At 45.0% G+C, this 110,048-nt stretch overlaps 2 protein-coding genes across 7 annotated transcripts; both read right to left on the reverse strand.

The window, feature by feature from the left end:
• Positions 1 to 12,683: 12,683 nt before the first annotated feature.
• On the reverse strand, positions 12,684 to 68,737 carry abtb1 (ankyrin repeat and BTB domain containing 1). Of its 6 annotated transcripts, XM_033036988.1 has the most exons (13): positions 68,586 to 68,652; positions 55,503 to 55,565; positions 54,455 to 54,523; positions 45,569 to 45,624; positions 44,929 to 45,073; positions 42,765 to 42,924; positions 39,595 to 39,640; positions 35,876 to 35,992; positions 33,026 to 33,141; positions 27,719 to 27,817; positions 25,714 to 25,881; positions 22,092 to 22,292; positions 12,684 to 16,330 (listed from the first exon to the last, which is right to left on the reverse strand). In XM_033036988.1, the coding sequence occupies exons 5-13, from the start codon at positions 44,961 to 44,963 to the stop codon at positions 16,124 to 16,126; spliced, it is 1,149 nt and encodes a 382-aa protein (XP_032892879.1). In that variant the 5' UTR covers positions 44,964 to 45,073; positions 45,569 to 45,624; positions 54,455 to 54,523; positions 55,503 to 55,565; positions 68,586 to 68,652; the 3' UTR covers positions 12,684 to 16,123. The 6 variants fall into 6 exon arrangements, with proteins under 6 accessions (XP_032892879.1, XP_032892876.1, XP_032892877.1 ...); XM_033036985.1 differs by lacking the exon at positions 54,455 to 54,523 and having other exon boundaries at positions 68,586 to 68,737; XM_033036986.1 differs by lacking the exons at positions 54,455 to 54,523; positions 68,586 to 68,652 and adding an exon at positions 56,867 to 56,928.
• A 4,676-nt stretch (positions 68,738 to 73,413) lies between these two features.
• On the reverse strand, positions 73,414 to 105,377 carry podxl2 (podocalyxin like 2). Its single transcript, XM_033036983.1, has 9 exons — positions 105,120 to 105,377; positions 104,876 to 105,012; positions 95,298 to 95,558; positions 86,070 to 86,650; positions 83,970 to 84,044; positions 80,484 to 80,640; positions 79,074 to 79,135; positions 78,196 to 78,375; positions 73,414 to 75,668 (listed from the first exon to the last, which is right to left on the reverse strand). The coding sequence occupies exons 2-9, from the start codon at positions 104,907 to 104,909 to the stop codon at positions 75,462 to 75,464; spliced, it is 1,557 nt and encodes a 518-aa protein (XP_032892874.1). The 5' UTR covers positions 104,910 to 105,012; positions 105,120 to 105,377; the 3' UTR covers positions 73,414 to 75,461.
• Between the last annotated feature and the right edge of the window lie 4,671 nt (positions 105,378 to 110,048).

A 110,048-nucleotide genomic window follows, 5' to 3' on the forward strand; every position in this document is an offset into this window, starting at 1 on the left:
GTCATACAGCATCTGTGGAGGGAATGGACAGGCGACCTTTTGGGTCAGGACCATTCTTCAGACTGATCACTCTAAGCTGATCAGTGCACAGGAGTTGATGTAACACAGAATCCTTCTTGGAATTTAAACTGTTCCATCACAGAGTTCACAATAAAAGGATCTTGAGAGTGAAACCTCCAGCAAGAGGTACGCCAATGCTCCATTTCCAAGCATTCCACCCAACCTCCCTTCCATTGCCTCCATCTACACTTCACACTGCCTCGGCAAGGCCACCATCATAATCAAGAACCAGTCTCACCCCCGTCACTCCCTCTTCTCCCCTCTCTCATCAGGCAAGATGTACAGAAGTGTGAAAACACATTTTTCCAGATTTAGGGACATTTTCTTCCCAGGTATTATAAGGCAACTGAACTGCCTTCTCACCAGCTTGAGCGCAGTCCTGACCTCCCATCAACCTCATTGAAGCTCTTTGTGCTATCTTTAACGGACATGATCTTGCACCAAATGCTGTACCCTTTATCCTGTATCGATACACTGGGTGGCGCCGTACAATGGCAGCCTCGCCAACAGTCTGTCTCTTCCCTTTCTCTCTTTGTTGTTTTTTAGTCTGTAGTTAAATGTTATTTTAGTGTATATCTTTAATTTTGTATTAAGTGGGGGGATGGAAGGAACTTTTTAAAATCTCTTTCTTTGACGGAGATGCAACTTTTTCCTTATCGTATCTCCGTCTGCATTGTGGCCTAACATCGTGGAGCTTGCGGCCTCGCTTGGGATCGACCTTGGGAGCTCCAAACCGCGGGAGCCTGCGGATTTAACATCTCGGAGCTGGCGGTCCCTTTGCCAGGGACAGACCGCAGAAGCTCCAAACTGCGGGAGCCTGCGGACTTTAACATTGTGGGGCTCAAGGTCCCTGGTTTGGGACTGGCTTCGGGAACTCCAACCGTGGGAGCCTCGATCGCCCCGATCACGGGAGCTTCAATCGCACCGACTGCGGGTTGGTTCGACTCCCCTGACCGCAGGAGCAAAAGGAAGAAAGAAGATAAGACTTTATTGCCTTCCATCACAGTGAGGAATATGGAGAGGCTGCTGTGATGGATGTTTATGTTAGATTTTTATGTGGTTGCATGTTTCATTGTCTTTTTGGTATGACTGTACCGCAAATCAAATTCCTTGTATGGTTTACATGCTTTGTTTTCATATTTGGCTAATAAATTAAATTACAATTACACTGTGGACAGCTTGATTGTAATCAGGATAGCACGCAATAAAACGCATTTCACTGTACTTCCGTACTTGTGACAATAATGAACTAAACTACACCCAGTCACTTGTATCCACCTATCATTTGCCAGGCTTTGTCCTGCCCCCACTTTTCTTCCCCATTTCGCTCCCCTTCCCCACAGTCGGTCTGAAGGATCGCGACCCAAAACATGTATCCATGTTCTCCAGAGATGCTGCCTGACAGGCTGAGTTACTCCAGCACACTCTGTTTCTTTTTACAGTCTATAATGTTCATTATTGTACCAACAATACAGGTCAAATTCCTGTCTGCCAAGTTTCAAATTATTTCTTTTTAAACACATAACGATGACGAAAGTGGGATTGATGAAATAATCACAAGGTTGAAGGTTTGAATATGGAAAGAAGGACTCCTACTGTTTTCATCCATTGCAGCAGAGCAGGACAGGTGCGGGGAGAGTGTTCCGTGAATACATTCATTCTAATGAGAATTTTTTTCCGCTGAAAGGATTACAGGTGAAATTTACCAGCGGTTAAACAAACTAAACAGTGGTACCTTCCCCCTTTTTGTACAGGGCGATAACATCTTGAAATGGAAGGAAGGATTTGGACCATTATACAAGTTAATTCTCTATGGCCTAGCGCACTGCACTAACAGCCGATAAATATATCACATTTTCGCAATATTCCAGCAGTGATCTCAACATTAATATGCTGCCAACTGTTAGGCTAAGGAAAGAAACAGATTGTTTGAAGATTCAACACAGCTAATTGATACTTCACCTTCATGGCCACTTTATTACTACTCGAGTTGTAAACTCAGCAATTCCAATTCTAAATTACTCTACCTTTCACTTTACTCTTTAACACCTTCCGTACAGGAATCTTGGTCAGGTCATCTGTATTTTCGTTTCCGGTATAGTTCGAAGTCAAAATTTACTAAACTAATCCTTCTGCGAATTGTACAAACGAGGAACTGCAGATGCGGGTTTACAAAAACGGATGTAAAGTGCTGGAGGAATTCAGCGGGTCAGGCAGCATCTCTGGAGAATATGGATAGGTGACGTCTCAGGTCGGGTCCCTTCTGACTTATTGTGGGGAGAGGGGAGGGGGGGGGAGGGTAGAAGAAAGCTGGGAGAGAGGAGAAACGGGACAAAGCACAGAGGGAGAGCATTGAGAGAAGGTGTCAGAATTCCTGTTGGAGAGGAGGAGGACTTCTTCAAAGTAGGCACACCTTGAGATTTTGCAGTGAAACAGTCAAAATGTGGACACAAGGAACTGTAGATGTTAGTTTACGAAAAAGGACATAAAGTGAATTCAAATAGGGACATTTTATGGTTAATGGTCCTGCACATACAAATTAAGATCGTGCTCTGCGGCTCATAAAATGTCAAACTATACTAATCCCACTCACTAGCACTCTATGCCATGGTGCCTCAAGTGTTTACTTAAATGTTAAAAGTGTACCTAACTTGAAGGTTTGCATTCCAGACTTCAACCACCCTCTGGGTGAAATAAATCCACCTCTAGTTTAAACTGGCACAGCAGTAGAGTTGCTGCCTTACACCACCAGAGACCCGGTTCAATCCTGATTACAGGTGCTGTCTGTATGAAGTTTGCACGTTCACCATGTAACCACGAGGGTATTCTCCGGGTGCTCCAGTTTCCTCCCCCATCCCAGACGTGCAGGTTTGTAGATTAATTGGCTTTTATAGTTGCCCTTACTGTTTAGGATAGAACTAGTGTAAGGGTGAATGTTGGTCGGCGTAGACTAGACGAAGTGCCTGTTTTCATGCTCTACCTTTAAGCTAAACTAAAGAGCCTATCAATCTCCGCTTTTAAAATAACCAATAGCCAATTTCTCGGCCTCCACAGCCATCTGGGGCAGATAATTCCACAGGTTCAAGACCCTCTAATTAGTAAATAATATATTTAGCACTGAACCAGAGTACAAAAACCCACCGGGGTAATGAGAAATTTAACTGAATTTTCAAAAGTTAACAGTCTTACAGTATGGAAATAGGCTCTTCGACCCAACTTGCCCACACCGACCAACATAGTCCCACCTACCTGCGTTTGGCCCATATCCCTCTCAGCCTATCCGGCCCATGTACCTGTCCAAAGATAGACACAAAGTGCTGGAGTAATTCAGCGGGTCAGACTGAAAGTAGGAAGTGGGGAGGGGGGGTTGAAATTTATGATCACACTAGGAAGAATTTCTTCTTGGATGGTGTCGTAAATTCAGCCCCCAATTTAATCTGTCCTCTTATTTTGATGTTGGGTTCTTAAGTTGATACAGCGCAAGTCATGGAGCTGGGCAGACCCTTTGGCCCGTCTTGCCCATGGCAAATACGTTGGCATACCTGGCTCATCCCATTTGCCTGCATTTGGCCCCTATCCCTCTCAACCCTTCCCATATATGTCCCAATATCTTTAAAAAGTCATTATTGTATCCACTTCTATAGCCTCCTCTGGTAGCTCATTCTAGTTACAACTACCTTCCTGAGGTCCCTCTTTTTACATATCTCCACAGACGCTACCTGATCTCCTGAATTCTTGCAGTCTTTAATTTCTGCACGTTATTTCATCCCATAATTGCAAGTTTGCACTCTCCCTTTCTATCCTCATTCATCTGGGTCTATTTGCATTTCTCTGGAAAAACTAAGCAGCGTTGATTTTCCTCTCAAAAGGCACCAAATACAAATGGTGTCAGCTGGACAGCTTTGTGCATTCTTTATTTTCTTCCAGCCTCCTCTACTCCAACTTAAAACACACTCGTTTACACATTGATGAAGAGTTTCGAAATTTGAAAAGTTAATCCCAATTCCCCCGCCACAAATATCACTGAATCATTTGCATATCCTCTGCAGCTCATTTTATTTCCGGAAACTGCAATGTTAGTGCTATTCAGCTATCAAACCTTCAATGCAAAAATCAACCAAGCAGGTTCATTATAGATTTTACTTCGGAGTCACGTGAGTGACTAGGTGAAGAACCCCGCCAGGACGCATGCGTGTATTATCGCTACACGCATTGCAACGAGTCACAGCAGGGGGAACGACGTTCCCCTTAGCGGCAAAATTTGAAAGCCGGGAACAGCAGGTAAGAAGACTCTGCGTTCCTTCCACTTACCTTTTAGGTGGAGACATGGACCGGATCCATGAAGGCTGCGGGAAAGCTGACGGGGGAGAACCGCGGAGTTGCGGGCAGCCGGCAGCAGCAGCAGCAAACGGCACGCTGATCTCCCGTAATGGGAACAGCTGTGCCCGACTTTCGCTCCCGCGCCGGCCCCGGCCGGTCGGGAGAGGTAAGCAACTAACAGAGTCGTTGACTCCGAGGAGTCCGACTCTGAATAGCCGCGAGCGACCAGTGCCCGTGTGCATGGGGGTCGGTTTGAGCGGTCTTTAGGAGCAGCCGCGAGCGGCCAGTGCCCGTGCGCACCGGGGTCGGTTGGAGCGGCTGCAGGAGATCCTAAGCAGCCGCGAGCGACCAGTGCCCGTGAACACCGGGGTCGGTTGGAGCGGCTGCAGCATGCAGGATAAGAGCAGCCGGGAGCAGCCAGTGCCCGTGAGCACCGGGGTCGGTTGGACCGGCTGCAGCATGCAGGATAAGAGCAGCCGGGAGCGGCCAGTGCCCGAGAGCATTGGAGCCGGTTGGACCGGCTGCAGGAGCAGTACCCCTTGTGGGGCTGCAGAGTGAAAATACTCCAAAGTGGCAAAGCCACAGTGGGCAACTAATAAGCCCCACAGCAGTACCCCTGGAGGGGCTGCACAGAGTTTCTCACTCATCAGAGGGGAACACCGAGAGTCAATCCTGGGCTGGCTGCAGGAGCTGGAACAGGAGCAGCTTCAGGAGCAGCCGTGACGGCCAGTGCCCGTGAGCATTGGAGCCGGATGGAGTGGCTGCAGGAACTGGAGCAGGAGCAGCCTCAGGAGTAACGGCTTCAGGAGCAGCCGCGATGGCCAGTGACCATGTGCATTGGAGCCGGTTGGGTGCCCGAGAGCATCGGGACCAGCTGGAGCGGCTGTTGGAGCAGGTAAGTGGCAGCTCCATGAGATGGAGATTAGTCACAGAGGGGCAGCTAGTAAGTCCCACAGCAGTACCTCTTGTAGGGCTGCACAGTGTTCTCCCTCATCAGAGGGGAGTATAGGGGGTCAATTTTGGGCTGCACTTGAACAGGGGAGCAGAACATACCCCTAGTACACTTAGGGTGCAGAAAACCTATTGGGAAAAACACTTATTCAGGTTTTGCAGTTCCCTGATGGTGTTCCCAGTATCAACCAAAACATGGTAGGACAGGGAATTGAAACGAAAGAAAGTCCGAAGTCCTAACAGCGGGACGGGATCGGTCGCACTGTAAACAAAAGACATGACACTAGATCACCAGGATGCACTGGCCTTATATGCTAACCTGGAACCTCCAAACCTCCAATATTAAAGTTTGGAGGCATCTTATCTTAACAGGGAAAGAACTTCACATAGAGGGAACTCTGGGGCACATTAAGGAACGTCTTAAAAAACCACTTCCTGGGAAATGCGCTACCCTCATCAGACACCGGCACCTCAACGACCACGGAGGATGCCGAAATAGGCACAAACCTACTAATAGTAACCAGGGAGGTTGGTGGGAGATAACAGATCTATCTGTATGCATAGATTTATTTCTACCGACACTTAAATTTCAGAAGTATAGGGGTATACCTTAGAATTATTCATTCCATTATCCTCCAGTTCAGCATGTACCGAACTGAATGTTCATGCTTACAGGGAAAGAATCAACTAAAGCGCATACTGAACTACAGTGCCCATATATTATAGGAGTTATGGAGGACATCCAACACATATCACAGGAATTCGTGTCCTAAATATCCTTATCATAATTTAGAGGTGGTTGCCACTTCATCTTAGATTGACTAATTTGAATACTTCGTACTTTATATTCATTACAGATGGGAACCTTTGGTGCAACTAAGGTATTGATCCTAGGGTACTACATGGCAAGCATGGTATTAATATATGCTTGCTATATATAGTACTCATTGGGGGTGCCCACAGATGTATTACCACAACAGATCGTCTGCGGTCCACCGTTAACATAGTTCACTTGGCAGTGACTTTGCCGGAAGAAAGGGTACAGCCTTTATGGAGGCTTGCAGGGAACTAAACCATCCATCAGACTGGTAGTAGAATAATTAGCATTAGGGGCTGTGTGACAGCCACATGATATCGGACCTTTACATAATCATAGTACTGAACGTAACACGCGTCACTCAATAAATTATGGGGGGGGGGGTCATTCTGACAGACAAATGAAGCAACCAACAGAGGTCATATGGTACAAAAATGGTGGAACATACATTAGGCATTGTTCCTAACCAAACAGTTACCCGTCTATGGAACCACATACTGATGGGCCTTGGATTGGGATGCTACAAATTCCATCTCCAGCTGTGGGGCAGATGGAATGCTCAGGAGGCATCACTACTAACGTTGGGCATATATACCTGGGGAAGTGAGTGCTAGTCATGGCTTTAAGTCATATTGTTTTGGGTTATATCACCAGTATGTTAGTCTACAAATTGACTACACCACCGGGGTAGCATATGTCAACCATATGGGTAGAAACATATCGACACCATGTGACTATCTGGCCAACACTATTTGTGAATTGAATTGAATTGAATCCTTTATTGTCATTCAGACCTTTCGGTCTGAACGAAATGTTGTTGCTTGCAGCCATACATGTAATAATAACAACACACAATAAACACAAACTAACATCCACCACAGTGAGTTCACCAAACACCTCACTGTGATGGAGGCAATAGTCTTAGAGTACTGTCTCTATTAATCTGGATTAATAGCGTATCCAGATAGAGATTTGGATATCAGCTTCCAACTACCAGGGAAACTGAATTTAGTGGCAGACAACAGGTCACGCTAAGTCTAAAAACACTCTATGGATGTTGGATAAAATATGTATTGCTGGAACAGCCGATATGGAACACCAGATAACGACCTATTCACATCTATGCTCTTACCAGTTATCAAATTATGTTCTTGGGAGCCAGAACCTGGGGCAGTGGTTCAGATGTATCTTCGCTGATTGGGGGATCATTTATGCATCCCTCCCTTTGCCTCATCAGTCGGGTATTTAGGAAGAAACTATAGACTCCACGTCCCGAATTTTGATAATACCTGATTGCCCTACGCAACCATGGGTTCCTGCAACAAGGGGAGTTACCCATGTCACTATTATATATTAACCTATTTATTTAGAGTTGAAAGCACCTCTTCTACACCTGGGACTGACGGACCGAATGCGGAATTATTTCAGCGGGTCACACACAGTCCACCCAAACATCAGTACTTGGTATCATCTAGTAATGGGAAGTACTGTCACAACAATAATGGGACGACAGATGGCACAATGGGCTAAGTGTTCAGCTGGCAACCGGAAGGTAGCCGGTTCGAATCCCGCTTGGAGTGCATACTGTCGTTGTGTCCTTGGGCAAGACACTTCACCCACATTTGCCTGTGTGTGAGTGACTGGTGGTGGTCGGAGGGGCCGTAGGCGCAGATTGGCAGCCACGCTTCCGTCAGTCTGCCCCAGGGCAGCTGTGGCTACAGAAGTAGCTTACCACCACCGAGTGTGACTGAGGAGTGAATGAATAATGCGATGTAAAGCGCCTTGAGTATTAGAAAGGCGCTATATAAATCCCATCCATTATTATTATTATTATAATAATCATCACCCACAGATCTATGCACATCCCGTCTGTTCTGGAATTCCTGGCATGCCTCCATTACGATCAGAGGCTCAGTCATAGTGCCATCAACTGCGCCAGAAGTTCTCTGTCAACATACCTGTCGAAGGTACATAGCGGCATTCTGTTGGGACACACCCTGGTAAACAAACTCATGAGGGGCATTTTCAAAATTAATCCCCAAGAACCAGGTACTTCCAAATACGGGATGTGAGCATTATACTGACCATGTTAAGAAACTGGTCTCCAGCTACAGCTCTGTTCCTACGGAAACTGACTATGAAAACAGTCATGCTGATGGTCCTGGTCACGGCACTAAGGGTCCAGTCACTACAGAAAATAAGGTTGGACAACATGATTAATTCATCTGGAATTTAAGGTTTACATCAGTGTAATAGTCATACAGAACAGACAGGGGTCAACACGCCTAATTTTTATTTTTTTTAAACAGAATTCAGAGCCTACCCTACAGATGGTCGTCTCTGTATTATAACTCACTTACTATCATACATGAAGTATACTAAGATCATCAGAGGGAAGAAATGTCACTTTAATCAGCTACTAACAGCCATTCAAAACAGTGACAGTCCAGACCATCTCTAGATGGGAAAAATCAAGTCCTAAATAGGCTGGAGTGGACACTAGCATTTCAAATCTCACTCCACCAGGGCTGCAGCTACATTGGCAGCTATGAAGTTGGACATACCAATGGACCAAATCCTCAAGACAGCAGGATGGTCAACGGAGGAACTTTCCAACGGCTTTATAACAAACCAGTCATTGAACCTGGAACATTTGCAGAAACAAATTTAAGTTCTGTAATATAATTTACCCCATAAATAGGGGCAATAATTGGTGTTAATATTTTCACTGTTGGGTTTCAATATCGTATTGATGTCTAATGATGTTAATTCTATTCTCCCCAAAAATCAAGGCAGATGTGATGCATGGACTCGTTCCACGGCAATGAAATCACAGAGCTTTAAAATCTTCACGTAGTCACTCACGTGACTCCGAAGTAAAATAGTAAGATTAAACGAGAACTTACCAGTTTGAAGTTTGATCTTTATTTTATGAGGTAGAACGTTGAGGGAATACGTGCCCTCCGCTCCCACCCTTGATTATATCCTGAACTGGTATCTCTTCTCTAATCTTACTATGTTTAGTCATTACAGTTATCTGTGATTTCACACCGCTGCTTTGAAGAATGACACGCATGCGTCCTGGCGGGGTTCTTCACTTATTCCCTCAACGTTCCTCCTCATAAAATAAAGATCAAACTTCAAACTGGTAAGTTCTCGTTTAATCTTACTATTCTGGATGCAAACATCAATGTGTATGTGGCAGATGGCGTCAATTTGAAACAGTGAAGTAAAATTATCACACCAGAATTGCACCACTTTAGCACAGAAGTCAATTGACACACATATGACAGACACAAGAGACTGCAGATGCTGGAATCTCGAGAGAAGCACAAAGTACTGGAGGAACTCGGTGGGTCAGGCAGCATCGGTGGAAGGAAAGAAGAGACAATATTTTGGATCTTCAGACTGAAGGGTCCCAACCCAAAATGTCATTTGTCCATGTTATTCACAGATGCTGCCTGACCCACCGAGAACCCCCAGCAGTAAATGCACCCAAAAATGTTTTTTTCTTCCCTGTATGTATACAAATATTTCCACTCTGGTGAAAATGTTCAAGAAGAATGTGAACCATCATCGGCAGCTGGAAAGATTCATGGCATCAGAAAGGGAAAGTGAACTGTTCATCAGATTTCACCACTAGTAGCTGCTGGGTTTTTGAGTCAAGACAAGTCAAGTCAGGTTTATTTGTCACACACATACAAGATGTGCAATGAAATGAAAGTGGCAATGCCTGCAGATTGTGCAAAAACTACAAAACAGAATAGAACAGAATCAGTATTTACATGTTAGAAAAAAAGCAACAATTAAAAAAAGACACAACACAACAGTAAATTAGTCCCTGGTGAGATAAGAGTTTACAGTCCTGATGGCCTGTGGGAAGAAACTCCGTCTCATCCTCTCTGTTTTCACAGCATGACAGCGGAGGCGTTTGCCTGACCGTAGCAGCTGGAACAGTCCGTTGCTGGGGTGGTAGGGGTCCCTCATAATGTTGCTGGCTCTGGATCTGCACCTTCTGATAAATAGGTCCTGTGGGGGGGGGGGGGGGGGGCGAGTGTAGTTCCCATAGTGCGTTCGGCTGAAAGCAATACTCTCTGCAGTGCTTTCTTGTCCTGGGCAGAGCAGAGGATCTCCCTCCAACCTCGCTAGCCAGCACGCTGGCGGTGTTGTTGTTAGCCGGCGAGCTAGGGGTGATGTTGCCAGTCTTGAATCGTGCGTAGAAAGAGTTCAGGTCGTCAGTTAGGGAGGTGCCGGCACTTCCGGTTGAGGGAGGGCTGCTCCTGTAGTTAGTTATAGTCCATAGCCCCTGCCAAAGGCGTCTGGTGTCCTGCTGCTCCATCTGCGACTCCATCCTGTCCCTGTACCTACTTTTTGCATCCTTTGCCGCCCTTCGCAGTCGGTAGGACTCTACCTTGTAATCGTCCATATTTCCGGATGCCAGGCCAGAGTTGTAAGCAGCGGTGCGCGCATTCAAGGCAACGCAAATGGACCTGTCCACCCAGGGTTTTTGATTAGGAAAGATGCTAACCCTTATCGTGGGGACAATGTTATCGGCTATTATTGCAATGAAGTCCGTGACCGCTTCCGCAAACTCACTGACGTCACTGGAACTTACTTGGACCAGACAGACAATTTAATCCCATAGTACGTCATAGGAACAGAATAATTTAAAGTTTATTCCAGGAAGGCTCAAACCTATTTAACACTTGACCTTTACAATCCATGGTCTCTAATGATGAGAAGTGAATTGCATCCCAATATAGTGGAGCATCAGAGGCCCAGCTTCAATCCTGACCTCCTGTCTGGGTGGAGTTTGCACATTCTCCTTGTGACTGCGTGGATTCCTCCGGATGCTCCGGTTTCCTCTCATGTCACAAAGACGAGTGGGTTTGTAGGTTAATTGGCCATCTGTAAAATTGCCTCGAGAATGCAGGGGGTGGATGAGAAAGTGGAATAACGTAGAACTAGTGTGAGCGAACTTTAGAGACGCTGCCTGACCCACTGAATTACTCCAGCACTTTATGTTACAACAGCATCCAGCGTCGACTTCTCTACATTGGTGAGACCAAGCGCAGGCTCAGCGATCGTTTCGCTGAACACCTCCGCTCACAGTCCGTCGTAACCTACCTGATCTCTCGGTTGCTCAGCACTTCAACTCCCCCTCCCAATCTGACCTTTCTGTCCTGGGACTCCTCCATTGTCAGAGTGAGGCCCAGTGCAAATTGGAGGAACAGCACCTCATATTCCGCTTGGGTAGCTTACACCCCAGTGGTATGAACGTTGACTTCTCTAACCAGATAGCCCTTGCTTTCTCTCTCCCTCCTCTCTCCCTCCCCTCCCCCTCCCCCTTCCCAGTTCCCCTACTAGTCCCACTGTCTCTGCCTGCTTTCTATCTTTGTCCCGCCCCCTCCCCCGACATCAGTCTGAAGAAGGGTCTCGATCCGAAACATCACCCATTCCTTCTCTCCATAGATGCTGCCTCACCTGCTGGGTTACCAGCACTGCATCTAGCTTTGATTTTATCCAGCATCTGCACTTCTGACATACATGATCAGATTCCTTGCTGTATAGAAACATAGAAATTAGGTGCAGGAGTAGGCCATTCGGCCCTTCGAGCCTGCACCGCCATTCAATATGATCATGGCTGATCATCCAACTCAGTATCCCGTACCTGCCTTCTCTCCATACCCTCTGATCCCCTTAGCCACAAGGGCCACATCTAACTCCCTCTTAAATATAGCCAATGAACTGGCCTCGACTACCCTCTGTGGCAGAGAGTTCCAGAGATTCACCACTCTCTGTGTGAAAAAAGTTCTTCTCATCTCAGTTTTAAAGGATTTTCCCCTTATCCTTAAGCTGTGACCCCTTGTCCTGGACTTCCCCAACATCGGGAGCAATCTTCCTGCATCTAGCCTGTCCAACCCCTTAAGAATTTTGTAAGTTTCTATAAGATCCCCTCTCAATCTCCTAAATTCTAGAGAGTATAAACCAAGTCTATCCAGTCTTTCTTCATAAGACAGTCCTGACATCCCAGGAATCAGTCTGGTGAACCTTCTCTGCACTCCCTCTATGGCAATAATGTCCTTCCTCAGATTTGGAGACCAAAACTGTACGCAATACTCCAGGTGTGGTCTCACCAAGACCCTGTACAACTGCAGTAGAACCTCCCTGCTCCTATACTCAAATCCTTTTGCTATGAAAGCTAACATACCATTCGCTGTATTCCTAAGCTAAATTACCTCACCCATTTCTATTTCTATTAAATAATCAAAAATCTCTCAATGAAGAAAGCAGTTTCTTCATCCAAGAATTAAAAAAAAAAAAATTACACTCCCTGCTGGTAACAACATATTGAGATTTATAAATAACACAACTTATTAACATTCATTTGCATAGGGAGCAAATCACAGCACATTTCAAATGCAAAGCTTCTCTGGCCTAATGTTCAATTTCATCACTTGAAATCTGCAGCATTTTCACGACAGTGAACCGGGAAACCAGTTCGGAATAATTAAATAAACAAGAGAACAACCCATGTCTTTGAATCCGAACTGAAGGAGCGTTCTTTTAATGTGAGACCCAAACAGATTTTAAATGAAATATATATTATATACAAATTAAATTAGATAAAATAAACTATCGTTTCTGGTAGCCATTTAAGAACAATCATTAAATATGAATTTCCATTTTTGTACAATACAAATTAGAGCAATGCAGAGAAATATATTTTAACAAAAAAAATGGAAAGAATAAAGCAAATTAACCTCATATTATGCCTGCAGAGCCTGGAATCCAAATAAAAAAATGAAATGAAATTTAGTATAATTAGTCACCCCCGTTTAATTAGTTTAACCATATTGGTGGTAGCCGATCCCCTGGTAGTTTTAGTGGGGACCTTCAGGTCATGCGCAAGGGTAGGACTGGTGGTTTTAATAAAGATAGTTTTAATAAGGGTGGTAGGGTTAGTTTTAATGATGTTGTGGAAGTCATTGATTATAATATGGGCGTTTGTCATCTGGGTGTTTACAAACAGGTCGTTTGCAACAAAGTCAATGATGTCCCCCACAGCAGTACTTACTGGATATACAGTAGCTGCAGGGGGTAGTAATGGGAGGGGGGCGGGTGGGTGGAGGGGTGAGGGGAGAATCCAACTGCCAAGGTTGAAGACAAGGGTGCAAATATAATTAGTATTGTGATAGGAAAGGATAGTGATAGTATAGTTTCCAATGAGATAGTGGCATTTACCCCTGCAAGAATCTTAAGTGCGCAGTTTCCTTTAGGTTTTACAGGTTTTAACGCTTTTAATAAACATATAGTTCATATGTTTAATGAGAAGATACGGAGTCAGATGGTGTTACTCTGGACTGACCGATCCCAGCCTCAATTATGGACAACATTAGGATTGGGCTGATTCACACTGGTCTGGAGATGGTGGGAGAGGAGGAGTTGGAGATATAATTGAGCGGCAATTGAGATATGTTCATAAGTCATAGGAGCAGAATTAGGTAATTTTGCCCATCGAGTCTACTCCGCCATTCCATAGATTCACCGCCTTCTGACTAAATAAATTCCTCCTCATCTCCTTTTTCAAGGGGTGTCATTTTATTCTGAGGCTGTGGCCTCTGGTCCTGGACTCTCCCAATTGTAGAAACATCCTTGTATGCGAGAAATAGTTGAGCCCCAGCATAGATGGGTCTCAAATCCTAGCAACGTCTCTGATGTGGTGGAACCAGGGTGATCACAAGGATAATCTGTGGTCATCTGGTCAATGAGTGAGCGTGGAGCAGAGAAGCTAGTAAACATAAGGAACTGCAGATGTTGAAATCTTGAGCAAAACTCAGCTGGTCAGGCAGCATCTGTGGAGGGAAATGGATGGGTGAGGTTTCAGGTCGGGGACTCTTCTTCAGACCTTCTACAGATGCTGCCTGACCCACAGAATTCCCCCAGCACTTTGTGTTTTACTGATGGATTGATCTGGTCTTGGGATCTTCAAGCTGGGATGAGATAAATAGGAAGGGTTCCGTCATTAATATCAGTATTCTCACAGAATGAGCAATGTACACAGTGCTGGAGGAACGCAGCGGATCAGGCAGCATCTTTGGAGGGAATGGACAGACAACATTTCGGGTCGGAACAGGTCAGTCTAAAGGAGATCCTAACCCGTAATAGTACCTGCCCATTCCCATCACAGATGCTGGCTGACCCGCTGAGTTCCTCCAGCACTTTCTGTTTTGCTCCAGATTCCAGCATCTGCAGTTCCTCGTATCTCCGTTCTCACAGAATGGTCCATGTAAGAGCGACAACATCAGATAGTGAACCATGCTTGCAGTCTGAAAGAAGGAAGGCGTTGAAAAAGCAAGTAATATTATTGAAGGGATACAGCTTGAAATGCAAAAATGAATGCAAATGCTAGAGCTGCCACTATGAACCAAATTAGCAGATTGGACCAGGGTGGATCAAATTACTTGCAGGTCTATGCAAATCTAAGTACAGAATCTAGGGTAAAGTGCACGATTAAGCCTAAATAGAGTGGATGTGGAGAGGATGTTTCTGGTAATAGGAGAGTCTAGGACCAGAAGGCACAGCCTCAGAATAAAAGAATGTACCTTTAGAATAGAGATGGGGAGGGTTCTTTAGCCAAAGGCCCAGTGAATCTGTGGAATTCATGCCACAGATGGCTGTGGAGGCCAAGTCATTTGGTATTTTCAAAACGGAGATTGACAGGTTCTTAATTAGTAAGTGTGTCACAGGGAGAAAGCAGGAGAATGGGGTTGAGAGGGAAAAATAGATCAGCCATGATCAAACGGCTGAGCAGACTCGAAGGGCCGAATGACCTAATTCTGCTCTTATGTCTTATGATCAAACAGCCCTGGCATTTACCAAGAAGTTAAACTAAATAGTTACAGATGCAAATGTCAATTTCAACTCAGAGGGAGGAGCAACGACATTATACTCACTGCCTCTTCAAACACACATTCAGACCTTATTAGGCGAGTGATTCATCGCTACATTTATTATAGTAGCTGCTTGTTTAGGGATTTAACACCAGTTATGGCATTGACTCACATCACGCAGTGGACCAAAAGTGACCTGATCGGCAGAGATCCCAACAACAGCAGGCACTCGGCATTCCTGCCAGTACAGTACTCTCTCTTGGCTGGCCGGTCAAGGATGCTGGGCCAGACTGAATATTGTTACAATGCAAAACAAAACAGCACATGAAGTTAGCAAAGCTGACGCCTAAAACCCATTATTATTATTGAAGGGATACAGCGTGAAATGCAAGAATTAATGCATTTAAATTATTTTGCAAATTTGCAATAATCCAGATCCTTGCAGCACAAGCTTTCTTGAAACAAAAAAAACCCCACAGCAAATGACAAAATCTTAAATAAAAGCACAGAAAATATTGCAAACTTGATGCATCTGAAAGAAGGATGCAAAATAACAAACAGCACATTTCAGTTGAGGACATTTGATTTGATGTTCATTCTCCTTGTTCTACAGATTATGGTAGATAAACTGTTGATATTTAGCATTCTTTATCCAAATACTGTAACAGTTAAGATTCAGACCATAAAGAGTTTGGTAGCATTTGGAAGCGTTTCTTAGTTCTCAGCAACCAGAGATTTCTAACAAGTCTGCAGCAAACTGAAGTACCATCGTTGATGTTGGAAACTGCATAGTTGATAACATTAATTGTTGAGATTGGAAAATGAGGATTACTGTTAATAATTTTGCACTAGTTGGAAAGTTTAAAAAGTTGTTAGGGCTCTATCTTATTGCTTTAAACTTCCATTTAATGTAGGCCAACATGGGACACATCTCTCGAATAAAAGTCCTCGATTCTTATCGCGTTAAAGTGTAGTTGAGCTTACGAGAAATGAAAAATATTGCCTGAGCAAAGAGCTCATCGTTTTTTTAGCACAGTACTTCCAATGGGATGTGTGCAGCCGGTCACAACTGCAAAGCAACTTAACACTCGAGTTCCAATCTAGCCAGGAGTTCATCCAGGGCTTTCAGTTTCTGATTAGCTTCCTCAATGGCGCTGTAAGTCTGTACGTTGCTGGTAACATGGAAGCGGATATCGTCCACCAGGGGGATAGAGTCAGTCTCCTGTCGGTCCTCAACAGCCGTGGCGTCATCTTGTACCACTTGTGCAAACTCTTCTGACTCCACAAGCTACAAAGTACAAGCAAAAGTGGTTAGAACTGAGGTGCCTCCTTTCCCCTCATCACATAGAGTCAGACAACGTGGAAACAGGCCCAACGGCCCAACTTGCCCACACCAACATGTCTCATCTACACGTCCCACCTGCCTGCGTTTGGCCCATATCCCTCTAAACCTGCCCTACCCATGTACCAGTTGAAATGTTTCTTAAATGTTGCCATCTGAGCCATATTCTACCTGATAGAAGTATATAAAAATATGGGGCAAAGAGAGGGTAGACAGTCAGAATCGAACCCAGGAAAAATCAAATACTGGTCGGGGAATAGCTTTATGGTGAGTGGGGCAATGTTTATGTTCATAGGTTCTAGGAGCAGAATTAGACCATTTGGTCCATCAAGTCCACTCCACCATTCAATCATGGCTAATCTATCTTTCTCTCTCAACCCCATTCTCCTGCCTTCTCCCCATAACCCCTGAAGAATCTGTCAATCTCCGCCTTAAAAATACCCAATGACTTGGCCTCCACAACCGTCTGTGGCAATGAATTCCACAGATTCACCACCCACTGACTAAAGAAATTCCTCTTCATCTCCTTTTTAAAGGAACTTTGCAGGACAAGTTATTTTTACACAGAGAGTGACGTGGGCCTGGAACATGCTGCAGGCAAGTTAGTGGCATTAAAATACGTTTGTATACGCACATGGATATGCAGGAAATAGGTGGAAATGGGTTATGTGCAGGTATATAATTGATTGTCTTGGCTTCATGCTCAGCACAGACATTGTGGGTCGAAGGGCCTTTTTTTGAGCTGTACTGTTCTATGTTCTATCTGGGCACCTCAGAATACCAGAGCACAACAATCCATTGCAGCCCTGAGCAAGACCTTCACATTCAGCAGGTCTATCTTTCAAATGAAATGATAATCTGAGACCTTGCCTACTCTCTTGGCTGGTATAAATAAACAGGAATTACTTCCAATACTGTTTAAAGAACACAAATATTAAGTATGTCCTCAATGTAATGTACAAAACACTTGCTATAAAACTGGTTACTTTAAAGGGAGTTGCTTTAAAGTGTAGTCATTAGAGTAGGATTGAGAAACAGATAGCATCGATGTGAGTTACTGATTTTAACAGATCAAAACACAAAGTGCTGCAGGACCTCTGTGGAGGGAATAGACGTACTGTTGGGTTGTATCACAGCTTCCTTTGGGAACAGCCCACCCAAGACTGTAAGAAATTGAAGAGAGTTATAGATGTAGCCCAGCCCATCACACAGACCAGACTTTCCACCATTTACACTTCACGCTGCCAACATAATCAAAGACTTGTCCCGCCCCGGTCATTCCTCCTTCTCTCCACTCCCGGCTGGCAGAAGACACAGAAGTTTGAATGTGCGCACCACCACACCCAGGAACAGCTTCTTCACCTCTGTTGTCAGACTTCTGAACGGTCCTTCCATAAGCTGGGGTACTGTCCGATTCACCTCTACCCCATTGCAGACATTGGACTTTGTCTCTGGAACTGATGCGCTCCAATGCTGAGAACTATATTCTTCACGTGATAGGTGCAGAATTAGGCCATTCGGCTCATCAAGTCTACGTCGTCATTCGATCATGGCTGATCTATCTTTCTCTCTTAACCCCATACTTCTGCCTTCTCCCCATAACCCTTGACACCTGTACCAATCAATACTAATATTCTGCCCTCTATATCTTTCCTTTACTCTATTGTAATTGAGTTTGACTTGCCTGTGTTTATGTATTGTATATCTGATCTGTTTGGATAGTACACAAAAGGTTTTCACTTTTGATACACTTTAGACTTTAGAGATACTGTGCAGAAACAGGCACTTTGCCTCACCGAGTCCACGCCGACCAGCAATCACCCCGTACACTAACCTATGTACACCACCTACAAACCTGTACGACTTGAGTGTGGGAGGAAAACTGAAAACCCAGGGAAAACTCAGGCCGTCACGGGGAGAATGTCCAAACTCCGTACAGACAGTACCCGCAGGCAGGATCAAACATGGGTCTCTGGCGCTGCACCTTTGTGGCCGCTCAACATGACAATAATAAACCTAAACGCCATTTCGGGTCGGGTCCTTTCTTCAAACGCAATTGATTATAATAGTATTGATTGAGGGCGAAATATTGCTGAGGTTATGTGATTTAATATTAAAACAAAACCATCCCTGCATAGCATTTACAACGGTGCCAGTGTTTCCAGAGGTAATGTGCCAGTGACAGCAATTGTTGCCAGACGCCAGCAGGAGTCATTTATATCAGGGGCACTGCTTCGATTCAGGATATAAGCCGGGTGAGTATCTCCTGGGGCGCTGGTATGTCGCTGTCATGCTGCTTGGAATATGACTGCATTTTTCTGCAGAGCAATAATCTCTACACTTCAATGTAAAGGCTTTCCATCCATGCTAAGTACATGCAGGCTTTTTGATTAAGATAATTATTAGAGATACAGCACAGAAACAGGCCCTCCAGCCCACTGAGTCCACACTGACCATCAATCACTCTAGTTCTATGTTTCGCATCCACTCCCTACACACTAGATGCAATTTTTCAGAGATCAATTAACCTATAAACCAGCATGTCTTTGGGATGCGGGAGGAAACAGGAGCACCCAGAGAAAACCCAACGCAGTCACAGAATGTTCCAACTCCTCATGCAGACAGCAGCCAAGGTCAGGATTGAACGCAGCTCTCTGGTGCTACGAGGCAGCGGCTGTACAAGTTGCGCCACTGCGACGCATTGGACAACACGATCTCTTGAATCCAGCAACACCCCTTGCAATTTACAGGGGCCAATTAACCTACATACTTGCATGTCCTTGGGATGTGGGAGGAAACCCAGAGCACCCGGAGAACATACAAACTCCCCTGTGCACACAGCACTCGTAGTCAGGACTGAACCTAGGTCTCTGGCGCTGTAAATCAGCAACTCTACTGCTACGCCATTGTGCCGCCCCTCTGTATTCAAAAATGCTGGGTGACTGGTTGAACTCAAATAGTGAACTAATCCAGTTCTGGGAAATGTGAGGCAACTCAGGAATGTCTACAAAGCTGTTTGGCAGTTAATTGTATGAAAATGCTTTATGGGAAAAACAAAATAAGTGCATTGTTATTGGTAGAAAAAAAAATCCACTGCAGAATTGAAGTGGACGATTGTTCTTTCAAAGTAGAAAACATTAATGTAACAGTGAATAATTCAATAGTGGAACGGCACTTTCCCCAATGTAATATTAGTAGCTAATTTATTCAGCTAAAGAGGTCTCAATGCCAATGATTTAATGACTGGGCGCCACAGTGACGCAGCGATAGAGTTATAGACCTGGATTCAATCTTGACTACGGGTGCTATTTGAACAGAGTTTGTACATTCTCCCTGTGACTGTGTGGGTTTCCCCCTGGGTGCTCTAGTTTCCTCCCACACTACAAAGACGTACAGATCTGTTGGTTAATTGGCTTCTGTTAAAAAATAATGTAAATTATCCCTAGTGTGTAGGTAGTACTAACGTAATAGGTGATCGCTGGTCGGCGTGGACTCAGTGGGCCAAAGGGTTATAACTAGCCTGTTTACAAAGGAATGTTCCTTTGACTAGGTAGACACCCTGCTTAGGTATGTGTGCATGTTTTGGACACCAGATTACCAATTTCTTGTTTCCCACCAAGTTCAGAGTCCACCGTGTGATGAGGGACTCCGGAGTTTTAGCTTAATTTAGTTTAGAGATACAGCGTGGAAACCGTCCCTTCAACCCACCGAGTCCGCGCCAACCAGCGATCCTTATACACGAGCATTATCCTGCACATTGGGGACAATATACAATTATTATCAAAGCCAATTAACTTACAAGCCTGTATGTCTTTGGAAAGTGGGAGGAAACCGGAGCAACCGGAGAAAACCCACGCAGTCACGGGGTAACGTACAAACTCCGTAGACAGCCCCTGTACTCAGGACAGAACCCGGGTCTCTGGCGCTGTAAGGCAGAAACTCTACCGCTGCGTCACCATGCTGCTTTTTGTAATAGTTGTAATGAATGGTATAACAAATAGTCTGTCTTAAGTAAGACGATGAGCACGGAATGCAAAGTTGGAAACTCCAAACTTCATAAACCTTAAATGTAGAGATGGAAGAATATGCCTCCTCCTCAGCTCAAAATGGACAAAACCTCTTTTGTCTTGCGATGGCCCCATGCAAAGGTTTGCTCTAGTGGTCCGCACATCAATAAAATGAAGACTGTAAAACAACCTTGTTCAACGCTGGGCCAAAAAAGCAGACCTGGAATGGAGTGTCAGATGAAGTAGCTTGTTATAAGACAGCTGGCAACTGTAGAAAGAAACTGAATACATCCCTGCAGCAAAAAAAAAAAAAGAGCGACCTAGATTTTCCAGAGTGGGGGGGGGCTGTTGCCTGCACTCAGCCATGCTCACTAATCCCCTGGAACCTTCCTTTGCCAAATCCCAATGTCCAAACTATCTTATTCAGGAGGCAAGCTGCAAGCCCTACACAGCAGCAGGAGCTCAGACTGTGCACTGGGGTAACATGGGCAGGTCGGACAAAGCCCGATCCACAATATTCCTACAAATCTTTGACAGTTGGGTGTCAAAGCTTCCCGCCTTTCAGAAAGATTCAAGCATCAACAGTAAATTAAATACATTATCCTAAAAGCATTTTTTAAATTCCTTGAGACTGCTTTTTAAAAACAGACTTGCCTCATATTTTTCTGCCCAAAGCTATAGAGTCCACAAGCTACTCATCACGCAACCCTAGTAACGAGAAAGTTTCCCTCTCCCCTGACTTTCAGTGTGAAGAACGGTCTTGACCCGAAACGTCGCCTATTCCTTTTCTCCAGAGATGCTGCCTTACCCACTGAGTTACTCCAGCATTTTGTGTCTATCTTCAGTGTAAACCAACATTTGCTGTTCCTTCCTACATGAGAAAGTTGTGTTTTTGTTTGTAAAGAAATAACTTAAATTTATAGTTATAAACAGCACATAAACAGGCCCTTCAGCCCAACTTGTCCATGCCGCCCCTTCTATGCTAGACCCACCTGCCCCCATCTGGCAGATGATCCTCTAAACCTTTCCTATCCATGTACCTATCAAAATGTCTTTTCAATGTTGTTACTGTACCTGCCTCAACTACCTCCGGCAGCTTGTTCCATAAACCCACCACCCTCTGAGAAAAGGTTGGTCCTTAGATTCCTATTAAATGCTTGAAAATCAGTTCATCAAATACCAAGTACATAGCTTATGGAACAACCCAAGAACTTAATCTTGCAGTAAAAAACAAAGTGTTAGAGGAACTCAGCGGGTCAGGCAGCATCCGTGGAAGGAATGGGCAGACAAAATTTGGATAGGGACCCTTCTTCAGACCTCAATCCGAAAAAGGGTTCTGACCTGAAATGTTGTCTGTTCAGTTTGAAGCAGGGTCCCAACCTGAAAAATCATCTCCTCGATACTCCCTGACCCACCCACTACCCACAGCACTCTTTTCGTTCAAGATTCCAACATCTGCTGTTTCTTGTGTTTCCACTTCAATTTTACACATCAATTTGCAAAACAATGGACATTTCTCACAGACTAGTTGTCTTTTTTTCCTGTTAATTTCTGAAATTTGAAATATAAAACATTGTTAATTCTTACAATGGCTGCCCCCTTACATCCTATCTTTGCTTCCAATAACCTTGATCTATTTGGGGATAGCCAACATTTAGGTCACACCCATCACATCATCGGTCCAAAAGAAAACAAATTACCTTCTCTATGATTTTAGCCATGTATTCCGTGCATTGGTCTTCCAGTCGGGAAAGTCTGAAGAGCTTGGCGGTCCTCCAGGTGCTGACTACGTTGTCCTCAGTCAGCATGATTGCAAGGGTCTTCCCACACAGCCTCTTCAAGCCTGGCAGAAGATACAGGTCAGCAGCACACAGCACCTCGTACACATTTTCCGGGGATAACTGCAAGCAAGAGAAAGTGAAAAAGAACAACTAGGGCTGTAACACTCTGTCATGACTCTGAAACAAACTTCCTTTCTTTCACAGACACAAAGTGCTGTAGTAACCCAGTGCTTCAGGCAGCATCTCTGGAAAAAAAAAGGATGGGTGACGATTTGGGAAACGTCAACCTGACCCGCAGAGCTACGCCAGCATTTTGTGTCTATCTTTGGTATAAACCAGCATCTGCAGTTCTTTGTTTCTACTTTCTTCTTCCTTTCTTTTATTTTAGATTAGTTTAGTTTATACAGGCTGGAAACAGGCCCTTTTCGCCCACCAAGTCCACAACAAAGCATCAATCACCCGTACATTAGTTCTCTGTTATCCCACTTTTGCAGCAGATGCACGAGGGCCAATTCGCAGGAGCCAATTAACCTACAAACCTGCACGTCGTTGGAATGCGGGAGGAAAGTGGAACCACTCGGAGGAAACCCACAAGGTCACAGGGAGAACGTGCAAACTCCACACAGACAAAACAAATTCATCTAGGTTTTGCTCAATGACTGACTGCCTTTTGGAATATCAACATTGGAGTCATAGTCATTCAGCACGGAAACTGGCTCTTTGGTCCATCTTATTCATGCAGGCCAAGATGCCCCATCTAAGCTAGTTCCATTTGTCCACGTTTGGGTGACATTAATTCAACAGTGCATTGCTCAAGTGGCAATGGGCACTTTCTGGTTTACAGGTTCTCTGCCCCTTGTGAGGTCCCTAAAAGTGTTTATAAAGTACTCTGATTTGACAGTGCTGTCATAAAAGAGTCTACAGAGTATCTAGCCCCTCCTGTGATCCAGCTAATGGCCTTGATATCCATGAAAATGCAATTCTCACCAAAGATTTTGTGTCACATCCAAGTGTTCTCATCAAGAAGAAGGCAATGTGCCTTCAAGTGGTAGGTTCCCACGAAACAATAGTGTGGAAATTGTTTTATTTTTTTTAAAGTAGGAGGAACAGAATACAAATTCATGTTGCAGAATGCTACAAAATGTAATTTAGTAAATCTGCTTAAACTATGAATAGTTGTCAGAGCAAATGGCCATAAAAGCTGCCAATAAAATCCAATTAGTTGACTAATTATTTTAGATCTGCATAGCTTGCAACCACATAGTTGATGCTTGCTGTCCCATGAAGCAACTTACAGGGCACTCAGTTTGAAAAGTATTACTGCCTCACTCTCTCACGGTAACGAAAGTAGAAAACGTGCCAGGGTGCACCAGAATCCCAAAGACTAAAATGCAATTGCGTGCAAGCTTCGCTGGGAACAGTTCTGTAGGAAAAGGCATTCATTCGAGTCTCCTGTGTGACCCACCACACTCCCAGTTGCCTTCGCGAATAACTAATTCAGACAGAATGGACATACTCATATGCGGGAGACACAAGAGACTGCAGATGCTGGAATCTTAAAGAAAACACAAACTGCTGGAGTAACTATTGTTGATTCTTTTTTTCTTTAAACACAAAGCACACCAATTCTGGTTCAAATATCGCAGAAGATAAATGCTCATATTGGAAACCTGACAATGCCTTAATAAATTAGAATTGATATTTGTGGATCAGGGCAATATTTGTAACAGGAATACATTTGCTTCAAGTAAGATAGCCGTGTTTAAGTCACCACTGCTACCTAGTGGCAAAATCTAATACTGCAATCATCATCCTATCACATACTTATTAAAAGTCTGATCTTGTACGTGTGTATATGTGTGTGTAAATGTGGTTGTCTTTACATCTTCGCAAAAACACTACGCAGTAACGATAACATTTTTACATATTCCGATTGACATTTTTCCCGTCGAGGCTGGGATCTGAACATCTGAACACCTTATCTGAACATTTTATGCTTTATTTCTCGACATTACTGATTAAAAGTCTAACAAAGTCAAAAGACTGAAATTAAAACCACAGCTTCAACTGATGATGTCACAATAGCTCAGCTAGCAAAGATCAGCCTCAATGAAGATTTCATCCAATATTTGACACATTATTCGCGATTAAAGCTTTAAAAATGCCAACTTTCACAAGAGTTTTACATATTCTGATTCACACTTTTCCCCTCTAGGCAGAGATCACTTTCACTGAACATTTTATGCTTTATTTCTAGACATTACTGATTAAAGTTTAAAAAAATCAAAATACCTTGAATTTCAAACCGACCAGCTTCAACTGCTGACGTCACAATGGCAGCCTCAACTGATGATGTCACAATGGATAGACTAGCAGGGGGAGGATGGATTGCTATTGCAACATGCAGGGCAAGTGCAATAGGAATTATTTTTAAAGAGCACTGGTGAGGGAGGCAAGGGGAGTGCTGAAATCTTACGTTCGGGAACGGCTTGAGTTGGAGGACCATGCCTCCCATGGGGGCTACGGGTAGGGAACGGGTGCGTTGGGGAAACCATCCCATCTTTAAAACTGCTGGCACCTGTCAACTCAAAGAATATCAAATAGCTGTTGACTTTAAGTTCCTGAGAACATTTCCCTTCTAATTGGCCGCTGTCTAATATGCTGTCACAATGACCATTCCAATCCAGGCTTAAATTGAAAGCGCCATTTCATTTCAGGAGCAGAGGTGCAGAACTATATAGCATCAGATGGGACTAATATCTTGCCTAAACCCATAACAGGTAGAATCAAGAAACTGCAAGTGTTGGTTTACAAAAATAAAGAGATAATTGCTTCTCTGTTCACAGATGCCACCTGACCTGCTGAGCATATCCAAAACCTTCTAATGCAAAAGACAAAGTGCTGGAGAAACTCAGTGGTTCGGGCAACAATTGTGGTAGGAATGGACAGACAATGATTTGGGTCCTGACCTGAAACACTGCCTGTTCATTCCCTTCACAGATGCTGCCTGACCTGTTGAGTTCCTCGACCACTTTTGTGTATTGATCAAGATTCCCATTCATGTTCCTGTACATGGAACATCAGCAGTTGCTTGTGTCTCCAGTACTTTTATTTGATCCTCTGTTGCCCTGCAACAACCTTCACGATGCAACTTCTTTTAGGCTTTAGAAAAACGGGCCCCTCGGCCCACCTAAACCACGCCGACCAACAATCACCCTGTACATTAGCATTTTCCTACACGGTAGGGACAAAGTACAATTTACTGAAGCCAATTAGTCTACAAACCTGGACGTCTTTGGAATGTGGGAGGAATACGGAGCATCTGCATTTGCTCGCATTCAGAGTAAAATCGAAACCAGAGCATTCAGAGAAAACCCATGCAGTCATAGGGAGGACGTGCAAACTCCATACAGATAGCACCCGTAGTTAGGATCGAACGGGTGCCTGGCGCCTTAAAGCAGCAACTCTATCAGGGCACCATTATGCATCATTAAGCTTAAGCACCAGTCAAATATCCGTTGATTGGTGGGTCCAATCTTACCTCGGTAGCGTCACTGTAGATGTAGTAGAGGACTCGGATAAAGATTTCCTCTGTCACATTGTGGAGTGTCACCATGGGAATACTGGGCTGACTCTGAAGTTCCTCACTTTCAGAAAAATGATCCTGTAACAATGCTCGGAAATAATCGCTACGACTACAAAAGAATGCCTGCAAGCACAAGACAAAAGGTCAGCGTTAATGCTGCACAACGACAGATGTACACAGTTTGCAGCACAGAACGAAGCGATGGTGAACACTGCCTGGTCCATCATGGGTACTTACCTTTCCACCATGGAAGAGATCTACAGGAGACGCTACCTCAAAAAGGTAGCCAACATCATCAGAGACCCACACCACCCTGGCCACACTCTCATTTCACACCTGCCATCGAGGGAAATGTATTGGGGCCTGAAAACTGTGATGTCCAGGTTCAGGAACACCTTCTTTCCAACCACCATTAAACACTACAACCTTGAAATATGCTCCAAACTACATAGAATTGGGGGCATTAGTTTTGTCTTTGCACTATTATTCTTGATTTGTTTGATTATTATTTTTATATATATATATATATATACTGAACTTATTTGTTGTTTATTATGGGTTTTACAGAATACTATGTTTACATATCCGTTGTGCTGTTGCAAGTTGGGATTTCATTGTGTCGTTTCGGGACATATGACAATAAAACACTTGACTCTTGGATCCCATCAAGCCATATGGTAGCATACAGGTAACGACAGAGGATTAATAATCCCAAGGCGATGGACCAACAGGCCAGATCTGTTTACAGGAAGCAGGGTGGGAAGAAGTGTAGTCTAGATAGACCAACCTGATCTCCCGGTTGCTCAGCACTTTAACTCCCCCCTCCCATTCCCAATCTGACCTGGGCCTCCTCCATTGTCAGAGTGAGGCTCAGCGCAAATTGGAGGAACAGCACCTCATATTTTGCTTGGGTAGCTTACACCCCAGCGGTATGAACATTGACTTCTCTAACTTCAAATAATCCTTGCTTTCCCCCTCTCTCCATCCCCCCCTCCCCCTTCCCAGTTCTCCCACCAGTCTTACTGTCTCTGACTACGTTCTATCCCTGTCCTGCCCATTCCCCTGACATCAGTCTGAAGAAGGATCTTGACCCGAAACGTCACCCATTCCTTCTCTCCAGAGATGCTGCCTGAGTTACTCCAGCATTTTGTGTCTACCTTATTACTCTTGTTACTAGCTTAAAAAAAATGCTTTAAAAATGAATGGGAGAATTTGCGTGGTCGAATTTCTGAAACTCAGGTGCCTCGGTTTTGCCATCTTTCATCTCCAGTTATGCCCTTTTTAAATTGGATGGGTTTGGAGGGATATGACCAAATGAGACTAGGCTAGTAAGTCAACTTGGTCAGCTTGGGAGGTGATGGGCCGAAGGGCCTGTTTCCATGCTGTATAGGTCCATGGTTCCAACTAAACACAAAATTGGATTAATGTCAGATGAGAGTAAACGGAGGGTTGATGGTCAGCGGGAACATGGTGAGCTGAAGGACCAGTCTTTGTACTGTACTGTATTTAAAATAAACACTTATGGACCTGTCCCACTTCGGCTATTTTTATGCGACTGCCGGCGACGGTCATAGTTGTAGCAGGTCACCGAGAAACTGGCGACTGGACCCCTCTTCGACATAAAGTTTGAAATAGAATCATTACTTTAACAAAAAAAATAAACAGAGTCAGCACCAGCGACAACCTACGTTAACCTGGCGACAACTATGGCAGCACCTACGTCAGGAGAAGTCAAGCTACGCTCATTGGCGTCAAACCCACTGTCGCCAACTGTCTCCGAAAATGTTTCAACATGTTGAAAATCCAGCGGCGACCAGAAAGACGCTACGACTCTTTGGGCGACTGAGGAGACAATTCACGACCATACAGGCGTCACCCCAGCGACCATGTGGAGACAGCCTAGTCACCTGTAGTCACCTAAAAAAATAGCCTAAGTGGGACAGGCCCTTAACATACAGACCTTGTGACAAAGGAAGATGTAGCCTTCTACTCTGAAACTCAGATCCGGGTAGTTGCTAAAGTTGTCTGTACTGTCAAATGGCAGCTCACCAAAACCAACCTGGGAAAGAGCAGAAATAGGTTAAAACCATCTATTTAGAAACAGAGATACAGGTTTTTGTCCCTGGGTTATGTGACAGTTCATTCCAGAGAAATGTCCATGAGCCCCAATTATGCTGCTAGTTAGAAAACCCGCTTTGTACAGCAACTCATATCGTATCGTTTGACGTACACTCGCTATAACTCAAGAGTCAAGTCAAGAGGGTTTTATTGTCATATGTCCCAGATAGAACATTGAAATTCTTACATGCTGCAGTACAACAGAATATGTAAACATAGTACATAAACGAGAGAAAAAAAGTTCAGTACACACATGCTCAAAAAGCAAACAATTATAGTGCAATAATAATAATAGTTTGTTGTAGATCAGAGCTTATTTGTTGTCGTGTTTAATAGCCTGATGGCTGTGGGGAAGAAGCTGTTCCTGAACGTTACAGTTTTCAGGCTCCTGTACCTTCTTCCCGATGGCAGTGGTGAAATGAGTGTGTGGCCAGGATGGAGTGGGTCTCTGATGATGCTGGCTGCCTTTTTGAGGCAACAACTCCGATAAATCCCTTCGGTGGTGGGGAGGTCAGAGCCGGTGATGGACTGGGCAGTGGTCACAACTTTTTGCAGTCTTTTCTGCTTCTGGATGTTCAAATTGCCGAACCAGGCCATGATGCAACCCGTCAGTATGCTCTCTACTGTACACCTGTAGTAGTTCAGGAGAATGCTTTTTGACATACCGAATCTCCATAATCTTCTCAGGAAGTAGAGGCGCTGATGTGCCTTCTTTATAATTGCATCAGTGTGCTGGGTCCAGGAAAGATCTTCAGAAATATGCACGCCCAGGAATTTGAAGTTTTTGACTCTCTCCACCATTGTCCCATTGATATAAACAGGATTGTGGGTCCTCATCCCTCCTCTTCCAAAGTCCACAATCAATTCCTTAGTTTTACTGATATTGAGACCCATGTTGTTGTGTTGGCACCATTTGGTCAATCGGTCGATCTCACTTCTATACTCTGACTCATCATCATCTGTAATTTGTCCTACAACGCTGGTATCGTTGGCGAACTTGATGATGGAGTTCGCACTATGTCCGGCTACGCATGTGTATAAAGTGAGTAAAGCAGGTGGCACTCCCTTGAAGTGCTCCCGTACTGATTGTTACTGAGAATTAAATATTTCCGCCAATTCGAACAGACTGTGGTCTGTGGATGAGGAAGTGGAGGACTCAATTGCAGAGGGATGCGCAGAAACCCAGTTCCGTGAGCTTGATAACCAGTTTCTATGGGATGACGGTATTGAACGCCAAGCTGTAATCAATAAACAACAGCCTGACGTTAGTGTTTTTATTGTCCAAGTGGTCCATATGCTCCATAACCAACCTCTCAAAGCACTTCATTGCCACAGACGTTAGTGCCACTCGTCGGTAGTCGTTGAGGCACGACACTTTACTCTTCGTGGGCACCGGTATTATTGATGCTCTTTTAAAACAGGTGGGAACCTCAGACCTCAGTAGTGAGAGGTTGTAAATGTCCACAAAAACTACAGGCAGTTGGTCTGCACAGGTTTTGAGAACTCGACCGGGTATGCCGTCAGGTCCAGGTGCTTTCCGAGGGTTCACCATCCTGAAGGATCTTCTGACGTTGGCCTCTGTGACTGTAATACCATCATCGCATATGGGGGCTTGGGAAGGCACATCAGTGTTCTCCCTATCAAAGCGTGCGTAGAATGCATTGAGCTCGTCAGGGAGTGATGCTTCTCTGTGGTTTGAGCTGCTTCCTGATTTCACCTTGTAGGAGGTGATAGCATTCAAGCCCTGCCACAGTTGGCGAACATCTGCCCCATCCCCCAGCTGAGAGCAGAAGTCCCTTTTGGCCTTTTTGATGGTCCAGGTCGTATCTGGACTTCTTATAGACCTCTGCGACACCAGACCTGAATGCCCGGGATCTGGTCTTCAGAAGAATGCGGATCTTCTGGTTCATCCAAGGCTTCTGGTTAGGAAACACTCGGAAGGTTTTTGTTGGAACACAGTCTTCCACACAATTCCTTATGAAGTCTGTAACCACTGTGGCGTATTCATTCAGGTCCGTTGCCGAGTCCTTGAACATTGCCCAGTCTACTGACTCCAAGCAGTCCTGTGGTTGTTCCTCTGCCTCCCCAGACCAGCTCTGTGCAGTCCTCACCTCTGAGGGTGCGCTCTTCAGTTACTGCCTGTATGCAGGAAGAAGCAGCACCACTTCTGTCATTGAATAATCATCCTATTACTATCCATAATCAAACTAATGGGTTATATAATGGGTTATATACTGTACCCAGTTATTAACAAGCACCACAAAACATCTTATTATTCTTGTTACTAGCTCAAAATATACTTTAAAAATGAATGGGAGAATTTGCGTAAAGTCAAATTCCTGTAGCTCAGATCATTTCAATCCAGAGAAATAAATGATAAAGGGGCACACAAAGAGAGACACGCGAGGAACTGCAGATGCTGAAATCTTTAGTACAACACAAAGTGCTGGAGGAACTCAGCACGTCTGGCAAAATCCGAGGAGGGAATGGACAGGTGACGTTTTGGGTTGGAACCCCGAGGTTTTCATCAGTCTGAAGAAAGCTTTCGACCCAAAACTTTGTCTGTCCATTCCCTTCACTGTGAGAGGGCCTGACATATAGAGTTCCTCCAGCACTTTTATTTTTATATAAAAATAGGCAGCTCCGTGAATAGAAGAAAGCAGATAACCCACCCTTCTAGTGTGTTACACAGTGCTTTTTTTTGTGTGTACAACACACTGACTCCTCCAAAAAAGATAAAGTTATTTTGTTTTTCGGCCAGGTGACACCTATGTATAATAGCCACGTGCATCAGCACTTTTTTGCGTCCAAAAATCGCACTGGTCTTATCTAAAATTGGAGATTTATTATTAATGAATCACAGGATTTACCCCCTTACTCAGTAACTAACAGTGGCCCTCCACCATGAATGAGTAAAGATGCATAGGTACACTGTTTGTGAGCTTAGAATGCCAGCCTCAGGATTATTACAAGTGTACAGTTTAACCACAGAAAACCCTAAAGGGATTGGAGCCTCACAATTTGCTGCAACTGAATGCCTTTCTAACTAGTTCAAAGAGCAATACTGTCGGCGACAGTGGAGTGGAAATGGAGTTCCACATGCACAAGGAACCAGCAAATATTATAGGACCCACAGGTTCATGTCTCCAAAATGATTTATAGTGGATCAGCTGGGATTTATCCATTGTTTAAATCGAGAGAGGATAGATTGGGTGGACGTTCACAGTCTCTTGGCCAGAGTAGAGGAATCGAGAACCAGGGGACATAGGTTTAAGGTGAAGGGGGAAAGATTCAATAGGATTCTGAAGAGTAACATTTTCACACAAAGGGTGGTGGGTGTATGGAAAGGGCTGCCAGAGGAGTTAGTTGAGGCAGGGCCGTCCATAGTGGCGACTACAGAGGGTTAGGGCCCCGACCACGGGTGAACAAGGAGGACTGTCTGAACTGTATTGCCTTCCACCACAGTGAAGAATACTGTGGTGGATGTCTGTGTTGAATTATGTGGTGTATTGTGTCCTTTTTTAATTGTAATGCTGCATGGTAAATTACATTTCACTGCACCTTATGGTACATGTGACAAATAAACTGGAACTTGACTTTGCAACGTTTAAGAAACAATTAGACAGGTACAAGGATAGTACCGGTTTAGAGGGATATTGGCCAAACGCAAGCAGGAGGGACAAGTGTAGATGAGGAATGTAGGTCAGTGTGGTTAAGTTGAGCCAAAGGGCCCGTTTCCACGCTGTATGACTCAATGGCACTATGACACCATCTGACAACATTTTTTCTTTCAGCTCTACTTACACAATTTATAAACTAAAATACTATATTAAAATTTGGTATGGACATTTGAATTTATATTCACTAGATTACTGTTAAAAAATAAAGTCTTACATGACAGAACAGCTTTCATTAGTTTAGTTTAGTTTAAAAACGCAGCGGAAACAGGCCCTTTGGCCCACCATCTATCACCTCGTACACTAGCACTATCCTACACACTACGAACAATTGACAATTTACAGGAGCCAATTAACCTACATATCTGTGCGTCTTTAGAGTGTGGTAGGAAACGGAACACCCGGAGAAAATCCAAGCGGCGCAAACAGCACCCGTAGTCAGGATCAAATGCAGGTCTCTGGTGCTGTATGGCAGCATCTGCCTACTGTGTCATTACTTCAAGATTTCCCAGAGTTTATCTGTTTATGAAATTGTCAATGTTGCAAGTCTTGTTCTATGCACCCATTAACCTGATCTAAAGCTTGGCCAGGAATGCTTGGAGAGGAAGTGGGGATAAGTATTGTGTTTTTGATTTTTGTTTTTGGACTGAATTCTGTTTTAAATTTGTGTTTCTGTGATGTCTTTATTATTTATTTTATTCTGATTATGTTTATATTTCCTGTTAACCTATGTAAGGTGTCCTTGAGATGTCTGAAAGGCGCCCAATAAATAAAATGTATTATTATTATTATTATAAGTAGGTGAATTGCAAAGAATATGATCCAAACTGTATATTTTTCTCATTATTACAACTGCAACCCTGCACTTACTGTAAAATTCATGGACACTTTTTGTCTTTTCACCTCTGGCCTATGTCCAAACCCGGACCATTCAAAACCCCATCACCTGTACCCAATCGTCACTTGCAAGGGTTTGTCCCACTCCACCTCTCTTCTAGCATTCTCCACTCAGCCCGAAGAAGAGCCCTGGCCCAAAACATTACCTATCCCCGTTCTCCAGGGATGCTGCCTGACCCACTGAGTAACTCCAGCACTGTGCCTTTGTTTGTAAACCAACATCTGTAGTTCCTTGTGTCTTCACTAAAAAAAAAGATCAGTTAAAAAATTTCCACCATCCTTTCAGTCGATGCACTCCAAATGTTACTATTGTAAAAATATACTGATACTGTGCCACTGATCTGCCCTTAATGCACATATATTTTCCCTCATTAATACTGTAAGCTAGTACCCCTGATAATTGATCCTTCCTTCATTTAATGGTCTCTTTCACTCTCTCTACTTTATCAAAAAGCTCACGATTTTCAGTATTGACATTTTAACTTTCATTAACTTTCCTGGTGGAAGAAGAAAATTATTTCAAAAATATTGAGATCCTTTACAAACGATATAATTCTATTAAAACCGGACCGTACCTTCAGTTCAGCTGGCAGGGCACAGTCTGCGAGCATGGCCATGTCATCTTGTAGCCTGCAATTTTCATCAGGTTCCAAAGTCAGAACTTTTACCCAAGTCCCAGGCTTTGAAGAGACTGCATTTAAAAAAAACACAAACCCAACAGCTGTACCATCAAATCTTTCAATCATAAAGGTAGCCCATCAAGGCCTCTACTTCCTTAGATCGAGGTGGTTTGGTAATTCAATGAATACTCTCTTGAACTTCTACAGGTGTACAGTAGAGGAAATATTGACTGGTTCGACAACTAAAATGTCCAGGAACGAAGGAGATTACAAGTGGTGGATGCTGCCCCATCCATCACGGGTACTGTCCATCCCATTATCTCTGGTCTCTGGTGCTGTGGGGAAGCACATCCACCAGTGTGCCGCCCTTTGTACACGCACATTTTCCCTTTATCAATACCACAATCCATTACCTCTGATAATCGATCCTTCCGTCATTTAATTATGTGTGTCTCTCTCTCTCTCTCTATTTTATCAAAAGCATGATTTTTAATATTGCCTCAAAAGGTTGCCACATCACCCGAGCCACGTTTTCATTTAACTCATGCCATTGGCAATAAGGGACAGGAACCTGAAAACCATAACCTCCAGCTTCTTCTCAACAACTATCAGGGTATTGAAAACTACACATACCAACTAAACTCCAAACTGCAAAGTGTCTTAGTTGTCCTTGTTTTGCTCTGCATTAATATTGTTTGTTTTTATCGAATGACTTTTTGTGTTTGTTTTTATTATGCTACTAGACAAAAGTGGGACCTGTTGGGTCCCATTCACCATGTTGGGTGTGTGGTGGTGGGGGGGGGGGGGGTGGGTGTGGTGTGGGAGGTGAGGCATGTATGTGGGCGGGAGGGGTTTGCGAGGGGGGGGAGGAGGGGTGTGTATATGGGTAGGTGTGTATGGGTGGGGTGTGGGGGGGGGGGGGTGTGGAGAGGAGGGGTGTGTATATGGGTAGGGGGTATGTGCGGGCAGGAGGGGTGTTGTGGGGGGGGGGAGGAGGGGTTGTAGGCAGGTGGGTTGTGGGCAGGGGGGTTGTGGGGGAGCGGTGTGTGGGACGGGGGGTTGTGGGGGAGAGGGGTCTGTGGGAGTGGAGGGGTTTGGGGGGGTGAGGGGTGGGGGGGGTGAGGGGTGGAGGGGGAGGGGTGTGGTGGGGTAGGGGTGTGGGGGGAGGGGTGTATGGGGAGGGAGGAGTGTATGGGGGTGGAGGAGTGTATGGGGGTGGTGGAGTGTATGGGGGTGGAGGGGTGTATGGGGGGATGTGGAGGGGTGTATGGGTGGATGTGGAGGGGTGTATGGGGGGGGGTGTTAATGGGGGTGGAGGGGTGTATGGGTGGGGGGGGGGGAGAGGGGGGGGGGTAGGAATACTGTGCTCACAGGCCTGTTATGTTGCTGCAAGTAATAATTTCATTGCTCCATTTTGGTATATATGACAATTAAACGCTTTGATTCTTGATCAAAACGTTTTCTTTTCTCACTTTTATTTTTAGTCTGCATTTCACATTCATTTCAAAGCAATGAAATAGAGGAAGAATCACACTACTAATGAAGGAAACACAGCACACAAGCATATAGCAACTCTTACAAACTGCACTGTGCTAACCAGTTAATTTCCATTAGTGATGTTTGGTGTGGGATAAATACCAGGGCACTGGGACTAAATACCCTGCTCTTGTTTAAAACTATAAGATTGTTTACACTGATCAGCGAGAATTCACAGGACCTTGGTTTAATGTCTTTACTTGAAAGATAACACCGAAGCATGTTAAACTGGATTTTCGAAATAGGACCTGAACCACCAGCTGCTGATTTATATTTTCATTGATGAGTTGGCTTCCAAATCCAACCACATCAATGGAGTCTGAGGAAAGGTCCCGACCTGAAATGTCACCTATCCATGTTCTCCAGATATGCTGCCTGACCTGCTGAATTACTCCAGCACTTTGTGTCTTTTTTTGTCAACCAGCATTCAACCAGCGACATAGACTTGTTTCTACTACACAATAAAAGTTCTTCATGATCAGTAACGTACTTTGGGAGATATGAGCAAAGGAACTTATATACAGGCTCTCCCCAATTTGCGTAACCGTTACATTCCGTGAATCCTTATACGTCAGATTTTACGCAAGTGGGAATCACCGCCCCATCCCCAGCCTGAAATAATTCAGAGTATTAACTGTCTCAGTGGCATCAGGAGTACTTTCTGTGGAATGCAGCCATTGCCAGCTTGTTTCCAATGTAAACTTGAGTGATCGTACAGCGTTTTGGAAATAAGCGAGTTCGGTATTCCGACTGCGCAAGCCCAGATCAAATGTCACTCTGCATAAACATTGCTGGAAGCAGTGGAGCTGTGTACATATTCGTTTTTTCTTTATGGTAAATGACCAAATCCCATGGTAGACAAAAATGCTGGAGAAACTCAGCGGATGAGGCAGTATCTATGGAGAGATGAATGAGCGACGTTTTGTGTCGAGACCCTTCTTCAGTCGGAAGAAGGGTCTCGACCTGAAACATCGCCTATTCTCTCCATTGATGCTGCCTCACCCGCTGAGTTTCTCCAGCATTTTTGTCTACCTTCGATTTTTGCAGTTCTGCAGTTTTTTCTTAAACATTTTGACAAATTCCATGATTCCTGGCATTTTTCAGAATACCAAACTCACTTATTATAATCAGCCTTCATTGCACTAGGGACTGAGAATAGAATTCCTTATGTAAGTGCAAGTTTATATGTCGCCTATTGCATAATCCGGGGAGTGTCTGTATTATTTTAGAAATTCAGATAGCTGGGTAACGAGGGATGCAAGAACTCACCAAACTCATACACTTTCTTGCATTTGCTTTCCACTTCACTGATAAGATCTTCTAACTTGCACTGCTTTGCTAAGATTTTAAAATCTTCCACATTTTCCACTTCAATGTCGAGGCGGCCTGTGGGAACAAAACCAAAAATATAGTTACATCTCGATGCTGTCAATCAAAATTAATTTTCACTGGTTAAACACATAGATCGCTAAATAACCATCCACACACACTTCTGGAGGACAGACAGCAGAAATGGGAAAACACTAAAAAAACAAGAATGAAGCAAACAAGGTGGTAAAATGAGGAGGAACAGTACAAATTGTGCGGCAAAAGTGGATGCAGGAATAGTGATCTGGAGGTTCGCTGACAGAAACCTTGTCGGTTTCTGACAAAGATACAGGACACAGAGTGCTGAAGTAACTCAGTGGGTCAGACAGCAACTCTGGAGAACATGGATAGGTTCTTCAGACAGATGGCAGGGTGGGGGTGGAGAAAGTAGAGAGAGAACAGAGCATGGCCAGTAATAGGTGAACACAGGAGTTGTTTGATAGGCAGATTGTTGGGCAAAAAACAGAGATGAAGAAACCGACGTAAACTTGTGAAAATTAAAGAAAAGGATGCGAATTGTGAAACTCAAGTGTAGGAAAGTTGTGAATTGTGTTTGTAGCCAGCATCTGCAGTTCCTTCTTATTACTAACATAAAGGACAAGTTGGGAAAGATATTTACATTTCTTTATCCTTTTCAGGCTTACAACTGTCTATTCATCCCAGGCTTTTGTCCATCAATCTGCCTGTCAAAAAACCTCATGTCTGAAGAAGGGTTCCAACCTGAAACGTTGCCTGGCCATGTCCTCCTGACCTGCTGAGGTGCACCAGCATATTATGTCTTAAAGATATTCAAACATGCTCATAGCATTCTGGGCTTTATAAATAGAGATGGGAGTGCAAAAGTAAGGTATTATATGGTAAACCTTTTTTTTTTAAATAACTGGATAGTGATTACTGGTACTGCATTCTAAAAGAATGGCAAATGATGATTTACTGAATGGTTTTAGAGATAAAGGCATTCACAGCGTCCTCCATAATGTTTGGGACAAAGACCCATCATTTATTTATTTGCCTCTGTGCTCCACAATTTGCGATTTGTAATAGAAAAAAAATCATGTGCAGTTAAAATGCACATTGTCAGATTTTATTAAAGGCCATTTTTATTTCACCATGCAGAAATTACAGCAGTGTTTACACACTGTCTCCCCCCTCCCCCTCCCCATTTCACGGCACCATAATGTTTGGGACACATGGCTTCACAGGCGTATGCAATTACTCAGGTGTGTTTAATTGTCTCCTTAATGCAGGTATAAGAGAGCGCTCAGCACCTAGTCTTTCCATCACCTTTGGAAACTTTTATTGCTGTTTATCAACATGCGGACCAAAGTTGTGCCAATTAAAGTCAAAGAAGCCATTATGAGACAAAGCATACCACCTCATCTGTGAAACATAGTGGTGGGGGTGTTATGGCCTGGGCATGTATGACTGCTGAAGGTACTGGCTCACTTATCTTCATTGATGATATAACTGCTGATTGTAGAAACAAGAATAAAACTGTTAGAGACATCAGCCAAACATTAGGTTTACCAAAATCAACTGTTTGGAACATCATTAAGAAGAAAGAGAGCACTGGTGAGCTCACTAATGGGAAAAGGGTTGGCAGTCCAAGGAAGACCTGATCAGCTGAAGACAGAATTCTCTATATAATAAAGAAATATCTCCAACAGATCAGAAACACTCTTCAGGAGTCAGGTGTAGATTTGTCAATGGCCACTGTCCACAGAAGACTTCATGAACAGAAATACAGAGACTACACTGCAAGATGCAAAACATTGGTTAGCCACAAAAATAGGATGGCCAGGATACAGTTTGCCAAGAAATACTTAAAAGAGCAATTACAGTTCTGGAAAAAGGTCTTTTGGACAGATGAGATGAAGATTAACATGTCAGAGAGATGGCAAGAGCAATGGAGGAGAGAAGGAACTGCCCAAGATCCAAAGCATACCACCTCATCTGTGAAACATAGTGGTGGGGGTGTTATGGCCTGGGCATGTATGACTGCTGAAGGTACTGGCTCACTTATCTTCATTGATGATATAACTGCTGATTGTAGTAATATAATGAATTCTGAAGTGTATAGACACATCCTATCTGCTCAAGTTCAAACAAATGCCTCAAAACGCATTGGTCGGCGGTTCATTCTACAGCAAGACAATGATCCCAAACATTATGCTAAAGCAACAAAGGAGTTTTTCAAAGCTAAAAAATGGTCAATTCTTGAGTGGCCAAATCAATCACCCGATCTGAACCCAAATGAGCATGCCTTTTATATGTTGAAGAGGAAACTGAAGGGGACTAGCCCCAAAAACAAGCATAAGCTAAAGATGGCTGCAATACAGGCCTGGCAGAGAATCACCAGAGAAGACACCCAGCAACTGGTGATGTCCATGAATCGCAGACTTCAAGTAGTCATTGCATGCAAAGGATATGCAACAAAATACTAAACATGACTGCTTTCATTTACCTGACATTGCTTTGTCCCAAACATTATGGTGCCCTGAAATGAGGGGGACTATGTGTAAACACTGCTGTAATTTCTACATGGTGAAACCAATGGCCTTTATTAAAATCTGACAACGTGCACTTTAACCACATGTGCTTTTTTCTATTACAAATCTCAAATTGTGGAGTACAGAAGCAAATAAATAAATGATGGGTCTTTGTCCCAAACATTATGGAGGGCACTGTATTTGCAGGCTGGGATCATCTCCTTGGCACAGATAAATAAAAGTTTAATTTAAAATAGGCCATCATAATTATAAGCAGTTTTGATAAATACAAAATGTTAATACAAAATGTTAATGCAAGCTTCTCAAAGGGTCCCAATCTGAAACGTCACCTATCCATGTTCTCTAAAGATGCTGCCTGACCCATTGAGTTAGTCCGACACCTTGTCTCGTCTAGTTTTTCACCTCATTTGAGCCTACGTGAAGCAAGATTGTTGCAGTGCAGAAGACACGACCACCAACTTGTGCGCAGCACGTTTTCAAAAACATCAATGTGCTGATGACCAGATAATTGTTCCTTGTTGATTAGACATAGAAACATAGTCAACTCAGGATAACACTGTGGAGAAACAGCATAGTGGCGCAGCTGATAGAGCTGTGCCTCACATCACCAGAGACCAGCATTGGATGCTGTCTATGCGGAGTTTGCATGTTCTCCCTGTACTGCTTGGGTTTCCTCCAGTGCTCCAGTTTCCTCTCACATCCCAATGACGTGCACATTTGTAGGTTAATTGGCCCTCTGTAAATCGCTCCTAATGTGTTGGGAATGAGTGATTGATGGTCAGTGTGGCCACAGTGGGCCAAAGGGCCTGTTATATGCTATATCTCTAAGTGAAATACTTTTTTTCTTTTATGCTAACGGATCTTATATTTACGGGGGGGGGGGGGGGGGGGGGGGGAGACTAGTTATGAGTTCGGCTCCTCTGAAAGATGGAACTTCTAAAAGTGGAACCTCCCTCAGTAGAATGTTTGGAGTCGGCAAGATCTTCGGTCAAGTGGCTGCATTGAAACCTGAAGAGACAACACTGTGCCTCAGGAGCAAGAGTACTGCAAGGAGCCACAGTTATCACCCATAGTCTAATTTATCCAAATATTTCATGCAAAGTTGTGTACCTATATAGAAATACTGCAGAATTGCCTTGAAAGCCATTGGATTAATCTATGGAAAAAAAGAGAGAGAAAAAAACGTGAAAAAGATAAATTAATGGTCATTAATTATTTATCTTAAAAGTTAAAAACGGCAGAAATTAGAAATCTGATATAATAACAGAAAATGATAGAAACACTCAGCAAGTCAGGCAGGGTCTGTGGAAAGAGAAATCGGGTTAATGTTTCAGCTCAATTACCATTCTAGGAACTGGGAAAGATAGGAAACAAGTCTTTAAGTTGCGGAAGGAACGGACAGGACAAAGAGGATATCTGTGATAAAGTGATGCCATGGTACTAAGTGGTGAAGAAGTTCTCTAATTGATACTTTAACAAATGTCATTACTAGATACCACAGGGCACTGGAATACACCGTCAGTGGGATGGTGGAGGCAGATACGATAGTGCCATTTAAAAGCCTTTTAGATAGGCACATGGATACGCAGGGAATGGAGGGATATGTATCAATGATTCAGTGATATTTTATTGTCACGTGGCTAAGTACAGTGAAATGCTTTGTTTTGCATATAACCTGAAAAAATCATACAGCAGACCTCACCAAGGGTGTACACAAGATTCGCCATGTTTCTGACGCCGACAAAGTTACAAAAAGTTCATCAAAAAATGTTATCTTCTGTTTTATCATGTTTTGGTTAGGGGTGACTACTGTCAGGTGTACCGAGGCACAGTGAAAAGCTATGTTTTGCATGCTACCAAATCAGTTCAGATAATATTATACATCAATACAATCAGGTCAAACTCGCATACAAGAGGAAGAATGCAGAAGATGGTTCTCAGCGTTAAATGCACCAGTTCCACAGGCAAAGTCCAATGTCCTAATGGGGTGGAGGTGAATCGGACAGTACCCTAGCTTGTGAGAAGACCATTCAGAAGCCTGATAACAGAGGGGAAGGAGCTGTTCCTGAGTCTGGTGGTGTGTGCAGATGGCAGCAGAGAGGAGGAATGACTGGGCTGGGACAAGTCATTGATTATAGACTAGAAACAAGGAACTGCAAATGCTGGCTTACACAAAAGGACACAAAGTGCTGGAGTAACAGTAGGTCAGGCAGCATCTATGGAGAACACGGATAAGTTACATTTAAAGTCGGGAACCTTTAACGAGCATCCTTGGCACCTGTTTCAATGCTGTATCTCTAAACTAAACTTGTGTGTACATGAACCACCAGAGGGCAACATGCACATTAACCAAACCCAGAACAAGTCAGCTGCACCTTTCAGGGAACAAGTGAGAAACTGAATATGGAGGATAGTTCTGGTAAAATTCAGATATCGTCCAAAAAATAAGTCCGATTCTGCCAAGCAGCAAAGTTATCAGAAAGGTTGGCAAGAGTAACAGCAGTGGAGAAGCAGAAAGGCTTCAGATTTCAATGACATAAAGGAAGTCGGAAGGCTGTAAAAACCAAACATGTTAACAAATCAAGACCTTGTAAAGAGGGAGATATAGATAGAAGAAAATGCAGGTGCTGGTTACAAATTGCTCCACTTCCCCCTCCCTTTCCACCTATATTCCTTCCTCTGGCATCATAATTCACAACTCTTCCAACCTAATCTTACAACTCTTCTATCTTGGAGCAACCGACTTGGGGTTGCTGAATATCCCACGGTCTAGGCATAAGCTCAGGGGCGACTGTGCCTTTGCGGTTGCAGCCCCTAGGCTGTGGAACAGCATCCCCTTTCCCATCCGAACTGCCCCCTCCATCGACTCTTTTAAGTCAAGACTAAAGACTTATCTATACTCCCAAGCCTTTCCTGACGTCCTCTGAGTGAGGGCTACATGTATATATGTATGTAGTTTGTTTTGTTGTGCTATTCTTATAACAAATGTAAAGCACTTTGGCCAACAAGAGTTGTTTTTTAAATGTGCTATATAAATAAATGTGACTTGACTTGACTTCTATCCTCATTTCGCACCTTTTGTCTTGTTATCTCTAGCCATTGTCCAACCATTTGCCTGTCAAAAAGAAACCCTCAACTGTACAGTGAGGGTTACAAACTAACGGTATGAACGTTGAATTCTCCAATTTTAGGTAACCTCCAACAAACCCCCCGTCCTCCCCCTCCCTTTCTCCCCCACATACACCTTTCTCTCCTTCCTCCCCATCTGCAGTTCCTTGTTTCTCTATCTCCTCCATCACACACGAGTCCATGACTGGATGGAGAGAGGAATCACTCCGACTGAATGCCTCGCCAGCGGGCACGACCTCCCATGGCCAACCTGGAAGACCCTCAACAGATTACGAGTGGAGCAGGGGAGGTGCAAAGCACTTATGAAAGCATGGAACTACCAGGCAGAAGACACATGCAGCTGTGGGGCAGTACAGACAATGTCCCACCTACTGGAGTGTAACGACGCCTCCCAGTGCAGCCCCCAGGACCTGGCTGAACCGACCCGACCAGCTGTGACCTGCGCCAGATACTGGCAGAACGACATCTGAGATTGCAACGGACTCGAAGAAGATGATCACTTGGTAGGCTTTGTCCTGCCCCACCTTTCTTCCATCTATCTCCCTCACCTCCGCCACAATCAGTCTGAAGAAGGGTCCCGACCCAAAACGTCACCTATCCATCTTCTCCAGAGATGCTGCCTGACCTGCTGAGTTACTCCAGCACTTTAGTTTAAGTTTAGTTTAGAGATACAGCGTGGAAACAGGCCCTTCAGCCCACCGAGTCCGCACCGACCTGCGATCCCTGCACATTAACACTACTCTGCACACACACACTAAGGATAATTTTACGTTTACACAAAGCCAATTAACCTAAAAAACTTTACATCTTCAGAGTGTGGGAGGAAACCAAAGATCACGGAGAGAACCCACGCAGGTCACAGGAAGAACATACAAACTCCGTACAGACAAGTACCCATAGTCAGGATTGAACCGGGTCTCTGGTGCTGTAAGGCAGTAGCTGTACCGATACGCCACCGTGCCACCCGTAAAACTTTGTGTCTATCTTTGGTTTATACCAGCATCTGCAGTTCCTACACTGAGGTTGGGTAGTTGCCTTGCAGAGCACCTGTATTCAGTCCTTGTGAACGACCGCCGAGCTTGAACATATTTCCGTGGAACATGCATTCAGGGACATGAATTACTTGCCCGCTCACACAATGTGCGTCTTACCAGTGGATGCTTTAGAGCAATTGCCTTCTTTCCCTTCCACTTTGTCTGAAACATTTCGGCAAAGTACGTCGAGCGTGCATTCAGCACACAGCGATGTGCTCGGAACATCTCTCCATGAACTAGGAAGGAAACGTCGCTGTAGAGTGCTTGCTCCAGTAACCTGATCAAGAGAAGGGGAGTATGGTGCTGTTTAAATTGAAATGCCTCGAGATCTGACAGCATCAAGCTTTCTTCTTGAAGGCCCCTCTGGATGGTAATTCCAGTGCACGTGTTGCAATCTTAAGATTAATAATTACCTATAACATTCCGCTAACTGCCCCAACTATGTGTTTCGCTCCAGAACACTCCACATATCTAGAAAAGACAAACTGTTAGAGGAACTCGGGCAGCACAGTGATGCAGGTGTTAGAGCTGCTGCCTCACCGCACCAGAAATCCAGGTTCAATCTTGACCTCTGGTTCCGTCCATGTGCGGAGTTTGCACGTTCTCCCTGTGACGGAGTGGGTTTTTTCCAGGTGCTCCGGTTTCCTCCCACATCCCAGACATGCAGGTTTGTATGTTAATTAGCTTCTGTAAATTGTCTTTAGTGTGTAAGGAATGGGTGTGAAACTGAGACACCAGAACTAATATGAACAGGTGATCGATGGTCGGCATGGACTCAGTGGCCAAAATGTCAATTTCCACGCTACATCTCTAAAATACTAAAATGATTTCAGTGGGTCACGCATCATCTGTGGGGGGATTAGACAGACAACATTTTGTGTCGGGATCTTTCTTAGACTACTGTAGCATCTTTTCCCCCAACACTGAACCATTCTGGCACTTAAGCAATAATTTTTTGCTTTTCAAAAGATATGTTACAGGTACAAATTGATTCCTTTCATCCTGAGGTTTTCTACAAATCTAATAATAATACTAATAATGGATGGGATTTATATAGCGCCTTTCTAATACTCAAGGCGCTTTACATCGCATTATTCATTCACTCCTCAGTCACACTCGGTGGTGGTAAGCTACTTCTGTAGCCACAGCTGCCCTGGGGCAGACTGACGGAAGCGTGGCTGCCATTCTGGCCTACGGCCCCTCCGACCACCATCAATCACTCACACACATTCACACACAGGCAAAGGTGGGTGAAGTGTCTTGCCCAAGGACACAACGACAGAGCCTTATATAGAGCCTTAATAGAGCCTTAAGTCATGTTAAAAATATTGTTAACATGGAGAGGAACCTAGCAATTGAAAGGGGAGGGGGTATGTTAGCCTTTATATTGAAGGATTTGAATACAGGACTAAGAGAGTCTTTTTGCAATTTCAGAGATTTTTGTAGTATTATGTAGAGTTTTGGTTAACCTACCCAAGAATGGAGGAACTTGCTTTACGACAAGTGCAGTGAAAAATCGCTTGACTGACTTCTGAGATAGCAGATTTGCCATTGAACATAGACTGGGACTGTATTCTCTGGGGCTTCGTAGAGTGAGATCTTGTTGAAAAAATGGAAAATTCTTAAAGGGCTGGACAGGTTAGATAAGTGGAGGATTTCTCACCCGCCGGACTTATTTGTACCTGGTTCAGTATATCAGAATTTAGGCTGTTTAGGATGGAGAAGAATAATGTCTTCACTATTCTCTAACTAGGAGGGCCAGAGAAACCTACTTGGTGTGTTTGTTCAAATTAGACTAAGATTTCTAGATATTAAGAGATAGCATGTTAGTGGTACAAAATGGCAGCAAAGATCAGCCATGATCTTAGTCAGGAACAGAGCAGGCTCAAAGAACTTCATTGTTCTGTTTTGGGACATATGACTATAACACACTCTTGACTCTCTTAACATGAGGTGACTTACTCCTGTTGCTATTTCATGATCATATACAGGTGTGAATGTGCACCAATAGAAGCCTATATAGGAGAGGCAACCAATTAGGTTGAGAAAGTCACAGGGTGTGGTAGGTGATATGATGCGCAAGATCTCCTCAAGATCTCCTTCTCCCGACACACCTTAGAAATGTCCTGATGTTACTGTTAAACGTGTAGCTTTGATAGGGGATCTTTGTCAGCATGGACAATGTGTTGGGCAAAAGGTCCTATTTCTGATCTGTGCAAATCTATGATGGTATTCATACGCAATGTGCAAATTAGATTACAAATTAATATAGATATACTACCTCTGGAGAAAGTCATCATAATAATCTCTCTGCATACACTTGGCAGTGATCTGCTTGTAGTTTTTCAGTAATCTCCGAATAGAATCATTCAATGCACCGTACAAGCATCGCTCCCCGTCAAAGGTATTGGCTTCACATTTTGCTCCTGTAAAAAGCAGATTTTTAGTTTGATAATAGAGGTTTACCTTCTGAAAATGAATAATTTAAACAACTAGAATAAATTAATGGCAACATGTGAAATGTATTATTTCAAAGCCTTATCTTTGCTCAAAATTGTAGATAAGATAAAGTTGCACTTGACCAAATAAACCATTAAATAGACCCATTCAGGGAAATTATTAAAGTTTCCCCTAAAGCCTAATGCGAGCGACTTTACCTTAACCCGACCAACAGACAATGTCACTAAATGCACTTTATTAATCTCCGATTTCTGCGATTGCTTTATGTAAATTGGCTATAATTTGCCTAAATGGCACAAAGTGAAGCTTCTGCACTGTGAAGCTATGATGATCAGTAAAAAAAAAATTCTTACATTGAAATGAACTAGGCGGGCTGACTAATCAGTTATTGAATAACAGACACCTTTTCTACTGAATTCTTTAGAACCATCATATAAATTGAGTAAAATAATCTTAAATACCATTGTCAAGCAGATATTGAACAAGTTCTTCATGTCCACACAGGCATGCGTAGTATCTGTTGCACAAGAGGAGAAATTAGTGAAACATTCTCAATATATTGACAAACAATTAGAAAAAATTATTTCGGGGCAGCACAGTGGCGCAGCGGCAGAGCTGCCGCCTCAGCGCCAAATATACAGGTTCTATCCTGATGACAAATGCTGTCTGTTGGAATTTGTACATTCTCCCTGTGACCATGTGGATTTCCTCCGGATTTCCTTCCACATCCCAAAGACGTGCAGTTAGTAGGTTAATTGGCTTCTGTAAATTACCCCTAACGTGTAGGATATAGAACTAGTGTGTCAGCATGGACTTGGTGAACCGAAGGCCTGTTTCCATACTGTATCTCTAAACAAAATGAAAATCAATTAATTTGAGTTTTTGCAATTAAATAAATCATCACCAATCTGTTCACATGCAGTAAAACTCAATTAATCCACCATCCAATTGCTTGGAAATCCTAATGATTCACATCTGGTTCTCCAGGTGAATTACAGTGCCCTTCATAATGTTTGGGACAAAGACCCATCATTTATTTATTTGCCTCTGTACTCCACAATTTGAGATTTGTAATAGAAAAAAAAAATCACATGTGGTTAAAGTGCACATTGTCAGAATTTATCAAAGGCCATTTTTATACATTTTGGTTTCACCGTGTAGAAATTACCGCTGTGTTTATACATAGTCCCTCCATTTCAGAGCACCACAATGTTTGGGACACATGGTTTCACGGGTGTTTGTAATTGCTCTGGTGTGTTTAATTGCCTCCTTAATGCAGGTACAAGAGAGCTCTCAGCACGTCGTCTTTCCTCCAGTCTTTCCATCACCTTTGGAAATTTTTATTGCTGTTAATCAACACGAGGACCAAAGTTGTGCCAATTAAAGTCAAAGAAGCCATTATGAGACTGAGAAATAAGAATAAAACTGTTAGACATCAGCCAAACATTAGGCTTACCAAAACCAACTGTTTGGAACATCATTAAGAAGAAAGAGAGCACTGGTGAGATTACTAATCGCAAAGGGACCGGCAGGCCAAGGAAGACCTCCACAGTGATGACAGAAGAATTCTCTCTACAATAAAGAAAAATCCCCAAACACCTGTCCGACAGATCAGAAACACGCTTCAGGTGTGGCTTCGTCAAAGACCACTGTCCGCAGAAGACTTCATGAACAGAGATACAGAGGCTACATTGCAAGATGCAAACCACTCGTTAGCCGCAAAAATAGGATGGCCAGGTTACAATTTGCCAAGAAGTACATAAAAGAGAAACCACAGTTCTGGAAAAAGGTCTTGTGGACAGATGAGACAAAGATTAACTTATATCATGCAATCATGGCAAGAGCAAAGTACGGAGGGGAGAAGAAACTGCCCAAGATCCAAAGAATACCACCACATCTGTGAAACAGTGGTGGGGGTGTTATGGCCTGGGCATGTATGGCTGCTGAAGGTACTGGATCTTCATTGATAATACAACTGTTGATGGTAGTAGCATAATGAATTCTGAAGTGTATAGACACATCCTATCTGCTCAAGTTCAAACAAAGACCTCAAAACTCATTGGTCGGCATAAGCTAAAGATGGTTGCAATACAGGCCTGGCAGAGCATCACCAGAGAAGACACCCAGCAATTGGTGATGTCCATGAATCACAGACTTCAAGCAGTCATTGCATGCAAAGGATATGCAACAAAATACTAAACATGACTATTTTCATTTACATGACATTGCTGTGTCCCAAACATTATGGTGCCCTGAAATGGGGGGACTATGTATAAACACTGCTGTAATTTCTACATGGTGAAACCAAAATGTATAAAAATGGCCTTTATTAAAACTGACAATGTGCACTTTAACCACATGTGATTTTTTTCTATTACAAATCTCAAATTGTGGTGTACAGAGGCAAATAAATAAATGACGGGTCTTTGTCCCAAACATTATGGAGGGCACTGTGAGTATTGTGGGATATTAATAAGAATAATACCCGATAACAGTCCAGAAGATGTCCTAGTCTGGAGTGCCATAGTACCGAGGATGGATGATTATCAGTTTGACGGTAGTTGTGCGAAAGCATCCATTCATAATAAGAGTAGCCATCTCAGTCCATGTGGAGGCAAAGTTGCATCCTCGCGTAAAAGCAACCTCCATCGTGTTATGTGGCACCATAGTCATGCTAAAGAGGACAGAACAGATCTGAGCACTCAAAACCAACCGTTTATGAAGTACTGCGGTGAGCAGAAGCAGCAGAAATGAACACCACGATCTGCAGCCTTCCTAACTGAAAAATATTTATCCCTTAACCAACAATAAAACATCTTATCTGGGTATTAGACACTGCCGGCAATGGGGACTTGCTGAGCATAAATTGGATGCCAGTTTCCTAAATTACACAATGATTATTATACTTTTGACCTGCAAAGTCATTTTAGGAAATTAAGAAACCTTATTTGCAACAAATGAACCAGACTGACTGACAAACTGGGTACTGAATAACACAAACCCATGGAAAATAATACTATTTCACCTTTTGCTCTACCAAGTCAGAGGATTCAATAAAGGCTCGAAGACTGGTATGAAAGAAGTGGTTTTGAATTTCTGGGACATTAGCACCAGTACTAGGGAAGGAAGGAGCTGTTCCGACGGGACGGACTCCACTTGAACCCGACTAGCAAACCGTATAACGAGGGCTGAAGATCTTGCTTTAATCTAAATAGTGGGGGGGGGGGGGTTTTGGCAAATTCGAAGTAAGGGTGGAGTTAAAGGGAAAGAGAATACAGGAAATGTTACAGAAGTCTCCCAAATTAATTGGAAGGAAAGTTCAAGAAGGGGTAAGAGAGTAAGGTTGGGTAAAATCAGGACTGGGGTGAGATGGGAGGTGAATACGGGGTGGGAGATTGCAACCTTCACGTGGTCCACCCTGTTTCGATGAATACAATCAACCTGGCGAGCACAAACAGAAGATCAAACAGAACAAGTTGTCTTACAACTTTAGGCTGTGCACGCCATACGCAAGAAGAAGGAGGTGAATACCAAATGGAGTCATAGAGTGATACAGTGTGGAAACAGGCCCTTCGGCCCAACTTGCCCACTATGACCAACAATGTCACAGCTACACTAGTCCCACTTGCCTGCGCTTGGTCCATATCCCTCCAAACCTGTCCTATCCATGTACCTGTCTAACTGTTTCTTAAACAATAAGACAGTTCCAGCTCCAACTACCCACCTCCTTTGGCAGCTCGTTCCATACACCCACCACCCTGTGTGTGAAAAAGTTACCTCTCTCATTCCGATTAAAACTTTTCCCCTTCACCTTGAACCCATGTCCTCTGGTCCTCGATTCCCCTACTCTGTGCAAGAGACTCTGTGCATCTACCCGATCTATTACTCTCATGATTTTGTATACCTCTATAAGATCACCCCTCATCCTCCTGAGTTCCAAGGAATAAAGACCCAGCCTAATCAACCTCTCCCTATAGCTCACACCCTCTCGTCCTGGAAACATCCTCATAAATATTTTCTGAACCCTTTCAAGCTTGACAATATATTTCCTATAACATGGTGCCCAGAACACAATACTCTAAATGCAGTCTTACCAACGTCTTATACAACTGCAACATGACCTCACAAGTTCTATACTCAATACTCTGACTGATGAATGCCAAAGTGTCAAAAGCCTTTTTGACCACCTGCAATTCGACCTTCAAGGAACCATGCATCAGTACTCCTAGATCCCTCTGCTCTACCACACTCCCCAGAGGCCTCCCATTTACTGTGTAGGTCCTGTCTTTGTTAGACTTCCCAAAATGCAACACCTCACACTTTTCTGTATTAAATTCCATCAACCATTCCTCTGCCCACCTGGCCAATCGATCCAGATCCTGCTGCAATCTTTCACAACTATCTTCACTATCTGCAAAACCACTCACTTTTGTATCATCAGCAAACTTGCTAATCTTGCCCTGTATCTACTCATCCAACAGCAATGGGTCCAGCACCGAACCCTGAGGCACATCACAAATCACAGGCCTCCAGTCCGAGAAGCAACCTTCCACCATCACCCTCTGCTTCCTTCCATGGAGTCAATTTGCTATCCATGCAGCTACCTCTCCCTGGTATTGTATTTAAATGTGCCTAATATAAGAAATAAAGTGGATGAGCTTGTAGCACAGTTAGAGATTGGTAGGTATGATGTTATGGGGATTACAGAGATGTGGCAGCAAGAAGCTCAGAGTTGGGAGCTGAATATTCAGGGTCATACGTCATATCGGAATGACAGGAAGGTGGGCAGAGGGGGTGGGGTAGCTCTGTTGGTTAGGAATGAAATTCAATCCTTAGTGAGGGGTGACATAGAAGTAGAGTCATTGTGGATAGAGCTGAGAAATTATAAGGGTAAAAAGACCCCAAATGGGAGTTATATACAGGCCCCCAAACAGTAGCCAGGATATAGGGTACAAGTTACATCAGGAGATAAAATTGGCATGTAAAAAAGACAATGCTACGATGGTCATGGGAGATTTCAATATACAGGTAGACTGGGAAAATCAGGTTGGTACTGGCCCCAAGAAAGGGAATTTGTAGAGTGCCTCCGTGATAGATTCTTAGTGCAGCTTGCAGTGGAACCTATTAGGGAAAAGGCAAATTTAGATTTTGTTTTATGTAATGAACTAGATTTGAAAAGGGAATTCAAGGTAAAGGAACCATGAGGAGGTAGCGACCACAATATAATAAATTTTAATCTGCGATTTGAGAGGGAGAAGGTAATTTTGGATGTGTCGGTATTACAGCTGGGCAAAGGGGACTACGGAGGCATGAGGGAGGAGCTAGCCAATGTTGACTGGAAAGGGACCCTAGCAGGGATGACAGTGGAACAGCAATGGCAGGAATTTCTGGGAATAATCTGGAAGATGCAGGATCTTTTCATTCCAAAGAGGACGAAAGATTCTAGAGGGAGAAAGAGGCGACCGTGGTTGACAAGGGAAGTCACGGACAGTATAAAATTAAAAGAGAAGGCGTATAACAGCAAAGATTAGTGGGAAGTCAGAGGATTGGGAAGCTTGTAAAGAACAGAGGGTAACTAAAAAGACAAGACGGTGAGAAAAGATGAAATATGAAGGTAAGCTAGCCAATAAGTAGATGTAGTTTACTTAGATTTTCAGAAAGCCTTTCATTAGATGCCACACGTTAGGCTGCTTTGGAAAATGAGAGCCCACAGTATCAAAGGGCAGATACTAGCATGGATAGCAAGTTGGCTGAATGGCAGAAGACTAACGAGTGGCAATTTCTCTGGTTGGCTGCCAGTGACTAGTGGAGTTCCGCAAGGGTCAGTGCTGGGGCCGCTACTCTTCACGTTGTATTTTAATGATTTGGACGAGGGGATTGAAGGCTTTGTGGCAAAGTTTGCGGAAGATACAAAAATAAGTGGAAGGGCAGGTGGTGTAGAGAAAGCACGGACTCTGCAGAAGGACTTGGACAGGGTGGGAGAGAAGTGGCAGATGGAATATAGTGTAGCAAAGTGTGGAGTCATGCATTTTGGTAGAAGGAATAAAGGCATAGGCTATTTTCTATATGGGGTGGGAATACAGAAATCGGAGGTGCAAAGGGACTCGGTAGTGAAGAAAGCAAACTCAATGCTAGCATTTATTTCAAGAGGGCTTGTATACAAAAATAGGGATGTAATGTTGAGGCTCTAAAAGGCTCTGGTAAGGCCGCATTTGGAATATTGAGAGCAATTTTGGGCACATCTGAGGAAGGATGTGCTGCCTCGGAGAGGCCCCCGAGTAGGTTTATAAGAATGATCCCAGGAAAACAGAAACATCGAAAATAGGTGCAGGTGGAGGCCATTCGGCCCTTCGCACCAGCACCGCCATTTATTGTGATCATGGCTGATCGTCCCCAATCAATAACCCGTGCCTGCCTTCTCCGGATGAGTAGGTTTACCTATAATGAGCGTTTGTCAGCACTGGGCCTGTACCCGCTGGAGTTTAGAAGAATGAGGGGGGACCTTATTGAAAATTACAGAATAGTGAAAGGCTTGGGTAGAGTGGATGAGGAGAGGATGCTTCCACGAGTGGGAGAGTCTAGGACTGGAGGTCATAGCCTCAGAATTAAAGGATGTTCTTTTAAGAATTTCCTTAGTCAGAGGGTGATGAATCTGTGGAATTCTTTGCCACTGAAGGCTGTGGAGGCCAAATCAATGGATATTTTAAAGGCAGAGATAGATAGATTCTTGATTAGTACAGGTGTCAGAGGTTACAGGGAGAAGCCAGGGAAATGGGGTTAGCAGGGAGAGATAGATCAGCCAGGATTGATTGGCGGACTTAATGGGCTGAATGGCCTAATTCTACTCCTATTCCTTTTGACAACATGTTCAGTGTAGGGCAGAGGATGACAGGACCACCACAAAGTAAACGTAAAAATGATATGTAAATCTAGTGAAGCAGCACAGAGGTTTACATGCAAATTAAGTTAAGAAAACAGCAAACCAACACTTTCTCAACCAACAGATCCGATCAAAGCTATTCTGCCCTGCTGCATCAGGTTATAAATAATGGTGGACAATTAAACTATTCTTTGGAGTTGTTCGAAAAACATAAGGTCATAAGTCCATAAGTGAAAAGAGCAGAATTAGGCCATTCGGCCCATCGAGTCATCTCCTCCATTCAATCATGGCTAATCTATCTCTCCTCCTAACTCCATTCACTTGCCTTCTCCCCATAACCACTGACACCCGGCTACAGAGGTGCAGTCAGTCATTGCATCAGTGAGTCCCACGTCATAAAGCTCTTGGGGTTGGATATGGACCAAAAACCTCCCTAGACCTGGAATAAGTGTTTTTACAACCCTAGCCCTGCCACACAAGGACTTCAACCACAAGAGCACAGTAGCGCAGCGGTAGAGTTGCTGCCTTACAGCAATGCAAACCCGGGTTCAATCCTGACTAAGGACGCTGTCTGTACGTTCTCCCTGTGACCATGTGGGTTTTCTTTGGGTCCTCCGGTTTCCTCCAATACTCCAAGGATGTATAGGTTTGTAGGTTAATTGGCTTTGTAAAAAATTGTGAATTGCCTCTAGTGTGTAGGAAATTGCTAGTGTACGAGTGATCGTTGGTCGGCTCGGACTGGGTGGGCCGAAGGACCCATTTACACATTGTAGCTCAAAAGTCTAAAGTAAAGTAAAGCAGATGAGAGGCTGGCAAACCTGTGTCAGTGCCTCGTTTCCCTAGCCTTTATACCAATTACAAGGCACAAGTCAAAAATGCCTGGATGAATGCAGCTCCAATAACATTCAAAGTCTGGCACCATGCAAGACATTTTGAAGCCCACTCTGCCTCATCACCCTCACCCCAAGCATTCATTCCCTCCACTATTACATCACCATGGCTCCTACGTAAACCAGCCACAATTACTCTACAGTCTCCTAATTACTATTCTGACAATTTCTTCCAAATCCTTGATCTTTATCGCCAAAAAGAGCAGCTACAGCTGACACACGGTAACGCCATCCCCTGCACTTTCTCCTCCAAGTTTTACAGCATCCTAACTTAGAGTTACACCACTGCTCCTTTGTCTTGGAGCTCCTTCTGTAATATCAATGTGGGAGCACGTTCACAAGTCAGAGGAGCAGAATTAGGCCATTCTGCCCATTGTCCATCTTTCCTTCCCAACCCCATTCTCCTGCCTTCTCCCCATAACCTTTGACACCCTAATTAAGAATCTGTCAATTTCCATTGTAAAAACATCCAATGACAGCTTCCACAGCAGTCTGTGGCAAGGAAATCCACAGATTCACCACCCTCTGGCTAAAGAAATTCCTCCTCATCTCCTTTCTAAATGTAAGTCCTTTTATTCTTGAGGCTGTACTCTTTGGTTATAGACTCTCCCACTACTGGAAACATCCTCTCCACATCCAGGTCTATCCAGGCCTTTCACTATTCGGTAAGTTTCAATGAGGTACCCACCAGCCCCCATTCAGCAGAAGGCAATAGGGTGGCACACATCGTAGCTTCACAACTTCAGCGACCAGGTTCAATCCCAAACTCTGGTGCTGCCAATTCTCCCTGCTTCTGCACGAGTTTTCTCCCACATCCTAAAGATGTGTTGATCAGTAGGCCTTAGTGCATAGATACATGGGAACATTTGGGGGTTAATGTAGGATTAGTGCAGAGTGGTTGACGGTCGGCATGGAGTCAGTGGACCAAAGGGCCAATCTCCATTCTGTCGCTTTGTGGTTATGAAAAGCACCATTTTTTTAGTTTACAGATACAGCGTGGAAACAGGCCCTTCGGCCCACCAAGCCCGCGCCAACCAGCCTGCTCGACTCAACCTGTATTCTATCCTACACACCAAGGACAATTTACAGACGCCAATTAACCTTTAGAGTATGGAAAGAAACTGGAGGGAGCCCACGCGGTCATGGAGAGAACATACAAACTCCAAACAGACAGACCCGTAGCCAGGATCGAACCCAGGTCTCTGACATTGTAAGGCTGCAACTCTACCGCTGCACCACCCTGCCGCCCTTGTTCCACGTTCTCTGGGAACTGCGTCTCAGGAGTTAAGCAGCAACTCTACCGCTGTGCCACTGTGCCACCCTCAAGAATACCGCAAACCCCAACCTCCTCAAGGATGTTTACTCTCAGATTAGGCTTCAGCAGCTTGTTTATAACACTTGGCTGAAATGTTTACTTCTGCTACCCAGGAATTGAACTTTTAGTTATTCCCACTATCCCACCACCCCCATCCCATGCCTCTTCCCCACATGGCTTGAACATCACACTGAAGAAATAATCCATGAGATCTGAAACTGAAGGGATGAAAGATAACTTGCCCCCGGGATCTCACACCTACCCCTAATGGACTTCAACCTCAAATCCTCGCAGGTGGTAAATTGAAAACGCCTCATTACAGACCCTCCAGCTGTAAAGGAAAGCACCCAAAAGTAATTGAGCAAAACACAATGTGCTGGAAGAGCTCAGTGGGTCAGGGAGTATCTGTGTAGGGAATGTACAGCAATGTTTCGGGGTCGGGACCCTTCTTCAGACTGTTCTTAGGAGGGGAGAGAGGAAGGGAGGAGGAAAAGAGAGGTGGAGGCAGGACAAAGCCTGGCATTGGTGGATACAGATGAGGGGAGGGGGAGTGATTGGCAGATGAGTGGAGCAAGAGACAAAGGCTGGAGGTGAAATGGAGACAAAAGGATTTCAGATAATGCAGGGAGTGAATTGTAAAGATAGAGTGAGGACCAAAATGTAATTTGTATACAGACACAACTGCAAACAGAAAGATTTCTCATGGTATACAACAAATAAAATTATTAAATGTACATTAAAGACAATTTGCAGTTTTCTTATATAGTGTGGTTTAGACTTAGTTTTTAAATGCTATCTTCCTGTTTCATTTACACGGGCCTACTAAATGTTCCATTATATCCCTTGCGACATGCATTTGCACAATAGCAAGCATAATGAAGCCATCTGGTACTTGGTATGAAGACACAGGATGCCACAATAAATACAAGTTGGGCATTCAGCATCCGTGCAAGGGCAAAATATAATTTTAAAGCTCAGGAAGGCATTCAAGAGCAATAGCTTGCACTCATTTAAAATACAATTATTATCACAGCAGCTAAATCTCCTTTCGCACAAGTGCTTCATGCAATAAAATGTTTTGAAGTGTAAACACTTCTGATATTGCACAAGAAAGCGGATGTAAAACCCAATTAGGCAAATAGCTGAGATAAACAAAATAGCAATGGTGCTAAGATGCAATTACAGCAAGATGAACACATAGACAGCATCCATTGTGAATCTGGGTTTAGGAATTTATACTTTAAGTGTTGGACAAAGCATGGTATAAGCAGAACGTCTAGTAAACCTTTGCACATAGGAAGTGTACTTACAATGGGTTACTGTCCCATTTATCTTTTACATTTAATTCCACATCTCTTTGTTCAACCAGATAGCTGAAAAAAAGTAAAGCTCTATTAATACCTTTTCTAAATATTACTAGTTTCCTGTCTAAATTTCAGCATATTGAAACTAATACAAAGATAAAGTACACTCAAATGCTGGTCATCCAAAACTATATCAGAAATTGCAGGTAAACAGAGCAGGATGATCAGAGGCCTGTCGAATATAAACTATGGCAGCACTCTTCCATTAAAACCCACTTTTTGCACATTACATGTTTTTAATCAAGCAGATGTCAGGAGGAGGAAAGTGGTGTTTCTTTCTCCATCTTTATCCTCTCTAGAGAATAAAGCAACATCTCTGCCATAGAATAAATGTACATTAGAACATAGCATATTACAGCATGGGAACAGGCCCACGATGTCTGTGTCCACCGTGATGCCAATTCAAACCACACACCTGCTTGCGCTTGGACGCAGCCCAAACCATCACATAAACCAGTCTCCCTTCCACTGACGCCTCACGCTGCCATAACCAAGGACGAGTCACACCCGGCCACTCCCTCGTCTACCCTCTCCCTTCGGGAATAGGTATAGAAGTGTGAAAACGCACACCTCTAGATTCAGGACAGTTTCATCCCAGCTTTTATCAGGCAACTGAACCATTCTACCAACAACTAGAGAGTGCTCCTGAGCTACTATCTACCTCATTGGAGACCATTGGATTATCTTTAATCGTACTTTACTGGCTTTATGTATAAGGAGGAACTGCAGATGCTGATTTAAACCGAAGTCTGAAGAAGGGTCTCGACCCGAAACGTCACGCACTCCTTCACTCCAAAACTGCTGCCTGTTTACTGGTTTTATCTTGCATTAAACCTTATTCACGCTATTCCTTTTATCATGCATCTGTACACGATGGATGGCTCGATTGTAATCATGTATTGTCCTTCCGCTGGCTGGTTAGCACGCAACAAAAATCTTTCACTGTACCTCGGTACATATGACAATATACGACTCTCCAAACTCACAATATCCCTCAACTCCCTTTGGGTTCCCGTGCCTGTCTAAATACCTTTCAAAAGTTGCTATTGTATTTGCTTCCACATATTCGCGTGGTAGTGTGTTCCCGACACTCACCAGTCTACGTGCAAAATAACTTGCCTGATATAGCTCCTTTCAACTTTTCCCCCATTATCTTAAAGCAATGGTCTCCATATTTCCACTTTGGGGTGGGGGGGACTCTAGCTACCCTATCTATACTTCTCATAAGTTTATAAACATCTATCAGGTCTCCCCTCAACCTCCAGTGCTCCAGAGGAAACAATCCAAATTTGTCCAACCTCTCCTTATACCCAATATCCTCTAATCCAGGCAGCATTCTGGTAAATTTCTTCTGCATCCTCTCCAAAGCCTTCACATCCTCCCTATAATGCAGAAACCAGAAATGCACATATTACTCCAAATGAGGCCTAACCACTTGACTCCTACCTGACAAATAGTACCTGACAAATAGGAGTAATTTAAAAGTAGGAGTCAAGTCAAGTCGAGTTTATTGTCAGAGCCTACCAGTTGCTACAAGGGCGATTGACAAAAACAAGTTCAAGGGATAGTAGAAGCAAAGAAATGCAGATGCTGGTTTATACCATAGATACAAAGTGCTGGAGTAACTCCATGTGTCAGGCAGCATCTCTGGAGAAAAAGGATGGGTGATTTTTTTCGGGTCGGGACCCTTTTTCAGCTTAGAGGGGTTCAAAGGAACCTGGTTGACAAGGAATAGAGGGTTGAATGTGTATTTTTTAATAGAAACATATGTTGGACATGATGAATTAGAAACAGGAGAGTCTGGCACTATTATAGAAATTGTACCAGGGGTGGTTAAAAATGAAATTGAGAGCAATGAGACATTACTGGTCAACAAGATTGAGGTAATGTACTTAACACATCACTTGATAATATCATGAACTCTTGGTAATATTATCAAATGAATGCTTAACGCCTTCATGTGTTTTCAAACTTCTTACTAAAGTCACTATAATACTAGGCCAAGGAACTTGCAAGCTTTATATGACCCATTCACAGATGTGGTGGTATGCTTTTGATCTTGGGCAGTTCTTTCTCTCCTCCATACTTTGCTCTTGCCATCACTCTGATATAAGTTAATCTTCGTCTCATCTGTCCACAAGACTTTTTTCCAGAGCTGTGGTTGCTCTTTTAAGTACTTATTGGCAAACTGTAACCTGGCCATCCTATTTTTGCAGCTACCCAGTGGTTTGCATCTTGCAGTGTAGCCTCTGTATTTATTTTCATGAAGTCTTCTGTGTACCGTGGTAATTGACAAATCCACATTTGAAGAGTGTTTCTGATCTGTTGGACAGGTATTTGGGGATTTTTCGTTATTATAGAGAGAATTCTTCTGTCATCAGCTGTGGAGGTCTTCCTTGGCCTGCCAGTCCCTTTGCGATTAGTAACCTCGCCAGTGCTCTTTTTCTTCTTAATGATGTTCCAAACAGTTAATTTTCGTAAGCCTAAGGTTTGACTGATGTCTAACAGTATTATTCTTGTTTCTCACTCATAATGGCTTCTCTGACTTTCATTGGCACAACTTTGGGCCTCGTTGATAAACAGTAATAAAAGTTTCCAAAGGTGATGGAAAGATTGGAGGAAAGACTAGGTGCTGAGAGCTCTCTTATACCTGCATAAAGTAGGCAGTTAAACACACCTGAGCAATTACAAACACCTGTGAAGCCATGTGTGCCAAATATTATGGTGCCTTGAAATGGGAGGGGACTACATATAAACACAGCTGTGATCTCTACATGATGAAACCAAAATGTATAAAAATGGCCTTGGATAAAATCTGACAATGTGCACTTTAACCACATGTGATTTTTTCTATTACAAATCTCAAATTGTGGAGTACAGAGGCAAATAAATAAATGATGGATCTTTGTCCCAAACATTATGGAGGGCACTGTATATATACATATACACACGCACAGGCATATACGCAAACGTAAAACAAACAAACAATAATAATGGAAAAAGGCAAAACCAATGCCTCCAAGTCTATGTAACTGAGAGCTTATTTGGCGATTGTAGTGTTTAATAGCCTGATGGCTGTAGGGAAGAAGCTGTTTCTGAACCTGGACATTACAGTTTTCTGGTTCCTGTATCTTCTTTTTGATGGCAAGAGTGAAATGAGTGTATGGTCAGGGTGGTGTTGGTCTCTGAAGATGCTGGCTGCCTTTTTGGGCCGATGATGCTGGCTGTCTCTGGTCAAGACCCTGCACCAACATCTTGTGTCTCCATTTTAGTGGGTGATAATGCAACTGCTCAAGTCAATCCTCGATCTACACTATCAAAATAGATCAGCTGGTCAGGCACAGTAAAAAAAAAATTAAAAGGGCTATTTTAATTCTCACCTCCCTTCTCTTCAGAGGTTAAAGTGTAGATTAAAAATAAGCATTAAAATCTCTTGACCCAGTCAGGACTGCTGTTAATGTAAGAAAATTAAAAGCATATGTTTATATAAGAATTGCCACGGAGCGATTCTCCAGCACGAGTTAACCTATTTCTTCCACTCCAATCAAAATATCACCTTGCCTTATAAATAGTTGATCGCAGCACTCAGCAGTTCTTGTTTGTATCTGCTGGCTTTTGGTAATCTTGTTTTATCTGTGGGTTCGTCAATAACAAGAAGGATTTTATTGTGTCACACTCAATCCCCTTCCAGGAAACACCAGTGAAATGGAACTTAAATGCCGACCTGTTTGGTTTGGGAGATCCCAGCAACAAGAACTCTTTACCAGTCTGCTGGGCTCAGAGCATACGGAATGTCAAAAATTAGCACTCTGTGTCCACTAATAGAGTTACAGGGTGGCACAATGATGCAGCTTTAGAGTTGTTGCCTCACAGCGCCAGAGACCCGGGTTTGATCCTGATTATGGGTGCTGTCTGTATAGAGTTTGTACGTTCTCCCTGTGACTGCGTGGGTTTGCCCCGGGTGCTCCGGATTGCTCCCACACTCCAAAGACGTACAGGTTTGTAGGTTAATTGCACTCGGAAAAATTGTAAATTGTCCCTAGTGTTGGATAATGCTAATGTTTGGGGTGATCGCTGGTCTGTGTGGACTCAGTGGGCCGAAGGGCCTGTTTCCACACTGTATTTCCAAAGTCTTATAGTCATGGAGTTGTATAGCACAGGAACCAACTCTTCAGCCCACCATGTCGATGCCACCCACTGTACCCTTTTACACTAACCCCTTTTACACTCATCAGGACTAGTGCGGATGGGACATGTTGATCGGTGTGGGCAAGTTAGGCCGGAGCCCGTTTCCACACTTTGACTCTGCACAATTCTTTTAAGTACTCAGGTTCCTGCCTTGATATTCAATAACAATATTCAGTAGTCAGCTGAGTATTCATTTTTGCCAGTTAGATGCCAGTGCAGGAGGAATAAAAATTGAACGAGTTGATCAGCACAAAAAACGGCCCTTTTCCAGTCTTTGGAACTGTGTAATTTTAGAAAAATTCAAGTCTCTTTTCTCTTATTTTTGGAGGAAAGGGTTTCTGCTGTTACCATGTCATCCAAATATGACTGCCACAGCGGCTAGATATTTTATGGGAGGTGATGGGGAGATTCATACTGAGCTATTTCCTGTCACGCTTTTACCTTCCTCCCCCTTCTCTGGTTTCCATCTGTCCCCCTTACACCCTCCATCATCCCATAACAAGCCTGAAGGAGGGTCCCGACCCAAAACGTAATTTATCCATGTTCTCCAGTGTTTCTGACCGACATGCCGAGTATAACATTTCACGGTTCCAAAGTGATTGGAAACAGTGAAACATAGAAGCATGTAATGTCATAGAGGCATACATTATGGAAATAGGTTCTTCAGCCCAACTCGTCCATGCCGGGCAAGATGCCCCATGTAAGCTTGTCCATTTGGTCCATATCCCTCTAAACCTTTCCTATCCATGCACCTGTCCAAGTATGTTTTTTAGATTATAGTACGTCTCAACTACCCCCACTGGCAGCTCATTGCATAAACCTCTCCCTGTAGCTCAGGCCCTCAAGTCCTGGCAACGTCCCCCGTAAATCTCTGCACTCTTTCCAGCTGTGGCCTATTTGTAGTCAGCATGTTCCCTGCAAAAGACAGTGGTCATTTATTCAGATGTCATCGTAGATAATTATTGTCTCGTGCGCCAGTTCATCAACACTCCCGTTCCTGAAATAGGATCTATTTTCTTTCATTTCAAAAAATAATTTATTCATAAAAAATTTAAATTCAGTATAGAACGTTCATGACAATATTTTCACAACATCATACAACTCCCTTTACTTCAACTTAGCACATCACCAGTTCCCCATTTACAACCATAAAAGCACGCAGTTCATGGTGGTCTAACATGCATCTCAACCTATTTGGGTGTTGGGGCAAAACTATAGCCATTTCTTACCAAACCCTCAGAGTAGCTGCACCCAGCTTCAGAAGCATGTACATTAGCCCCAAGGTCCTGAAGCAATTCATTCAAATATACTTTGTTGTCACGGGTACCTAGGTACAGTGAAATGCTTTATTTTGTATACAACCCGGTAAAATCATACAGCAGACCTCACCTCAGCAGTGCACAAAGAGTCACCAAGTTTGTGGCGCTGACAAAAGGTACAAAAAGTTAATTGAACAGCCTTATCTGCTGCAAACCAGGCCTGTCGCCGCACGTGATCGCAGGCGGCCCCCGCCGGGTCCCCCTTCGGTCTTGGCGGTCCCCCCGCCGAGTCCCTCCAAAGTCTCAATGAATTTGCTAATCTGCTGCATTCAATATGTACAATTCACGGATAAGGCATATATCTCTCGGGATTTAAAAACATATGTTTTACAGCTTCTTCCATGCAGAGTGTCAGTGTGTGTGTGTGTGTGTGTGTGTGTGTGTGTGTGTGCGCACGCGTCTGAGGGTGTGAGTGTGTGTGTGTTTATTCACAGCAGTTTTTTTACTTGTTTATTATATTGCTTGCAGAGTACTATGTTTACATATTCTGTTGTGCTGCTGCAAGTAAGAATTTCATTGTTCTGTCTGGGGCATATGACACATGACTCATATCTGCATTGACTTTTATCTGCATTGGACGTTTGTGCAATAATCCTCACCATCTCACCAAGTTCCATTTGTAGATATCTCACTATTGTACTGGAGTTTGAACTCATTGTATTTATGTATAGTGTTATCCGGTCTATTTGGAAAGCATGCAAAACAAAGTTTTTCACTGTAGCTCAGTACACATGACAATAATAAACCATTATTATTAGTTTGAAGAAGGGTTTCGGCCCGAAACATTGCCTATTTCCTTCGCTCCTTAGATGCTGCTGCACCCGCTGAGTTTCGCCAGCACTTTTGTCTACCAATAATAAATCATAACCTGAAACCCAGCACCACTGATAATATCCTAGTTAATAATGAAATATTTCATGTATTTTATTAAGTAAAGATTAATTTGACTTCTTTGGGTTCTGAAGCTTTGTAATTCTGCGCTGTAGAGGAGCTGTGGGAATTAGGAAATTGGAGGCCAGCATTCAAACTGCATCCAAGCTGCTTCCTGTTATGTGCCAAGTAGAATACCATCTACAATGGTGGGAGAGGAGGCACTTCCTGAGAAGGTTCATGGTACTGTAAACAGAAGCCTTGAGAGAGAATGTGTTTCCTTTGGTGTTGGTATTCTCTGTAAACAGGAACTTCTGTGGGTAGCTGACTGAAGAATACATTGTTAAGACAGAACTGTAAATGTTGATCAACAGTTTCTGATTGATGTGTTAAATGTCATTGCTGCAACTTAGTATAAACACGTGACTACGTTTCCAAAATGCTATAAAAATATGCTGTATGTCTTTGTTCATTAGAGTAGTGGCCTAGGGGGGGGTTAAGTATCTGCTGCATACTTGACTTTGTATTCCCTAGCACTCTCGCTGGCAAAATAATCAGTAAAGCTTGTGTTGGTTTATCTAACTTATTGTGAGTTGGCCGTTTTAAGAAATGAATCTTAACACCACCCTTACTATTTTAATCCACTCTTTCTATTTTCAGCCCTACATAGGTTTGAGTCTGATACACGAGTATTAATGACAACATAATTCTGGAGTCCCATCACTAAGCTTCAGTTACACAGTCTTATACAGAGAGAGATTTCAGTGTGATGTCAGTGTGATATACCACTGTGCCTTGTGTCTCAGTTTACAGTGGGATGGGACTGTACTTCAGCATTGGGAAGCGAGAGCTGGGATCATTCACATGTTAGGGGCATCAAATACAAGAGGATATTAGTTTAATGCGAGGGAAGGGAGTTTTAAAGGGAATTGAGGGGAATGTTTTTTGTTTAATTTAGGGATACAGCATGAATATGGGCCCGTCAGCCCACCAAGCCCATGACAACCATCGATCACCCGTTCACACTATCCCACTTTCTAATCCACTCCCTATACACTAGGGGCAATTTACAACCTACAAACCCACACGTCTTTGGGATGTGAGAAGAAGCCGGAGCACCCGGAGAAAACCCACGCGGTCACAGGGAGAACGAACAAACTCCACACAGACAGAACTGAGGTCAGAATCGAACCCGGGTCTCTGGCTCTGTGAAGCAACAGCTCCCAGTTGCACCACCCTCTTATTGTGTCTTTTTGTTTTAAACACATCTATGACATGCTGCCAAAGTAGGTAATGGAATCAGAAACAGGTACTGCAATTGCAACATTTACACAGACTCTTAAATAAGCAAGGCACAGAAGGATATGATCCTAATGGAGGCAAATGGGACTAGAGCAAATGGTCAAAAAAAATGTTTGGATGGAATGGTGGGTCGAAGGGCCCAATTTTATCCTGTATAACTCTATAACGTTCGAGAGGTTTCCCAAAATGGAATTCCTCTAGGTTAAGATGAGGTTGAGTTTAATTTAGTTTAGAGAAAACCAACACTGTCACAGGGAGAATGTATAAACTCCATACAGACAGCATCCGTAGTCAGGATCTAACCCGTGTCTCTGGCACTGCAAGGCAACAAATCTACTGCTGCGCCACTGTGCCGCTGATGTTCATTTTTAAATCTTCCTGGCACTCTAACCTGACCCTTTATTATTTAAAATCTCTATATAACTAAAAGTCTTCGTCTTGTTTGTGCCGACAATTTGCCCACAATGTATCAATCTGCTTTTCCTATCTTCTTCCAAACGCTAGGCCACAGACTTCCCATTTTTACATATCCTACTCACATTTCTCCCATTGTGGCGATAAACATCTTCCCGTCGCACTTCCATCTATATTTCCAAAGTTATTAATTGCTTAAATTTTAAAAACAGCCCCAAAAACTCACCCATTTTGAAAAAAAAAAAAAGTGACTTCACAATGCACTCGCAAGCCAGGACGGGTCACTCCGGGAAGTTGGGGCACTCCAGCGCTCACGGTGAACGTGGAGTGGTGGCGGCTGCCAGCCAGCGCCCAACCGGTACCTGGTGGGGAGGGTGGTGCCACGGGCTGATCCCAGGGACTGGGCTGGTGCTGAGCCTGGTGCTGGAGTGAGGGTCGAGCCCGGGGCTTGGGATGGGGCCGTGATCGGGGCCAAGAAAGAAGCCGCCGCTGGAACCAAGGACGAGCCTGGGTCCAGGGTCAGGGACAAGCACGGAGAGGAAGTCGTAGTCTGCATTATAGCCCAGGTGGTGGCCGAGCTGACGGCTGGAGTCTACATGCAGGGCCGGGCCGAGTACAAGAATCAGGCCGAGTTCCAGGCCCTGGCGCTGCTTTTTGACCTGGGGCAGGGAACGGGAGTGAGGGGAGAAGGATGAGGGAAATGAGGAGGGAGATGGGGTGGAGAGTGGGGTGCTACAGGGAGATGGGGGGGGGGGAAGGGGAGTGTGGAGGAGGGAGATGCCCCCTCCCTATCTACCCTCACTCCTATCGCCGCCCTCTCTACGTCTCTCACCCTCCTCCTCTACCCTCCCTCTGTACTCGCCCTCTATGCCCCCCCCTGCTCTCTACCCCCCCTCTACCCTACCTCCCCCTCCCCTTCTACCGCGTCCTCCTCTTTACCCCTCCCCGTCTCTAGGGATTGAAGAGGAGGTGAGAGTGCTGGGGGATGAGGAGAAATGAGTCGCGCTTGCGCAGTTGGGGGCTATGAGTGAGTGATGCAATATTGCGTTGGGAGAATGGCTTGCGTTGGGGAACGGGTGAGTGGTGGAATCTTGCAACGGGTCTGCACTTGGTGTAGTAACATTTAAAATCTTACTTCCAGATTGTCTTTTTTGACAGTTGTCAGGAAATATTTACTCTACAATTGTGATTATTTGTGAATTGCATGTTGCTCTTAAAAGCCCATAGTGAAACCTTCAAACATTACCAGTACCTAAACAATACAACTTGTTCACAAACATCATCATTGCTTCCCCCCCACACTCTCAGTCATCGGCCCAGTTCAATCTTTTGTCCGCATTGTGACTTTCCTAAGCTTGTTTTGCATTGTACTATACAAGGTGATACAGAAAACAGTTTTTTAAGCAAATAGTGGTGATGATCCAAGTCTAACTTCTCTGTGCAAGGGATGGAATCAGTCAAATCAGGACGTTCAAATGAGAAGACAAGAGGCACAACAGAAAATATTTTTTCAAGCCACAGGGAAATGGAATTGAATAGATTACTGCCCTGAGATCCTGCATGGACTCAATGGACCAAACAGTTTCCTGCTGCTCTGTAACACTTCTATGATTGTTGACCTTGACCTTACATGCATTTTCACAATTGCCGTGCAGCTTACAGCTAGTGAAGCACTTGTTGATACATAACGATATAACACTGTGGGAAATGCGACAGTCATACATTGTCGTCCTTAAATCTGCCAGAGTGCCTGCTTCTGTGATGTTGATTGACATATTGGCTCCACCCACAAGTTTAGCTTAGGGATACAAGGCAGAAACAGGCCCTTAGCCCACCAAGTCCGCACCGACCAGCGATCCCCGCACATTAACACTACTCTAATCACACCAGGGACAATTATTTTAAACATTTATTTACATTTATACTAAGCCAATTAACCAACAAAGTATGGGAGGAAACCAAAGATCTTGGAGAAAACCCATGCAGGTTAGGGGGAGAACATACAAACTCCATAAAGACAGCACCCGTATCCAGGATTGAACCCGGGTCTCTAGTATTACAAGGCAGTAACTCTACCACTGCGCCATCCGAAGGGAACAGGGGAATACTCCAGCCAATATTAGTGCCAAACTACATGCATCATAACGCAGGTCAGCTTCTGATCTTGGGACCAGCTCCATACTCGATGTTGAAGCCTAATAAGTTTGACTTTTTGCAGTAATACTGGAGTTTTTAATAAACAAAAAAATTAAATTAATTATGTTATGTAATTCGAGTTTCACTGTACCTGAATTGGTACGTGACAATAAACTGACCTTTGAACCTTTTTCAGTCTAAAGAAGAGTCTCGACCTGAAACATCACCTATCCACGTTCTCCAGAGATGCTACCTGACGTGCTGAGTTACTCCAGCAGTGTGTCCTTTGGTGTATTAGCCAGCATCTGCATGTTTCTACACGTTACCTCTGAGTATTGTGTTTACAGACCTGTAATGCTGTTGCAAGTAAGGACTTCATTGTTCCTTTATAGGTACATGTGACAATGAAACACTTTTGACTCTTGAAGCTGTTTGCTGTAGACCGAACCGGTATTTGTATTCACTGAGTGTAGAAATAAACTGCAGATGCTGGTTCATATAAAAGATAGACATAAAGTGCTGGGGTAACTCAGCGGGGGTAGGCAGCATCTCTGGAAATAGGTGACGTTTTGGGCCAGGACCCCTCTTCAGACCGAAAGCAAGGTAGGGGGTGTGGGGGGGGGAGACCTTAAATAGTATGGGAGATAATGGCCTGGTGCTCATCTGTGGGGTCATGGTCAAGGGGTAGGTATGAGGTGTCCGAGAGCTGGCGCACAGTTTTAGCATGGTTTTTTCGCAGCACCGATTCTCTCCCCCCCACCACCTCTTACTTCCAGTCTAAAGGTCCCCACCCAAAACGTCACCTATATTATCTCCAGAGATGCTGCCTGACCCGTTGAGTTACCCCAGCATCTTTTGTACTCACTGCTCTGAACCTGGTGGTGTGGGACATCAGGCTTCTGTACCCCCTGGCCGACAGTAACTGTGAGAAGAAGGCAAGGCATGGATTGGGAGGGTGGGGGGAGGGGGAATCCTTGATGATAGATGGTGCCTTCTTGAAGTAACCAAATATGTATTAAATGGAATTGCCAGTTCGGGTATGCTGAATTAATATTATCGTGATCAATGTTGCCTCGTGCAATGATCACTGCAGATTCATAATAGAGGCATCAGGAATTGTGAAACAATGCTGAAGGAGGCTCCAAACCCAAAATGTTGTCTATCCATGTCCTCCAGAGACGCTGCCTGACCCACTGAGCACTTTGCGTTCTTCGCAAGAATCCAGCATCTTCAGTCCCTTCAGCCTACAGTGAAACAATCATTTAACTCGTATGCGGACAACTTCATCAAAATCCAAAATCTCAATGAAGAATTTGATAACTAGGCATGTTCGTTGTCCTCTAACTGAACAGGATTTTCTGTATTATGTATGACTGAACGTCTGTTATAAGATTAGATTGCATGCCATAATGAAATTGTGTATATGACAATAAACTCGACTTGTTTTGACAGGGGAGGGAAGTTTGTATGCAGTGTAGGTTATTTCTTTTTTTAAAGCCAAGCTCTATATTGATGCAATACAAAGGATCCGGTAAAAACTCAATCAAATTAAACCAGGCCTCAGTATCTTGCCCACACAGATTGCGTCAAATCATCATGCCTGAAGAAGGGTTCCGACCTGAAACGTCACCTATCTGTGTTCTCCAGGGTTGTTGCCTGACCTGCATTTGCCATTCCTTGTTTCTGCATTTTGACTGTTCCACTGCAAAATGTCCTCAAGCCATGCCTACTTTAAAGAAGTTCCTCTCAGGTCCGAAGAAGGGTTCCGATCCGAAACGTCACCTATCCAGGGATGCTGCCTGACATGCTGAGTTATTCCAGCATTTTGTATCTTTCCTTGGTAAACCAGCATTTGCAGTTCCTGGTTTCTACATATTATCTATTTAACAATCTGTTGCTCCACCTCGTTTCAGGCACAGGTACCTCTGGGGTGGACCACAATTTCACGAATCAAAGATCAACTTGCCAAACATGACCTGCATTTCTGATATAAACATCATTGACATTAAGTCAGATGCACACACTTGCTGCTTAGGTTTCCTACTTCCTTCAAGCTTTCCCCTGCTGAATCAGAAGAGATCATGCTTCTCCTGAAAATCAAGAGACTCAGTCTGAAGATCCCGACCCAAAACATCACATGTCCATGTTCTCCAGGGATGCTGCCCTTCCCTCCAATCTCCCCTTAAAACCCTCCTCCCCAGACCCTCTTCCTCCTCCTCTCCCAGACTCACCTCCTCACCCCATCAGACCCAGTTCTACCCAATCTCTCCTGCCCCTCCCTCTTCATCCACACTCTCCCCACTCTCCTCGCCCTCATCCCTACCCTCATCCCTGCCCTCATCCCTGCCCCCATCCCTACCCCCATCCCATCCCTGCCCTCATCCCTGCCCTCATCCCTACCCCCATCCCATCCCTGCCCCCATCCCATCCCTGCCCTCATCCCTACCCCCATCCCTACCCTCATCCCTGCCCCCATCCCTACCCCCATCCCATCCCTACCCCCATCCCATCCCTGCCCTCATCCCTGCCCCCATCCCTACCCCCATCCCATCCCTGCCCTCATCCCTACCCTCATCCCTGCCCTCATCCCTGCCCTCATCCCTACCCCCATCCCATCCCTGCCCCCATCCCTACCCCCATCCCATCCCTACCCCCATCCCATCCCTGCCCTCATCCCTGCCCCCATCCCTACCCCCATCCCATCCCTACCCTCATCCCTACCCTCATCCCTGCCCCCATCCCATCCCTACCCCCATCCCTGCCCCCTCAGGCCCCGGCCGCTGACATTCCGCCTCCTCACCGCACTCTGGACAGTTCTCCCTTCCTGCAGCTGGTGAACAACTCGCTGCTGTCCATGTTTCTGTCTCTGCCGCCGCCGCTGCAGTTCCGCGGCGAAGCATCGACCCTCCCCTGACGGCCGCCGCGCTTTATTATTTGTTGTTGTTGCTGCCGCGCAGCGGCGCCACCGGCCCTCCCTCCCTCCCTCCCTCCCTCCCGCTCCCGCCCACCAACCGGTCCTCCGGTCGCAGCGCCGCTGCAGGACAGGAGGAGGCACCGCTTCACCCACCGCAGCGCCGCGGCCTGACAGGTGACAGGAGAGCCATTTAATATTTGCATTTTCACCGATATTCTACTGTTCTACGCTATATTCTACACTTTATTTTCAATTTGCACAGTATGGTGTACAGTATGATTTGACTGAATAAACAAAGCTTTCACTGTATCTTTGTGCATGCGACATTACATTATCCCACTTTCTCATCCACTCCCTGCACACTGGAGGCAATTTCCAGAGGGGCGGCACTGTGGCGCAGCTAACAAGCGAGTTCGGTATCTCGATAAACGTTAGGAATCATGGGATTTGTCAAAAGTCATTCGGGATTTTTTTTTTTAAAGCGAATGCAGCGCTGTATAAACTGTATAAATTCTTAACTATTCTACCAAGGAATTAATCTAGAACTCTCAACTCAATAGCTTCCTTGTTCAAAAGGGAACTGCAGATGCTGGAATATCGAAGGTACACAAAATTGCTGGAGGAACTCAGCGGGTGCAGCAGCATCTATGGAGCGAAGGAAATAGGCGATGTTTCGGGTCTGAAGAAGGGTTTCGGGTCTGAAGAAGGGTCGCCTATTTCCTTCGCTCCATAGATGCTGCTGCACCCGCTGAGTTCCTCCAGCAATTTTGTGTACCTTCAATAGCTTCCTTTCTTGTTCTGCTGTTCACAAACTACTTACACAGTCCCAGTTCAAGTTCAGTTCATTAATCTGCAATTATGAGATATTCAAAAAATTAAATGATTAATTATTTTCATTTAATCCTTAATGTGTTTGCTACTGGAATAAGAAAATATTACTTGTGTCTGAAACATTTTCTTATCTTTATTCATAATTTATGTGTAAAAATATATTTAATCTGAGCCAAGCAGCGACTGTATCAGTGTGTTGTGGGCTGATGCTTTACCTTCAGGCGTTGCGAATGTACTGATAAGGCAAAGATTCATCTCCGAGGAATGAGTACAGGGTTGGCCCTGTGAAGGAGCCGCCAATCCAATATAAGACATTTAACTGCGAAATGCCTGCCCTTTAGTATTGGATAGGTTGCGTGGAGGGACTCTGCTGTTCCAAGTTTGCAGTGGTTGCGGTGCGTTTCCCCCCGCCATCTCGCCCAGTGCACATTGACCAGCACAGTTCGCCAGCCCTTGTTCGCAGAGGCTCTTTGTGCAGGTGTTATCCGAAGCCCAAAGGTCTTGTGAAGGTTCTGCGTTAGGATCGGGCACACAGCGAGCTAGCGAGAGGGCTGTCAGATCAGATCAGCCCAGGTTGCCTAGTGGCCGAAGGGCGGATTTTAATGGGTCGTTATTAAACTGTTCCGTCTGTGCGACATCGCCAGCTCTCTCTCTCCCAGATTCCCCACCCCAATTGTCGACAAAGTCTGACTGAGAAAATGCTCCCACTGATATTACGGGCTGGCTCCGCGTTTGCCACTCGCTGGGGCGGGCGGCGCCTCCTTCAAAGAGAGCGAGAACAGGTCCCTTCAGCTGGGGAGCTGCGACCCACTCCTGAGTGAAGCCTCTAGTTTGGCTGCGGTTCAAATGGCTGCAAATTCTCATAATTATCATCGCCTGGTCACCCGGACCTGGCTCCCAACTGTGTGCCCTGACAGACTGGAACCAACCCCAGAGGTTAATGTGACAGCATCTTTATTTAAGCCAACCCACCTCGAAAGTTTAACCAGCCTGTTTGAATCCAATCTGAACTTTCCAACTTACCCCCCACACAGCATATTCTCCTCGTTTCCTTCAATCCAGGAAGGTTGTTTAGATAGGAATGTGAGGACTGTCTCAAATTGGTTGTAACTTGTTATTTGTGTAAATCAATATTGAATTTGAATGGCTGTGACAGGCTTATGCCAGGGACTTTGACAGGTTCAGGATAATTCCAGAGCCCTATTAACCAACAAACCCACACGTCTATGTTTTGCACAGTCTTTCTCCTTTTTACTATCTTGCATATGTTTTCATGCATTTACTGAGTCGATGTTCCTGTGATGCTGCAGCAAGCAAGATTTGCATTGTATTTACGCTTCACCATACTGGTTCATGTGCATTATATTTACGCTTCACCATACTGGTTCATATGACAGTAAACCTAACTTCACTTCACTTTTGGTCAATTATAAGCAAATTGGCACCAAAATCAGCATGCACAAGTTGTGTCGAAGGGCCTGTTTCCATGCTGCATGCTGAGTGACTCAAATAACTGCAAGTGCTGGAATCTTGAGCAAAGCACAAAGGTGCTGGAGTAACTCAGAAAGTCAGGCAGCAACTGTGGAATGAAATCGATAAGCAACGCTTCGGGTCAGGACTCTTCTTCAGATGTGTAAACAGAATATATTTATTTTATGGCACAATTAATGTATTGATTTGGTAATATAGTCAATATAAAGAAAGATCCACTGATTGTGCTGTATTTCCTGAGATCATTTTACAGTTCATTTCTGAAGTGACAAACGGCAAGCGGTTGGCCTAGGTATACGACGTTGGTGAGGACGCATTTGGAAAGAGGACAGAGAAGATTTACTAGGATGTTGCCAGGACTCGAGAGCCTGGTCTATCGGGAGAGATTGGGCAGGGTAAGACTTTATTCCTGGGAGTATAGGAGGATGGCACAATGGGCTAAGTGTTCGGCTGGCAACCTGAAGGTGGCCGGTTCGAATCCTGCTTGGAGTGTGTACTGTCGTTGTGTCCTTGGGCAAGACACTTCACCTACCTTTGCCTGGGACTAGAGACGGAAATTAGCTACTGATTGGCTACAATCTCACATATTTACATGCAAATGTTCATTAATATGCACTGTTCCTATAAACAAAACATTATTATTATCTTAAGGAGGTGTATAAAATCACGAGGGGAATAGATAGGGTAAACGCACAGAGTTTATTATCCAGAATAGGGGAATCAAGAACCAGAGAACATAGGTTAAGGTGAGAGGGGAAAGATTTAATAGGAACTTAAGAGGCAAATTTTTTGGGTGGGTATATGGAACGAGCTGCCAGAGGAGGTAGTTGCGGCAAGTACTATAACAATATTAAAAAGACACTTGAATAGGTGCATGTGCGCACAGATACATATAAAAGATAGAGAGGGATATGAGCCAAATGCATGAAGATAGGACGAGTGTAGATGGGGCAATTTGGTCCGCTTGGGCAAGTTGGGCCGAAGGGCCTGTTTCCGTGCTATGTAACTCTATAAAGCCCCTGTCCCACTTTCACGACCTAATTCGCGCCCTCTGACGACCTTAAATGACCTAAAAAAAATCAAGATCTGGTAATCTACGACCTCTTACGACCTTCCACTACTCTGTGTACGGCCTCCTACAACCTTCCACGACTATGTCTAGGGGCTCCTACGACTATATTGAAGACCTCCCACGACTATGTTGAAGACCTCCCACGACTATAAAGAAGACCTCCCTCGACCTCCTTCGACTATGTTGAAGACTGACTTCGACCATGCACGTTTTACTGCTGTTTGCAGTAGCCCTTTTGCTTCAGCAGCCTTTTAAGAACGGCAGAAGGGGAAGAGCAAGGGTGAAGTGGAAGCACAAGAAGAGGTCTCAATGGGTGAATGGAGATGATGTGATGGACTGTCCCAGTACACCAGATGACTGGGAGAGAGTGGCGCTGGGCTTTGACAAAAGATGGAACTTTAAGCACACATGTGGGGCAGTGGATGGCAAGCATGCCATTCTTGTCCCTGTCCCTGTACCCCTCAATTTCCTTTTCATACAGGATGGCATTCTGCTGGAACCATTCCTCAAGGTCCCCCTCCTGCTGCCCGGTGAAGGTGTAGGGCATAACCTTCCTCCAGCCCTTCCTCACCACCAATGGGGCATCTGCCTCTGATGCTGTGTCAGACACAGGAGAAAGGGTTGCTTTGCTGCATTCAAATGAGGCAGTGAAGGATGAGGTGGTGGTGGGGACATACTACCACCCTGGTCTCCTCTCCAGGGGTCTCTCATGCAGGGCTACCTCCTCCTGTACTATCACCTCCTGTGGCATCACCTCCTGCCACTCCTCCTCTTGGGTGGGCAACACCTGCATGGCAGGTTTTTTGGAGGGTTGTGCCTTTCCCCTGTGCTGCTGCCTTTCTGGTGCCATCTCTAAAACACGTCTCCTCTCCAAAAAACTCTCCAGCTATGAATGAACATGCCTTGGAGTGACAGAGGTGACGTTCTGCTGTTTAAATAACCTTTTTTTTCCTACTGACCTTTTTTTCACCCCGGAGCTATTACCTTCGAATGCCTCCGACCACCTACGACTACCTACAACTACCTACGACTAGCATCACGACCTACTACGACCTACCTACAAATAAAAAGTATCGATTTTTTCCATGCCGACCTTTTTTTAACTCGTGGACATTTTTTATCAAGCTAGAAAAAACGCCACGACCTACTTGATGCCACGAGTACCTACGACTAGCGTCACAACCTACTACGACCTACTTACGACCTTCTGGCGACCATGCTGCGAGTATGAGTCAAGGGCAAACTCGGCAGAGGTTGTGAATTAGGTCGTGAAAGTGGGACAGGGGCTTAAGTCTGTTCAACAAATCTACCAGCCGAGACTTCAGGTTGATACCAACTTTATTTCAATTGAAGTAATCAGCTCCAATAGGGAACATGCCAAGAACCAGAGTCAGAGAGACAAGGGCTCCTCGGTTCACCTTCTACTGCAGTGCTGATGGCAATGGAGTTATTGACTATCACAGTTTTAGTCTCTGTTAATGATCTACAACAGACCCAACACAACGGAAACAAGTCCAAGGAGTTTTGACCAAGTCTATCTGAACATTAGGTAGAAACAAGGAACTACTGGGTCGATCCTGACCTCGGGTGCTTTATATGTGGAGTTTGCACGTTCTCCCTGTGACCACATGGGTGCTCCGGTTTACTCCCACATCCCAAAGACGTGTGGGTTTGTAGATTAATTGCTCTCTGTAAATTGCCCCAATGTGTAGGGAGTGGATGAGAAAGTGGGATAACACAGAACTGGTGTGAACAGGTGATCGACGGTCGGCATGGATTTGGTGGGCCGAAGGGCCTGTTCCCATGCTGTATCACTAACTAAACAAGGAACTGCAGATATTGGTTTACAACAAAAGACACAAAGTGCTGGAGTAACTAAATGGGTCAGGCAGCATCTCCGGAGAACATGGAGATGCTGTAAAGAAGGAAGGTTCCGACCCAAAACATCGCCTATCCATGTTTTCCAGAGATACTGTTTGACCCGCTGAGTTACTTCAGCTCTTTGTGTCTTTATCAGACCATTAACACTTTGTTGGAGAAACAGCCAAATGAAATATCTCCCGTTCACAACTGGAAGAATTTGGTAATCACACATTAACTGGAGATGAGGAGAGAAACCAAGCAATAGTTGATGGGAAACAGTCCGATGGGTGGGTGACGGATTAAAGAATCACACTTACAGATTTCTAGGGTTTGAGCTGCCTACGGCGGCACGGTGGTGCAGTGGTAGAGCTGCTGCTTACAGCAACAAAGACCCGGCTTCAATCCAGTCTACAGGTGCTGTCTGTATGGAGTTTGTCTGTTCTCCATGTGAACCATGTGATTTTCTCTGGGTACTCCGGTTTCCTCCCACACTCCGAAAACATGCAGGTTTGTAGGTCAAATTGGCTTTGGTAAAATTGTAATTTGTCCCAAGCGTGTAGGATAGTATTAGTGCACAGGGTGGTCTCTGCTCGGCACACACTCAGTGGGCCAAAGGGCCTGTTTCCGCGCTGTATCTCTAAAGTATAAGGTCTAAAGTATGAAGTCTGCTGACTTTCCCTGGTCTAGTTTACATTGAGAAATATGGTTCCCTCAAAAATTAGAATCATAGGGTCGTTCAGCAAAGAAACAGACCCTTCAGCCCAACCAGTCCATGCCGACCAATTCCAAGCTAGTCCCATTTACCTGCTCCCGGCCCCTATCCCACTAAACCTTTCATATCCATGTAGCTGTCCAAATGTTGCCATTGTACCTTCCCCAACTACTACCTCTGTCTAACATGTTCTCAAGGACAAGATGTGATGGCCCAATTGACATTGTTAATATATTGCTATTCAGTCAGCGTCCAAGGAGAGAGAAGCAAGCAGAGGTAACGTTTCAGGTCAATGACCAAAGGATGGATAATAAATGCTGACTTGGCCAGCAATGTCCAAACCCCCAAGCCTGAAGATCCTTCCCCACCCACAAAGTATTATTAATGCCAATCACATGTTCGCCCTTCATATGGGCATCGAGCCCTTTTCAAGTAAGTTCGCAGTCTGAATTCGGAAATGTAGAAAATGCCCAAAATGTCACTCCAAGACATGCCATGGATCAAAACATATTTGGGCCTCTGAAGTTGACTATTGGTCTTCTGTTCTAGGTCTTCCCCTTATAGTAAGTGGCAAACCCCCCCCAACATTTGTGTGTCCAAGGTACTATTCCAAGACACGGAGGTAACAAAGTCAAAGACGCCCAATTTTGGTGCTGATGCTGGAGTTCTTGAGGATTCCACAGCACAAAAGAAAAGGAATATAGTTGGTTTACAAAGCAGCAATCCTCTGTGTAAAGTGTGTGGGTCCATCAGCAGCGATGGGCTCTACTCTATTTTCAAGTGAGGGACGTTCTCAAAGGTGCGTGTCCTCCTCGAAGCTGTCCCCCTCGTCCTTCGGCCCTTTGTTCACCAGGGCACTCCAGCCTCCGGAACGTTCCCTGGCATCGCCATTGACACTGGGCTTCTTCTCCTGCATCTCCACCGTGCTGTCGATCGTGATGTCCAAGGTCGGGTTGTCGTGGCAACCGTTCTCGACGAAGTGGAGCTCCTCACCGTGGGGCTGATGGGCAGGCAACACGGGAATAATGGCATTATTATCATCATCAATAAAGATGAATCCTCAACAACATAGAAACATAGAAAATAGGTGCAGGGGTAGGCCATTCGGCCCTTCGAGCCTGCGCCGCCATTCAATATGATCATGGCTGATCATCAAACTCAGCCTTCTCTCCATACCCCCTGATCCCTTTAGCCACAAGGGCCACATCTAACTCCCTCTTAAATATAGCCAATGGACTGGCCTCAACTACCTTCTGTGGCAGAGAATTCCAGAGAATTCCAACAAACAACTCAACAAATTCCTAAAGTATAGGCACAAGGAAACGCAGATGCCGGCTTACTAAAAAGACACAAAGTGCTGGAATAAGGGTCAGGCACCATCTCTGGAGAACAAGGATGGGCCATATTTCGGGTCGGGACCTGAATAAGGCCCTTTTATGTATCTAAGAAGGGTCCCAACCTGAAACATCACCTATCCACATTCTCCGGAGATGCTGCCTGATTCTCTGAGTTACTCCAGAACTTAGCATGTTTTTTAATATCCTAAAATATACTTGACATATTTTTGCTTTGGATTATTGTGATCAAACCCCCACAGCTGGACTTGAACTTCTAACCTTAAGTCTCCAACTGCAAGAGTGTCGACACTAACAAAGACCCACACCACCCTGGCCACACACTCATCTCACTGCTACCATAGGGAAGAAGGTACAGCCCGAAAACCGTGACCTCCAGGTTCAAGAACACTAACCTCAGAAACTGTGATCTTCTGTGGACTGCGTCTTTGGTTTTGCAGTGTTTTGAGGTTTGCACTATTATGGTCAGTTGATTGATTGAAAAATGGAGCATTGGAAAAGACGACTCCATGCCGATCATCGCTAGATTTATCAGATCTAACACTAGATCTATGCAACTCCAATTTCTCATCCATTCCCTACACACTAGAGGCAATCTACAAAAACCGCAAGTCTTTGGGATGTGGGAGGAAACCGGCGCACCCAGCGGAATCCCATGTGGTCACAGGGAGATCGTGCAAACTTTACAGACAGCACCTGAGGTCAGGATCAAACGCGGGTCTCTGGCGTTGTAAGGCAGAGCTCTACCAGCAGAAATCCACACGATCACACATAGAACGTGTAAACTCTACACAGACAGCACCCGTGGTCAGGATCAAACCCGGTCTCTGGTGCTGTCAGGCAGCAGCTCTACCAGCTGTGCCACTGTGCCGCCCTGTGTTTTTTAAACTGGCCCCTTTTCCCAACCTGTCCATGCTGACCAACCTGCCCCATCTAAGCTAGTGAACGTTGATTTCTCTAATTTCGGGTAACCCCTGCATTCCTTCCCTCCCTCCCCCGTCCCTCACCCTAGTTGTCCCACTGATTCCACTGTTCGCATCCCTGTATTCCTTTGTTATCACCTCGTCCCCAGCCAACAATGGGTTATAATGGGCTCAACCCTTCCTTGGTCATCTATGCGAAACGTCACCCATCCTTCTTCTCCAGAGAAACGTCACCCATCCTTCTTCTGCCTGACCCGCTGAGTTGCTCCAGCAGTTTATAAACCGGCATCTGCAGTTCCTTCTATCCATCTAAGCTTGACCCCCTAATGATGCCCACTTGTGTTGGTTGGTGCCAGGCACGAAAATCGCTATCAAAACATGGGGGGGACCGGGGGGACATAATTTTGTGGCGGCCGCGCGCGCATGCGCACACTCACACACAAACACGAGGCTTCGGAGGCTTCAGCTGTGGGCCCAAATCCAGCTCAACTCTGCCTGTCTTGCCGGATTAACCTACAGCCCTGCCTGGACTGACGGGACAGCAGTCCGGAGCCGTGGAGCTAGCGCTGCTTCTCCGCGCTGGCTGTAAGCCTGGGCCGTCGTTCCTGTAAATCCAGGCAGGGCTGTAGGTTAACCTGGTGGGACAGGCAGAGTTGACCTGGGTTTAGCGCTGCTTCTCTGCGCTGGCTGTGGGCCTTGGGGCACCGCTTATGTCTGACTCCCGACATCTCTGGCCACCCCTGGGCGTGTGGGGGGGTGGCACTCGGGTGGGGGCGGGGATGGTCCAGTGGCTGTTCGGCAGCGATTGCGGCACTGGAGAGCCGGTATCGATCCTGGCTGCGGATGAGGCGCAGGTCTGTGTCCAGGGCTGACCCCAATTCAAGCTCCACTCCATGATCTTTGCTCCAGGACGTCTCCCTCCTCCAATCACCGCGCTCTATCCCCAGTCCCACCCCCCTACTTCCGCCTCTGACCGACACCTCCCTCCTCCAATCATCGCGCTGAATCATCATGTCCCGCCCCATCGCCTGCTGACCGACGTCTCTCTCGTCCAATCGGCGCCCTCGATCAGCAGTCCCACCCCCACTGTCTCGTGGAAAGTGGAGATGTCACCGGGTTTTAAAATCCGGATTACAAAAAATGGCGGGGATCGTCCCCCACCTCTCAAAACAGGGGGGGGGGGGGGGGGAGGGATGTGTCCCCTCCCCCCCCCGGGATTTCCGCCCCTAGTTGGTGCTGTGGCACTGACCATGTGCGTCAGCTTTGGAAGCCGACGTTGCCAGCAGATGTAGACAATGCCAGACACAATGATGACCGCACAGATGGAGCCAATGATGACCAACACGACAAAGAGTTTCCCATAATCCCCGCGAGGCTGGCTCGGTTTCCCTTGGCAACCCGTCGCCGAGGTGATGTTCTGGATACCGATCTGCAAAGAGATTCACAGCGACATTAGCGTCACAGTCATGCAGCTAAGAAACAAGCCCTCCCGAAACCTACTGAATGGTGAAAGGCCTGGATAGAATGGATGTGAAGAGGATGTTTCTACTAGTGGGAGAGTTTAGGACCAGAGGGCACAGCCTCAGAATAAAAGGACGTACCTTTAGAAAGGAGATGAGGAGGAATTTCTTGAGTCAGAGGGGGTCAATCTGTGGAGTTCATTGCCATAGACGACATTAGAGGCCAAGTCATCTGTGCTAATCCAAATTTGACCCACACGTCTCTAAACCTCAGGTCCGAAATGTTACCTATTCATGTTCTCCAGGGATACTGCCTGACCTTCTGAGTTACTCCCCCACTTTGTGTTCTTTTTTGTAAACCAGCATTTGCTGCTCCTTGTTCCTACATTTAGACAGCAGATATTAGAATTTGGAGCAAAACAACATACTGATTTGTCCTGTGTTTTGCCTCACTTCCAGTTTCACCCCTCCTCCCCAGTACAATCAGTCTGAAGGGTCCCGACCTGAAATGTCACCCATCCATATTCTCCGGCACCCTTTCCTGCTTAATGGATGCTGCCTGACCCGCTAAGTTACTTTGTGTCATGGTTTCACTCTGAACCTTTCCTATCCATGCACCCATCCACCAAGGCTTTGGTCAGCAGCAGATGCACACGTGAAGGCTCACCTCTTTCAAGTTCTCCTTGACGTCGCCCAACATTGCAAGGACTTCCTTCGCTGGTATCGTACCTGGATCACCAAAGTCAAGACAATTATTATGTAGAATGATGTGAATTTTACAGAGAGTTACACAAGATATACAGCACAGAACTGGTCCTTCCATTACACAGCCACTTGGGGCAAACCTCGATAAGAACCACCGCAACCTCTTCCAGACCTTCTTCGCCAACGCACAGTCCATAAAGAGATGGACAATGATCTCATCGTGCGATGGGACTGAGATTAGGGCTGTGCAGGAAGGAGCTGGTGGAGGGAGCCCCTCTCACTCCCAGCCAAGGTAATGAATTGTGGGGATGAGGCCATTTTATTTGCTAGACATTGCTAGCCTCTATGTTCCACCACAGTCTCCTGCCTCCTCCTCTCATTTAAATCTATCAAGGGAACCCTCCATTTCCCTACTGCCCCATATGTTTCTCCAGGCTCCCGTTAAAGCCATCCATGCTTGCGAGAGCTTGCACATTACAAATTGTGAGACTCCCAGGATTGTTGTTTCTGACAAGACAGGGGGCTGCAAAATCAGTGTCTCTGTGAAGTACAGAGAGGTGTCAGCCAGCTGCACAACAATTTAACCCCTACAGCTTTTATCCTGGATAGCTGTATTCAAAGGACCTCAATCACCCTATAGAGACAAGGAAGCTTGCTTTTCAGCAGTGTATTCCATGTCTGTTCTATAAGAGTATTTAGTTGAGTGCCTTTTGTCTCTAGTCATGTTCAGTCTTCACTCCTTTAGTTACAGTTCCGTAGTTTCTTTGTTTTGTTGGTTATGATATGTTCAGCTTTTAGTTAAAGACTGCAGATATTTTAATGCTTTACTCTGACGCCGTATAATCATTGTAATGAATAAAACATTTAAAAAAGCTACCACTGGACTCAGCAAATCATTGAGAATTCAGTGATGCTACCTACAATGCTTGTGGTAGTGTTTTCAAGTCTTGAAAGTCTCATCAAGTCAAATCAAGTCTTACCATGTCCAGTTTAGTGTCCCATGCACACGTACGGTGAGGTACAGGTATAATTAAAATCTTGCTTGCAGGATCATCACAGGCACATGGACTCACACAACGCACAATAACATCAATTGTACATAAATTACATTTCAGCCCGAGGGTGGAGAATCTGTGGAAATCATTGCCACTAATGCCTGTGGAGGCCAAATCATTTTGATATTTTTAAAGCAGAGATTGACAGGTTCTCGATTATTAAGGGCATCAAAGGTTATGGGGAGAAGGCAGGTGAATGGGGTTGAGAAAGAAAGATCAGCCATGATTGAATGGCGGAGTAGACTCAATGGGCTGAATGGCCTAATTCAACTCCTATGTCTTATGGTCTCAATCAAAGGTGTTAGGAAGACGGTCACCTCGGTCGCTCGCCAGCATCATTAGGAGATGCCGATCGTCCTCGTTGGGTTTGCTCAGAGAGACCAGCCACGAGTTGGCGGGAGTGCTCAGCTTCCTGGAGAAGGTCTCAGCCACGATCTTCAGCAGCTCCAACCCTCTGTCAGACCGAAACACTTCCTGGACAAAACATAATTGGTTTACAAATGACATTTTGAGAGAAACAAAGAACCAATGGTAAATAATAGCATTTAAAAGACAATAATAGCATTTAAAAGAATATCAAACTTTGACCTCAGATCTATTAGATGAAGGAATGAACAGAAAGGCGGAATCAATTAATTTAATATCATATTTGTATAACATCATTCTAAATATAGAAATACCATTGACAGATGCAATTATAATGGACTGGGAACAAGAACTATCTATAAAAATTTTGAAAGACAGATGGGAAAAATACTTGCTATATGTACATAAATGTTCGATTAATGTAAGACATAACTTAATTCAATTTAAAATTTTACATAGATTATATTACTCGAAAACTAAACTGAACAAAATTTTTCCAAATGTTTCTCCCATCTGTGATAAATGATTATCTCAAGATGCAACTATAGTACACTCCTTTGTCTCTTGCATAAAACTCCATACATTTTGGAATGACATTTTTGGAATCTTCACAAAATTATTTAAAATAAAATTGAATCCCAATACAGAACTGATTATCTTCAGAACAATGGAAGACGGCTGTAAGCTGACTTCGTTCCAAAAGTGTTTCCTTAATTATGGCTAAATAACGGCAAAAATACTTAAATTCTGGAAAAATGCACCCACAACAACGCTTAAAATGTGGATTTCAAACATGTCTGAAATGTTACATCTCGAAGATATGAGATTCGTCCTATCAGGCAAATCAGACCAATTCTTAAAGATTTGGTCTCCCTTTATCGACTTTACAAGCGTATGGTGCAACATAACTTTAGAAATTAACTGTTTCAGAACCGGGTGAGGGGTGTGTAAAGATACGAAGCATCTTTTTTTTAAATTCTCTCTTTTTTTTTTCATCTCTCCCTTTTGTTTTTTCTCTCGGGCTTTATATCTTTATGGGCTCCTTCTCTCTATTTTTTCATGAACTATCAATTTCACTACTTTATTTAACATTCTCTTTCTCTCTTTTTCTTGCTTTTGTTACTTTTTTTACTACTAAATTTAAAACAAGAAGTTGTACATGAAATGTATTATGTTATTCATGCTTTATATTATTGTACATTGCTTCTAGTAAAAATATTTAAAAAAATAAAAAATAAAAAAAAACATTCGGACAAGTACATGGACAGGAAAGGTTGAGTGGGATATGTGCCAAACGCAGGCAGGTGGGACTAGCATAGATGGGGCATCATAGCCAGTGTGAGAAAATTGAGTGGAAAGGCCTCTTCCGACGCTGTATGACTGTCTTTTTTCACTTAACTTTTTCTTCTCGTTCATCACATTGTTTACAGAGTACTATGCTTACATATTCTGTTGTGCTGCGTAAGAATATCATTGTTCAGTCTGGGACATTCAACAATAAAGCATTGAGAATTCGGTGATGCTACAATGCTTGTGGTAGTGTGTTCAAGTCTTGAAAGTCTCATCAAGTCAAATCAAGTCTTGTCAAGTCCAGTTGAGTTTATTGCCCCATGTATGAAGAAGGGGATTGACCTGAAAGCCTATCATCCATTCCTTCCCTCCAGAGATGCTGCCTGTCCCGCTGAGTTACTCCAGCTTCTTGTGTCTAACAATAAAACACTCTTGACTCGGGTTGATTTGCAACCGTCTCCCTGATGCAATACCATCGGAGACTTGTAGGTGGCGCTGCAGGCCAATATGGCAGCCAACGTCAATGGTGTCACCCTTGATTGGTGGTGAAAGGGACAACAGCCCACGGAAACAGCACGAGGTATCCGTGATGATCACCTCTCCACTTCCATTCACACCCAGAACCTTCCCACTGCACCTTCCCCAACAACCACAGAAGATAACACAGCTCTTCTAGGATTTAAAAAAACTGTGCATTCACCTTATTTATGCCCCTCTCTGGGATTACCCCTCATCCTCCTACCCTCTAACAAATAAAGTCCTCGTCTGCTCAACCTCTCCCTATAGCTCAGGCCCTCGAGTACTGGCAACATCCTGGTAAATCGTCTCTGCACCCTTTCCAACTTAACAACATCTTTCCAATAACATGTAGCAATGTTACAAAATTTTGAGATTTTAAAAATCAAGTCTGTAATTTATCCCATCAGATAAAGCATAAAAATAAGTTTAATTTGACACCTAATTCACTTTCATATCTCAAGTATTTAAAAAGTTATGGCCATTTTCATACTCGGAAATGAGCATCTTGTTCCCTATTGATTTTCTATGGACATAACAAAAAAGCTGTGATCGTGAACAGTCAAAAGCCCATAATTTTCTTACAAATTAAGAGAACTGAATGAAATTTTCAGTTATCATAGATTGAAGCATTCTGAAACAAATATAAAATAATCTTACTTGGATGACCTGAAATTAAAGCATATAATTAGTTAGTTACCTAATTGTAGCTAATTTCAGACTTCAATTACTAGATCTAAACATCTATCCATTTCTTAATAAATGATTAACATTTTTAAATAGCCTAAATGTCCAAATAATATTCACAAATAATTCACAATAAAACATGATTTTTAAATCTCATTTACATTAATTTATAGACCAAATGGAAGGAATTTAGTGTTCAATTGCTGTAAATAAATGCCCATTTAAATCAGCTTTCCAGTGGGTCCCTGTGGAACGCGCTGGTTTAGAACGTTCACATTGCGGTAGATTTGTGCCCTCAAATGCCCAGAAAAATACTGCGGGATATAATGGGCCCAAAATGAGCTACTCGCAATATTAAACTTTGTATAACGGGTTCTTTAGAAGCCCTTTTTAATGTAAAAATATACCGCCTAACTTCAGATATTTGCTTTATGAGACCCTGCGGTTGCTGGCGGTCGCGGGTTTAGAGATTGATTTTTAAACTACTATAACTATTATACGAGGCCTTTAAAACTAATAATAGCTTTTGCGACCGGGGTCTGCCAGCGATTTTTCGTTAATAATTAACTAGGCTGAACATCTTCGATTTGAACAGCCTAGAGAAAATCGCGTTTTAAACCCGCCCCCCTCTAAACGGCGCCAAAATCGCGCACACACGCAGCAGCAGATTTTCAACGACGCTTCAGGTAGGCTTTGCAACATGCCTATAACATGGTGATCAAAACTGAACACAATACTCTAAATCGGCTTCACCAATGTCTTATGCAACTGTAACATGACCTCCCAACTTCTATAGTCAATACTCTGACACATGAAGGCCAATGAGCTGAAATACTTTTGACCATCCTATCAACCTGTGATGCCACAACTGCCCACATCTGCAGTTTTATTTTAGATTTCCATATTGAGCTAAGAGAGAGTTTGTGTTTGAGATGTATACTCACACATTCGCTGTTTTCTGTCATATTCAAGATGACGTAACTCTTTCCAGCTAACTTGCTCCAGTCTCTGCAGACAACCTAGTAATAAAGAGAAGTATATCAAATAATGAGAGGCGTAGATAGGGTATTCAGCCAGAACCTATTTTCCAGGGTGGAAATATCTTAGCTTTAATTTGAGAGAGGCATAGTTTAAAGGAGATGTGCGGGTCAAGTTTGTTTTACACAGAGGGTGGCGAGTGCCTGGAACGTGCTGCCAGGGGTGGTGGTGGAGGCAGATATGATAGTGGCCTTTAAGAGACTTTTGGATAGCACGTGGATATGCAGGGAATGGAGGGATATGGATTATGTGCATGACGGACGGGTGCCACAGTGGTGCAGCGATGCCTTACAATGCCAGAGACCCGGGTTTGATCCTGACTATGGATGCTGTCTGTATGGAGTTTGTATGATCTCCCCATGACTGCATGAGTTTTCCCTGGGGCTTGCTTCCATGCTGCATCTCTAAACCAAATCTTAATGGGCAGGATAAGTGTTGGCTTTGGCAAGTGATAGGTGGATACAGGTAAAGTGGGAGGTCGTAGTTTAACAATTCTTTCCAAAGACCAGCATCACCTCAATGGGCCCAATGGCTTGCCGTCCTTGCCCGCCCTCCCTCGCTCTCTCCTGAGTCCCACCAGTCTATATCCAGTAGACTTTGGCAAGGAGATGATGTGACCAGTATCATCCAGTCAATTTAAACCAACGCAGAATAAATCTGACGGCAGTAACCATAGCAACAGCCTGGGCCTATGAGTAGTAGGGGGCCGTGGTGACAAGGCTTCCATCAGATGGCACGCTTAATTAAATAAAGCGGCAGAAACACACGTCTTAATCACAGAAGCTGATTGAGATGATTCTGGCTTATACAGCCGGGGGGAGCAGGGAGAGAACGCTGCTAAACGTGTTGCTCCAGCTGTTCCCACACAACACAAACAGCTGGCTGTGAATACTGTGAACAAGGAGGCTCACCAGACCCTCCCCCCCCCCCCACCAGCAATCACACACACACACACACACACACATACACACACACACACCCCTGCAATAACAGGCATCTCTTAGTCATAGTCGTACAGCACAGAAAAAGACCCTTCAGCCCAACTCGTCCATGCTGACCAAGATACCCCATCTAAGCTGGTCCCATTTGTCCACGTTTGGCCCACATCCCTCTAAACCTTTCCCATCCATGTACCTGTCCAAGTGTCTTACTTGTTGTTATCGTACTTGCCTCAACTACCTCCTCTGACAGCTCGTTCCATATACCCACTACCCAATTTATAGAGGGGCAATTAATTTACAAACCCGCACATCTTTGGGAAGTGGGAGGAAACTGGGGCACCCAGAAGAAACCCACATGGTCACAGGGAAAACGTACAAATTCCGTACCGACAGCAAACGAGGTCAGAACGGAACACAGATCTCGGGCGCTGTGAGGCAGCAGGCTTCACCATCTATGCAGCGGTGCCAGACTTTGTCAGCTCCCCTCCTCTTTTGCAGCTTTCTCTCCTTCCCACTACAATCAGTCTGAAGAAGGACCCTGACCAGAAACATCACCTATCCATTCCTTCCGCAGATGTTATCCGACTCAACCTCTCGCACTTTGTGTTTTTTTAAAGATTCCATCGTCTGCAGTTTAGTTTAGTTTAGACATACAGAGCAGAAACAGGCTCTTCGGTGATCAGCGATCAGCCAACCAGCGATCTCAGTACGCTGACACTATCCTACACATTAGGGCCAATTTAGAATTTTTACCGAAGCCAATCAACCTACAAACCTGTACGTCTTTGGAGTTTGGGAGGAAACCAGAGCACCCGGAGAAAACTCACGTGGTCATAGGGATAACGCACAAACTTTGTACAGACAACACCGGTAGTCAGGATTGAACCCGGGTGTCTGGCGTTGTAATGCAGCAACTCTACCACAGTGCCACCCCCATAAACAGAGGTTTGAAGATGGGCCGTGGGACTATACATCAGGAGAACCATCCAGACATGCAGCAATACAATCTTAACAACGCAAACTTGGTCCTTAGTTTAGTTTCAGTTCCTCATGTCTCCCTGTTACCTGCATGGTCTGCTCTGGTTGCGTTCTGCCGGTGGTGCTTTTGGATTCGTGGAACTCATCGGGATAGAGTCCCGCTTCCTCCACGTTCGAATCCGTTTCCATGGTGATCCTGTAGTCCGTATCTAGGGTGGTGGATCCCACCCCTGTCCGGGTCCCGGAGAGGGGGTCTTCCGACAGGACGGAGCCTCCATCCTCGGTGTGTCCGCTGGCATCCACCGTGCTCGGATGGCGTAGTGGCGGGTGGGAAGGAGAGGCGGGCTGGGGATCGGTGGTGGGAAGGTCCAAGTAGACCACTGGCACTCGTGCTGTGGGAGGCAACGTGGGCAGAAGGTCCTCGTCCACATCTGGAGAAGATTGGGTGGTCGGGTGGTCCAACGTGGCGGAGGACGCAAGTGGCACAGAGCTCGGTCTTGCTAAGGTGGCTTTGGTTGACAAGATGGTTGGCATGAAGCCTGGTGCCGTGGACTTAGCAGCCAGGGAAAGCCAAGCCTCCAACGTAGAAGCAAATTGACCTGTTGGTTCACCAGGCAAGACTCCTGGCCCTTGTGCCGACGGAAGCAGCGAAACCATCATCTTGCCGTCTGAAATGAGAGGTTACACACAAACAAATGAAGACACAATGTGCTGGAGTAAATCTGGGGGGAGAGTGGGGAGTGAGGGGAGAACTACGAGTCTCAGACGAGACCTGGGTGAATGACCCATCTATGACAGCAGTGGGAACAACAGTGGCGCAGCGGTAGAGTTGCTGCCTCACAGCGCCAGAGACCTGGGTTCGATCGTGTCTGTACGGAGTTTGTGCTTTCTCCTTGTGACCGCATGGGTTTTCTCCGGATGCTCCTACCGGACGTGAGCACACAGTTAGCTGCAGACTCCGCCCAGGACAGGAAGGCTCTGCAGGAACGGAAGGGACGTCACGACCGCGGTGCCACAGGTGCTGTCGCCGAGGGAGGACGGACGGAGCCGCGGCTCGAGAGACTCGAGAGACTAACAGAGACTAACAGAGGCAAAGAGGTTTGCCACGCACTGCAAGGGAGCAGTGGACCAGATAGGAAGAGCGGAAGGAATTACCACTAGACAGCCAAACCAGTAGGTAATTTACGGCTGGGGTGAGTACTTTCCCATTTATAGGAGGTAGGATTATATAAATAAGGGGTGTATCAATACAGTAGGGGATTCTTAAATAGGACCAGTTAATTACTTATATAAGATGGGCGGTCAGGAGATGTGCCAATACTGCGAGATGTGGGAATTTGTCGACACCATTGATGTAGAAGATCCCTACAGCTGCAGTAAGTGTTTGAGGCTAGAGGAACTCCAGCTCCGCATTGATGAGCTGGAGACCCAACTTCATACGCTGCGGTACATCAGGGAGGGGGAGTATTACCTGGATGTTTTGTGCCAGGGGATGGTCACACCGACCAGTTTAACTAATTCAGTAGGCAGTGAGCAAGGAAAGGAAGGTGTGGCCATAAGCGAGGCAGGTAGGGGGAACCAGGAGGAGATGCGGCAGGAGCCACAGCCCTTGTCCCTGACGAGCATGACCGAGGCTCTTACTCAATGTAAGGACGGGATCAGGGGCTGTGGGAGGGATGAGCAACCTGGCTGCAGCACCGTGGATCAGGAGGCCATTCAAGAGGGGGGAGTTAGAAGAAATGCCGTAGTGATAGGGGATAGTATTATTCGGGGGGTAGATAAGGTTCTCTGCGGCCAGCAGAACATGTCCCGAAGGCTGTGTTGCCTACCCGGTGCTAGGGTTAAGGATATCTCTGCGATGCTGGAGAGAAATTTGCAGTGGGAGGGGGAGGATCCAGTGGTCGTGGTCCATGTGGGGACCAATGACATAGGAAGGACGAGGAAGGAGGATCTGCTGAAGGAGTTTGAGCAGTTAGGGAATAAATTAAAAAGCAGAACCTCGAGGGTACTGATCTCCGGATTGCTACCTGAGCCACGGGCCAAATCGGCGAGGGTACGTAAAATTAAAAAGCTAAATGCGTGGCTCAAAGACTGGTGTGGGAATAATGGGTTTGGTTTCTTGGGCCACTGGCACCAGTACAGGGACAGGGGGGATCTGTTCTGTAAGGACGGACTTCACCTGAACGGTGCTGGGACTGGGGTCCTGGCAAATCATATAACTAGGGCAGTAGAGAGGTCTTTAAACTAAGTAGCGGGGGGGAGGTATCAAGGGGGGTAATAACGGCAGGGGTAGAGGAAATAGAGCAGGGTATCAGTGGGGAAGCGGTAAGTCAAAATGAGACAGGAGACAGAATGTGTGAAGATAAAGCTCTAGATGTAAAAGGGGCAAAAACGGAAAGGAAGGGTAGTAAAAATCATCTGAAAGTGCTTTATCTAAATGCACGGAGTATTCGTAATAAGATAAATGAATTAACGGTGCAATTAAGTATATATAGTTATGATATCGTGGCCATTACGGAGACATGGCTGCAAGGGGATCAGGACTGGGAGTTAAATATAGAGGGGTACTCGACAATTAGGAAAGATAGACAGGAAAGAAAGGGAGGAGGGGTGGCCCTTTTAATAAGGGAGGGAATAACGGCAATAGAGAGGAAGGATATTGCGTTGAAGGATCAGGATAGTGAAACAGCTTGGGTACAGATAGAGAATAATAAGGGGAAAAAAACACTAGTGGGTGTAATTTATAGACCTCCAAATAGCTGTGACGCTGTTAGTCAGAACATAAATCTGCAAATAGTTGACGCATGTAAAAAGGGAACTGCTGTAATCATGGGGGACTTCAATTTTCATATTAATTGGGCAAACCAAACTGGGCAGGGTAGACTAGAGGAAGAGTTTATAGAATGTATTAGAGACGGGTTCCTAGAACAGTATGTCACAGAACCGACAAGGGGGGAGGCAATCTTGGATCTGGTCCTGTGTAATGAAGCAGGATTAATTAAAAATGTCATAGTTAGGGACTCGTTGGGAACAAGTGACCACAATATGGTCGAATTCCATATTCAAATAGAAGGGGAGCAGGTTGAAACTCAGGCTAGGGTGCTTAGTCTAAATAAGGGGGATTATGAAGGTATGAGGACTGAGCTGATCAAAGTTGACTGGGATAGCAGACTCAAGAATAAGACGGTACATGAGCAGTGGTGTACGTTTAAGGGTATACTGTATAACCTTCAAGAAAAATTTATTCCTATGAAGAAAAAAAGGGGTAAGGGTAAGAACAGTCAGCCATGGCTCAGTAAAACTATAAAGGATAGTATTCGGCTGAAGGCAAGGGCATATAAGGTAGCCAGAGATAGTGGGAGGGTAGAGGATTGGGAAGCATTTAAAGGTCAGCAAAAAATAACTAAGAGATTAATTAAGACGGGGAAAATAGACTATGAAAGGAATTTAGCGAACAACATAAAAACTAATAGTAAGAGTTTTTATAGCTATATAAAAAGAAAAAGGGTGGCTAAGGTGAACGTTGGTCCATTGGAGGGTGAGACTGGAGAGTTGTTGGTGGGGAACATGGAAATGGCAAAGGCATTAAACGAGTATTTTGTATCAGTCTTCACCATAGAAGACACAAAAAATATTCCAACGCTGGATAAACAGGGGGCGGTAGGAATGGAGGAGCTAAATACTATTAAGATCACCAAGGAGGTGGTATTAGGGAAATTAATGAGACTGAAGGAGGATAAATCCCCTGGGCCTGATGGATTACATCCAAGGGTCTTGAGGGAGATAGCGGTGGGGATTGTGGGTGCATTGGTGATAATTTTCCAAAACTCCCTGGAGGCAGGAACGGTCCCAGTGGATTGGAAAATGGCCAATGTAACACCTATATTTAAAAAAGGAAGTAAACAGAAGGCGGGTAACTATAGACCGGTTAGTCTAACATCGGTGGTGGGTAAAATGTTAGAGACAATTATTAAAGAAACACTAACGGGGCACTTGGATAAACATGACTTCATCGGACAGAACCAGCATGGTTTTGTGAAGGGGAAGTCCTGTTTAACGAATCTGCTCGAATTCTTTGAGGAAGTAACAACCCGGGTGGATAAAGGGGAACCGGTGGATGTGGTATACTTGGACTTCCAAAAGGCTTTTGACAAGGTGCCACATAAGAGACTATTGCTAAAAATAAAAAATTATGGGATTGGGGGTAATATATTAGCATGGGTAGAGGATTGGCTAACAAATAGGAAGCAGAGAGTGGGGATAAATGGTTCATACTCGGGATGGCAACCGGTAACTAGCGGGGTTCCGCAAGGGTCGGTGCTGGGACCCCAGTTGTTCACAATTTATATAAATGATTTGGAGGAGGGAACCAAGTGTAATATATCAAAATTTGCGGACGATACAAAAATGGGAGGAAAAGTAGGGGATGAGGAGGATAGGAAGAGTCTGCAAAAGGATATAGATAAGCTAGGTGAGTGGGCAACAACTTGGCAGATGAAATTTAATACTAATAAATGTGAAGTCATTCACTTTGGGAAAAAAAATGATAGGGCAAGTTATTTTCTAAATGAGGAGGAGCTGCGTTGTAATGCAACGCAAAGGGATCTAGGGGTATTAGTACATGAATCACTAAAAGTTAGTATGCAGGTGCAGCAAGCAATCAGGAAGGCCAATGGAGTTTTGGCCTTTATTGCTAGGGGGATTGAGTATAAAAACACGGAGGTCTTGCTGCAGCTGTACACAGTATTAGTGAGACCACATTTGGAATACTGTGTACAGTTCTGGGGTCCATACTTAAGAAAGGATGTACTAGCCCTGGAGGCAGTGCAGCGAAGGTTTACAAGATTAATTCCTGCAATGAGGGGATTGACATATGAGGAAAGGTAGGTTGGAACTCTACTCTTTGGAGTTTAGAAGAATGAGAGGCGATCTCATTGAAACATATAAGATCGTGAGGGGCCTTGATCGGGTGGATGCACCGAGGATGTTCCCAATGATCGGGGAAACTAGAACTAGAGGACATAGTTGCAGAATAAGGGGGGGCTCTTTTAAAACTGAGATGAGGAAGAACTTCTTCACCCAGAGGGTGGTTAATTTATGGAATTCACTGCCCCAGGGAGCAGTGGAAGCAGAAACTTTAAATATATTTAAGACTAAAATAGATGGTTTTTTAGCTGCCAAGGGGATAAGGGGCTACGGGGAGAGGGCAGGGATATGGACCTAGGTATGGTTAGTATAGTAAGACCTGAGTGATCTCCTGGACAAGTGTCGATCGCCTGGATTGGGGTCGGAGAGGAATTTCCCGGATTTTTTTCCCGAATTGGACCTGGGTTTTTATCCGGTTTTTTGCCTCCCCCAGGAGATCACGAGGTTCTTGGGGTGGAGAGGGGTGATAGCGGTATAAAGGGGAGGGTAGTGTCTTGTGTTCTGTGTCTTGTGTCTACTGTTTGTGGGTAAGTGTGTCTGTTTAGTGTTCAGCCATGAGCGAATGGCGGTGCGGGCTCGACGGACCTGGTGGTCTACTCTCGCACCTACTTTCTATGTTTCTATGTTTCTATGCTCCGGTTTCCTCCCGCATTCCAAAGACATAGTGTAGTGATCGGAGATACGGGAGGGGGGGGGGGGGGGGAGGGGGGGTGAGGAAGATGATAGGCAGATGGGTGGACAAAAGCTAGAGGAGAAAAGAAGACAAAAGGGTATTAGATAAGGAGAGAAGCGGAATGAAATGTGAAGCCGGGGGCGGGGGGGGCAAGATGTGAGTACGCCTCTCCCTGTCTGTGTAACCTTCTGATCTTTCCTTTCACTTACCTCAAGCGCATCTCAGCAAGTTCCACATTCGCACCACTCACGCATTGAATTGACACTCTCCCCATCCTGCCCTCGAGGAAGCCACACACAATAAACTCCTTTGATGCAAAAAACCATAGCCAATTTGCAAACAGCAAGTGCCTGCAGACTGCAATGAGCTGAATTTATTGTGTTTTGTTCATCAGCGGTGCAGAACTAGAACTCTGTGGGAGTTCCCGCTGTTCTGTGACTAAAAACTCTCATTTATTTCATTGAGGCATACAGCAAGGCAACAGGCCCTTCTGCCCACCCAGTGAATACAGAGTTACACAGAGCCTTTTATTCCCATTCCCATACTGACCTTTCTGTCCTGGGCCTCTTCCACTGTCAGAGTGAGATCACACGCAAATTGGGGGAACAACACCTCATATTTCGCTTGGGCAGCTTACAACCCAGCGGTATAAGTATTGATTTCTCTCATTTCAAGTAACGCTCTCTCTCCGTTCTTCCCCCACCCACCCAGGTCGTCCAGTTAGTTTCACTGTTTGTATCCCCTCGTTAGCATCTTTTCCACAGCCAACAATTGACCATTGTGGGCTCCACCTTTCATTGATCATCAGTGCTAGCTTTGATTTGTTCTTTTCACACCTTTCATTAATTTGTTCTTTTTACCTTTTCATACCTCTAGTTTCCCTCTCCCCTGACTCTCAGCCTGAAGAAGGGTCTCGACCCAAAACGTCACCTATTCCTTTTCTCCGGAGATGCTGCCCGACCCGCTGAGTTGCTCCAGCATTTTGTATCTATCTTTTATAACCCTATCCTTTAGACCTTTGAGATACAGCGCGGAAACAGGCCCTTTGGCCCACCTAGCCATGCTAACCAACCATCGCCCCTACAGTAGTTCTTTCCTACACGCTAGGGTTAATTTATCAAAGTCAATTAACCTACAAACCTGCATGACTTTGGAGTGTGGGAGGAAACTGGAGCACCCGGAGAGAACATATGTGGTCACAGGGAGAACGTACGAACTTCGTACAGATAGCACCCGTTGTCACAATCTAACCCGGGTAGCAACTCTATCACTGCGCCATTGTGCTACCCTGGGATCCACTGGGATGAAACATTACTTCCACTTCCTGCAGAATCTGAAACATAAAAGTTCTGATAAATCTTAAAGAAAAATACACAAGGATATTTTTTTGTTATTGCCCAGTAATTGGTTGAAATATCCAATCTCAAAAAAAGTTCATCAATGTTATTTGGTGTTTATTAAATTCAGCCACAACAGCGTCACAGTGGCACAGCGGGTAGAGCCGCTGCCTCATAGCGCCAGAGACCCGGGTTCAATCCTGACCTAGGGTGCTGTCTGTGTGTGGAGTTTGCACGTTCTCCCTGTGACAACATGGTTTTTCTCCGGGTACTCCGCTTTCCTCCCACATCCCAAAGACGTACAGGTTTGTAGGTTAATTGGCCCTCTGTAAATCGCCCCTCGTGCATAGGGAGTGGATGTGAAAATGAGATAACATAGAACGAGTTCTAATGGGTGATCGATGGTCAGTGTGGACTCGGTGGGCCGAAGGGCCTGTTTCCATGCTGTATCTTTCAATCAATTTTCTTCCAAATAAAGTCCTTTACCTCCAGACTTGTCTAGACAAAGCAATGAATGAAAAGCTTCCAGGGGTTGCAACTGACATAACAGAGGTCTCGGTGTATAAATGTAGGTCAGTTATTAGTTTTTATGCCTCTGTCCCTCAATGGTTTGCTTTGATTACATCATATATTTATGGTAACAAACAGGAGGCTCAGATAAGGATTAGACAGGGGCTGAGATTTATTTTTTAAGTGGATTATCCAAGTGTTGGCTAAAACTAGAAATCAGAGTACAGCTTTTGTTGTTGATTGTTAGGGAGATTGTTTGGATGCAAAAGAGGTTTAGCAGAATGCTGGCTGGATTATAGGTTATTAGCTGTTGGGAGAGACACATGTGCTGGAGCAACTCAACGGGTCAGGCAGCATCTCTGGAGAACATGGATAGGTGACGTTTCAGGTCGAGACCCTTCATCAAACTGAAAATTGATTGATGACGTCACCTGTTCATGTTCTCCGCAGATGCTGCCTGACCCGCTGAGTTACTCCAGCACTCTGTGACTTTTTTGCAAGCCAGCATCTGCAGTTCTCTGTTTCTACAGCTACAAGGAGAGGCTGGACAGACTTGGATCGTTTTCTCTAGAGGCTGAGGAGAGACCTGATTGAAGTACATGAAAACTATAAACCCATAGCAACAATAAAAATGCAATGACAACATTTAATAGACATTTGGAAAGGTACATGGAAAGGAGAGGTTTGGAGAAATATGGTTTGCAAGCAAATGGGACTGGCTTAGCTGGGGCTATCTTGGTCAGCATGGACAAGTTGGGCCGAAGGGCCTGATTCTGTGCTGTATCAACTCTACGTCTCGAAACAATAGGGGTTTTTCTAACAGATAATTCAAATCGAGGAGATTCTATTTGTTGACAGACCCAACATTTAGGATAGACCTTTTCACCAGAGGAGAAATGTCAAAGACTAGAGGATGTAGCTTTAAGGTGAGAGGGGCAAAGTTTAAAGGAGATATGCGAGGCATGTTTTATTATGCAGAGGGAGATGAGTGCCTGGAATGCGCTGCTCTGGGTGGTGGTGGACGCAGACACAATAGTGACATTTAAGAGGCTTTTAGATTATGCAGGGAATGGATAAAGGAGGGAAATGGATCACTTGCAGGCAGAGGTGATTAGTTTATCTTGGCATCATGTTCGGCATGGCCATTGTGGGCTGAAGGGCCTGCTCCTGCACTGTTCTGTTCCACGTTGTATGAATGTGTGTAAACTGTGGAATAGCCATCACACCCCCCCCCCCCCCCCCCAGCTCTCTCTGCTTGCAGGTAAGGTGTATTGAGTATAGAAGTTGGGAGGCCATGTTACAGTTAAATAAGACATTGGTGAAGCACCATTAAGAGTATTGCATTCGGTTATGGGAAAGATGTTGTCAAGCTGGAAAGAATGCAGAGAAGATTTACCAGGGCTTAAGATTTGCCAGGATTTGAGGTCCTAAGCTATATGGAGAGCTGGTCTGTATTCCTTGGAGAGCGGAAGGATGAGGGGGCGATCTTATAGAGGTTTATAAAATAATGAGAAAAATATATCGGGTAAACGCACAGTCTTTTACCCAGAGTAGGGGAATCAAAAACCAGAGGACATAGGTTTAAGTTGAGGGGGGGGGGGAAATTTTATAGGAATCTGAGGAGTAACTTTTTTTACACAGAGGGTGGTGGGTGTATGGAACGAGCTGCCGGAGGGGGTAGTTGAGGCAAGTACTTTCACAATGTTTAAGAAATATTTGGACAGGTATATGGATGTGATAGGTTTGGAGAGATATGGGCGAAAAGTAGGAAGATGGGACTGGTGTACTTGGGACATGTTGGTCGGTGTGGGGAAGTTGGGCCGCGGGGCCTGTTTCCACGCTGTGTGACTCTATGATTCTTTGACAAACCTGAGGTCGTTCCTTGCTTCTCTTGGGCATCGGAGGTCCCAGACGATAGTGACTGCGAGTTGATTGATTCATCCTGAAAACTCCCAGCCATTGTTAACAGCTCAGCGTCCAACTGATCCGCAACTTTCCCCGAGACATCCTTTTGCACTTCTGTCGACGGGAAGTCTAAGGAAGTCACAGTGGCGAGATCTTCCCCTGGGGCAGCCGGGCGTACGTGTGTCTCTGCCTCATTGGCAATTGCAAGATTGAAGCATAACCAACCTGGGTAAACGTGGAGGAAATATACAAGAAGATAGAGTGAGGTTTATTATTGTCATGTGTACCGACATGACGCTTTTGTTGCATGTTAACCAGTCAGCGGAAAGACAATCGAGCCATCCAAAGTGTACAGGATAAACGTAATAACATGAATAACGTTTAGTGCAAGATAATGTCCAGTAAGGTCCGATCAAAGATAGTCCGAGTGTCTCTAATGAAGTAGGTAGCAACTCAGGACTGCTCTCTATTTGTTGGTAAGATGGTTCGGTTGCCTGAAAGGCTATGTTTTACATGCTATTCAATCAAATCAGATAGTACTCCACATAAATCATGGGCTTAGCTGGTAGAGCCACAGGCTCACAGCGCCAGAGACCCGGGTTCGATCCTGACCTTGAGTTCTGTCTGTGTGCATGGAGTTTGCGCCTTCTCCTTGTGACCACGTGGGTTTCCCCCGGGAGCTCCGGTCTCCTCTCACATCCCAAAGACATGGGGGTTTGTAGGCTAATTGGCCTCTGTAAATTGCCCCCTGGTGTGTAAGGAGTGGATGAGAAATTGGGTTAACGTAGAACTACTGTGAACGGGTGATCGATGGTCAGCGTGGACTCGAAGGATGAGGGGGTACTTCATTGAAACTTACTGAATAGTGAAAGGCCTGGATAGAGTGGATGTGGAGATGATGTTTCCTCTTGTGGGAGAGTCTAGGACCAGAGGCCACAGCCCCAGAATAAAAGGACGTATCTTTAGAAAGCAGATGAGGAGGAATTTCTTTAGTCAGAGGGTCGTGAATCTGTGAAATTAATTGCCACAGATGGCTGTGGAGGCCGTCAATTGATATTTTTAAGGTGGAGATTGATAGAATCTTGATCAGTAAGGATTTCAGGGGTTATGGGGAGAAGGCAGGAGAATGGGGTTGGTTGGGAAAGATAGATCAGCCGTGATTGAATGGCAGAGTAGACTTGGTGGGCTGAATGGACTAATTCTGATTCTATAACGTATATGAACATTTGAATTTATTAATCTTCTCTGCACCCTTTGCAGCTTGACAACAGCTGGACAACTTGAACTGGCCGTTAGAAAGGGCCCATCAAGGAGATCCACACTGGCCTCGTGCCTTGGGTGTTTGTCAAATACCCACACATAATTACTGCTCTGCAATTAATTGAAACAAGTTGTAGTATTTTGGTGACCTTTCAAGTTTGCCCACACTAAATGATTCTGCCCAAGCCGCACAGTCCCACGTGATTCCTGGCAAGAAGGATTTTGTTCTGGCATTTTGTGAGCATTGATATCAGCTCAGCTTCAGTGGGAGTCTGTGTCGTCTGTGAGTCATAGACGCGTGTGTTCAAATCCCGACCCAGAATGTATGGATGTTCCCAGTACTACATCGAGGCACTTCTGAACAGTTTAGTTTAGTTGTTCAAGAAGGAACTGCAGATGCTGGAAAATCGAAGGTAAAGAAAAGTGCTGGAGAAACTCAGCGGGTGCGGCAGCATCTATGGAGCGAAGGAAATAGGCAACGTTTCGGGCCGAAACCCGTCTTTAGACTGATGCAGGGTGGGGGGCGGGAAGAAGAAAGGACGAGGAGGAGCCCGAGGGCTGAGGGAGAGCTGAGAAGGGGAGGAGACAGCAAGGGCAACCGGAAAATGGAGAAGCCAATGTTCAAGCCGCTGGAGTGCAGACTGCCCAAGCGGAATATGAGGTGCTGCTCCTCCAATTTCCGGTGGTGCTCACTGGCCATGGAGGAGGCCCTGGACAGAAAGGTCAGATTCGGAATGGGAGGGGGAGTTGGTGCTGAGCCACAGGGAGCCACAGGGAGATCGGGTTGCGGACCGAGCGGAGGTGTTCGGCGAAACGATCGCCAAGCCTACACTTGGTCTCACCGATGTAGATCAGCTGACATCTAGAGCAGCGGATGCAATAGACGAGGTTGGAGGAGGTGCACGTGAACCTCTGTCGCACCTGGAACGACTGCTTGAGTACTTGAATGGAGTCGAGGGGGGAGGTAAAGCGACAAGTGTAGCATCTAGTTTAGTTTAGTTTAGTTTAGAGTACTTACCACAAGTTTGATTTTTTTTAAACTCGGGAGAGCTATTGGGTGAACTTGCATAGTGGGACAGGCCCTTAACAGTATAAACCAGCATCTACAGTTTTTGGTTTCTACTACTGAAGCCAATTTTGTCTGATCAGGTCAAAGTTGGTCTGGTCAAGTTGGTCAGGCAGTTGGTCAGACACCAGGAAGTGCTGATGCTAGTTTACAAAAAAGGACACAAAGTGCTGGAGTAACTCAGCGGGTCAGGCAGCATTTTGAATTGGGACCCTTGTTCACACTAAAGAAAGGTCCCAGTTCGAATCATCACCTGTCATGACGCTTAAGAAACATTTAGACAGGTACACGGATAGGACAGGTTGAGAGGGAGATGGGCCGAACGCAGGCAGGTGGGACTAGTGTAGATGGGGCATGTTGGCTGACGTGGGCGAGTTGGGCCGAAGGGCCTGTTTCCAAACTGTGTGACTCTAATCAGGAATCTGTTCATCTCTGCCTTAAAAAATACAAAAATAACATGGCCTCCGCAGCTGTGTGTGGCAATGCTGGTCGCCATGGCCAAGTTGGGCCGAAGGGCCTGCTTCCACACTGTATGGCCGCTGAACAATTATAGAACGCATTAAAAAAATGTTGCAGCCAACCCCTCCCAAAGTGATAATGCAGCTGGCAGATCATTTGATTGTTAACGGTGACAGTTAATTAGCCGTGTAGAATTCCCGCTGCTTTGTCGAAAGCCTTTCTGAGGAGCGGCCAGCCAGCGGCAGGCACAGATGTAAGTCATGCATCCATTATCCCCAGGCTGTTGACTCAAATGCCGCATAGTCACTGATGTCCATCACTCCCTCCGCGGCCTCCCGGCTGACACGAAAACGTGTGGCGGATTGAGCCTGGAGCGGGAGTGCACACACGGGCTGAGGTTTACACAGCGGGTAGAGTCGCTGCCTCACAGCGCCAGTGACCCAAGTTCCATCCCGCCTTCGGGTGCTGTGTGTGTGTGGAGTTTGCACATTCTCTCTGTGACCGCGTGGGATTCCCCACGCGGTCACAGAGAGAACGTGCAAACTCAGTTCAGTTTAGAGACACAGAGTGGAAACAGGCCCTTCGGCCCACCGAGTCCATGCCAACCAGCGATTACTCGTCCAGTAGTCCTATCGTACACTCTAGGGACAATTCACAGAAACCAATTAACCTACAAGCCTGCATGTCTTTGGAGTGTGGGAGGAATCCGGAGCACCTGGAGAAAACCCACGCGGTTACGGGGAGAATATGCAAACTCTGTACAGACAGCACCTATAGTCAGGATAGAACTTGGGTCTGTAAGTGTAAGGCAGCAATGCTGCTGCTGTGCCACTGTGCCACCCTGTAAATGGATGAGAAAGTGGGATAACATAGAACCAGTGGAAGGGTGAACGTTGGTCAGCATTGGCTCAATGGGCCGAAGATCCCGTTTCCATGCTGTATCCCTAAACTAATTTAAACTTTATTATTGCTGCACAGTACAGAAAAACGTTGTTCTTGCATGCTGTCCAATCGGATCAGATAATATGGAGGAACAGCACCTCATATTCCGTCTGGGGACCTTGCGTCCTTATGGCATTAACATTGAATTCTAATTTTGCTAGCCCTTGCTGTCTCCTCCCCTTCCTTAACCCTCTAGCTGTCTCCTCCCACCATCCCATCCGCCCGCCCTCGGGCTCCTCCTCCTCCTCCCCTTTTCCTTCTTCTTCCCCCCCCCCACCCCCCATCAGTCTGAAGAAGGGTTTCGGCCCGAAACGTCGCCTATTTCCTTCGCTCCATAGATGCTGCTGCACCCGCTGAGTTTCCCCAGCAATTTTGTGTACCTTCGGATCAGATAATAGTTTGGCCTGGAAACCTATTTTGTCTCTTTTTCATCTCATGCCTTTGTCCACCCATCTGCCAATTACCCCCCCCCCCCCATCTACCTATCACTCGCCAGGCTTTGTCCCACCCCAGCCGCTCTTTTCCAGCTTTCTCCCCCTACCACAATCAGTCTAAAGAAAGGTCCTGAATTTGTTGCCTATCCATGTTCTCCAGAGATGCTGCCTGACCCACTGAGTTACTGCAGCACTTTGCGACTAGTTTTGTAAACCAGCATCTGCAGTTCCTTGTATCCAGAAAATCGTTTAGTTGAGAGATAATATATTTTGTTTTGAAAAGCATTCTATAATTGCCCTGTGGTTGTCGATTTGAAGTGCAAAACTTTGCTTATAATTCCATTGGTGCAAGGAGCCTGGTGACTAATGTCCTCACTCCTCACTGATGTGCCTGAGTCACAGGGCTGTCTGAATCATCACACAGCGCTGAAATGCCAAGTAAACTCTCACGATCGCTCCTTACACTGATCATAGACTCACTCCATTCTCTATATCTCCTTTAGACTTCACTGGTACAGCATGGCCCTTTAGCCCACCGGGTCCGCGCCGACCAACAATCATCCCGCACACTAGCAAAATCCTACACACTAGGGACAATTTACACTTTACAAAAGCCAATTAACCTACAAATCTTTGGAGTGTGGGAGGAAACTGGAGCACTTGGAGAAAACCCACATGGTTACAGGGAGAACGTACAGATTCTGTACAGGCAGCATCCGTAGTCAGGATTGAGCCTATGTCTCTAGCGCTGTGAGGCAGCAGCTCTACCACTGTGTCACTGTGCCTCCCCATAATGTCCATGTGCCTCTTAAATGTCACTAATGTATCTGCCTCCACCACCACCCCTGGCAGCACATTCCAGGCACCCACCACCCTCTGTGTAAAAACTTACTCCGCACATCTCCTTTAAACATTCTCCCTCCCACCTGAGAGCTATGCCCTCTAGTCTTTGACATTTCTACCGTGGGAAAAAGGTCTGCCCTTTTGATGCCTCGGATCATTTTATAAACTTCTATCAGATCTCCTCTCAATCACCAGAGAAACAATCCAAGTTTGTCCAACTGGCCATTACAGCTAATATTCTCTAATTCAGGCAGCATTCTGGTAAACCTCCTCTGCACCCTCTCCAAAGCCACCACATCCTTCCTGCAAGGGGCAACCAGAACTGCACGCAATACTCCAGACGTGGCTTAACGAAAGTCTTATAGAACTGCAACATGACTTCCTGACACTCAATGCCCCGACCAATGACGGTAAGCATTTTCTTCAATGTTATTAATGATGGACTACTTTGCATTGCCTAATCCTTGCATCATAGGTGATTTGTTAATAGGCCACAGATCTGAACCATCTGAAGAAAGGTCCCAACCTGAAACGTCACTTATCCTTGAGTATAGAAATTGGGAGGTCATGTTGCAGTTCTATAAGACGTTGGTGAGGCCGCATTTATAGTATTGTGTTTATTTCTGGGCTCCATGTTATAGGAATGATGTTGTCAAGTTGGAAAGGGTGTTGAGAAAATGTACAAGGATGTTGCCTGGACTCACACGAGTTCACAAGTTATTGGAGTCGAATTAGACCATTCGGCCCATCGAGTCTACTCCGTCATTCAATCATGGCTGATCTCTGCTTCCTAATCCCATTTTCCTGCCTTCTCCCAATAACCCTTGGCACCCGTTATAATCAAGAATTTAGACAAAAGTGCTGGAGAAACTCAGCGGGTGATTTTATGGAGCATTTATGGAGCAAAGGGTTTCGGCCCGAAACGTTGCCTATTTCCTTCGCTCCATAGATGCTGCCTCACCCGCATCCTCCAGCACTTTTGTCTATCGTCGATTTTCCAGCATCTGCAGTTCCTTCTTGAACACTAATCAAGAATTTGTCTATCTCTGCCTTAAAAATATCCACTGACTTGACCTCCAAAGCCCTCTGTGGCAATGAGTTTCACAGATTAACTACCCTCTGACTAAAGAAGTTCCTCCTCACCTCCTTTCTAAAAGAGCGCCCTTTAATTCTGAGGCTATGACCTCTGGTCCTAGATTCTCCCACCAGTGGAAACATCCTTACCACATCCACTCTTTCTATGCCTTTCATTATTCTGTAGGTTTCAATGAGGTCCTCCCTCAACCTTCTAAACTCCAGCGAGTAGAGGCCCAGTGCTGTCAAACGCTCATCATATGCTAACCCACCCATTTCTGGCATCATTCTTGTAAACCTCCTCTGGACCCTCTCCAGAGCCAGCACATCCTTCCTCACAGTATAGGACCCAAATTTGCTCACAGTACTCCAAATGCGGCCTGACCAGCGCCTTATAGAGCCTCAGCATTACATCTTTGTTTTTACATTCCAGTCCTCTTGATATAAATGATAGCATTGAATTTGCCTCCCTTACTATCGATTCGACTTGCAAATTAACTTTTTGGGACTCGAGGGTCTGAGCTATAGGGAAGGGTTGAACAGGCTAGGACTCTATTCCCCAGAGCGCAGGAGGATGAGGGGTGAACTTATAAATGTGCATAAAATCATGAGATTAGATTGGGTAGATGCACAGAGTCTCTTGCTCAGAGTGGGGGAATCAAGAACCAGCGGGCATAGGTTTACGGTGAAGGGGAGAGACTTTATAGGAATCTGAGGGGTAACTTTTCACATAAAGGGTGGTGAATGGAATGAGCTGCCAGAGGAGGTAGTTGAGGCACGGACTATTGCAAAATGTTCAAGAAGCAATTAGACAGGTACATGGATAGGACAGGTTAAGAGGGTTATGGGGCAAATGCAGGCAAAGGTAGATGGGGCATGTAGGTCAGTGTGGGTAAGTTGGACCGAAGGGCCTGTTTCCACGCTATATCCATGTTCTCCAGAGATGCTGCCTGACCTGCTGAGTTACTCAATTGTGTCCTCCAATTGAGGACTCTGGTTGTGTACAAGTCACCACATCGCAACAATGAAGAATGTCTTGTAGTGGAAATTAAATAGCATAAAGCAATGACACAGTGATTTTAAAGGGGGATTTAATTTTCATTTAAGATTGGAATAACAGGCAAGCGTGTCCAATGTGTGGCAAATTTCTTAAATGTAAGCAGGATTCTTATCCCCCATTAACACGGAGTGAACAGGAGCAAGATGATATTAATTTTAGTAATGTTAAGTAACACAGATTCATTGATGTTTTTGGACGAGGATACACAATACAGGTTCACCACTGATTTTCCAGCAACTGGAGGTCCGGCACCTCCTTTAATCCGGACAAAATTAGGAGAGCGCACTTGAAATCCCCACCCACCCCAGAAATGTGGTGCCTAGGCTGGGTGAGGTGGGTTGAATTTGCCCTCTGTGGCCGGGGCACTGGAACTCCGGCCCGGCCAGAGCCGGCAGAACCGTTCCCATAGCCGACTTCCAAGGCCGTTTTTGCGGGCCAGTATCTCGGCACCCCAGCAGCCTAGGCAGACCGTTCCAGCACCGTTGGACTCCTCTCGGAGGCCGCGACCTCTGTTGGTCTGGATAATCCAGAAAGGCTCTGGAACCAAGGGTGCCGGATAATTGGTGGTGGACCTGTATATCTATTAAGGTCACAACTTTGATTATAACAGCAGAGTGAGACAGTGACTGAGACAATAGTTTATAGATGGGTTGAAATCAGCTAAGATTAGAGAGAGGTGTTCAAGAGGGAATGAATGTTCAGTAACTAATTACATAGCTTACTCCCACAAGGAGAGGAGTATTACTACGGAGATGAAAGAAATGGTGGCTAAAGAGGGAAGCAAGGATGTAAAAGGAAAGGTAAAATACAGGCATCACATTTGCACAGATACTGAGGTTTAGAGGGAAATGGGCTAAATGCAGGCAAATGGAATTAGGAGGGGCACCTTCGTCAGCATGGATGAGTTGGGCCGAAGGGCCTGTTTCCAGGCTGTGTGTCTCTGTGAGGAGTAGAATCTGAGTGAGTCAATGGAAATGTGGGAAGTGTAAAATAGTGGTGAGGGGTTAATGTCAACATGTTCTTGATGGACAATGTGGACTCGATGGGCCGTGGGTCCTGTGGCCATGACCGTGGCTCTGGGTGGTGTCATTAAATATAGTGAAGGGCAAGGTAGACAGACCTTAGACCCATGGGGGTTGCTGGGGGGGGGGCTCTCAAAGGTCAAGATTAGGTCAACGCAAACCTTATGGAGTGGGTCACAGACTCCTGGTATCACACAGCTTAACTCTGCCCTATGATCTGAACATTGGGGGACTACAAGATGCCAAAGGATAGCATTTAAAAGAAGACCACTAGCTGAAGCTCATGGAAATGAAGGCAAGTTATTGATCCAGCCATGAAATTGACCGACCCAGGAGAGAGAGAGACAGAGAGAGAGACAGAGAGAGAGAGACAGAGACAGAGACAGAGACAGAGACAGAGACAGAGACAGAGACAGAGACAGAGACAGAGACAGAGAGAGAGACAGAGGGAGAGACAGAGACAGAGACAGAGACAGAGACAGAGAGAGAGAGAGAGAGAGAGAGAGAGAGAGAGAGAGAGAGATAGTGAGATTGAGACACGGGAGAGAGAAAGATGACAGAGAGGGAAGGAAAGATAAAGAAAGAGGAAGATAAAAAGAGAGAGAGGGAGAGAGAGAAAGAGAGAAAGGAGAGAAAAATAGGGGATAGAGGAAGAGGAGAGGGGTGGAATAGAGGGGAGAGGGAGGGAGAGGCAGGGAGAGAAAAAGAGAGATGAGAGACAGGGAGAGAGAAAAGATAATGTCATTATTAATGTCACGGGGGAGTTGTGTATAAAAGAAAGGCCAGGCATCACTATAAACCATGCAGATGCAAGTGTGGAATTACAGAGATATTAATAGATTTAGCAAATGCACACATTTCTGATTAATGGAGTTCACCATAAAGTTAATGCTCATTGTTGTTTTCCCAGGATAAAGGATTCTAAAACCAGGGGGCACAGGGTTACGGTGAGAGGGGGAGAGAAGGAAAATTTAAGAGGGACCTCAAGGGCAACTTTTCACTCAGAGGGTAGTGCGTATCTGGAATGAACTGCCAGAGGAAGCTATCGAAGTGGACACAATTGCGAATTTAAAAAGTCATTTGGACACATACAAGGATGGGAAGGGTTTAGGAGGATATGGGCCAAGTACAGGCAAATTGACTTTTTTTTGGGTGAGGGGATGAAATTCCTTTAAATAAAATTATAACCTTTTATATCCCCCTCTCTCTCTAAATCATTCTCGCCATTTAATATGGTGTTGTTTTCCCTCTCCCCTCCCCTCCCCTCCCCTCCCCTCCCAGACTCGTAAACTTTTCTTGAGTTTATTTTTAAACACCTCCCCTTCCAAATAAAAAAAAGCGGGGGGTGGGTGGAAGAAATTGAAATGAAAAGAAAGACTCACCCAATGCACAAAGCAGATAGTGTGTGTAGCTCATGGTCGCTGATGGAGAGAGAGGGGTTGAGATTGTCTGAGTCGGAGATCTCTTGATGTGTGCATCGATAAATTGCACAGTCCTCTACCCCGCCCCGCTTTTCCCTCTGAAGAATAAATAAAGCACAGGACGGATGTAAGATTATGGCACACAAAAATACATTGCAGTCAATTGCTGGGGTTCAGATGCAGAGAGCGACTGAATGAAACTCACACAGAATCAGTTTCCCCAAAGCACCTTCCAGCTCCATCGAAAAGCCTTTCCTTCTATTTATCCCCTCTCGCTCTCAAGCAACTATTGCAAATGCCTTGTCCCCTTCTGCCCAACGCGACGAGGTTCCAGAGGGGTTTAATCTTTGCAGAAAGGACGTGCAGAGGGGGAGAGGGTACCAGGATCATTCCACTGATGTCTGCGCAGTCTGCCCTTCCTGTCCAAGATTGCAATCGCTCCTGGGTCCTAAGTCCCGTCCGTCTGACGCTTGTGTTATGAGCAAAGATATGGGGTGTCAAGAGTGTGTGTAATCGCAATATGTACCGACCATGGAACTATTACATTCTGCAGCTTTACGCAACGACGTACAGATAACATATAATAATCATTAATATAACACATTAACAACAAGTTAACCATAATAATGCAAATCCGAACTTCTATAGTACAGGGCTAGAGGGCCTGAGCTACAGAGAGAGGTTGAGCAGGCGAGGACTTTATTCATAGGAGCGCAGGGGGATGAGGGGTGAATTTATAGAGGTGTATAAAATCATGAAGGGGTTAGATAGGGTGAATGCACAGTCTTTTACCCAGAGTAGCAGAATCAAGAACCAACTTATTAACAACACAATAATCAATGGTGCAGTTGGTAGAGCCGCTGCTCCCCCAGGTCCCCAAAACGTGGGTTTGCAGTTTATTTGGCCTCTGTAAATTGCCCCTAGAATGCAGGGAGACACTGTCCCGCTGTAGTAACTCAGTGGGATAGGCAGCATCTCAGGGGAGAAGTAATGTGTAAGGGTTTTGGGTCGAGGGCCTTCTTCAGTCTGAAGAAAGGTCTCGATTCAAAATGTCACCATTCCTTCTTCCCTGAGATGCTGCCTGTCCTGCTGAGTTACTCCAGCGTTTTGTGTCTATCTTCAGTGTAAGGCAGCATCTGCAGTTCCTTCCTACACACCTAATGTGAATGGGTGATCGATGGTCAGTGTGGACTCAGTGGGCCAAAGGACCTGTTTCCAGACAATATCTCTAAATCACTAAACTAAACAACACATTAATAACTAGGTGACCATATTAATACCAATCTCAGGTATTGTGGTACAGAGCCTGAAGGCCTGAACTATAGAGAGAGAGGTTGGGCATTTAGACAGGTTCGTGGATAGGAAAAGTTTAGAGGGATATGGGTTAAACACAAGCAGGTGGGACTAGTATAGATGGGACATGTTGGTCGGTGTGGGCAAAGAGCCAGTTTCCACGGTTTCCACATGACTCTATGACTCTCTAAATGGGAATAGCTTGGATGGGGTATCTAGGTATGCAACATCAACATCATTGGAACAAACCTTTGCCATGTCACCCTCACCCAAACAAACACAAAAAAATCATCTACTAGCAAAAATCAAAATACTATTTAGAACATGGAACATTGCAGAAGATAGACACAAATTGTTGGGAGCAACTCGACAGGTCAGGCAGCATCTCTGGAGACAAAGGGTAGATGATGTTTCAGACTGAAAGAAGGGTCTCGACCCGAAACGTCAGCTTTCCTTTATCTCCAGAGATGCTGCCTGACCCGCTGAGTTACACCAGCACTTTGGAGTTCTTTGTTTCCACATGGAATGGTACAGCACAGTAACATTGCCCTTAATGTCAGTGCCAAACTTGATGCCAAGTTAAACTAATCTCTGCCTGCACGTGATCCATATCCCTCCAGTCCCTGCATATCCATGTGCCTATCTAAAAGTCTCTTGAATCAGACCTGTCTACAATCTTCAAACCAAAATGTTGGATAATTCACCGAGACCATGTTGGAGATATCATGAGTCACCAGATATTTGATTCTGTTGCTCTCGTGAACACAGTTCTTCCATCACCCACACTGCCACGGTTGCCCATTGAATAAACGGCACTTTATGTCCGATGTTGGATTGAGACAACACTGTAAAATTCATCAGTGCAGTAAAGCATCATTTTTACAGACCTCTGTATAACGGAGTAGTTATACTGTAGCTACGGACCTACACTGCCAGGCCCAACATCCCCTGCCCGGCCACTCCCAGGCCTGATCCACTGCTGACACCGCCGGCCCACACAGCTTCCTTGGCCACTTCCAGGCCGTGCCTGCAGCCACCGCCGCTGACCCCTTACCTGCACTCCGGCCGCGACCACTCACTCCGCCGATCCTCACCTCTCCCCCCGGCCACCAGCAGGCCGGGGCCCTCAACCCACCTGGATTCCAGGCCCAGTTCCAGAACCGGACTCTGAAGAATTGTCCCGACCCGAAACATCACCCATCCACGTTCTCCAGAGATGCTGCCTGACCCGCTGAGTTACTCCAGCACTTTGTGTTCTTTTGCGTATTAACCAGCAACTGCAGTTCTTTGTTTCGAATACTTATCCAATGATTACTCGGTTATCCCTTACTCGATTATAGTGCACAATCGGCAATAACTCCCTCCACCCTCCCCCTGTGGTCCATTGTGACGTGGGTTCACTGTAGTTCCTTGGGATTGTGTGCGTTCTGTCAGTAGCTGTGATGTATGAGTGTGAGCAGTGGTCTGGCTATAGAGATTTGTCAGTTCAGTGTGGGGGTGGGGCTTCCAAAGGATATCATCAGAAGGGGTGAACACTCCCCATACTGATATATCCTTGAAGGAGACTCTGCGGGGGGGGGGGGGGGGGGGGGGGGGGGAGGGAAGGGAGAGGGAATCATTGCTGTAGAGAATATCAATAAAAAGTCTGGACACTTCCACCCCCTGCTGACTGTATCTGTGGCTACATCTCCACACACAAGCTGCAATGCTGTATTAGGCTCTCAACGTCAAGGACACCTAAAGAGTGATGATGGAAGCTGCCCAAATCATCAGTTTTTAACTGCAAGATAGACGCAAAATGTTGAAACAACTCAGTGGGTCAGGCAGCATCTTTGGAGAAAATGAATAGACCCTTGAAAACATCTGAAGAAGGGACCCGGCCCGAAATGTTGCCTGTCCATTTTCTCCAGAGATGCTGCTTGACCCACTGAGTTACTCCAGCACCTTGTGTCTATCTTTGGTATTAACTAGCATCTGCAGTTCCTTTTTATCACATTTAGTTTTTAGCTGTGTTGGTTACTGGCCAGGTATTACATTGTGGAGAATATTTGAGTCTTAGAGCACAGAAACAGGCCCTTTTTCCTAGCTTGTCCATGCCAACCAAGGTACCCCATCTAAACTACTCCCATTTGCCCACGTTGGCCCATATCTCTCTTAAACCTCTCCCACCCATGTACCCGTGACCTGTCCATACAGTATGTCTTTTAAATGGATGGAAACATCAAATCCTAAAGGGCATATGTTTAAGGTGGAAGGAGCAAATGTAAAGGAGATGTGTGGGGCAACTTATTTTTCACAGAGGGCGGTGAGTGCCTGGATCACGCTGCCAAGGTTGTTGGTGGAGGCAGATACAATATTGGCATTTAATAGGCTTCTGGATAAGTATGTGGATATGCAGGGAATGAAAAGAGATGGATTATGCACAGGTAGATAAGGGTTTGTAGGTTAATTGCCTCCAGTAAAAAAAATATTGTAAATTGTCCCAAGTGTGTAGGATAGTGCTGTAGGATAGTGTACGGGGTGATTGCTGGTCGGCAAGGACTTGGTGGGCCGAAGACCCTGTTTCCATACTGTATCTCTAAACTAACAAACTGCAGAATCTGTGCCAAACTTGATAGCCTTCTATAGCCTTGATAGCTGTACTGAAAGCCTTCAAAGTGCTTTAATCAATAGGTACACTCAGTCTGGTCACAGACCGTTGAATCAAGGTCTTGGCATAGGCTTTAAGCTCCAACAAAAGGTCCTATTGATGAATTCCATCCTTGGCTAAGGGCCTGGAAGGCAGCTAACTCTCTCCCTGATGCACACACTTGTACAGTTAGACTGCATTACTCAGACACAGAGGGGACCTTGTTGCAAGGCAGCCCTGGGATAATCACTAAGCCCTTAAGAATCCCAACAATATTTCTTCTTGTAGATTGCAGACTTCACAACATTCCCACACGTCCTTTCACTATTAACACTACAGTCTGCTCGCTGCACCAATACCCTGCCCTTCCTGCCCACACAAAATATATTTCAAAATGTAGATAAATCTAAGCTTTAATTCACTCTCAGTTACTCAAGAGTGTTTCATTGTCATAAGTAATGAGAGAAGAACAACGTAATTATTTCTTGCTGCAGCTTAGTTTAATTTGGAAAAATAGCATGGAACCAGGTCCTTCGGCCCACCGGGTCTAGACTGGCCATCAATCACCCGTTCAATATTTTCCCATTCCCTACAGACTAGGGGTAATTTTAGGTCAATTAACCTACAAACGCACGTCTTTGGGATGTGGGAGGAACGTGTGCCATCACAGGGAAAACGTGCAAACTCCACACAGACAGCACGCAAGGTCAGGATCGAGCCCGGGTCTCTGGCGCTGTGAGGCAGCAGCTCCACCTGCTGCACCACTGTGCCGCCCGAACAGACTCATAAATCCAATTACACACAAATAAATATATAATAACCAATGTAGAAAACAGGAATTGCACAAAAGACAAAGTGCTGGAGTAATAGCAGTCAAGCAGCATCCCTGGAGAACATGGAAAGGTGACGTTTTGGGTTAGGACCCTTCTTCAGTCTCATAGGTGGCGATTTGGGCCATGACCCTTCTTCAATCTGAAGCAGGGTCCTAACCCGAAATGAGGGTCTGGACCCAAGATGTCACCTGCCTGACCAGCTGAGTTACTCCAGCACTGAGTCCTCTTGAGCGTTAACTAGCTCCTGTAGTTTGTTTCTACAATTTATAGAATAACTCCTTATAGCAGACAATCGGCAAGAATGGACACCACCTTCTCTTCCCCTCTTCCCCTCTTCCCCCCTCCCCGGGCAGTGTTCCATTGCCATGGTATGATTAGA

This window comes from Amblyraja radiata, chromosome 18 (assembly GCF_010909765.2).
Source record: "Amblyraja radiata isolate CabotCenter1 chromosome 18, sAmbRad1.1.pri, whole genome shotgun sequence".
In the NCBI taxonomy this organism is placed as follows: Eukaryota; Metazoa; Chordata; class Chondrichthyes; order Rajiformes; family Rajidae; genus Amblyraja; species Amblyraja radiata.

What these genes read in the sequence shown, in the direction of transcription:
- abtb1 (XM_033036984.1), bottom strand. Translation starts at nt 56,913, where the DNA reads ATGCAGAAGAAATTTACCAGAATGCTGCCTGGATTAGAGGATATTGGG. An exon ending in GATATTGGGTATAAGGAGAG is followed by an intron (nt 55,566 to 56,854) that starts GTTGGACAAATT and finishes ACTTTTTTTCAG; the next exon opens with CTATCTGGTTGAACAAAGAG. An exon ending in TGGCTAAAATCATAGAGAAG is followed by an intron (nt 16,331 to 22,091) that starts GTAATTTGTTTT and finishes TGTACTTTGTAG; the next exon opens with CTTGTGGAGTCAGAAGAGTT.
- podxl2 (XM_033036983.1), bottom strand. Translation starts at nt 104,909, where the DNA reads ATGAGCTACACACACTATCTGCTTTGTGCATTGG. An exon ending in GAAGCAAGGAACGACCTCAG is followed by an intron (nt 86,651 to 95,297) that starts GTTTGTCAAAGA and finishes CTCTCATTTCAG; the next exon opens with ACGGCAAGATGATGGTTTCG. An exon ending in TTCCAAAGCTGACGCACATG is followed by an intron (nt 75,669 to 78,195) that starts GTCAGTGCCACA and finishes CCTGCCCATCAG; the next exon opens with CCCCACGGTGAGGAGCTCCA.